Source organism: Podarcis raffonei, chromosome 14 (assembly GCF_027172205.1).
Source record: "Podarcis raffonei isolate rPodRaf1 chromosome 14, rPodRaf1.pri, whole genome shotgun sequence".
NCBI classification, from domain to species: domain Eukaryota; kingdom Metazoa; phylum Chordata; class Lepidosauria; order Squamata; family Lacertidae; genus Podarcis; species Podarcis raffonei.
The window spans coordinates 40023580-40144288 of record NC_070615.1 but is presented as its reverse complement, the minus strand read 5'-3'; the positions used below and the strand labels follow the sequence as shown (position 1 = coordinate 40144288).

The following is a 120709-nucleotide window of genomic DNA, read 5'->3' as shown; positions in this document are numbered from 1 at the left end:
AATACAAACTTTCACAATACATAAAATACAAACATTTAACCTAACAAGGGAAGAAAAAAACAATCAACACACAAAAAATAGAATAGGAAAAACACATATCTCTCTTTTCTAATTATTCATCTTCGATTAACTTATTTTCCTGACTTCCTCACACCTCCCTTTTTTATATCCCTTTTTAACAGTTAGTTCAGCAAATTCGTATCGTACTACTTTGTCCTTATATATTTTACCTCCCAAATTTATAATTTCAAATTTTTATCTCTTGTTACTAGAACCCCTTCATTTTATTTCAATGTCATCAGCATTCATACATTTTACAGTACTTCTGTAAATAAATTTTAAATTTCCTCCAATCTTCTTTCACCAACTCTTCTCCCTGATCTCGGATTCTGCCAGTCATCTCAGCCATTTCCATATAGTCAATTACATGCATCTGCCGGGAATTGTAGCTCTTAGATGAGAATAGGGGCCTACTAACTACTCTCCCCTTAAAAAGCTAAAGCTCCCAGAATTCTGTGGGGGAAAGCCATGGGTTATTAAAGTGCTACCATAGCACTTTAAATGTATGGTATGAATGGAAACTTGGTGGTCTTATGGGCCCCACCCCTCTTTAGACAGTTCTGTGTATTACTTCAAATGCTGTACAGGAACCTATTCCCACCCCATTGAGAAGATTCCATCTATTACCATTTTTGCTACCTCAAAATCTGGTAAAGACAGCTCTTCTGCATTTGGCAACCCTTCTGCACAGATGGCACCACTCAGAGGGCTGTTAACTTCAAGTTAGTGAGCTTCATAGGGACAGCAGAAGCTACCTTTAACTGAGCCCGACCATTGCTCCACCCAGCTCAGTACTACCTACACTGATAGGCAGTGTTGCTGTTGTTTAGTTCTTTAGTCGTGTCTCACTCTTCGTGACCCCATGGACCAGAGCACGCCAGGCACTCCTGTCTTCCACTGCCTCCCGCAGTTTGGTCAAACTCATACTGGTAGCTTCGAGAACACTGTCCAACAATCTCGTCCTCTGTCGTCCCCTTCTCCTTGTGCCCTCCATCTTTCCCAACATCAGGGTCATTTCCAGGGAGTCTTCTCTTCTCATGAGGTGGCCAAAGTATTGGAGCTTCAGCTTCAGGATCTGTCCTTCCAGTGAGCACTCAGGGCTGATTTCCTTAAGAATGGATAGGTTTGATCTTCTTGCAGTTCATGGGACTCTCAAGAGTCTCCTCCAGCACCATAATTCAAAAGCATCAATTCTTTGGCGATCAGCCTTCTTGATGGTCCAGCTCTCACTTCCACACATCATTACAGGGAAAACCATAGCTTTAACTATACGGACCTTTGTTGGCAAGGTGGTGTCTTTGATTTTTAGGATGGCAGTAGCTCTCCAGAAATCCAAGCAGAGAGTCTCTCCCAGCCCTACCTGGAGATGCTAGGGCTTGGACCTAGGAGCTTCTGCAATTGCTGCTGTTATTTGTTAGCAGCTGGAGACTGGAGCCTGCCAGCAATAAAACCCCCGGTGCCAGTGAAGTTAACTCTTTCTTCAAAGAATCCAAAACAGCACAGGCCTAGTGGTCACAGCAATTCTTCCTAGTAGGTCTTGGTCTAATGAGGCCCCAGTTGTGAGGACTGAAGGTCCCTGCCTTCCCGCTGCTCTCTAAGACTCCTTCCCCAGCAGCCTAAGGCTCCTTCATCTTATCTCTCTTTGCTTTGCCCTCTTCAGTCCTCTTTGTGTTCTGGGAGCAGGAAGGGGAGACTCCCTGGCTTCTTCAGCAGCCTGCCTCATCTCTGTCTCTTGGCCCCTCCTTCTCACCAGCCTCCCCTTCTGTCACTGATTCTGGACCGCTCTCTGCCACAGCCTCTTCCTGCTCACTAAACCCTGTTACCTCTCCAGCTTCTGAAGCCTCTTCCTCCTGGTTGGCTCCCTCTTCTCCCTCTGGTCACTCATCACCATCCTATCACCAGTCTCCTGGTACTGAGCTTTCTTCCCCCGGGGGTTTTCTTGGGGTTCCTCAGCTGGTGCCTCCCACCCCTCCTCTGCATCCAGCCACCCCATGACATGACTTTATTCACCTTTCACTCTTGACTGAAGGCCACCTTCTCTTCATAAGGCAAACCTTATGAAGGGCATGCCAATAGTGGGCAGGGCCATAGGCAAAAGTGACTGGAACAATGAGTATAGATTTTACCTTTGTACAGTAGGCTACTTTCTGTACACAGCCACAGACGGCTCTCCACCCAAACAACAGAGTCATTCTCAGAGTTCAAGGTCACCTTTATTTGCACAAAGTTTGTTAGGCAATGCTGGCTATTTATTGAGCTTTCCTTCTGATTTGTGTGTGGCAAGCAATCATTGATTGATTGATTATTCAATTTATATACCACCTTTTAACCAAAGATCCCAGTACAACATTAAAAACATAATTTACATAACATAAAAAACAATAAAACAATGGGGGGGGTCATTATATCCAACCACCCACTTTTAAAAGGCCATAGATTGTTTAATTGCTGAAGTCCTGGGTAAAATGGGAATGTTTTCACCTGACACCTAAAGACATGTGATGATGTCATCCTCGGCACACCACCAGGGATGAGGGCACCCAGAGAAGGGCCTTGCATGACAACCACATGGCCTGGGTCTGTTTGTATGAGGAGAGGAGGTCCTTAAGGTAATGAGGTCCTGAGACGTGCAAGGCTTTATAGGTCAGCACCAGTGCTTTGAATTGGGCCCAGAAACGAATTGGTAGCCAGTGCAGTTGGGCCAGTCATCTTGCACCCATGAGCAACCTGGCCATTAAATTTTGCACCAGCTAAAGTTTCCAAACCATCTTCAGAGGCAGCCCCATGTATAACACATTGCAGTAGTCTTACCAGAGGCCACACCAGTTAGGTAATCCCTGCACAGATAAGGGTGTAGCTGGGCCACCAGCCAAAGCTGACAGAAGGTACTCCCCACCACTGAGGCCACTTGGGCCTGAAGCTACAGCAATGGATCCAGGAGCACCCCCAAGTTACGTACCTGCTCCTTTAGAGGGTGTGTAAACCCCCAGGAGCAAGCAGTCTCCATCTGGTCTAAGGAACCACCTACTAACAGTGCCTCTGTCTTATCTGGATTGAGCTTCAGTTTATTGGCTCTCATCCAGTCCATTACAAAGGCCAGACCCCAGTTCAGCACATCCACCGCCTCACCTGCAGATGTGAAGGAGAAATAGAGCTTTGTGTTATTATCATCACTTGTCGTAAGAAGTCTGGTTGTGGGAGAGAAGTGAGTTTGTTACACAAGAGTGCCGAATCAACTTTAACTGCTGCTGATTAGTGATTGTAGACATATGTACTATTCCTATGTTTTGTAATGCCCATTGCACGCACAAATAAAATCTTTGCACAATCTGAATTTGCTGGAATGTGGCTGAATCCCAACCAAAAATAGTGGCAGGCTGGAAGAGCCTAGAGTCAAAGAGAACGGGAAAGAGATATGCCCCCCACCAAATATAAAGTTGGAGCTGACTTAAATGGAAGCATTCTTGGGATGTAGCTGCTATTCAGGATTCTGGTGCAGGATTAGGAGTTGTGCTACTTGCAGTAGATGTCCATTTGCTTCCACAGTGCTCTTCTTGAAAATTTGTAAATAAAGCGAATATTTCAAAACCTCCTGAGGTCTCTTTCATCCACTTAAATCTCATGTTGCTGTCTCAGACTTGTCACTGCGTGGAAGAGTGGGTGGCACATAACAAGGGATATTTAAAGTCCATGGATATCTCTGCATAGTAATGGTACAGCACACTTTCCCTTCTTTCATTGTTTATCATCCCCACAGCCTCTAATCTGGATGCTCAAAGTCCAGCCCAGAGTTTGGTCATCTCAATATCAACAAGCCTTGAATAACGTCCACAGCGTTCAAGAAAACTTGGTAGTTGCGCAACCTCCCCCATTGTGTCAAACTCGCCCCCATTCTTTGTTTCTTAACTCGTTCCGTCTGATTTTCCCCGTGACTGTCTTCGGCAGCTCCTTGACAAACTCCATCTAGCAATACAAGAACAACAACAAGAAAGGAAGCATGGCAAATCAACCCATAGAGTGACTTCCTATACAACAGCTACGGCTGTTTAGCATAGTGTGAAATGCAGGTGGGGTGTCTGTTCAGAATAATGACAGTCTATGTGGGCTGGCCTTTACAGGCAGTAGGGTGAAGGGAGTTGTAGTTCAGCAACAACTGGAGGGCCAAAGCATCCCTGCACCTGGTCTAGGTAAAATGCGCCGCTTCGGATTGCAGGTGGGGGCTGTTATTTCTGAGCAATCTGTCTGCAGAGGCATGGGGTCTGAGATCAGTGCATCTATCAGTCAATGAGTGTTGCAAACAGGCCTGAATTCAGTTAGCCTCCGACATTTATGGACTTGTTCATGAATGCTGAATATGGGTCATTTCTCTGAGTTTTTCAAGGAGGGTGTGGAATTCAGCATCCAGATTAGGGGAATGGGTATCTGTTATTAGTGGCAGTGAATGTCCCAACTAGAGATGTTCTTATTACGATGTATTTAATAACACAGCATTCTTTATCAAGTCATGTACATTTAAGGCACATTTATACCACTTTAATATTAAGGGCTCCCCTCCCTAAAGATTATTGGGAGCTGTAGTTTGTTAAGGGTTCTGGGAGATGTTAGGACATCCCTATTTCTCTCACAGAGATAAATTCCCAGAGTTCCTGGGAAAAGGGATTGACTGTTAAACCACTCTGGGCATTGCAGCTCAGAATCCTTAACAAACTACACTTCCATATATATTTGGAAGTGTATATATATATATTGGAAGGGGGAAGCCAAGATTGTTAGTGGCATAAAAGTGTTTTAAATGTTTGGTGATGCGATGACCTCAGACACAGACATTTTGCTGTTGGGAAAGTAAGTTTGAAAGTATGAAAGGAGGAGCCTTTCAAATCCCAGTAATTAAGAACTGGTTAACAAGATTGGGGAACATAGTAATCATGAGGAAAATTAGAAGTCAAATCAAAGACTAATGATAATTACTAGTTGATTAGATTCCAAAGTAACTGGTGTGCCTTCATTTCTTGAAAGATCAGAGGCATCATTATGGTATAGAAAATATGACTAGTGACCTTTCATATCTCTTTTTGTGTGTGTAGGGGGAGTATGTTATTCCTGAGCTTACAACACCATTCTCTCCAGCACCACTGTCTCTAAACATCTCTATATTCCCTGGTAATACTTGCCTTCCTTGGATATTTGTATGGAGCAGTAACTTTCTTGACGTGCTCCTGCAACTGGAGTGTTAATTTTGCCTTGTCTTGGAGTGTGTAGGCTGGGGACAGGACCACAAATGCTTTCACCACCTAAAAGACAGAGTTGGCATATAAGCAAAGACAATCTCTCTCTCTCTCTCTCTCTCTCTCTCTCTCTCTCTCTCTCTCTCACTCACACACACACACACACACGGGGCTGTGCCCCTGATCACTCTAGTCACCAACACCCCTGCCACACACCCTGCACGAACCCCTCTAAAGCCTCCCCTCCACACATATTCTGTTTTTTTTTATTATTAAATATTTATTAGCATTTTCAAGAATTAAACAAGAACAACAAAAAAAAATAAACAAAGCAAAAAAAAGATACAACAATACATAACAAAATTAAACAACAAAAAAGAAAAAAATAGAAAAGAAACACATAAAATTACCAATACTTATTGTTCTTAACCTTATTTCTCAGACCTCCTCACACCTCCCCTTCTTGTATTCCAATTTAAATTATCAGTTCAGCAAGTCCTTAACTTATTTCTTTACCTTAATTTATACATTTATTCTAACATACCATTATTTTACTTTGCTTCTTTTTTCCATTTCCTCCATTTATTTTTTACAATCTTATTTTCAATTAATTTAAAAAAGAAGAAACCAATTTTACCTTATTAAAAACACACATCAATACTTATATCTCATTAATTATTCTTAAACCTTTTTCCTAAAGTCGACCAAAATTTCCCTTCCACGATTTTCCCAATTTCCTTACCACTACCCTCCACACATATTCTGTATGTCCTGCATGTGGGTATCCCACAGATGGCACTGGGAAAACAGGATGTGGAATTAGGTGGACTATTGGCCTGTTCCAGACAGGGCTCTTACACATAATAATAATAATAATAATAATAATAATAATAATAATAATAATAATAATAATGTGAAGGACCCCTGAAAGTTAAGTCCAGTCGCGAACTACTCTGGGGTTGCGGTGCTCATCTCGCTTTACTGGCTGAGGGAGATGACGTTTGTCCACAGACAGTTTTACCGGGTCATGTGGCCAGCATGGCTAAGCTGCTTCTGGCGAAACCAGAGCAGCACACAGAAACTCTGCTTACCTTCGGGCTGGAGCAGTACCTATTTATCTACTTGCACTTTGTTGTGCTTTCAAACTGCTAGGTTGGCAGGAGCTGGAACCAAGCAACGGGAGCTCACCCCGTTGTGGGGATTTGAAACGCCAACCTTCCGATCGGTAAGCCCTAGGCTCAGTGGTTTAGACCACAGTGCCACCCGTGTCCCTAATAATAATAATACAGTCACAACAACAACAACAACAACAACAACAACAACAACAACAACAACAACATTATGTCACCCATCTGACTGGGTTGCCCCAGCCACTCTGGGCAGCTCCCAACAAAATATAAAAAAACACAACAAGACATCAACCACTAAAAACTTCGCTGTCCAGGGCTGCCTTCAGATGTCTTCTAAAAGTCATATAGTTACTTATCTCCTTAGCATCGGGTGGGAGGGCATTCAACAGGGTGAGTGCCACTACTGAGAAGACCCTGTGCCTGGTTCCCTGTAGCTTCACTACCTGCAGTGAGGGAAGCACCAGAAGGCCCTCAGAGCTGGACCTCAGTGTCCGGGCTGAACAATGGGGGTGGAGATGCTCCTTCAAGTCTACAGGGTCAAGGCAGATTGGGGCTTTAAAGGTCAGCACCAGCGCTTTGGATTGTGCTTGGAAACATACTTGTTTTATAAACAAAACATTTATTGATCAACCCTGTGAGGTACGTTAGACTGAGCAGCAGTGACAGGCCCAAGGGCACCCAGTGAGCTTCATGGCTGTGTGGCAGGTTTGAACCCTGGTCTCCCACGATTTAGTCTGAGCACTACACAACTCTAACCATTGCAGCAGACTAGCTCTCTTAGCCCCAGGCAGCAGGACCAAGAGCCTGGGATTATGGGAGTTGCAGTCCAGTGAAACCTGGAGAGCCACAGGTTCCCCAGCCCTGCTGGACAGATGCTGTTTCTGCAATAGTTACCTCTCCTCTGAGTGGGTCTGGACTGCTGACAGCTGCGGCTTCTGCTACCGCTGGATGTTCCAAAAGGGCACTTTCTATTTCAAATGGTCCAATGCGATACCTAAGAAATTGACACAACAACAACAAAGCAACAATGAACACTGGGGAAATTGTAGGGGGAAATGTCTCTTAACCTGAATAATGTCTATTTTGCAGATGAGAAGGATGAGTATATTAGTTGCATTTGTTGGAACTTGGGGTGAAAACACAGACATATTACGTATAAAGAAGCTTACAGCTAACAGTTGAAGAAGAAGAAGAGTTTGGATTTGATACCCCGCTTTATCACTACCCGAAGGAGTCTCAAAGCGGCTAACATTCTCCTTTCCCTTCCTCCCCCACAACAAACACTCTGTGAGGTGAGTGGGGCTGAGAGACTTCAGAGAAGTGTGACTGGCCCAAGGTCACCCAGCAGCTGCAGGTGGAGGAGCGGAGACGCGAACCCGATTCACCAGATTATGAGTCTACCACTCTTAACCACTACGCCACACTGGCTCTCATACGTTGCAGAAAACAATAAATCACAGACAGGGAACCTCTGCTCTGGGAGCTGAATCACAACTGCTACTACTCTAGATAATCATAACATCTCCTTTAACTCTCCTCTGAGGGGCTCAAGGCATCATTCACCCCTCCGCATGTTAGCTTCACAACAACCCTGTGAAGTAGATCAGCCTGCAAGTCTGTGATTGGTTGAAGGTCTCCCGGATCTTCGTCCAACATCCGGCTGCTACAGAGCACTGGCTGATTAGAATCATGTTCGTGCCAATGCAAGATGGTTTGGGGATCCTGAAGCATCTGGGTTCAAAGAGCTACAGAATTAGGAAAGGAAGAGAACAAACCAACCCTGAAGAATTGATGACATCGTCAGCTCTCCCGATAAACCAAAAGTATCCATCTTTATCCATCAGTCCTCTGTCCCCAGTAAGGTAAAAATCCCCTCGTACTGTTGCAGCTGTTTTCTCTGGGTTATCCTAATGGAAACAGTTCAGAAAGGGGCAATTAACCACAGGGACATTTTGCCCCAGGACTCCAGAGTTATAGGAGCATCAGAAGTTGCTTCACTCGGAGTCAGAACATTGGTCCATTTCGTTCAGCATTGTCTCTACACTGACTGAGAACTCTGGTTTGTTAAGGGTGCTGACAGAAGGTTAGGAGGTCCCTATTCCCCTCACAGAACTACAGTTCCCAGAGTTCAATGAGAAGATGAATGGTGGTTAAGCCAAACACAATGCCTTTTTATGTGTTTCATCAATATGTTCGTTTTCATGCACAGTGTCCCCTAATATATGCATTTATGTAATATTGGTTGGTTGGCAAACTGCATAGCATATCTCCAGCCAGGCCTGTGGGCAACTAACATTTAGGGCTATTTTTCCAGCTGGAACTCACTGGAACTCAGTTCCGGCACCTCTCAGGTGGGCATCATTGCCATTCTAAGAAAACAAGGTTCATGGTGAGTTCCGGTACCTCTTTGTCTAGAAAAAATAGCATTACTAGTATCCTATATCCTTTTTAATGTGCTTGTAGGAGGGGCTTCGAGGGAGAGGTGTTATTGTTTTGCTTTGTTCTTGTTTTGCTTTGTTCTTTGTTCTTCAGAGGGGTGCAAATTTTGAAGGACAGATCTGTTCACACACAGAGATAGACGTATATATATTGGAAAGGGCAGATTTGACAAATTCAGCTTCAAATGAAAACTGAATCTAATTTCTCTCCTACTGCTAATTGCTGTTGAGGATCTTTTGATGCCAATAGGCCTATGCATTTGTTAAAATTTCCTCAAGGTGAGCCAGTCACTTTAATGTTTCTTTTGTATTGCCTTTATTCTGTATTAGACGGACATATACAAAGCATGCCGTCCACTGTTTGATATTTTATTTGGATGGATGGTATATGAATATTATTTTATATGTAAATAAAGACACAAATCTGCAACTCCTTCCAAATTTCGCTTGGGAACTTCCCCCCCGAATCTGGGGCGGTGGTGATGAAAATGCAGAATAAACCTGAGTTGAACCAGGGGGAACAAAGCTCTGTGGATTCACCCAGCCTTTCTAATTATGGTGTCCCTTCATATGCCATACGAAAATCAATGGAGTTCTCCAGAAGGCTTCTTACTACATAGCGAGAGAAGAAACCAAGGGGTCTTTGGGGCTTCACTCTGATGCCTATTTCTCCTTCTTTCCCAGGTGGCAGAACATTTGCTTCTTCATCTATGATCTAGAAAAAGAGAAAAGTAAAGCTAAAGGACCCCCGGATGGTTTAGATCAATCAAAGGCAACTATGGGGTTGCAGCACTCATCTAGCTTTCAAGCCAAAGGATCTGGTCTTTGTCCACTGACAGCTTTCCGGGTCATGTGGCCAGCAGGACTAAACCACTTCTGGTGCAACGGAACAACGTGACGGAAGCCAGAATGCATGGAAATGCCATATACCTTTCCGCCACAGTGGTACCTATTTATCTGCTTGCACTGGTGTGCTTTTGAACTGTTAGGTTGTCAGAAGCTGGGACAGAGCAATGGGAGCTTACTCTGTCGTGGGAATTCGAACCGCCGACCTTCTGATCGGCAAGCCCAAGAGGCTCAGTGATTTAGACCACAGCACCAAGTATCCTCCATTTTGGTGTGTCACAGCAGCTGTACTCTGTGGTTTCAGCTGGTGCCCACTGGGATTGTTGTTGTTTAGTCGTTTAGTCATGTCCGACTCTTCGTGACCCCATGGACCAGAGCACGCCAGGCACTTCTGTCCTCCACTGCCTCCCGCAGTTTGGTCAAATTCATGCTGGTAGCTTCGTGAACACTATCCAACCATCTCATCCTCTGTCGTCCCCTTCTCCTTGTGCCCTCCATCTTTCCCAACATCAGGTTCTTTTCCAGGGAGTCTTCTCTTCTCATGAGGTGGCCAAAGTATTGGAGTCTCAGCTTCAGGATCTGCCCATTGGGATTAGTGTGGCAGAAAGCAAGGAGGCCAGCAGTAGGTAGAACCAAATGACTGGCAAAGTGAACTAATTCTAGTTTTGTCTCCACATTCTTCCCTGTTGAGTTTTACAAGGGCAACACTGAGACTAATGAGGAAGGGGGAAGCTGGCAGCTGGGGCTACTCTGAGACTGGTTGTAAGTAGGCAGATAGGCAGCTGCGGGGGGACGGTGTTGGCTGAAGGCAGACCGGCGTTGGTAGTGCAGTGCCCCATTTTCCCTAATGGACCAGCCTTCGCTGGCTGTCATTTAAAAATGGATAGGAGCTGGAAAAATAGGAACCACTCACCTCGACTTGATATGGTGCACATGCCTTTCCCATTGAACCGGGTTTAATTTTCATCCCTTTTTTAACCGCACAAATCACACCCTGTTTAAAAGAAGATTGTTATATTGTTTCGAAAGGGACTATATGGCATTTCCCCAAGAGCATTTGATATCTTTGCATCTTGATCTTCTGCATGTTTACACTGAAGTGATTTGCAAGGATTTCAAATGGCATATTCCCAAGTTTCTGTAGCTTTATAACGTTTGACTAGGGCCAGGTCTACACTAACCTATTAGATATATTGTTCTAAAACGTCACAGGGCATACTGCTAAAATAAAAATGTTCCTTACCTTGTTTCCTTCATAAAAAGCAGTTTCCCTATTGCCCGGTTCCTGGTTGCTCTGCAGAGCCCTATGGTGTCTCATTTTAATAACGCATTATTAACGTCACAAGCAAAACGTAGTATGTCCAAATACGTTATGATAACTGTTCCTTAACCCTTCCTTAACGTTATAAATCATGAGTGTAGATCTGCCCTAGGTTTCAATAAATAGCAGGGGATGTCACTGCCTTTGTTTGAGCTACCCTGTTTTCCCAAAAATAAGACAGTGTCTTATATTAATTTTTGCTCTCAAAGATGTGCTAGGTCTTATTTTCAGGGGATGTCTTATTTTTCCATGAAGAAGAATACGGTACACATTTATTGTCTAATTGTGAGTCAGCCAGACTCCGTCAGGGCAGAGCGAGCAGCAGGCGGCAGATTGTCCTGGTGGCGGTGCAGGCTCTCTGATTTAAAGAGACCTCACACTGCCTGAACAGCTCTGGCTGTGCTGTGGCCAATCAGTGAGCTGTGTGGCGGCGCCCGCTACTACGGTCCAGAGGAGTGAGACGCCTTACGGTAGCTTTGGGGGCCTTATATTCCAGGGAGGCCTTATGTTCAGGGGGGGTCTTATTATCGGGGAGGTTTTATTTTTTGGGGGGGGGTGAAGCCTGATATTACAGCGAGAGGCAAAACTGGGAGTAGGTCTTATTTTCGGGGGATGTCTTACTTTCGGGGAAACGGGGTAGGTGCAGAAGTTGGGCCTGAACCCAAAAGACCTCACTACTCTTTTTAGCCCATTTCTCGGGAAGCAAACTGATGATGCTTAAAGACAATCAGCTTGGCCCAGAACATGAGCTGAAGGTGCAGGAGTGGGGGAAGCTGACAGATACTCATAATACCCACAATCCTCCTTTTAGGCAAGGAAGAAGCATTTTATGTGAGTTCAATGACAACTGTTTATTTACCTAATGAAAACACTAAATTTGGGTGCAAAGCAGGGGGCCAGTGAAGGTCATGACCTGGGGAGAGGGGGGTGGCTGGGGAGGGATGTGGCATGAGGAGAATCCTGAGGGCCAGGTAGCGAGGCTTGGCGTCCACCTTGGCCCATGTGTTTGAGGTCCCCTATCTCCATCTTAAAAGATCATTGAAAGCATAAGAATAAACAGGAGCACCTACTGTTTCCGTCTGTCCATAGAGATCATAGATGTGCAGTCCTGTCATGCTCTTCCACTGCTCCATCACTTCAGGATTCAGAGGTTCCCCTCCACTTAAGCAGTACTGCAGACTCATGAACTTATAACTGAATGTGGGTGAACAAAATAAGAGACCCCCAAGGACATTTTATGCAGCATCTTAGAAACGCACAGTTCAAGGAGGGGGTCATCAACAAGGCCTGGCAGGTGGTTGAGAGTTACACTCCATGGGGAAAGAACACGATCTCTGTTCAGTCATTTGGTGGCTGTGGGTACGGAATAGGTGAAGGGGGTATCTCTAGAGCACACCTGGCTCACCCCACCCCAATAGACCTCAACATATGTATTGTCCAGGAGTGTGGCTGGTGCAAGCATTGGCATCTAGCGGGCAGGCATAGATAGGCACATTCTAGAGAGCCCCTTCTGAGTACCCAGAACATGTTGTACAGAAGTTATTGGGCACCTAGGAAAAGCACATTTCCCAAGCTTCCCAGTGTGCCAGATACTGCTTTGATGGTATTTAAGACTATGGTGAAATGTGGTCTCAACACACCTTCAGGCCACTGGAAAAAAGGATCACCGCATCAGTATCTAAATATAGTTGTGAGTCTCCATCCTGAGCCATGAGTAGGTGTACAGATGTACTCTTCATTTGGAATGCTGTTTTGCTCCTCATGACATCAGTAGGAACACAACTGAGACCTTATCCAATTCGTGTAAGCCTTCCAAACCGCATCACTCAACCTTTGCACTTCCCGTTTGTCATTCACTTGACTTAGGAAAGGCAGTTGTGACCATGGTAGTGCCAGGCTGTGAGATTTTCCTCCCTCTTCCTCCCTCTCTCTGGCACTCTGAATGCTGTTATGGCAGGGGCACAAGTGTCTGGGAGGTCTAAACTGAAGCTATTGGGTGCCTTGGGAAAAACATATTTCCCAGGCTCCCTAGTGCCCAAGGCACCACCAAGGGGAAAGAGCAAGAACCACACCCCTTCCTGCTGCTACCACTCCAGATACCAGAAGTAGAAGTTCTTCTCTTCCTCTCAAATTGCAATTGTAATTCTTGGAATGTAGCATTTGTCTGGTATTGGAAACAAGTAGGGCAAGATGCTAAGGTTTGTATTTCAAACTAGAGCTTCAATAACATCACTGACATCACTGAGTCTGGACGCATGCAGCAAATCCATTCTGAAACAATCGTATTCACGGTACCTGGTGAGATCGCTCTGTGCCAACATGCGGAACAAGGTTGGAGGACCCAGGATGGTGGTGATGGGAAACCGGGACAGAGTCTAGCACATAAAAAAGGCAAAGGTTGTGCAAGAACAACACAATCTGATCCAACCCAATGTCTTGATCAACTGAGTTTTATATTAACTGTCTTGGTTCATCTCACAAATTGGCTGATGCACAGTAGTGCTAAACTAGGGGGGGGTGCGGAACTTTTTTCAGGCTGAGGGTCACTCTCTCTTCTTGGTGACCTTTTGAGGGCCACATGCCCATGGTGGCTGGGGCCTGAGGGGAAAGTGGGCGCAGCAACCAATGTTAATTTTACCCTTGAACAGAGGGCTTAGTTCTACACACTCTCTATTCTCCAAATGAAAAGCATTATCAGAGTTCAAGGACACAGTCTATCCGGACCAAAACACCGCAGGAGAGTACAATGCAAGTCTAGCGAGGGTTGTAGTTTGGGGAGAACCCCAAAGGCCAGACTGAGAGGGCTGCATGTGGCAGAAAACAAGCTTGCGCCATCTTCCATTGACAGTCCTTCAGATATTTGAAGAAGGCTCTCATGTCTCGGTTCTCGTATTGTTTCAGAAAGTGTGAATTAGGTAGCTTTATCGTGAAATGCAAACTGAATTTATTTTGAATTTATCTCTAATCCCTCAGGACAAACATTCTCCTCCATCCCTAAGTAAAACAAGAGCAATTGTGGTCTGATTAACCTTAAGTGGGCATAAATCCCAACCTATTCCACAGGCTCAGAGGCAATAGCAATTAGTCAAAAATAATGTTAAAAAACAATCAGTCTCATTACTGTTCCTCCACTTCTAATGTAATCCCAGCCACGGACAAGCTGCCATTATAGAGAAAAATCAGGTAGAATGTTTGAAGAGACAGGAGCAAGAATCTTACATTCAGGATAATTGTGGATTCTATTTGCTGCAGGCTGTGTATGAAGACGCAGGAACCCAAAGCCCATGGTTCAAAAACAGACCCCAGAGAAGCCACCACCCATCCTGTATCTGCAGTGGACCACATAATGTCAGCAGGGGTCAAATCCAGCCAGTATCTGATATAAAAGAGGAAAGAAAATGGCAACAGGCAATTCAAGCATGCAACAAGGGCCTTGAAGATTATGCTCAGCGGTTGGCATTTTACTCTTTGGTATTATTATTATTATTTTAAATTTATTTATTAAATACATTTGTACCCTTCAGACTTTGCAACCCTGATCTACTAGGGTCTCTGCCCCAATTTTGGAAACCCTAAGGAGCCCCCCCCTTAGATTAATGCTGATCAGGGACCGCCCAGTAATTGTGCCTGGTGTTTCGCTGCATTCACATTTAGGTGTGCAGTCTGAAACATCAATTGCATGAATGCGTCTCTGCCTTCAGTGCTCCACAAGGCTTTTCTACATTCCCAAATGCCTATCTTACTTTGCTGCACTTTAACTTACCAAGTTGCCATGCTTCACCATAAGCTGGACTTCACTTTGCCTTGCTTGACCCTCCTCTGTCTTCCTGAAAACTGGACTTTGCCCTCCCTTGCCTTGCCTGTCTCTGTGATGCTGGACCCTGAACTTGTGCCAAGAGAAATTGAGGGAAGATTGACTGGGGGTGAGCGGGAGAGAAATTCTTCATGAGTTTCTCAGGGGTGGGTCTCAGTGTTAGTGTTGGCAGCAGCAACAACTGTGTTGGCAGCCTGGCCGCCATTTTGTATCCCTCATAATGCATTTCTGGGGAATTGTGGAGTGGGGGCTGATGGGAAATGGAAACTGCCTCACAAAATGGTGGAGAATATATGGAGAAAATGTTGCAAAGTAGCCTTCTTTGGTGAGGAGAAATAGAAAACTTCAAGACCTTTTCTCAGTACATTTTTGCTTCAGCTCTATTTGATACCTTTTGTGGGTGATGGGCCGAAAGCCAAGACTCCCTTGGGAATGCTCAGCCATCTTTGGAGCTCCCGTCGTTCCACTGGTGAAGTAAATAACCATTGGATCATGGATCTTTGTTCTCACGCAAGCATGGCTGTCAGGAGCCTCTCTGTGTAGCACAGAAAGCCACAATAGTTAAAGTAACTCCAATCTCAAATGCAAGAGGCCACTTTCTACCCACAATCACATACCCAAATTTAGCCTCTATCTACGCAAGAAGCCTTTACATTGCTCAGGGACGCATTCCAACCAGGCACAAGCACCCAAGGAGGCTGCAAAGCAGGGCCTGGGAGGGGGGTGGTCTGAGGAGAGAAAGCCATGTTGTTGTTTTCAGGGGGTACTCAAGGGTATTGGGATGCGGGTGGCGCTCTGGGTTAAACCACAGAGCCTAGGACCTGCCGATCAGAAGGTCGGCGGTTCGAATCCCCACGACGGGGTGAGCTCCCGTTGCTCGGTCCCAGCTCCTGCCAACCTAGCAGTTCGAAAGCATGACAAAGTGCAAGTAGATAAATAGGTACCGCTCTGGCGGGAAGGTAAACGGCGTTTCCATGCGCTGCTCTGGTTCACCAGAAGCTGTTTAGTCATGCTGGCCACATGACCTGGAACCTGTATGCCGGCTCCCTCGGCCAATAAAGCGAGATGAGCACCACAACCCCAGAGTCGGCCACAACTGGACCTAATGATCAGGGGTCCCTTTACCTTTACTCAAGGGTATGCAGTACTGGCACCTCTTTTTTGTTGTTAAAAAGTGTGGCACTTACTGTAACAACTTCATGGTGAATACCAGCACCTTTTTTTTTCTACGGGAAAAAAGCACTGAGAGAATGTATGCCTGGAAAATGGCTATGGCCTGAGGAAAGTCTCAAGGGCTAACCAGAGAGGCTTGGAGGGCTGCATTTGGTCCCCTGGCCCCGAAGGTTCTCCACCCCTGTGTTGTTGGATGAAGCACAATGAGGGATACTCACTTGCAGAGTTCTTTGAAATTCAGCCACCCATCCCTCGGGCCTTCAGATACCACCAGCTTGGTTTGCAGGAAGTTGCAGCTGCCTGCAATGGAATCCACTGCAGGGGCCACAGCGTCTGTGGTGATGATACACTTGGCCTTCGATGCCTGAAGTCTGTGCTGAATGTCTTTTGCTGTTAACTGGGATATTCCAGGCATAAGGATGATTCCTACAAGAAGAGCAATGTTCTTTTTAAGGACATGTGGATCTGTGTTGTAGGAGTTTTGGAGACTCAAACGATTCTGGGCCAAATGGAGAGGCCTGGTGGCAGGGGCGTAGGAAGGGGGGCCGCCCCATGTGCCATCATGGAGGGGGTGACAAATTATCAAGGAACAGCTACTGCCCTACTAGGGCGGTCCATAAAAAACTTTTCTTAAAAAATGCCTTCTCCAAAAGTCCTACCTTACTACACTAGGGATTATATAGCTACAGATGAAATTTCATGCATGCCAGTTAATATCTTGACCCTCCTCCACAAAAATAGCTGTCTACTTGGCTGTTTTCCTATGTTGTGAAGGCTGAAATTTCAACAAAGTACATGCCTTTGCTAGACTTTTTCCAGGCACCTGCTAAAAGCATTCTTCTTTAGGCAAGCATACCTAGATGCTTAGGAAGTTGAAGCAATTTTAATCTTAATATTTTAGCTTTTGTATGTTTTAAAGTAGGATTGTTGATTTTTCTTGATTTTACTGCTGTGGTGTTCATTTGTTTTTTAAAAAAGATATTTATTAAGATTTTACAAAAACATAAGTTTACAAAATAATAAAAGGTCATATAGAAAAAGAAAAAAGAAAAAAAGTACAAAAAGAGTACATACAAAAATACATTAAAAAAGAAAAAAGAAGAATAAAAATACGAAATACAAAAAAACAAACAAATAAATAAAAAAATAAGAACAAATCCTTTTTTGATAGCTTTAAAACTCATTAGCTTGTTTCCTTGACCTCCTCACACCTCCCCTTTTGTATTCCCATTTAAATAATCAAAACAGCAAATCCTTACCCTCTTTCATTTATCTTAACCCTATATCTTAACATATTATAACTCTATATTTTCATCAATTTATCAATTCATTTTTGCATATTCTTATTAACTTTGTTGCTAATGCCACTTATTTTCAATCCAACATCATTTTAACATTCATTAATTTTACAGTGTTTCTGCAGATAGTCTTTAAATTTCTTCCAGTCTTCTTCCACCAACTCTTCTCCCAGGTCTCGGATTCTGCCAGTCATTTCCGCCAATTCCATATGGTCCATCACCTTCATCTGCCACTCTTCCAGGGTGGGTAAATCTTGTGTCTTCCAATACTTTGCAATCAGTATTCTTGCTGCTGTTGTTGCGTACATAAAGAAAGTTCTGTCCTTCCTTGGCACCATTTGGCCGACTATGCCCAGGAGAAAGGCCTCTGGTTTCTTCAGGAAGGTATATTTAAATACCTTTTTCATTTCATTATAGATCATCTCCCAGAAAGCCTTAATCTTTGGGCACGTCCACCAAAGGTGAAAGAATGTACCTTCATTTTCTTTACATTTCCAACATTTATTATCAGGCAAATGATATATTTTTGCAAGCTTGACTGGTGTCATGTACCACCTATATATCATTTTCATAATATTCTCTCTTAAGGCATTACATGCCGTAAATTTCATACCTGTGGTCCACAACTGTTCCCAGTCAGCAAACATAATGTTATGACCAATATCTTGTGCCCATTTAATCATTGCAGATTTAACCGTTTCATCCTGCGTATTCCATTTTAACAGCAAGTTATACATTCTTGAAAGTATCTTAGTTTTGGGATCTAACAGTTCTGTTTCCAATTTTGATTTTTCCACCTGGAAGCCAATTTTTTTGTCCGAATTATAGGCCTCTCTTATTTGATAATAATGAAGCCAGTCTCGCACTTTATCTTTTAATTTCTCAAAGCTCTGCGATTTCAATTTCTCTCCTTCTTGTTCCAATATTTCCCAATATTTCGGCCATTTGGCCTCCATATTGAGCTTTTTCTGAGCCTTCGCTTCCATTGGTGACAACCACCTTGGGGTTTTATTTTCCAGTAAATCTTTGTATCTTATCCAGACATTAAACAATGCTTTCCTGACAATATGGTTTTTAAATGCTTTTTATGTGCTTTAACCTTGTCGTACCACAAATTTGCATGCCATCCAAAAACGTTGTTAAAACCTTCTAAGTCCAAAATGTCTGTGTTCTCAAGAAGCAGCCAGTCTTTCAACCAGCAGAATGCTGCTGATTCATAGTAAAGTTTAAGGTCTGGCAGGGCAAATCCGCCTCTTTCCTTTGCGTCAGTTAATATTTTAAATTTTATTCTAGGCTTCTTGCCCTGCCAGACAAATCTAGAAATGTCTCTCTGCCACTTCTTGAAACAGCCCATCTTGTCCAGAATTTGCAATGATTGAAACAGAAATAACATTTTTGGCAATACATTCATCTTTATAGCTGCAATTCGACCCAACAAGGAAAGCTTCAAATTTGACCATATTTCCAAATCTTTTTTCACTTCTATCCAACATTTCTCATAGTTATCTTTAAATAGATTTAAATTCTTAGCAGTCATATTAACCCCCAAATATTTTACTTTCTTAACTAATGTTAAACCAGTCTCCTTCTGAAACCTCTCTTTCTCAATTGGTGTAAGATTTTTCTCAAGCACTTTAGTTTTTGACTTGTTCAGCTTAAATCCTGCCACATGACCAAATTCTTGAATCAATTCTAATACTCTTTTCGTACTAGATTCTGGCTCCTGTAGCGTCAACACTAGGTCATCTGCAAAAGCTTTCAATTTATATTGTTTGGCTCCGACCTGAATACGTTTAATTAGACGGTCCCTTCTAATCATATTCAGCAAAACCTCCAGAACCGAAATAAAAAGCAATGGGGAAATTGGGCAGCCTTGTCGTGTCCCTTTCTCTATCTTAAATTCCTCTGTCATCACATTATTAACTATTAACTTAGCCTTTTGTTCTGAATAAATTGCACTTATACCATTTTCAAACCCTTGGCCCACCCCCATTCCCTGAAGATTTTTCTTCATAAAATTCCAAGAAATATTATCAAAAGCTTTTTCCGCATCTATAAAGATTAAAACTGCTTTGGTATTGATGTTCACTTGCAGCTTCTCCAAAATGTTAATTATATTCCTCGTATTGTCAGACAGATGTCTACCTGGGAGAAAGCCGACTTGATCTTTATGTATCTCTTCAACTAATACCTTTTTTAATCTATTAGCCAAAATATCAGCAAAAATTTTGTAATCCACATTAAGCAGGGATATGGGGCGGTAGTTCTTAAGTTGTGTCTTTTCAGACTCAGTTTTCGGTATAAGTGTAATGTAAGCTTCCTTCCACAACTCTGGCGCCTTTTTCCCCTCCAAAATTTCATTACAGACCTCCTTTAATGGCTGAATTAACCAGTCTTTTAAAGATCTATAGTATTTGGAGGTTAGACCATCTGGCCCTGGAGATTTACCCAACTGCATGTTCTGAATGGCACCTTCAACCTCCTGTTCTGTAATTTTATGATTCAACATTATCTTATTTTCTTGAGAGATTTTTTGTAATCCATTTGTTCTTAAAAATTGGTCTAAATCAGTCTCTTTCTGTGGCCCTTGTGTATATAGTTGTTTAAAATATCTCTGGAAGCACTTTCTAATCTCCAATGCTGTGGTGTTTGTTTTGTTTTGTTTTTTGGTAAACCACTTTGCAGGTTTTTAAAAATAAATTTTATTAAATGAATAAACAATAAATATAAATAAAATAACGCAGAAACCACATTCCTTTGTAAGAAAATATGAAATAACATAAAACCATTTTTGCAGGCAAAAAAAAAAAAATCAGTGGGGGGGTGTGTGACAAGAAATGTTCCACACCGGATACCACCTGACCTTCCTACGCCTCTGCCTGGTGGGTCTAATCTGGCCCATGGCATGGAGTCTCCTGACCACCATTTTATGGCAGGTGTGGGGGAACCACTGGCCCACCAGATGTTACTAAACTACAACTCCAATCATGCCTGGCCATTGACCCTTCTTGCTAGGGCGGATGGAAGTTGTAGTTTAGTAACATCTGGAGGGCCAGAAATTGCCTGCACTTGCTTTATTGTTCCAATTTGTAGGTCGCCACCAAGAGCCACCAAGAGCCCTCCCCCAACATGATGCCTTCCTGATGTCTTGCACTACAACTCTCATCATCCTTGACCATTGGAAGTTTTGCCTGGGAATAATGGAAGTTGTAGTTCAATACAGTTCCAAGAAAGGCTGTATTTCAAGGTTGGGGAACTTGTGGCCTCCTGGTTCTGTGGCTGCAAGACTCCAGGTCCCATCTTGTTCCCTGAACATTGGCCATGCTGGCTGAGGCTGATGGGATTTGGAGTCTAACCACACCAGAAGAGTCACAGGTTCACCATCCCTGCTGTATTACGTTCGGCTATTTTTATTGACCTGTCCTTATGCAAGCCACGGTCACCAACCACCATTCCGGGATTCGGGGCAGGATAACCAACACTCTGTCTCCTTTGCATAGCCCACATTGGTTGGAGAGTATATTGGCCACTTTCCTGGACAGGACTCCCAACTCCTCAAAGCTCCACCTTACTTCACCCCCTCTTCCATTTATCCACCATAGTGCTGGGTTAGAAGGTCTTTTTCCTTCCTGCAAAATAAATGCAGATGTGTTAGAAGAAAAGGAAAAGTTTGTTTTGTTTATAGACCTGATTTAGCAGGGGCGGGGGTCCTTTTTTCAGCCTGAGGGCTGACCGTGTTTATTTGAAATGTGTGTTTCTGGGCACTGCGATCTCTTGTGTTTTTAGGTACCGTGCTCTCGTGTGTTTTAGGGGGCTGTGTCCTCATGCACGAGCAAAGCCCCCCAAAATGGGATGTCCTGATTTAAGCGGGACAGTTGAGGGGTATGTGATGACTACGTCAATTCCAGATCAGGCTTGGAGGGTGTGTGGATGAAACTTATTACTGGGCTCCTCATGGCAGCCTGTTATAATAATAATAATAATAATAATAATAATAATAATAATAATATAATTTATTATTTATACCCCACCCATCTGACTGGGTCTCCCCAGCCACTCTGGGCGGCTTCCAACCAAATATCAAAAACATTACAGCGTCAGACATTAAAAACTTCCCTAAACAGGGCTGCCTTCAGGTGTCTTTTAAAAGTAAAATAGTAGTTTATTGCCTTGACATCTGCTGGTAGGGCATTCCACAGGGCAGGCGCCACTACCAAGAAGGCCCTCTGCCTAGTTCCCTGTAACCTCACTTCTTGCAGCGAGGGAACCTCCAGAAGGCCCTTGGACCTCAGTGTCCGGGCTGGATGATGGGGTTGGAGATGCTCCTTCAGGTATACAAGACTGAGGCTGTTTAGGGCTTTAAAGGTCAGCACCAACACTTTGAATTGTGCTCAGAAATGTACTGGGAGCCACTAAAGATCTTTCAGGACTGGTGTTATATGGTCTCGGTGGCCACTCCCAGTCACCAGTCTAGCTGCCGCCTTCATCCTTATTTGCTTACATAAAGCTTATGTGGAGGTTAGATTGTATCTGGTCTTTACTCAACGTCTACTGCAATCTGGTGGCGGTGGGTTTGTACACCAAAGAGCATTATACCTGATTTGTCTGTGGGGTGTTTATACATCTGCCTATTAATCATTTGCTCACTCCACACTTTTTAATGCATTCCTCCGTAATTTTCTTAACCGTAAAAGGTTCAATTCTTTTTTAAAGTGGATTTGTTGTGCTGGGATGATAGAGCATTTTAATCCACTTTAGTTGTGCAAACCTAAATTTTGTTGTATGTGCTTGAAACGCTACCACAGATTTCTCATGGTTTGGAGGTGCTCATTATTTAGAAGTACGTTGGCATCAAAGCATCATATGTGTGTGTATATATTTTTCTAGAAACACACACACACACACGTTAACTGCTTTTCAGAAAAGGACACAATCCGATATTAATTTAGAAGGAGCTACTTCATCTGTAGAAGGAAAGTAAATTCTACCTTCTCGATCTGTGACCATTTATCCAATACGTCACTTGCAAAGTTAAAATACTCAGGTAGCTGCTGCTCTCCTTGGCTTTGAGCTTCATACTGAGCAAAAATGGGAGAGCCAAGGAACCTGTTGTGCCTGTGGATCCATCGGTGATGCAGTCGAAGTATCCAGAATGATCTGAGAATCTGTGATTTCAGTAAAGTTTTCATGGCGGAAGAATTAAACCTTGCAATGACGTTAGCGCTAAAAAAATTAAAATACTCCTTTGGGTCACCAATCTACAAGAAAAAAAAGCATGGCGCAGAAGAATAAATACAATTCCAAATAATGGCAGCCATTGTCATCTTTACAACAGCCTTTTAAGGAAGATTAGCACAATTGTTCTCCTGTTGCAGACCATGCATTGATGGAAGGAAAGATACAGTACTTGCCTAAGGCAGGGGTGTGAGTCAGGGAGATCTGGATTTACTGAGCTGCTCCAGATGACCTGTTTATGAAGTAGTCATCCTGATTTGTTTGGACAAAGCTCACAGAGAGGTGATACTATGCCCAGCCATTAGCATTTGTTCTGATGTGTTGGAGAGGTTATATGACAATGAGCACACATCCTGATTTGTTTAGACATCTTCCCATTAAACAATTTGTTCATCCCACAATTGTTGTTGTTATTTCCTCCCACTCTTTTTTATTGAATTGACAATGTAAGTGAGTTGATAACAGAACTATTCACACATACACATATATTTACAGAAGTTTGTGTGTGTATTTGTATATTAAAGGGTAAAGGTAAAGGGACCCCTGACCATTAGGTCCAGTCGCGGACGACTCTGGGGTTGCGGCGCTCATCTCACTTTATTGTCCGAGGGAGCCGGCATACAGCTTCCCAGGTCATGTGGCCAGCATGACTAAGCCCCTTCTGGCGAACCAGAGCAGAGCACAGAAACACTGTTTACTTTCCCGCCGGAGCGGTACCTATTTATCTACTTGCACTTTGTCGTGCTTTTGAACTGCTAGGTTGGCAGAAGCAGGGACCGAGCAATGGGAGCTCACATCGTCATGGGGATTCGAACCACGACCTTCTGATTGGCAAGCCCTAGGCTCAGTGGTTTAGACTACAGCGCCACCTGCGTCCCGTGTATATCATATTACAACAATGCAAATACTACACACACACACACACACACACACACACACACACTTGCTTATGTTTTTATGACATTGAATAAGCTTCATGGCTGAGTAGGGATTTAGCCCTGGCCTCCCAGATCCTAGTCTGGCAGTTGAACCACTACACCACACTGCCAGTTCACACTGTTGTTCAGCCCGATGTTGCTGAACAACAACTCCCATTATCCCCAACCATTGCCCAAGTTAGCTAGGGTTATAGGGGGTTGTAGTCTAAGAACGTTTGGAGGACTTTACCACCCATGCCATAAATGAAGAGAAAGAAAGAGAAATGCTCATCCAACATCTACTGGATAAAATGCAGTTTTTCAGTGCCATTTTTGCTGTTCAAATGTAGTTGGGGATTTAGGCCCATCTGGACAGAACACTAACCTGAGAGTTCTGGTAGGTCAGGAACTGGAGCAAAAGGTTTTAAGGAGAAAGGGCTTCTTCACGGGGCTCTGTCGCTTTTCAGGGCACCTCTGTCTTCAAAGCAGTTGTGGCAGCTATTGCTTGGAGAACATCATACGCACTGAGGGTCCTGAATTGCCTTGGCATGCACTTCCACAGCAAAGAGGTGTGTGGCCAAGTATTGGATGCCAGTGTCCTCTAATAATTGACATAATCCGTAAAATATGATGGTACTTTGACCCTTCTCAGGCAACAGCTTGAGGAGGGAATGAAAGCAACAGGGTAAACATTTACATCTGCATACAGATTTCTTAACATTCTCTCCCCCACCCGCTTCATTCCTAGAGTGACCCAAAAGATCGTCCTATCTCTCTGTGTTCAAGGACTACATTTCTGTGGGTTTTGAAGAAATCTCTGAGTTCTGTGTTCAGAACAACAACATAGTGAGTCAGACCACTGGTCCATCAGCTTGGATAGCTCAGTTGGTTAGAGTGTGGTGCTGACAATGCCAAGGTTGCAGGTTTGATCCCTGTATGGAACAGCTGCATATTCTTGCATTGCAGGGGGTGGGATCAGATGATCTTCAGGGTCCCTTCTAAGGCTACAATTCTAATTGGGTATCATCTGCACTAACTGGCTGTGAAGTACATTGAGCACTCAGCTGCAAACTATTATTATACGGTGGTACCTTGGTTTGCATACGTCTTGGTTTGCATATGTTTTGGATTACAAACACGTCAAACCCAGAAGTGTGTGTCCCGGTTTGCAACCTTTTTTTGGATTACAACCCCCTTTTGGGGGGCGGGGATTACAAACAAAAAGAATTTGGGGGCCTTGGGTTACAACCTGTTTTGGTTTACAAACGGACCTCCGGAACGGATTACAGTGGTACCTCGGGTTATAGACGCTTTAGGTTACAGGCGCTTCAGGTTACAGACTCCACTAACCCAGAAACAGTACGTTAGATTAAGAACTTTGCTGCAGGATGAGAACAGAAATCCTGCTCTGGCGGCGCGGCGGCAGCGGGAGGCCCCATTAGCTAAAGTGGTACCTTGGGTTAAGAACAGTTTCAGGTTAAGAACGGACCTCCAGAACGAATTAAGTTCTTAACCCGAGGTACCATTGTATAGTTGTAAACCAAGGTACCACTGTACTACGTACAAACTATCATTTTCATTTCTGGATGGCTAGATGTTTTCACTGCAAACCTAAATGCCTGCTCTGAATTTTCAGCCATTTGAAATTTAGGAACATCCAAAGCATGAGTATTTGTGGTCTGATCAGCTTAACATTTGAAGTGAGTCTGAAAATCCTCCTGAAACCACAGCAGAGAATGATTAGTTATTCTGCCTTCCATTAACAAGGATACAATGAGTACAGAGATATTGGGAAAAGGTAAAATGGATGATGATGATGATGATGATGATTTGCCTGCTCTTTGTTACTAGAAAATAGGGAAATTAAGTGGGGGGGAGGGCTTTTACATTAAGGGATTCAGAGGCCCCCAAGGTTGTTATCGGTCAGAGAAGAATGAGCTAAGGCAGGATCCAGTGAAAGCAGGGCAGATCTTTATTATTCTACTGCAACAGAATCCACCCCCCCCAGAAGGTGAGGACCCAGAACAAAAGTGTGCAAAACCTTTTAAAGACTTTAGAAACTGCCCAGCTCCTTAGCCAAGGATACCCCAAAAGCATCATACATGGTCACAGAAAGAGGTGGTCCACAACATAAATTTGAGAGTGTAGTTTGTCTCACGTCTGTGAAGATATCTGATAATGTTTGCTGATTGCCCTATCTTGACCAGTCTGGGTCATCCTTTTGAAAAGGTAAATTAGGGCTGCCATAGATCTGGACATTACTGGAACTTCAAAGGTGGAATTGACGTCCGGGAGGAATTTCCGAGAGGTGGCGGCATAGGCAAGTCAATAGAGAAATCTTTTGGGGGGGCGTTTGGGGTTTGTCTTAAAAAGCACAACAAATTTCGGAGTGTCCTACTTTTTACCTTTTGAAATATGGCAACCCTAGGTAAATACCTTAGTTCCTGATTCCAGTTCACAAATTTGTACCTACTGATACACAGAAGGTGCTCTGTTGACAGTCTTCTCTGCTTTTTTAAATTAGTATTTTATTAGAAGAATTTCGCTTATAAAAAAGAGTGATGAAAAAAGAAAAAGAAAAAAGAAAAACATGAATGAAAATAGAAATAAAAGAAAAACACTCAATTACATTTCCGTATGTTGTATACAGATGTGTATAGTCTTATTAGCCTAGTATAAATATCTTTATCAATAACTTAATATATTTTGTGTAAAGGCATTCCATATATCATTATATCCATCCAAAGGAAGTCTGTGTCTATATGCAGTCTGTTCATATGTTGCTAATGCTGTCATATTGTCAAGCCATTGATTAAGGGGAAGCATATCTCTATTCCTCCAGTTCATCAATATCAATTTCTTAGCCACCATTATGGCACATAGGATCCATTTTCACTGTTCCGTTTTCACTTTCCATACAATAGGTATATAGTTCAAAAGAATATTCACATTTGAAAATCTTAAATTCCTCCGTAACGTGTTATTTATACAATGCAACACTTTCTCCCAAAACTTAGTGTGGGACATTGTTAAAAATATGTGTTTCAAAGAAGCATTGTCCATATTACATCTCCATTTTACATCTCCTGCTTAACAGATACTTGCCAAACCGGATTTGCAGAGCTTCCATTCCAAGCAGTTTATTTATTTACAGGATTTACAAGTAAAAAATAACTATTTGGAAAGTTATTCTTCCCCAGATACGTCCTTCTACAGCAGAGAAATATTTGGGGTCATTTAAGAGAGTCAAAATGGCTTTGGGATTGCTCTCCTGCACCATTTCAGAAAATGGTTTACGCATCTGTGTGTGTGTGCCCACTCTGGGTATTTATTAAATTTATTTTATTGTTTTTTGACACCTTAGAATTTGCATAATGCTTTCAAAAGAAGGTTCCAGGCAGATTACTGCATATAAAAACACAAGCAAAACAGTAGAAACTAGCTACTGTTAACCATAATCCCCTCCCCCTAAAAATACAACTCCAAAATCAATAACCCATAGAACATGGGTCCTCAGGGAGGACACTGAAATAATCTCTTCAGTTTTTGAAGGCCAGGTTAAAGAGCTCTGTCTTCAGCTGGTGCCACATGTATCTGTGTGAGGAGGTAGTTTCATATTCTTGGTGCTATCACTGAGAAGGCCCTCTAACTAAAGACCAACTTTGAACCTCTGAGAGTGGTGGCACCACCAGGAAGATCCCCTTTGATGATCTTAATTCCTGGGCTGGTCAATAGGGGAGGAAGAGTTCTTTCAGATATTTCACATGTGTGAAAGGAACGAGGAAAATCCCTTTCTTTGTTGGGGATGAAATTTAAGATACAGTGTTGAGGCAGGATCTTATAGGTTCTTTTTCTGTTCCTTCCTTTGTTTGTTCTTTCGTTTCTTTCTTTTCTTTATTAGTTTGTTTCTTTTATTGTATTGTGAAAACTTTAATAAATATTTCTCCCCCCTCCCCGCAAAAAGAGTTAAAAAACCTTTATTTCCAGCGATTATTTATTTGGTACAATCAGAAAACTCTTTCCTTTGAAGAAATGCAAAGGTCAGCTCTGCAAATATGTTGCACAGTGGGCAGCACAACATAAAAGTTTCGTGTACATTAATGTCTTATAAAATTATGGTTGGTTAGAATGCAAGGGAAATATACACAGGCTATGCGGCATTTCTGACCCAAGTGTTTCTGCAAAACAGTGCAAAGAACTAATGTTCTTCAATATAAGTTTATACAATGAGGAGGATCACAGCCTATGGCATTTTGCAAGGGTATTTTGCAAAAGCGACAGATTTGCTCTGATGTCACCATGGACTTAGGCATGCGGTGGTGTCTTGTCTCCTCTGGCTGCCCTTGGTTAAATTTCTGAGATGTCACAAAGGGGTGGGCCAGTTGTATGTTGATTAGATGAGTGTTAAGGGAGCAGGTGGCGCTGTGGTCTAAACCACTGAGCCTCTTGGGCTTGCTGATTGTAAGGTAGGCAGTTCGAATCCCCATGACGGGGTGAGCTCCCGTTGCTCTGTCCCAGCTCCTGCCAACCTAGCAGTTCGAAAGCACACCAGTGTGCGTAGATAAATAGGTACCACTGTGGCGGAAAGGTAAACGGCATTTCCGTGCTCTCTGGTTTCCATCACGGTGTCCCATTGCACCAGAAGCCGTTTAGTCATGCTGGCCACATGACCCAGAAAGCTGTCTGTGGACAAACGCCTGCTCCCTCGGCCTGAAAGCGAGATGAGTGCCGCAACCCCATAGTTGCCTTTGACTGGACTTAACCATCCAGGGGTCCTTTACCAAAGGACCACTGACAGTTAAGTCCAGTCACAGACGACTCTGGGGTTGCGGAGCTCATTTTGCTTTACAACCATGTGCAACTATGTTCATCAGCAACACAAAGGAAGGGAAATATATGAATGGCTTGGGGATGGAATAGAGATTAGTTCAGTTCATATTTTAATACAAACTTACCAGATTTGCACTTCCCAAACCAATACATGGGGGGGGGGGTGCAGCTCTCCTTTAAAACCCACATTTTACTGAATTTTGCAATGAAGTTTCCCAACCAAAGAATGTGTACATAGATGCACCTAGAAGTGCGCACATGAAGATAATACCAAAATTTTTGTTATGTTATGGGAAATTGTTCACAAAAATCTATAAATTAGGTAGCGTTGCATACAAAAATGCATCTATTAGAAGAAATGCCAGCAGGAATGCCTATGAATTTTTGCGCAGACTAAGACAAGCTAATCTAGAAACCGATTTAAGATTGGAAAAACTAGAAACCAGAATCAACAAATTTGCCCATCCTTAGAATGAGCTGAAGAACTGCCAGCTGTAGCAAACTACACATCCATTGCATTCTACATAGCTGGGTCTCTCCAGATGTTGCTGGACTACAACTCCCATCATTTCTAACCATTAGCCATGCTGTCTTGTGATGGATGGGAGATGGAACCCACCAACTTCATCTGAAGGGCCACAGGAAATAATAATAAACATGTAACGGTGAAGAATTCCCGATGTATTGCAGTTTCACTTTGGCAACAAAGGCTGCATTCTCACTGCAATTAATTCCATTCTCCCGATGTTCCCCTAGCTGTTATTTTGCCCATTATATTTGAGCTTTCACATGATGTAGAAAGGCAGTTATGGAGAACTAAAGGAATGGAATGTAGTGTAAGTTTCATGCTCATTTCCGTGTTATTTGGGTCTAGAAAAAAATCAATTTGCAGCCCATCAACCTGGAAAATCACGGGAGCTTCACATGGCAATTTGCCCATTTTTTTTCCATAGGTCCATGCTGTGAAGAGTTGTGAAGTGACACTCTCTGCTCATTTTAAGGCTTGTGCCTTTTCAAAACAGTTGGCCTGCTCAGAAAGCATGCTAGTATTTTGGCATAGAAAGTCATGCCGAAAAGGTAAAGCCAAGAAGAATGGTGGAATGTTGAGATATTCATATGAAGAGAAGCAAACTTAGGAGAAAGTATAGTTATTGTTGCTGGAGAATGTGAATCCCTTTGCTTGAGATATCATAACTTAGCAATAGATTAGGATATGAAGGCAAGATGGGGAAACTCTCCATCGTCAAAGCGAACAGCTGATTGCAGGACGATTCTGCATATGCAAATGTCCTTCCGAAGCTAGACAGTCCCCCACTCTCTTTTCCGCAAAACGTTCCTTCGCATTTTCCCTGCAGCTGTCTTGGGCAGCTCTTGGACAAACTCGACCTAGCAAAGTAAAAGACATTGACGTCATTTATCGCAGTCACATTACCATGGCTCACAAGAGTTTAGTGCTTTTCATATGAGTGGAAGTGTCAAGTTAATGGCTTCTTCCAGCCAACAACAACAACAACAACATCTCCCCCCTGAAAACGTCTCCAGTCTATGATCATTGTTATTATTCATTAGACTTGTTTGTTACTTGAAGGCCTCCAAGCAACTTAACAGGCATACAAAAATTAATATAAATATATTATACCTTACAAAGCTACCAAACAACTCTTGTAACAGGTGGAGGAAGCTTTGGTAGCACACTGGGAAGAAAAGGATAGCATCACGGTTATCCTAAGACCTGGCTGGAAAAAGGAAAGGCTTGACCTGACGCTGAAAATATGTCAGTGAAGGCACCAGATGGACATTGCTGGAGACAGCATTCCACAGATGATGAAGAAGAAGAGTTTGGATTTGATATCCTGCTAATCATTACCCTAAGGAGTCTCAAAGCTGCTAACATTCTCCTTTCCCTTCCCTCCCCACAACAAACACTCTGTGAGGTGAGTGGGACTGAGAGACTTCAGAGAAGTGTGACTGGCCCAAGGTCACCCAGCAGCTGCATGTGGAGGAGCGGAGACGTGAACCCGGTTCTCCAGATTACGAGTCTACCGCTCTTAACCACTACACCACAGTGGCTCCTTTGTTGAATAGCCAGTTGAATAGCCACATCTGACAAGGGCCTTTCCCTTGTCACTACCCTCCAAGCCTTCCTCAGATGAGGGACCTGGAGAAGGGCCTGTGAAGATCTAAGGGCCCTAGTGGATCAGACTGAAAGCCAATGCAGTCCAGACTCTTCTTTCTCACGGTAGCAGCCAGGTACCTCTGGGAAGCCTACAAGCAGCACAGGAGTGTAATCACTTTGTTCCCTTGCAGCTAGTAATTCAGATGCTTGCTGCTACTGAAGCACAAGGAAGGAGGATCCCGCCACCTTGACTAGTACCCATGGACAGGGCTGGGCAATATCTGGTTTTCAACATCGCGATATATCATCAGCTAAACATTGCGATATGCTGATATATCATAATGTCTGAACTAAGGAGAGAGCTATGTAGAGGCATTGGCTGGTTTCACAGTTTTCCCGGCATTGTGATTTTTGCTGGAACCTGCTTTTGTGATTTGCAGCACTCAGGGGAGAGCTGTGCCAGCAGAGTTAACAGGGGCTGCAGGAACCGGGAGAAGATAGATAGATGGACTGTTGGTCTGACTTGGGATAAGGCCGCTTCCTCTCTTCCTACACAAAATAATTAATAATAATAATAATAATAATAATAATAATAATAATAATAACAACAACAATAATAATAATAATATATTTATACCCCACCCATCTGGCTGGGTTTCTGCAGCCACTCTGGGCGGCTCCCAACAGAATATTAAAAACACCATAAAACATCAAACATTAAAAACTTCCCTAAACAGGGTTGCCTTCAGATGTCTTCTAAAAGTCAGATAGTTGCTTATTTCTTTGACATCTGATAGGAGGGCGCTGAACAGGATGAGCGCCACTGCCGATAAGGCCCTCTGCCTGGTTCCCTGCAACCTCACTTCTCACAGTAGGGGAACTGCCAGAAGCTGGACCTCAGTGTCTGGGCTGAACGATGGGGGTGGAGACGCTCCTTCAGGTATATTGGGCTGAGGCCATTTAGGGCTTTAAAGGTCAGCACCAACACTTGTGCTTGGAAACATACTGGGAGCCAATGTAGGTCTCTCAGGACCGGTGTTATATGGTCTCGGCGGCCACTCCCAGTCACCAGTCTAGCTGCCGCATTCTGGATTAGTTGTAGTTTCCAGGTCACCTTCGAAGGTAGCCCCAAGTTAGAGCGCATTGCAGTAGTCCAAGCGGGAGATAACTAGAGCATGAACTTACATAGTGCATCACTTACATAGAACCAGTGAAATCACTGGTGTCTTCCTGTACCTAGAGCCATGAGTAGGGAAAAGTCTCCCAGGTCAGCACCAAGCCACTAAGGCACATATCACATCAGTCCAACAGGAAAGTGAGACACAACTTCTTGGTTTGACTTCTCAACACACACTGTCATTTCCTGGTGAGGTCCTGGGAAGATACTTGCCTTTCTAGGATACTTGTAAGGAGCAGTCACCTTTTTCACATGATCCTGGAGCTCCTTGATTAATTCTTCTGGGTCATGTGATAAAAAGGCAGGTGACAAGACGACAAAGGCTTTCACCACCTATAGGATGCCAATTGTATGTGCTTTAATGACTCAGAGAGAAAAAGTAGGTTTCAGTGTGATTAAGTGCCTGGTGTAGCAAACAACACTCCATTCTATTCCCCCTTCCCCTCGTCCCCCTGCAGTCAGCCAGCATTTCACATCCACCAAGCATGCTCTATTCTCATGTAGTTTCACCCCACTTAGGAAATTCCCCTCTAAATATTGCAAATTTGGGGGGTTCCCCTGAGCCTGCTGTTGCCCCAGCTCTTGAGCATGGATTGCGCCATTTTATTTACAGAAGGATTCTCACTTGGAGAACTACAGGCCAAGATAGATTCATAAATTAATTTTGTGATGGCCATAGCCAGAGCATAGCAAATATAACTGTTTGGAGGGAAGGGAAGACGAGGATTTAGGGATTCATGGAGGTTGGCAGCATCTCTAGGGAAAGGAAGATATTTAGACCCCATTGTGGTCCTGGTAAGATCATGCATTGGGCTGTTTCCCCCCCCGACTTTTCATTTGTACCCAGCTGAGCTAAGGTGAGTTTGCTCACTGAGAACATTTTCATAGTTCCTCAACTCAGAAACATCCCTGAAATGCAGTACTGCCAGTGCCACTGTCAAGTTTCAAGATTTATTACGCTTTCCCCAAGCAAGCAAACTGCATGTGGCATTTGCCCCCTGAGTATCGTGTGTTGCAGAATGTGTTGGCTGCCTGTTACCTCTCCTCTCACAGGATCTGGGCTGCTGACCACAGCCGATTCCACCACAGCTGGGTGCTCTATCAAGGCACTCTCCACTTCAAACGGGCCGATACGGTACCTAAGAGACAGAAGGAGGTGAGTCCCATGCCTTTTGTCGCAGAGCAAATGAAAAAGCCAACTGAACCAAACCTACCCAGCAGAATTAATCAAATCGTCTGATCTTCCGACAAAAAAGAAATAACCTTCTTCATCTTTAATCGCTCTGTCTCCAGTGATATAGAAATCGCCACGTTCACTAGCTGCTGTTTTCTCAGGGTTATCCTGGCAACAACAACCAGACAACATTTCAACCAATGACTGCTGATCTGTCCCTTTTGGTAATGGTGCCTCAAGATAAAATAGCAAGGCGACTGGCTCTTGGGTTGATTACAGTGTCAGCTCCAGATCTTGGAGGGTCCTTGGACCAGATGCTGTCACTTCCTCTGCCCTATCTGAGTCCTATCCTGAGTGTGTCCTATCTCTGCCTCTCTGTTGCCTCTATTTTCTCATACTCTCCACCAGACCCTAAACCAAACCACCATGTAATGGGAGAGTGGATGATTTGAAAAGAGGATTAGACAAATTGATGGATGATGAAGTTATGAACGGATTTTAGCCATGATGGCTATTTTCCATCTCCACCATCAGAGGAGTGAATACCATCGGACTGTGAATACCAGTTGTTGGGATTCACAAATGGGGAAAGGGCTGTTGCACCAAGGTTCTGCAAAGCCATTTCCCTTAATATAGCAGAGCTAGATAAGTTATTTCCACCAATGTATGCATTTTATGCAGTTTACCCTGGTATATGCCCTTTTTTTGGGTACACATACCACGACATTGCAAAATTCAGAAAAGTGCAAGTTCCAAAGGATGGCTGTGTTTCAGTTTGGGTATTGTTTTGGGAAGTGCAAATGAAGAAGGTTCATCTTTACATGTGAATGGGATCAAATCCGTTCCCCCATCCCTTACCACAACCAAACCCTGTTACAAATGCAAAACCAGATCAAGTGAAGCTGTTGGTGAACATTTTCACCAGACCTGCTGAGGAACACCAAATCGAGTTATTATTATTATTTATTAGAAAAAACTACACAAAAATGAACATAAAAACCCAAAATACATTCCTCCCACAAGAACAGGGAAGTACAACTCATTCATTAGAGCAGGGGCAGGCAACTTGATACCTTTTAGATGTTGCTGAGTTATAGCTCACATCTGGCCAGGCTGGCTGAGGCTGATGGGTGTCGAAGACCTACAATATCTGGAGGGTACAGCTTTGCCTCCCCCTGGCTTAAAAAGTTACACAGGAAAGTGTAGCAAGAGTCTTATGTGTTGGTTTTCTTCTCCTTCCTTAGTTTGCCCACTTCGTCACCTCAGATAATACTTACTAAGTACCCTGAGAAAAGACAAAATGGTCGCTTGGGTTTGATCCTGATCGCAATGTACCCTTCTTGTCCTGGAGGTTGAACATTGCCTTCATCATCTACAGTCTATAGAAACAAACAAACAAACAAACAAACAAACAACAGAAGGAAGCTTCCCAAAATGCACATATCATTTCAATTGACAGGCCTTGATTTAAAATTTATATGCATATCCTTGGTTCTCTGTGGCACCCATTAAGTTCTATGGAATAAATAAAAAGAGATAAAGCTTGTTCTCAGGGTTCTGTTACACTCCAAGAAATGGGAAAGAGTAGGAACATGGAGAACTGAACTATGCAAGTGAGGATTGACTTAGTAAGCAATGGCCCCCATTAAGTTCTATGGTATATATATAATGCATGCAGTGTGTGTGTGTGTGTGTGTGTGTTTTCACAGAGTTCTAGTACATGATATTCTATTGAGAAATGGAAAACATTTGAGAATATTTAGATAAAGAAAGAGGGGGCTAATCAGTTTTCATTGATTCCCATTCAATTCTTTGGAACAAGGAAAATGGACTGCTCAGCTGGGACACAGCTGAGAAAAGAGCAAATTACTTGCATACACAGGACTTCCCTGCAATTCATAATAACGGGGATTTACTTGGTGACAGATAATTATAGGGAATTAAAGTACAAGGATAAAGAATATTTATTCCTTTCGATGGACACCATTCTGGTAAATTTAAGTTTGTACCTGGACATCATATGGTGGAGAAGCCATTCCTAGTGAGCCCGGTTTGATTTTCATTCCCTTTATATTGGAACATATTGTTACCTGTAAGAAAGAGAGAGCGAGAGAGCACAATACAACTAAATGAAATTTGGGGCGATTTTGGAGAGGGAGGAGATTGTTTTCACTGTGGCATGAGAAGACAGCATACCAGTCTAAGACAAGCAAGGTTTGGTCTAGGAGCAAAGGGGATTGAGAGGTGCATGTAGAAACTAGTGCCCAGGAAAAAGGAAAGATTTACATTCCTTGCTCCGCCCACTTTTGTCCCAAGCCACGCCCACCACTAGAATTTACCCCCCAGAAGATTGGACAGAATGGAATGCTGTCGAAAAACCCACCACCATACACTAACAAAGACAGACATACTGTTTCTGTTTGTCCGTAGCCTTCATAGATATCCAGCCCTGTATGAGCCTTCCACCGCTCCATCACTTCTGGGATGAGTGGTTCCCCTCCTGTCACACAGTGCTTCAGGCTCATGAATTTGCAGCTTGAGAAGAAATGGCAACCATCAGTAGGAATCCTATAGATCAGGGGTGAGGGAGCTTTGGTCCGCCAGATGTTGCTACAACTCCCATCACCCCTGATCATCGGCTCTGCTTGCTGGGTCCCATGCCCTCACCAGATGACTCCTCTACCAAGGAGGATCCGGAGCCCCAGAAACTCAGGAATAGCCCAGAACAATATCCACGGAAGAGTTGGGACCCTCCCTTGGGGGAGGCTGGCGGGGCCCCCTCCCTGCAGAAAGGGAGCTCAGTCTGGGATGCAGAGTAAGAACAACCCCTGCGAAGACCTCAGTTGCAGAAGACTCCTCGTGAGTAAAGGGCTATTTATTCATGGACCCTCCTCCTGAGTAGGTCTCTCTGCAGAATCTCGAAGAGGCTGCAGCAGGGCCCAGGCTGGGGTTACGGCATCTCTGACTTAACGCCTCAATGTCTTGCTACCACCACGTTGTGTTGTACACAGAGCTAGCTGTTTTCTTCATATATTTATGGTTTTCATTTATATACATTTCAATAGTAGTTTAACAGTAAATCAAACATTTCAAAACTCGACTTCCTCCTCTTTCTGCGGTTCATTAATTTTTTTTATCATCATTCCCTGCATATTCTAAATTATATCAAATCATTCTTTTATTCATCAATTTTCATATATCTATATTTTAAAAACTGCAGGTTATTACAATAGTCCTGCCAATGTTTTTACAGCTAGCTGTTTTCTTACCTGGACTTTGACCCACCCTTTGACCTGTTCTTTATCTGAGCTGCTGGTGAGCTGGACCTTGGGCTTCCCTCTTGTCTGAGTTCTTGTTTGAATCTCTGCTGCCCTAGACTGGAGCTCAGATGGACCCTTGCCTGAGCCCCTCTAGGAACCACTGCTTGTCTGGAATTGGACCTTGGATGTTCCTGCTGCCCATACCCACAACAGTCTTGGTTATCTGGAAAGTTTCCTGCAACCTGGGACTCACCTAGAGCAGGACACTGGGGCTGATGCCAGTTGTGTTCCCGAAACATCTAGAGGGCTGTCGGTTCCCCACACCTGCTACAGAAGCACCAGCTATAGCCAGCTGGATTTGTGCTGGTGTTTTCACCTAATCCCTTGAATTCGATTAGACTGTGTTTCATAAACCACTTTGCAGTGGTATTATGCTTAACTTGATTAAGCAAATGGATTATGCAGGGAACAGTATGCAATTTCTCTAGTCATGCAATTATTCAAATGATAGACTAGGTTAAGCATCTGTTTTCGTAACATTTGCCATGGTGTACAAGCCAGGCTCCATTCCCAAGAACCCCCAAGCCTCAAACTACGGGCAATGACTCAAGAGTGTCTCTTTCTCCCATAATGCGCTAGGGTAGAAATGAATTACAATCTTTCCTTACCTGCCCACACAGGTATTCTACAGTGTGAATAAGGTAAAAACGCATACCCTTCAAGTGTTTTCCTGGGACATTGTGGAATTACAGAAGCCATCCCGGCTTCTGATTAGATTCCAGAATGCCCACTCCCTTCAGCACAGCTGCTGCTGAGCTCAGCAGTGGTGCTGTGCTCTTGCACGAGTCATTTGGCTCTTGCAAGAGCATGGAACCAAAATATGCTCATGGGCTAGCAAAATTTTAACAACCCACCTCCATAAAACAAGGACAGTGATCTACTAGGAACTACAGCTGTCCGTGGTAAAGATGAGCAGCTGGAGCAAATGACAAGAACCTCTTGCCACCCATCCAATTCTCATCACACTTCTCTTGTGTTCATCTTTCCAGTTACACATTAGAAAGTACCTGGTGAGATCGTGCTGAACCAACATCCGGTATGCAGTAGGAGCTGTGCAGAAAGTCGTGATTGGGTATCGGTTGAGAGTCTGAAAGGAGGCAATGGAAGTACAACCATTATTGCAACCTCAAATTCTGGTTTTGGAGCATAGGGTGAGATCCAACGTTAGGAGGGTAGCTTTCGGTGGGACGTCAGAAGGCACTTTCAAAAGAAGCTCTCTTTATAAACATCAGAAAAATGGGTATGCAGTGTAACAATGTACACAGACGGATTGCCCATCTCCTTAGCTTCTCCCTTCTGCCAGGTAGACCTCTCTTTTGACAGCCCCAGATCACTCTGGGTGGACTTGAGCTGATCTGGGGTGATCCCATGCTGCCTCAACCTGATCCAGCTGAAAGAGGTCTACCAGAATCAGAAAGATCCAGTTTGGGACCCAGTGCACAGCTCTAGATTCTACACACTCACATATCCCTCTCTATCTTCCGCCCAGGGAATCAAGAGGCATTATCAGAGTTGAAGGACTCATTCTAGCTGGGCAAAAGTGGTCAAGGAGGCTGCAAAGCCGGACCAGTGAGGGTTGTGGCTTGGAAAGGGGTGTGACCTAGGGGGAGTCCGGTAGGCCTTCTTTAGAAGCATAGAGGGCTTTATTTGGGTCCAGACCTTGAGGTTCCTCATTTCTGGTCCACAGACCCTACATAGCCTGGCAGAGGCTCTTGAGATCCTCAGACCTGAAGTCTTTTCCATATTTGCCAATGCTTGAATCTGAAACTTTTTGCATGAAATGCTCATCCCTTACAACTGAACCCTTTCCTTAAAAGTGAACCTATGACCTGCATGCAGGATGTTATGTATGCAGGCATTGTAGACTGAAGCCAGGCTGCATGAATGCAATGCAGGCCTAGGCCTTCAAGCCTCCTGGAGCTCAGGAGCTTCATCTGCATAACAAAAGACAGAAAGGATTCTAAAACCCTCCAAAGACATTCTTAATAGGTGGCAGGCTGCCAATCGCTGCTGAGATAGGGCCAGTGTTGTGATTCGCTAATTGCAGCATTAAGGCAGCCTATCACAGGTGGTGGGTGTGTTTTGCCTCAGCCGGCTTAAGGTATATATACTAGGCCCAGTGTCCCTGTTTGTCATTCTTGTTCTTCTTGTTCCTGATGATCCAATAAATCCTTTTTGAGCTGAATCTCAGTCTTTGGTCATGACCGAACCCACCTACACTCCACAGACCTTTATTCTTACATTTATTATGACAGTGGGTTCGAACTTCAACAGGTGATGTACAAAGACACATGACCCATTGATCCACGGAGCAAACACGCTGCTCCAAGCTGACTTCACCCATCCTGTGTCAGATGTATTCCAGAATATATCTGAAGGACTCAGATTCATCCAGTGCCTGTTCAGTGAGAAAGAACACATTTGTATTGGCTGTTGATAGTCAGGATCTTGGGAAGCAGTTTACAGGCTGTCTCGGCAGAGATGTTGCACATCTGATTTAGAGGGTACGGGGAGAGCTGGTGGAGAAGTGCAAAGTCCATATGGGCAGTGGAGTAGATCAAAGAAAGAAAACTCCTCACCTCCAGCAATGCTTTGTCCCTGCTGACAGGTAAGACTTTGGGGAGGAAGTCTAGGGCCCCATTTAGCAGAATAGAAGTCCCTAGGGGGCTACAGGGAGCACATCATAATCTAAGTCAAGTCTAAAACTCTCTAATTGCACCATTGGTTGAGCCTGCTGCTCTCTTCTCCCCCACCTTGCAAGCTATGCCAAAGTTACATACATTATGTAAGTTACATAACTTGCATTAAGTAGCAGACAGTGAGACAAATAACATAGTATTGGAGGGAAACCAAACTGCAGTGCAAGAGAAACAGTGCTGACAGTGATGAATACAGTCCAGAACAGAAATCGTTGCCTTCTTACAACCTTAGTAATGGGCAATGCTGCTTTACCTGGCCCAAGGGTGCCATCTAGGGGGGAGCTGGGGGGCGCCAAGTCACACACCCCATTTTCAACCAGGGGGGTGGGCCCCGTCAATATTCCATGGCCCGTTAGGCCTAGCCAGAGCCGCGTTGGGCCCCATCAGGCCTTCCTGTGGATGTGACAGTCCCCATCAGGCCTCTTCCTGCCACATGACATCATACTTCTGCTGCCCCCCAAGAGCTGGACAGAACCCAGCACCTGTGCCCCAGCCTGAGCTTCCCATCCTTCTGATCCACCTGCCTTCCTCTTAACCTGAAGCTTTCCAATCCTGTCAGGGCCCTTTGCACCCTAATCTAAAATGGCGTTGCACTGTTTTGCCACTGCAAGAGTTTGAAAGAAGTCAACGGGCGTTACCTGCCGCTTGCTGTAAATCCAATCCCGTAACTGCAGTGGGAATGTTCCACCATTTTGGGAGACCCTGTGCTCCCACTTGTAAAGTAGATGATCATGGGCTCGTCGCTTGTTGTCTTAACGCAGTCGTGGTTGGCAGGTGCTGCTCTTAAAAACAGTGACATCGTACGGGATCAATGTGAAACATGCATTTCATGAATGAAACCCCCTGGCAAGCTTCCCAAACTACACCAGCTTGGCACAAATCCAATGGATTGCTGTACAGCATCCAAGTTTCTCGGCCACCAAGAAGTTTTCTGGGCATGCTCCAAAGACCCCCCAAATTTGTCCATTTATATAAATTTAAAATGGATTATATATTTTTAGTGTGTGGTCTCGTAAGTATCCCACTGTAATGCCAAAAGGATTTCTGTGCCTGTCAAGCTCTTCCAAATTTGTCTATTAAAAAAAATATTTAAAAAATGTTTTAACTAATCACTCCTGAAGAGCCCCTGCTGTGGTGTCAAAAGGTTTTTGTGATCTTACTGATCCCCCCAAATGAGTTTTTTTTTTAAAAAAGAAATAAAATTGGCTATCCCCACTTTTTCACTTCAGCTCCAGCCCCCTTAACACATGACCCTTGAAGGGTTTGTTGTGGGTCAGTCTGGCCCTAGGCCTGAAGATAGTTATCCACCCTTGGTTCTATCTATGCTTCCACCTACACCCAGCTGGTAAATAAATATCAATGTTACAAAACATCAGTGAGTCCTCAGTGATATCCTTCCAAAGAAAGCTATAACTGAGTAAGTGTTGTACACCTGGAACCTCTTAGCAGATTGAGCATAGCAATTGGTTGCTCTCATTTCATGCTCTGTCCATTGCAGTACTTACTGGAAGAGATCCTTGAAGTTCAGCCAGCCATCTCTGCTGCTGTCGGACACAAGAAGCTTGGTTTTCAGAAAACTGCATTCGGACAGGACTGAGTCCACTGCAGGGGCCAACGTGTCGCTGACCACGATGCATTTGGCTTTGGAAGCCTGGAGCCTGTAGGAGATGTCTTTGGCGGTTAACTGGGGCGTCCCTGGGATGAAAACAATGCCTAGAAAGGAAGCAGGCAATGAAGTGAGCAGAGAACCCAGAAAGTCTCCAGTGGTGTATCATTTGAGGATAATGCGGTGGTTAAAGCAGGTGTGCTGAACCTCAGATAAATGAATCAGTAGCATAAGAACATAAAGAAGAGCTCTACTGGGTCAGAACAAAGGTCCATCTAGATTAGCATACTGTTTTCACAGTGGCTGACCAGATGTCTCTAGGATGCCCATTGTGATGGCCTGGGACTCGGGCTCGGACTTGGAGCCAGAGGAGTCTCAGTCCACACCAGATCCTTTGCCTAAGGCGGCATCTGAACCTAGTCTGGGGCCTGATTCTGAAGAGCCCCAGTCTGCACAGGTTCCCCTGCAACAAGCACCAGCTGGGCCGAGTCAGGGGCCTGAGCCTGCCCTGGCTCCAGATGCGGGGATTACCTTGTTGCCCTCTGCTGTGCAATCACTTACAGCTGCTCTACTACCAGTTGGGTCAGGAGAGGCTGAGGCGGCCTCTGGGTCTAGTAACCCATTGACATCTCCCGAGCTGCAGAGACTGAGGTCTAGAGAAGGAGAGACCTGAGTACTCGCAGGAGGAGTGTTCGCCTTCGGACGAGACAGGGAGGTGAGTCACTGGGGGATCAGGACTGGCTGTTACCCCGACAGAGATAAAAGGCTGTCGGACCCCATCCCAGGTTGCGGGAGCAACATTGCTGTTTGCCAGAACCTACCTGTGATCCTGTGCCTGACCTTGCCTGGTTTCCTGCCTTGTGTCCTGCCTTGGCCCTTTTGGACTGACTCCTCGTGGAACCCTTGGATTTGGGACCGGACCTGGACTGCGTTACTCGGGTTATCCCCGGGCCCAGCACACCCATAAAAATAGTGTAATAATTCTCTTCCACTCATGATCCCAAGCCACTGTTATTCAAAGGCATACTGCCTCTGATACCTGAAGGTAGCACAAAACCACCAGGACTAATAGCCATTGATAGCCTTATCCTCCATGTGTTTGACTAAGTCCCTTTTAAAGCCTTCCAAGCCTTCTTCTAAAGGTTTATCTAGAACTGGTTCTGCTCTGCCTCCGCAGTCGGAGGCAGGAATTCTTCTGAATACCACTTGCTGGAAATCGCAGGAGGGGAGAGTGCTCTTGTGCTCAGGTCTTGCTGAAGGATTTCCCACAAGGATCTGGGTGGCCTCTGTGAGAACAGCATGCTGATCTGGATGAGCCATTGGTCTGATCTAGCAGACTCATCTTATGTTCTTATTCTGGGAAATAATGTCGCAGCCGAAATAAAATTTCATATGTTGCTAGATAAGCAAAGGGTTAAGACACATGGAGTTTCTCCTGTAAATTCCTAGAGATGGGGCTTTGTGAGGTCACATCCTTTGCTTGCCCTGGCAGGAAAAGTAAACATAGGAAAATAATCGTTACTACTTCCTTAAATGTATTTTTAACCTTCTGTTGGAAGCTGCCCCGAGTGGCTGGGGAAACCCAGCCAGATGGGTGGGGTAGAAATAAATTATTATTATTATTATTATTATTATTATTATTATTATTATTCCTTCCTGCTCAGAGCTCAGTTTTCTTTCTTCGCCATGTAGCCAACAGAGAAAGGATGCTACTAGATTCCAATTTTTTTATTTAAACCATGTATTTTGTAATCTAGAAGTTTATTCTGCCTTGTTTGTTTTTCACTGCTGCTTACTGCTGAACCAAGTCTGAAGCTTTATGTAAGTGAACAGTAATTTTATTCTTACATTACATTACAATTAAACCAAATGAAAGGGATAAAATGGGAAGATCTAGTCTGCTAAAGCATCCTAGATAATTATTAATAAGGTTAAGCAACCTTTGCCCCAGAAGTTTCTACGTTTGATGCTGCAAAGGGATGCTAAATTTTAAGCTCTGCTAGCTAAACATTGGACTCACACAAGTAAGAGGAAGGATAAATAATGAAATAATATCCTATCCTGCCCTCCAAATCCACCCAACACTAATGACTATTTTCTTGCCCATAATATTGACTAACCTGTCCGCATACAAGCCACACTTAGTAGCCACCATTCTGGAATCCGGGGTAGAACTGTCATGATCCGGTCACCTCTTTGCAAGCTGCATGGACCAAGGAGCATGTTGGCAGCTTTCTGGGATAAGACTCCCAGTTCCTCAAAGCTCCACTTCACCTCTTTGCTCTGGTCATTCACCCACCAGAAGGCTGGGTTTGGAGATCTCTTTCCTTCCTAACAGATAACCCAAAAAGCTATAATAAGATGAAAGACAACTAAAAATGGTGCATAATCCACAGGGCCAAGCACATGCACCAATCAGATAGGATTTTATGACCAACAGGGAATGGTAAGGGAAAGATAGAGCGGGCAGGAGTACCCTAGGAATAGACTTGCCTTGGAAGCGGTCATCATACGGAGCTGTCTTATACTGAGTCAACTCATGGGCCCATCTAGCTTGGTATTGTCTACAATGAATTGATGTGGCTCATCCCTGAGGGGGCACTTCCGGGTGAGCACTGTTTGTTTTTAGCTCTGCAGTTTGCTCAAGTTTTTATCGTTTTAAATACCTTTTGAAGTCCTAATTGTTCCAAAACCGTTTCTTTCTTTTATTTGGTTGTATTACTGTAAGCAACTGCGTGTTGTTGTTTTTTAGGTAAAGGTAAAGGGACCCCGACTCTTAGGTCCTGTTGTGACCGACTCTGGGGTTGTGGTGCTCATCTCACTTTATTGGCCAAGGCGTACAGCTTCTGGGTCATGTGGCCAGCATGACTAAGCCACTTCTGGCGAACCAGAGCAGCACACGGAAACGTCGTTTATCTTCCCGCCGGAGCGGTACCTATTTATCTACTTGCACTTTGAGGTGCTTTCGAACTGCTAGGTTGGCAGAAGCAGGGACCAAGCAACGGGAGCTCATCCCGTCACGGGGATTCGAACCGCCGACCTTCTGATCGCCAAGTCCTAGGCTCTGTGGTTTAACCCACAGCACCACCCGTGTCCCGTTGTTGTTTTTTATCAAGAACTTTTTTTATCTTATTGTGTGTTTTGGCTGCGGTGAGCCTGCATGTGTGTTGGGAGTTGCCCTTTGCTTGGCGTTCTTTTTTGGTATCTTTTAAATTTTATTGCTGGATGGCATACTCTCCAGTTAGTTGCTGAACTGCCTAGAGTTTCTGCTTCTGTCTCTGCTTCTTCTGGTTGAGAGGAAAAGATAACCTCTTGCCCAGGCATAGGCAAACGCCGGCCCTCCAGCTGTTTGGGACTACAACTCCCATCATCCCTAGCTAACAGGACCAGTAGTCAGGGGTGATGGGAATTGTAGTCCCAAACATCTGGAGGGCCAGAGTTTGCCTATGCCTGGTCTTGCCAGTGACGGCGTTTGCAACAAGAGAGGAAAGGTTCCTGTCTTTGTTTACCCCCATTTACCGCTGGCAGCTTTCCTTTTGTCGGTGAAGTTGCTACAAGGAGTTGCTAAAACTATTCCTGACATCGAAGGGAAAGTTATAAATTACAGGGGGCTGCATATGCAATATAATATGAAACAAATCTCTGCAATGAATGGCAACAGTTCTCCTGGGTTTCAGACAGCGATCATTCCCAGGTCAGAGGTCATTCCCAACCTGGGATCTCAGACATGCAAATTATGTGGTCTGCCACAATGAATGGGAGGGGAAATTCACTTCTGTTTGCATTTTAATGAGAAAATACCTAATTTGGACTTTTTGAACCAAAATGTGAACTGAAACATGGTTATCCTTTGAAATTTTCATCTCTCTGAAGTTTGTGATGCAGTTCTCCAACCAAATGGTAAATACAAAAACACATATATTAAGGGAAATTATGCACAAAGAATTGCATTTGTTCATGAATATGACATACCAACATGTATTACATTAGGTAAAAGAGCTTTCCAATATGCAGGTTGGTTAAAAAACCCCCCACAAAAAACACTGCTAGGAGAAATTCGCAGGCAAATGCTGATGAATTTTCGTGAGGATTAAAACAAATAATCACAAATTGTTGCAAGAATGTGGAGATTTAAAATTGGAAAATTAAGGAAACCAGAGACGTCAAAACTGGTTGATTCATCGATACCTGTCTACAACTGAATTAGATCCATAGTCAGCCCAGGTAACTCAAGGCAAATAAAGGGAGCTTACAGAAATCATGGATCAGAATCCTACCAATGACTAGAGTTAGATAACCCGTGTGACCAAATCCAAGACTTCCTTCAGTCTCTTAGTTTGGGGAACATGTAACTGAACAAAACCACATGTCCCCTGTACTCCAAGGAGAACATAAAAGCACACCTATAGTACCATCAATATCCTGTTTTCCTGCCAGCCATGAATGTCTTCTTAAAGCAGACAAATTCATACCTTTTCCACTTGGGCCCACCTGTCCAGAACATCACTAGCAAAATTGAAGTACTTGGGCACTTCCTGCTCACATCGGTTTATAGCTTCGTAGTGTGAGGTGATTGGAGAGGCAAGGTGTCTTTTGACTTGATGGAGCAATGTGTGAGGTGGCCGCAGATTCCAGAAGCATTTAAACAAGGTCTTCATGGCACCAGAGCAAAAGGCAGCTTGAGAACATCAACTGAGTTGGATTTTTCTGCAATGACGTGTTGTAAAAGCAGAAATGTTTTTCTGGAAAAAAACTTTTGCAGTTAACAGAAACATCTGATACATTAGGAACATTGCAAAATACGTTATACCAAGTCAGTATTGTGTTAGATGTGCCAATAGACTGACTTGCAGAATAATTCTGACTACACACTAGAGGTTGACTGATTCCACAGAATTACTCGAAAGCATACAGGGGGGATGTTTGATGTTGGCTTCTCCAGTTTTGCTTGTTTGTTCTTGTTTGAGGTAAAGATCTTGAATCCAGGAGATCAGGGAGGTTGTGAGCAACTTGGGGGAGAGCATGTGGGGCTACCTTTGAAGGTGATCTGGATACTGCAACTAATCCAGAATGCGACAGCTAGATTGGTGACTGGGAGTGGCCACCGAGACCACATAACACCAGTCTTGAATGACCTACATTGCCTCCTAGTACATTTCCAAACACAATTCAAAGTGTTGGTGCTGACCTTTAAAGTCCTAAACAGCCTTGGCCCAGTATACCTGAAGGAACATTACCACCCGATCGTTCAGCCCACACACTGAGGTCCAGCTCCGAGGGCCTTCTGGCGGTTCCCTCACTGCGAGAAGTCAAGTTACAAGGAACCAGGCAGAGGGCCTTCTCAGTAGTGGCGCCCACTACCCAGGGAGACCAGGGTTCAAATCCCCACTTGGCCATGAAATTCACTGGGTGACTTTGGGTCACTCACTGCCTCTGGGCGTAGCCTACCTCACAGGGTTGTTGTTGGATTAAATGAGAAGGGGGGAAGTTGTGTATGCTACCTTAAGTTCCTTGGAGATATAACACCGGTCTTGAAAGACCTACGTTGGCTCCCAGTATGTTTCCGAGCACAATTCAAAGTGTTGGTGTTGACCTTTAAAGCCCTAAACGGCCTCGGCCCAGTATACCTGAAGGAGCGTCTCTACCCCCATCGTTCTGCCCAGACGCTGAGTTCCAGCGCCTAGGGCCTTCTGGCGGTTCCCTCATTGCAAGAAGCAAAGCTACAGGGAACCAGGCAGAGGGCCTTCTTGGTAGTGGCGCCTGCCCTGTGGAATGCCCTCCCATCAGATGTCAAAGAGATAAACAATTACCTGACATTTAGAAGACATCTGAAGGCTGTTCAGGGAAGTTTTTAATGTGTGACATTTTAATGTATTTTTAATCTTTGTTGGAAGCCACCCAGAGTGGCTGGGGAAATCCAGCCAGATGGGCAGGGTACAAATAATAAATTATTATTATTATTATTGGAGACAAACGTGGGACATGAATCCAATAAAGAAATAGTAAAGGATTATGCTCACTTGTGACGGGTACAAGGGTTTTTTGGTTTTTTTGTTTTGCAAAAGCTTCTTCTAGGCCTATAACAATCTTTTAAAATAGAATTGGGCAGGGTTTGTCAAACCAGCTCATTTCACCACCCCCCTTTTGGGCAGTGGGGTATTGCTGTTCTCATTAAGCTTCTGGTTTTTGTTCTGCAAGACTGTTTGTGCATGAACCTATCTTTCCCTGAAGCCGCTGCACACAGGCTCATTATATTAAGTATTCTGTGTGCTTAATGATAACGGGGGAAAAGGTGCATTGTGGGTCATTTTCAAAGACGGCTTGTCATTGAGAGCACAAAAACGGCACTTTAGGTGGGGAATGTTTTCCAGCTTGCAGGGTGGATCAAGAACTGGGTCGCAGACCATTTTTGACAAATGGATGGGACCACCCACCTGTAAATCATCTGATGTCATTACTGTGTCAGGTGACAACTTCAAAGCCCAGGTAGGGCTGGGAATGCCCCCTGCCTAAAACCCTGGAAAGCTGCTACCTGTCTGTGTACACAGTACTGAGCTGGGTAGGCTAGTGGCATGAGACAGTTTCTATGTTAACTATGATAACTATTGTACAGTGGTACCTCTGGTTGCAAACGGGATCCGTTCCGGAGGCCCATTCGCAACATGAAAAGAGTGCAACCCGCAGCGGCGCATCTGCGCATGCACGGGTTGCGATTCGCAGCTTCTGCGCATGCACGTGATGTCATTTTGTGCATGTGCGAGCGGCAAAACCAGGAAGTAACCCTTTCCAGTACTTCTGGGTCACCGCAGGACGTAACATGAAAGAACGTAACATGAAGCAGACGTAACATGAGGTATGACTGCAATGAAATTTGTGATGTCCTATATTTAATAAATAACCCCTGAATAGAGGTGAAATCAGAATGATCACCATCTCGTGTCAATTTCTTTGACACAGCAATGAACATAACTTCCTTGAACCAGTTACCTAGGGCCAGTGCTTTTTTTCCTGGGGGGACGCAGGGGTACGCATACTCCTAAACATTTTGTGAATTTTGTACTTTTGTGCATTTACTTTTCCCGATTTGAACTATAAAATGGTGGTTTTCTTGAGTCAAAATGAGAGTAACCCTAAACATGTTTTTTTAGGGGGAAAAGCACTGCCTAGGGCATCGCATGAAGTGTCTCTCCAGTCTTGAGTGGATACTAACTGAACAGCTACCAGAAGGTAAACGAAGAAGATATGCTTTACCTTTGTCAAAAACAGGCAAAATATGTCATCTAGGACCCAGGATTTCATTTTGACCTGTGAGCACGCCAATTTCTGTAATCACGTGTGGCAGCCATTTATGGAAGATCAGTTTTCAATTTGACAAAATGCTTCTACACTTTATTTTTCTTTCACCCCGTGCACCACATGGTTGGTTTTATGCTATTGAAGCAGAATTTAAACTCGTTGAGCTAATAAATAAGATGGACCAGTGCTATGACTTGGTATAAGGGGAGCATCCCAGGCAGCGGCGGAGCAAGCCAATCAGGCGCCTGTGGCGGTGTGCATGCCCTGTGCCCAGGGGCGGGGCCAGCAGCCCGTGGGGCGGGGCCAGCCTGGGCAGGATGCTCCACAGGGCGCCTGAGGAGTCTGCCTGCCTCCTCCCACTCATCTACCTGACAGCTGAGGGGGAGGTGGCAGGCGGACCATTTGGGGCAACGAGGAGTCTGCCTGGCACCCAAGCCACTGTGTCACTCCCAGGAAAGACGCGTGGCTCAGACGCACTGCAATCCCCGTGGTGAGTGCCACCCGGCATTTTGTCACCCCCCTCAGTGGTGACACCAGGGGCGTACCACCCCCACTGCACCCCCTTCCTCCACCCCTGACCCTAGGTTCCTAAAGTGTTAGTAGCTTTAACAATTCAAAGAGGGAGCAGTCTCGATTCTCTTTGCAGCGAGCCCTGTCCCCTATCTCTAATTGTGTGGGAATTAAGCCACGTGGCCTGCTGATAAGGCCATGGACATTTTTAACCAGAGCAGACCCAGGCTAGGTCCCCTTTCTCCTCTTCTGTGGTGTCTGCAACATCCTGGAAGGCCAGAATGAGAGCTCTGTGGCTGCTTGTCCTGACTGGTTTAGTGTGCCTTCCTCTTTCTACTGCAGAAGGTAGCATTGGCCCATTGGAGAGGAAACCAAAGAAAGCTAAACTGTCCCAAATCAAGGAGGAGGACAATGTTCTGGTGCTGAAAAAGAGCAACTTTGACAGGGCTCTGAATGGAACACAGTACCTGCTGGTGGAGTTCTGTAAGTACTTCTTCTTCCAAAAGAGATATTTCTATCTATCTATCTATATCTATCTATCTATCTATCTATCTATCTATCTATCTATCTATCATCTATCTATCTATCTATCATCTATCTATCTATCATCTATCTATCTATCTATCTATCTATCATCTATCTATCTATCTATCTATCTATCATCTATCTATCTATCTATCTATCTATCTATCTATCTATCTATCACTACATTTCTATTTCCTCTTTCCTCCAAGGAGCTCAAGGTGCCATACGTGGTTCTGTTCCTCTTCATTTTGGCCTCTCAACAAGCCTGTGAGGTAGGTTAGGCTGAGAGACTGTGACTGGCCCAAGGTCATTCCATGAGTTTCATGGATGAGCAGGGGTTTGAACCTCAGTCTAACCACTAGGCCACACTGGCTGATGAGCTAATCTTCACAAAATGGGCACTTTAAACCTGAATGTCTAACAGTGCTGGGGATGTAGGGTAAATTTTATTCAGCTCTCATTTAAAGGTTAATCTGCCTAATTTGTACTTTCGGGAGAGGGGGGAGTACAAGAACAGAAACACAGCCATCCTGCGAAATTTGCACTTCTCTGAATTTTGTGGCGCAGTTTGTCAGGCAACTCATATATACAAAAGCATATATTAGCGTAAAGTGTACCTGAAGATACTTACATTCATGCTAACAACATGCAAAAATGTGTGATATTAGGGGAAGTCACTCTACAAAAATGTAGATATTAGGCAAAATTGTGTGTAAGGAGAAATTATCACTAAAATGCTGGTGAATTTTCATGAATATCACACACACACTGATGTGGAAATATGAAGCAAACTTAAGAATGGAAAAATGAGAAAATGAGGGAAACAGAAATCAACATATTTGCCTCGTGGCACCTTAAACTAACTGTGCAATCCTTACAATGTCTGCTCAGAAGCAAAATAAGTCCAATTGAATCAATGGGAATTACTTCCAATGTTGCCCAGAAAAGAATACTTCCCTTGGGGTGAAAAGGTCTCCCCATCTCTTATTTATTCTACCCTTTCCATGGGCTCGTTGAGCTGGGGTATCTAAAGGCCAACTAGTCCACTCGCCAAGCCAAATTTAGGACTTCTAAATCTCCCCCACTCCTAACTAATATAGAAACTGCAGCCAATGATCTGCTTCAAGCAAAGAAGAAGCATATTATAAGAGAATCTAGATGCTGTGAAAGCAAGTCAAGGCGCCGTGCCCTTATTTTCTCGCTGCATTATGTATACCAGCTCATGGTGTGTTCCTGCTGTTGACTTTTCAGTTTAGTCCATTGGTATAAAAATATGCCAAGGTTGATTTTGGCTTTGATCTAGCAATAGTTGTAGTCACTTATTAACTTTTTAGCAAACTGAAAAATCAATGCAAATAATGAGCATCCATTATTAGTGCAGAACGATTTTGTGGATATATGTTTTGCTAAAACATATACAGAAGAATTCTGTATATGTATATGTATATGCATATGTATATGTATATGTATATATATATTCTTCTGTGTATGTATTCTGTATATGTATTCTTCTGTATATACAGAAGAATTCTGTTTGAAGTTTTGACAATGGGACTTTGGGGCAGCAAGTGAACTTGTCGATTCTGTTTTTGTTTTTTTCTGTTTCCCTTTATTCCAGTTCTCCATATTTCTAGGTTTGTGATTATTATTATTTTAAGTCTCCATGGATGCCCATTAGCATTTCAGAACATTCCCCCCCTAATATACAGAGTTCTGAATGCAGTTTTTCCTGAAGTAAAAAAAAATGCAAGTAATTTCCACTGATATAATGCATTTTAATACGTTGTTTTCATGAATATATGTATTTCTATGCATATTGGTTGGCTCGGAAAACAGCATCGAAAAACACAAAGTGCAAATTTTAAAGGATAATTGTGTTTTGGTTTGCATATTGCTTTGGAAAGTGGTAGGTTCATGTTACAATTTGAACAGAACTGAATTTCTCCCCTCTCCCTGGAGACTAGTCATACATGCCTTTCTTACAAAAAATAAACAAAGATAAAGGAGGTGAATATTGTATTGTGTGTTTTCTATGCGGTGGGGGAACACACACACATTTTAAATGTAAAATGTGTTATTGTCTGTGAGTCACTGATTTTCCTGGAAGAGGCTTATTCATGCAGCTTACTCTTTGACCTTCTTATGTAACAGTGGGGGGAAAATGCATATTTTTTCTTCCGACAAAGAAAAGTATGTTCATTAGAATTATGAAACTCTGGAGGATCAAAAATTTGTTATCTAGAATGGGGTGGGGAAGGACTCTCCCCATTCCCTCCACTTCCATGGGTGCATCTAGGGACTTTCTGCAAGCTCCCTACCTACCCCTGTGCTGTGACCCTTTCCCTATAACGGAAGCACTGATGGACACTGAGCAAAACCCCAAAATAGCATATTGCACAGTGCCCACAGCTGTCTGCATTTTTATTTTTTATTTTTTTTGTAATTTGAGAGTGAGGGGTGGTTGCCAGGGCGCACACACACAACTTTGGCTTGTATCTAGCAAAGTTCTACTCAGAGTAAACCCATTAGAATCAACGTCCCTAAGTTCCAGTGCTTTTTTTCTGGGTACACAGTACTGGCAACTTTCCCTCCCACCAAATGTTTAAAGTGTGTAACGTACATCACAACATCATGGTGAATGCCAGCACCTTTTCTTCGAAAGAAGAAGCACTGATCATGTTCATTAATTTCTACCCTGAGTAGGACTAGAGTTGGATACGGACATTTGTTCACAGGGCAGGCAAAAACAGAGTGCCCCAACTCCTCCTCTAAAATATTTAAGCCTTTTTAGTACTCACCAGTCCTCAGGAGTTGGGGAGTGGGTGGACGTCTTGACTGAGCCTCTCACTATGACTGCTGTGTCCCTGGTTCCCCTCTGCAGTTCCTTTTCTGTGTCCCGTGCCTGGGTTGTTGTTTTCAGGCAAAAGTGAAAGCTTGCTCGCAGCTGTAGCCTGAATTGCCTGGCCTGACTGTCATACAATCTGTGCAGCAGGGGTGGGACAAAGTCCAGCCTTGGCTTGGAGCGGTGCCCTCGATGCTCACATCTGCTGTGTGTAGTGAGGGGTACCCCATTCCTTCCTTTCTTTACTTATCTTTAGTGGTAGCTGCTGCCTAGCGAGACTGGTAAGGCAGGAGACCAGCAGTGGGTGGAGGCAGAGGCAATAACAAGCAAGAAGTCAGTAAGAAGAATGGCATGTGGGGGTTGGCCGGAGGCAGTCTGAGATTGATGGGGCCATGCAAAATTTGCCTGAATAGGTCAGCCTCCACTGCTTAGAAACTGCTTCCCCTCTGCAGTGGAGACCCCCAAAGCAGCAGCAGCAGCTGCTATTATTAGTTTATTATTATCATTAGTTTATTTATTCCTCAAGGAGCTCAGGGTGCAGCAAGATAAGCTTTCATCATGGGATGGGGCAGGGAACCTCAGGCCGAGGGTCTGAATGCAGCCCTCTCTCTACCAGGCCCTTAAGACTCTGCCCAGACCACGCCCCAGAGGCCACGCCCTTCACTGGCTTGGCTATGTGCCCTGATCTAGCGATTTCGCTAGGCTGGGGTGTGTCCTCAAATGGTGATAAAACCTCTTGCTTGCCTGGATAGAGGTTAGAAAGTGCATGTCTGACTAAACTGATTTTTCCCATGGCCACCACAAGTATGTGGCCCCCGGAATGAGGGAATGTGGCCCTCAGGCTGAAAAAGTTCCCCATCCATGTTGTTTTCTAATGATGCACCACTTTGTTGTTGTTGTTTAGTCGTTTAGTCGTGTCCGACTCTTCGTGACCCCATGGACCACAGCACGCCAGGCACTCCTGTCTTCCACTGCCTCCCACAGTTTGGTCAAACTCATGCTGGTAGCTTCGAGAACACTGTTCAACCATCTTGTCCTCTGTCGTCCCCTTCTCCTTGTGCCCTCCATCTTTCCCAACATCAGGGTCTTTCCCAGGGAGTCTTCTCTTCTCATGAGGTGGCCAAAGTATTGGAGCCTCAGCTTCACGATCTGTCCTTCCAGTGAGCACTCGGGGCTTAAGAATGGAGAGGTCTGATCTTCTTGCAGTCCATGGGACTCTCAAGAGTCTCCTCCAGCACCATCATTCAAAAGCATCAATTCTTCGGCGATCAGCCTTCTTTATGGTCCAGCTCTCACTTCCATACATCACTACTGGGAAAACCATAGCTTTTACTATACGGACCTTTGTTGGCAAGGTGAGGTCTCTACTTTTTAAGATGCTGTCTAGGCACCACTTTACCCCACTGAATTATATGCTTAGGAACTATTATTATTATCATATTTTGCTCCAACCCTACCTGCAGGGCTCTCAGAGCAGCATACATGGTTCTCCCCCTGGTGTTATCCTCACAACGACCCTGTGAGGTAGGTTAGGTTGAGAGATTAGTGACTGGCCCAAGGCCACCCAGTGAGTCTCATGGCTGAGTGGGTGATCTGAACCTGGGTCTCTCTGACCATAGGTTCAACACACTATACTTACAGCCGCATTCCTTTATGCAGTCGGCGATGTTGAAAGATTTCCAACGCTCAGCCGCATTGAGACTGGGATCAGCATCCATAGCGTTGCAGACCCGCGAGAACATAAGACTCGTGTACTTGGCCTTGAAGCAGCGAACTACGCCTTGGTGGAGAGGCTGGATGACAGAGGTGGTACTATGGGGCAGAAAGACAACTTCCACGTCACTATGAGCAAACCAGACTCCCTCGGGGTGGCCAGGAGCATCGTCGACAATCAGCAACACCTTAAAATCAATTCCTTTCTCTTCGAGGTACTCCTCAACCTCTGGAATGAAGCATTGGTGGAACCAATCCAGGAATACTACTGCCATCACCCAAGCCTTTTTTCTCCATTACCAGAACGAGGTGTTTGTCTTTGCCTTTTGGGGCATGAGGATTTGCAGATCCACAGAGCAAGCCAGGCTTTATTAAATGCCTAGCCGCATTGCAACAAAACAACAACATCACACAGTCTTGGGCTGTGTCTTTCTGCTTTTTAAATGTACGTGAGGCTGGGCATTTTCTTCCAGAAGAGCCCCATCTCGCCAGTGTTCAAAACTTGTTCGGGGAGATATCCCTTTTCTTCTATCAGTTTCTTTAACTGTTTGGAGTAGGGTTTCGCCGATTGTTTATCGGTGGGCGCAGCCTCGCCAGGGCTGTGCCCGTTTTTCAGGTTGAAGCTGTTGGCTGGCTTTGAACTCCTTCTCGTCACAAGGCCTCCCCTCTTCGGTAAGAGGTTTGAACAGTGCGTACAGGTCAAGAGCTTTTTCTCGCATCATGTTGCCATCGACGGGAACACCTTGGCCGTTCATGTCTTCCAGCCACAAGTACAAATGCTTTTCCGCCTTCACCAAAGTCTCATCTTGGCTCATCACTTTAGCCATTATGGGAGCACCCAAGGATTTCCCAAACTTGGGTCTCCAGCTGTTTTTGGAGTACAGTTTCCATCATCCCTGACCACTGGTCCTGCTAACTAGGAATGATGGGAGTTGTAGTCCAAAAACAACTGGAGACCCTAATTTGGGCAACTCTGTTCTAAATGCTACATCACACTGACTCTCTGTCAAAATGGGAACCAACTGCTATTCATGCCAGCTTCTGCATGTTACCATTCACCCTAAGTAGCAAAATAGATTGGGCCAAATAGATTGGGCTGCCCTGGTTGGGACTCCAGTCACAAATTGCCCTAAGACCCATGATTCTTGAATATCCCCACCCCCAAATGTGGTTACATAAAAGCCTAACAGGCAAGGATCAAAAGTCTTCTGTTTAAGTTCTCTTCTCCATCGAATACCATAGAAGACATTAGATGAAATAATTAACGTGCCAAGGAGGCTGCTGGGTATTATTTCAAGGCGGCTGATGGCTGTGGCAGGCTAGAGGATGATTAATGGAGGTCTCCTGGTAATTATGATGAAAATAAATGTTTCGGGGATTTGCAACTGATCGGCATGTTAAGATGAACAGATTAAAACCTTCTAGCCATTTATCAAAAGTCTAATGAAAGTGACTGTCCCATGCTGGTTTCGGATGGGACAGTTACATAATACGGTGTCTTGAGGAATAAATACAGGAAAGTTATTTATTTCTGCATTCAGATGGCTGTAATGAGCCATAACTTTCTATGCTACCTCAGCCTTCTCTCCCACTGTTGCAGAGGATGCTGTGACCATTGGTCATGCTGGCTGGGCTAATGGGAGCTGGAGGCCAGCAAAATCTAAAGGGGCTTGGTTGGAAGGGATCTTTTATTTTAATGGCTGTCTGCTCTCAAGGTCGCTTTAAAGAGAAAGGAGAGGAGAGGCTCTGTGGTTAAAAGAACTCTTCTGCATCTGAGTCCAGCATTCGCTCTCTCCTGCTCATCAACCTGAGAACTGGAATACAGAGTTGATGCCTGGGTGTCCTCACCTGGGACCCAGGTGGCTGTTGTGGGTTACCTTGGGTTACAGTCGCTTCAGGTTGCGTTTTTTTGGGTTACAGACCGCCGAAACCTGGAAGTACCAGAACGTGTTACTTCTGGGTTTTGGCGGTCACGCATGCGCAGAAGCACTAAATCACGCTTTGCACACACGCAGAAGTGCCAAATTGCAACCCGTGCATGCACAGAAGAGCAGACACAGGTTGCGAACGCTGTAGGTTGCGAACATGCATCCCGCACGGATCATGTTCGCAACCCGAGCGTCCACTGTATGTCAGAATCCACAGTGCGCAAACCCCTATGCAATTACATCCTCTGTCACAGAACATGTTTCTGATACACAACTGACCACGGCCTGCTATGTGCATGAACACATTCTCACCGTCACAACCACAACATATCTTTGCCACTGCCCTGTACTGGAAATGCGTTGGAAATAAAGCCATCTCTCCCCTGCCTGCTTATTTTGCAAGGAATTCAGTGCTGCCTTGGCCTTGTTTAACAAAAAGCAGCTACCTAGCTAAACAGAGATTTTTAATGCGTTTGTTTTACACACTTGATGTAACGTTCATTAAATCCCAAAGTCAGAGATCTCCAGTATCGGAGCATCTCTGTCAATAGAGTCAATTAAGGATTGAGATCCCTTTTTGTTTTCACATTGTTGAGTCAGAATCACAGAGTTGGAAGTTTAAGCATTTTCTCCTTGTAACCCCTCCCCCCCGCCACCTACGAATAGAAGATGCATTTTTATGTTTTTTATAACAATCAGGGCCTCTCTTATCAGCTCTGCATAGCAGAATGAAACTGGCCTTCAACATCAAAGCCAGGACAACAATAAATTTTCCTGATCCAGACAAGTCTTCATGTAAGAGATAGCAGAAAAGCAACATTTTGTATGGGACAGAAGAATACTGAATTTATAAGCTTTGATTAGTAAAACTTTGACAGTAAGAGTTGTTAGACAGAGGAACAGTCTCCCTTGGGAGGTTGTGGACTCTCCTTCTGTGGAGGTTTTTAAGCAGATGGCCATCTGTTGTGGATGCTTTAGTTGAGATTCCTGCATTGCACGGGGTTGGACTATATGCCCCCTTGGGTCTTTTCCAACTCTAAGCTGATTAAAGATACCTATTGCCATAGTAATTAGGAGCAAGCTGCTCTGACCAATGAAATTAGTTTTAGGGGTCTGTTATCCAATCATATTGCTGAAAGGGATCGCTCATGGGCTAATCATGTAAAGAGAATGTTATAAAAGTGCCTTGAATTTTGTATCCGGTGTCCAGAATTTGGAGAATTCCTCTGGATCATTTATTGTTACTGCAGTCTGCAATAAATCTGAACTCTTTCCATGACACTGCTGTCTTTATTTGGCTAAAGAGGACCGGTGTCATTTCCAGACCCTCTTTGTAGGGTAACAGAATCACTCTGGCTCTTGAACTGGAGGTAATCTTGTCATTGTGACTACTACTAGCCAAACCTTTCCTCGCCAAAAGGGCATGCTGTGATCTGCTGGGGTAAATTTGGCATTTTAAAACTTGTTTTACGTTGTACTTTATTTGGGCCTGAGCTAAACCTCTGTTGATGTTGCTTTGTGTTACTTTCATTCATTTTGTAACGGTCTGATAACCTGATGTTGTTGTTTAGTCATTTAGTCGTGTCTGACTTTTCGTGACCCCATGGACCAGAGCACGCCAGGCACTTCTGTCTTCCACGGTCTCCCGCAGTTTAGTCAAACTCATGCTGGTAGCTTCGAGAACACTGTCCAACCATCTCGTCCTCTGCCGTCCGCTTCTCCTTGTGCCCTCAATCTTTCCCAGCATCAGGGTCTTTTCCAGGGAGTCTTCTCTTCTCACGAGGTGGCCAAAGTATTGGAGCCTCAGCATCAGGATCTGTCCTTCCAGTGAGCACTCAGGGCTGATTTCCTTAAGAATGGAGAGGTTTGATCTTCTTGCAGTCCATGGGACTCTCAAGAGTCTCCTCCAGCACCATAATTCAAAAGCATCAATTCTTCGGCGATCAGCAATTTCTTATAGCTTTGTTGCCCAGGAATTTGCCTAATCCTCTTCAAAGCCATCCAGATTAGTGGGCATCCCTACTCATTGTGGGAGGGATTTCCATAGGTTAACTGCCTATGAAAAAGCGTTTCCTTTTGTCTGTCCTGAATCTCTCAACAATCAATTTCATTGGAACATCCCTGATACCCTACACAGTAATTGAAGTCTTGTTGCATCACAGAAGTTTCCCATCCATAGTTAATGGCACTAATACACATGCCATGTGATGTTTGTGTGGTATTTGTGGGAGATCAGTCTTTTAGTTCTGCAGCTCCTTTCCTCTGGAACTCCCTGCCTGTTGATATTAGGCAGAGCCTTCATTGCACTGTTTTCGATAGCCACTAAAAACTTTTTAAAGGCAAACCTACCCAGACACCTGATTTTATTGTGTACATTTTTTTAATGTTGATGTTATCTATGATACATTTAATACATCTACTGCTTTTAAAGCCTGCTTTATTACTATATTCAACAAATATTTTGCATTGTTTTATTAATGTATTTATTAATGCATTTATTATCGTTGAAATTTGTACACCGCTGTACAGAGCTCAAGGCAGTTCACAATATAATATATAAACTGCTTAGAGATTATTATGATTTGATTAAGCGGTATATAAATCTTGCTAAGTAAATGAAATAAAGAAATAGCAAACACACACTTCACCTGGTCACAGTCCTTCCCACTACGAAGATGTACTGTAATTCTGTTTACATTAGCATAGTTCTTTCTAAATTTGCATCTATAAATATACATTAGCATATGCAACTTGTACACAAACCCATGCCAAATCTCATTCTCTTCTGTGGTGATCAGTGCTGGATTTACGTATAAGCGAAACAAGCTATAGCTTAGGGCCCCACTCTCTTGGGCCCCCCCCAAAAAAAGTTAAAGGGGAAAAAACCCCTGGATGTACATTTCCAAAATATAAGATAAAAAACAAACAAAATCAAACCTATATACAGCAACAGTGTTTTGTGTTGTGTAGGCTCCTATAAAGTAAGTAATGAGCCCCGCCAACTAGCCTGCTCCCTAAAATATCACTGGTTTGCTCATTTTTAATATAGTAAAGGTAAATGGACCCCTGACCATTAGGTCCAGTCGTGGCCGACTCTGGGGTTGCGGCGCTCATCTCGCTTTATTGGCTGAGGGAGCTGGCATACAGCTTCCGGGTCATGTGGCCAGCATGACTAAGCCGCTTCTGGTGAACCAGAACAGCGCACGGAAACGCCGTTTCCCTTCCCACCAGAGTGGTACCTATTTATCTACTTGCACTTTGATGTGTTTTCGAACTGCTAGGTTGGCAGGAGCAGGGACTGAGCAACGGGAGCTCACCCCATCACGGGGATTCGAACCGCCGACCTTCTGATCGGCAAGTCCTAGGCTTTGTGGTTTAACCCACGGTGCCCTTTTTAATATACTTCTTCTTAATTGTATTTCAGTTCAACAATTACTTTGATAAAATACATATTCTGTTACGTGCAAGTGACTTTAGATACCTATTAGGTCCATAAATTACCAAGTAGCATATATTCAACACAAAAAAACAGCAACAACTTGTTGTTGACAAAGGACAGCTGGACATATAAAGGGCCCCATTACCTTCAGTAGCTTAGGGCCTCCTCAAACCTAAATCCGGCCCTGGTGGTGATGCTGATTATGGGCTTCCTATGGACAAGTGATTGGCTGTTGTGAGAACAGGCCGTTGTTCTTATGTTCTTCTGTGTAAGGGGCATCCTAGCCAATGTGGATAAGCAACTGCTTTTCTTTGTCTTGTTTTTCCCCAGACATCCCGTTATCTGGACCTTCTCAGAGCTTGGCTGCAGAGTTTGCCAAAGCTGCAGAACAGTTGAAGAAGGAATCTGTGGATATCCGATTTGGCAAAGTGGATGTGACCGATCAGAAAGACTTAAAAAAGGAATTCGGCATCCTGGAATATCCGACCCTGAAGTTTTTTGTAGACGGTGACAGGAAAAACCCCGTTGATTGCAAAGGTAAACCCATACGCAGCTGCAAATATGCCTGTTTGCTCACAAGGGGGAGCTTGTGCCCAGCTCTCAAGCATACAACGGAATCATTTCAAAACTTAATAAATTTGAGCACATGCAAGGGTGTTGAATAAGGACAGGGGCATTTAGGGCTGGGTGGAAAGGGGTGGGAGGGAGACAGTTTCACAAAACACTTCACCCCCCACAAAATATGCCCACTGCATTGGGAACAGTTGGGTTGTGTGTGTCTATGAAATGGAATGAAAATGCTCACTTTTCATAGCAGGGACATAAATCTTTGCTCACAAAAAGCACACTCTGAACATGTCGTCTGCCAGCATCACCAGATGCCAGCATACTCCAGAGATGGGGAACTCCTGGCCCTTCGGAGGTTGTTAGTGTTGGAATGAGGAGAGGGGGGAATGAAACACAGTGGCTGCAATCTCCATACTGCAACATTTTGTTGCAGGGTCTCATTTGGTCAAATCTTTAAAAACCGCTGTGGCGATCGCACAGGGCCCCTGGACGTTTGATGGTCTATTGACCCTGTGCCACCACTGCGATTGCTTTTTCCGCTGCCACCACCCCGTATCTCACAGGGACACACGGAGTCCAGACAGTTGTTAACATAAACAAATAATCAAGTTTATTGTTAAGTGCAGGAACAAGCTTGTGGTTTCAGTTAGTTTTTCTTGACAGTTTCTTAATCTTAGTTCCTAACAACTTCAAACTGATTATCCCCAACTATCTATCTGACTCCACCTAACAATTCCTCTCTCTCTCTCACAATACAACTCTACCAACCCACACCTAATCCTCCCCTCTTCCCTCTTCAACTCCCAAACCGCAACTGACTTTCAAAACCTCCCACTCTAACTTTTACTCCCCCCTTGCATTCCCACTGGCCAATCACATTCTCACTCATTTAACCCTTTCCTAATGACCCACCTAGGAGGCAAACGCCACAGCCGCTTTCAACTTAAGCAGATGGATTTTCAGGAGTTAAAACTTTGGATCCCTTGCCACTGGGGAAAGCTCAGCTTCAGCACTGAACAGCTCATGCACTGCTTCTCAGCACCTTTTTATTTCCCCTTTTGTTTAGCAGAAAAACATATGGGTTTTGCTTCTGACACCTAATTCAATTAGGCAGCCTGCTCAATAAGCTGTGGAATGATCCTGAAATCATTCTGGATTAAATTGCTAGTCGATATTTTGTGCAGGGTTGGGGCGTGGGCTGAACGGTGTTTTCCAGATTTGCCATGTAAATCACATCAGGACGTGCTCTTTTCGGGGTTTTCTTTAAATAATAATAATAAAAAAGAGAGTGTCTTGACCTGAACAAACCTGAACAGACGCGAAAGCTGGTGATTAGGCAGCTAATTGGCAGCACATCCAATTACACAGGAAAGGCACAATCGTGCATTAGTTAAGCCAGGAATGGGGAACCTATTTCAGCCCACGGATCACGTTTCCTTCTGGGCAATCTTCTGTGGGACACATGCCATGCCAGTGGTGGGAGGAGTCAGAGTTAAAAGTGGGCGGAGCAATGAATGTGAGTATTTACATTTAGACTCATTTCTACACCCCCCCCTCTCCCTATCTTCTGCCTCTGAAGCAACCAACCAACAGGCACTGTTAGAGTTCAGTGACATATTCCAGCCAGGCAAAAACACTCAAGGGTGCAAAACAGGACCTGTGAGAGGTGGGACAGTCCTGAGGGCCAGATAGAGAGATCTGGAGGCCGCATTCAGACTCCTGGTCTGAGGTTCCCCACTTCTCAGTTAAACTCTCTTAAGGTGTTCTGTTTGGATGTGTGAAAGGGCAAGTCGGGACATGTGGGACATTGGGCCCCATCTGTATCACACATTTAAAGCACTCACATGCCACTTTAAACAGCCATGGCTGCCCCAAAGAATCCTGGGAATTGTAGTTTGTGAAGGGTGCTGAGGATTATAAGGAGATCCACTATTCGCCTCACAGAACTACATTTACTAGTGTCCTGTGGGAAAGAGGGATTGATTGTTTAATGATTCTGGTGATTGTGTCATTCTTGCTAATAAACCTGTTGATTCTTCTTCTTCTTCTCTTTTTTTTACAGGAGTTAGAGAAGCTTCTGCCTTCATTACATGGGTCAGGAGGCAAATAGGACTCAGTACCGTACTTCTTAATAGCACAGACCAGGCCAAAACGTTCATAGACTCTGATGATTTGGTGGTGATTGGCTTTTTTAAGGTAAACTATTGTGGATGGGAATTAATGTGATGTAGCAGCAAAAAGAGCTAATGCAATTCTAGGCTGCATTGACAATGGTGTAGTGTTCAGATCAAGGGAAATAATAGTACAGTGGTACCTCGGGTTAAGTACTTAATTCGTTCCGGAGGTCCATTCTTAGTGTAGTTTAATATGTTTAGGTTGTGTTTTGTATTGTTTATATATTGTATTGTATTGGTTTTTTCCTTTTTTGGTTTTTTCTCTTTTCTCTTTTTTCTTTTTCTTTTCCTTTTGTGTAATCTTTAAAAGTAATAAATATTATTTTGGAGTACCATGAAATTTAGCAAAAAACAACAACATAATAACATCTGAGGTCCTAAACTGCAGCTGATTTAACCTGTGTGCAAATTCAGCCCTGAGTTTCACGTTGCGTCCTGTTGTTCATGTGTAACTCTTAGATGACTTTAAAGGAGGCTTAGACAAATTCATGAAAGATGGGGCTATCAGTGGCTATGAAGCGTGATGGCGATACTCTGCCTCCATGGTCAGAGGCAGAAATGCTTCCGAAGACCAGTTGCTGGAAGCTGTAGGAGGACAGAGGGCTCTTGTGGGTTTCCTACACACATCTGGTTGGCCAATGTGAGAACAGGATGCTGTACTAGATAGGCTACTGGACTGGCCCAGCAGGGCTTCTCTTATGTTTTTCTCCCCTCCCCCCTCCCATATACAGAGCCTTCAAGGTGAAGCTGTGGAGGTTTTCTATGATTCTGCAAGAGATGTCCCTGAACTTCCGTTTGGAGTAACAGCCAGTGAAGAGGTTTTTGCTGACTTTGGCATCAGAGAAGACATGGTGGTTGTGTTCCAAAAGGTATTATTAACACGTGTATCATATATGCTAACGTTAAACTCATTCTCCAGTGGGATCCCTATGTAGTGGAAACAGTGCAGAAATACATTATATGTACAGTGGTGCCTCGCAAGACGAAATTAATTCGTTCTGCGAGTTTTCTCGTCTAGCGAATTTTTCGTCTTGCGAAGCACGGAACTGCACCTCTTCAAGCAATGCACCCTGGGTATTAACAGTTTTAAGAAAAAGGAAACAAACTTGCAAGACGTTTTCGTCTTGCGAAGCAAGCCCATAGGGAAATTCATCTTGCGAAGCAACTCAAAAAATGAAAAACTCTTTCGTCTTGTGAGTTTTTCGTCTTACGAGGCATTCGTCTTGCGAGGTACCACTGTATAAGAAGCTGTAAGGGAATAGGGACAGGCCAGCAGCTTTTGGTTCTCCTCTTCTTGAACAATGTGGTGTAGTGATTAAGAGCAGTGGACTCGTAATCTGGTGAACTGGGTTTGATTCACTGCTTCTCTACATGCACATGCAGCTGCTGAGTGACCTTGGGCCAGTCACACTTCTCTGAAGTCTCTCAGCCTCACTCACCTCACAGAGTGTTTTTAGTGGGGGAGGAAGGGAAAAGAGATTGTTAGCCGCTTTGAGACTCCTTCAGGTAGTGATAAAGCGGGATATCAAATCCAAACTCTTATTATTATTCTTTCCAGCTTCTTGTTACAAGAACTCCATTATGGTCTTGGTGTCTGGACTTGTTGTTTTCCTTCAAACTCCCAATTTCCTTTCCTTTTGTGCTATGTCTTTTATATTTGAAGCCTGAGGTGATATTTTGTGATCTCCTCACAGAGCCTTTTCCTTTGCTGGAGTGAAATGCTTCAACTAAATAGCTGGATAAAATGAGAGAAGTGCAATGTTTTCACATTAGTGGAAACGGCCTCTGCTACCTGTCAAGTGATTAAACACAGCCATTATGCTTTGACCGATGGAAAAATGTTGTGGCTCTTTAAAAAAATGAGATGACTGTGTTGGATGGAAGTTGTGGTCCAGGACACCCTAGGGCTTCAGACATGGGACATTCCAAGCCCCAGCTGGAGAGGCCGAGGATTAAAACTGGGACCTTCTGCACACAAAGCAGATGGTTATCAAAGAATTGTAGAGTTGGAAGGGATCCCAAGGGTCATCTAGTCCAACCCCCTGCAATGAAGGAATCCTAGCCCCAGCCGTCCCTGGGTGGGCTTGAACCACCAACCTTCTGGTTAGCAGCCAAACACACTGACTCATTGCGCCACAGGAGGGCAGCCATTTTTCAAACATCATTTCTCAAAAGGCACAAGGCAGCAACTGAATCCAACGATTCGCCCTCCCCGTGTGAATGTTAACAGGGAATGTGGCCCGCTTTATTGTTAAATCGAATATTTCTTGTGCTCCAGGGAAAGCCCGTTCATAATGAAGCATCCGAAGAAGGCAAACTGAACAAAGTGGACCTTACTGGATTAATAAAAACATTCACCATGGATTTAGTCATAGAGTATAATCTTGAGGTGAGTTTGGAGCTGCCTGAGTGGTTGGAGTCTCAGATTAGGATTGGGGAGACCTGAGTTTGGGTCTCTACTCGATCATTAGGCTCCCTGGATGATCCGGGGCCATTCTCTATGACTGAGGGTACACTGGGATGAGTGGGTCTGTGCCCCATTTTCCCTAATAGCCCAGACTTCTCTGCTCAGCTCAATACAGTGGTACCTCGGGTTGAGAACTTAATTCGTTCCGAAGGTCCGTTCTTAACCTGAAACTGTTCTTAACCTGAAGCACCACTTACGTAATGGGGCCTCCTGCTGCAGCTGCGATTTCTGTTCTCATCCTGAAGCAAAGTTCTTAACCCAAGGTACTATTTCTGGGTTAGCAGAGTCTGTAACCTGAAGCGTATGTAACCTGAGGTACCACTGTATTCTCTACAGCAGGGATGTGAGCTGCTTCTATCTCCCTCTCCTAGTAAATGCTCCAGCTCCCAATTACAGTGGTACCTCTGGTTAAGTACTTAATTTGTTCCAGAGGTCCGTTCTTAACCTGAAGCTGTTCTTAACCTGAAGCACCACTTTAGCTAACGGGGCCTCCTGCTGCCACCACGCCGCCAGAGCACGATTTCTGTTCTCATCCTGAAGCAAAGTTCTTAACCTGAGGTACTATTTCTGGGTTAGCGGAGTCTGTACCCTGAAGCATATGTAACCTGAAGCATATGTAACCTGAGGTACCACTGTACTAGAATATCTCCAACAAGAAACTTTGAAATGGTCCCACAGACTTGCTGCCTCTGAATGGGGCAGTAAAGAATTCAGGTTCATTCATTTCATCAGGTCTACTCTAAGTAGGGCTTAGCTGACTACAACCCTCAGTCTCTTTCTGGATTGTGACCTTCATTGCCAGGTTTCTGTGAGCTCTGATGTTTTGTTTTCCAGACATCTGTGAAGATTTTTGACGTGCCCGTTGAAAATCACATTGTTCTCTTCATGGCCAAGAGCGCTGACACGTTTGGCTCAGCTTATGACAATTATACATCTGCTGCCTCGGAATTCAGAGGGAAGGTTGGTATCATGTCATTTTCTGGAGTTCTCCTGGATTGCAAATATTGGATGTCAGAGTGCTGAGGACATTGTAGATGTTTGCTTTCCTGGGATCGTCTCGCAAGCCTAGATTCAAATGCAGTTCCAAAGGCAGTCTGTAAGTGACGGACTGGGGGCAAGCAGCCGTGCAATATGAGAAATAGCCCCAGTCATATAGTTGTTTATAGGTTTGACATCTGACAGGAGGGTGTTCCACAGGGCGGGTGCCACTACTGAGAAGGCCCTCTGCTTGGTTCCCTGTGGTAGATATTTTATTCATTTATTTACACATTTATAACTTGCACTTTCATACAAATATATCAATGAAATATACAACAAAAAGCATCCATAAAGATATCATTTTAAACATGCGTGTTGAAGTTTTTTCTACAATCAAATAGTATATTTTTTAAATGAAATAAATAAATAAATAAATTGTTGTTATTGTTATTTGAATTTCTATACCGCTTTTCACTTGAGGATCACAGAGCAGTTCACAATAAAGTAAAGTAAAGAAAAGTAAAGTAAAGAAAAGAAAAGATCAGTCTTCAGGCACCGTCTAGGACAGCCATTTTGAGGCCCTAAATGCTGCTGGATTACAATCTGCACTGTCCCCAGCCAGAATTGCCAATGGTCAGGGATGATGGGAGTTATAATCAGAACAATGTCTGGGGGCCCAAGGTGGGAAACTGTTCTGGGATGTAAGGGGGTAGAAATATTTCTTGCTTCTTTTATTCTTCAGATCATGTTCATCTTTGTGGATACTGATGAAACCAGAAATGGCCGTGTGATTGAGTACTTCCGGGTAACAGAGGTAGAAGTCCCTTCCGTTCAAATCCTGAACTTGACAAGTAATGTCAAGTACAAGATGCCTGCAGATGAAGTGACCCCGGAGAATCTACGACGCTTCTGCCGGAACTACTTAGAAGGAAAAGCAAAGGTGAGCTTTTGGGATGGAAGCAAACAGGGTCACGCTTTTCATTTGGTATACCATGGCAAAGAATTTGTCGGTTTCATTGTCTGGCTCCTATTGAGCCTCACAAGTGAATCAATTGCTTTTTTTTGCGGTGTTTTATTAATGTGCATGTATAGTTAAAGTTAAACCACTCTAGAAATTGTAATGTTGATGGCAGTTGATGATTGGTGGGTTCTTTGGCTAGCAGCCAAAGGGAGCCTGTAAAATGCAGGCTTTTCTCTCTCTCACCCATCTGGGGAGAAAATGCTTTGCCAACTCTATGATCAACGCTCCCCACAGCACTGAGCGTAGGGCTAGCAATGCCCCTTGTGCTGTGGTTCCCAGGCATTCACCCACCAGCAATAATAGTGCTGTGTCAAATTTGGCCCACGAGGCTGATCCTGATAAGGGTTTGGTTTGTGGAGCCAAAACAGTTCCCCACCATTGCACTAAACCCTGCTGTCTTTTAGCTATAGTCTCATAATTTTTCTTTGCTGTTTCCTTCAGAGTTGCCTTACTTCTTTTTTAAAAATGCTGTTGTTGCTTGCTTGGTTGGTTGGTTGGTTGGTTTCAAAGCCACTTCTGCCTTAAGGAGGAGGTGGGGTTGCGGGCACTCATGATCCCTTCACATGCGCAGGGGTGTGGTCAGCCCTGCACGATTGGGGAGATTCCCAGCTGCGTCACTGCCCAGACAACCAATCCAAGTGGTCTGGGGGTGTGGCCTGCTTGATTTAAGCAGGACGCAATAGGAAGCTCTCCCCTTTTCATGCTTCCAGCTGCTCCAGTTTTCCCACCCTCCTGCCCTTTAGGATTTTTCATCTCTTTTGACCTTGCTGTGGACTCTGGTTGGTTGCTGTTGAAGGGCCTGGTAGGACTTTTTCCCCTTCGCAAATTGGCACCAGCCACTTGGTTTTCGCCTACCTCATAGCAAATCATCACAACTTTGTAAGGTTTGGTGGTTAGGCATTGGAATATTGCTGAAGAAGAGGGGAGGGGAGGTAGCGCCATCACCTCCCCCACACATTGAAGGGTATTCCATTAAAGGATTCCGGGGAGGGGGGGTCACCCTGTCCAAAGCCTGGAGAGGCTAGGGCCTAAGGCATGACCCCTATCGGTGACCCCGGGGGAGCTCCTAGTTGATGTGCATCAGCAGGACTCCCCCTTACTGGTGGTTAACCCTTTCCGGACTCCCTGCAGATGGGCAGGAGTCAGATACAGTCAGTTAGGTCCAGTGCCTAAGCCAATACTGCTCACAATATGTAACCAATAAAGTTGTGGCCTTTTTTAGCCCATTAACCTAAAATACTGCCGTCAAGTGTCTTTATTCAACGGGGGGGGGGGGAGTCGGGACCTTGCCACGCAACAAGCCTTTCCCAGACATGTACTTTTAATATGTACATTTGTCTTTAATATCTGCTGAGTTTATCTCTGTCTTGATCATTTTATTATGTCTGCTGTTTTTAAAGTCTGTCTTGCTTTTGCTCTTTTTAATCAATATTGCCGCGTTATGTGAACTGCCTATATATTTTGATGAAGTGGTATATAAATCTTGATAAGGAACTATATAAATCCTCAGCCAGAGTTTGAGATGAGTGGAATGCCAGGTGGAGCTACCTCTTGAGATATGGTTCAATAATATTTGGGATATTGCTGGTTCGGAATGACTAACTGGGCTCAGAAGAATTGCAGATGGGGTTATAAAAGAAAACACCTTTGATGAAACCTGGTTTCCCTTTTTTTCATATGTAAGGGGAAAAGAAAGTAAAGTTCTTCCACCATCTTCACAAACCTTTCTATGGAGAACCTGTATGGCCTGCCAATGTTTTGTTGTTGTTGTTGTTGTTGTTTAGTCGCTTAGTCATGTCCAACTGTTCGTGACCCCATGGACCAGAGCATGCCAGGCACTTCTGTCTTCCACTGCCTCCCGCAGTTTGGTCAAACTCATGCTGGTAGCTTTGAGAACACTATCCAACCATCTCATCCTCTGTCATCCCCTTCTCCTTGTGCCCTCCATCTTTCCCAACATCAGGGTCTTTTCCAGGGAGTCTTCTCTTCTCATGAGGTGGCCAAAGTATTGGAGCCTCAGCTTCACAATCTGTCCTTCCAGTGAGCACTCACGGCTGGTTTCCTTAAGAATGGATAGATTTGATCTTGCAGTCCATGGGACTCTCAAGAGTCTCCTCCAGCACCATAATTCAAAAGCATCAATTCTTCGGCGATCAGCCTTCTTTATGGTTCAGCTCTCACTACTGGGAAAATCATACATCACTACTGGGAAAATCATAGCTTTTACTATATGGACCTTTGTTGGCAAGGTGATGTCTCTTCTTTGTTTTAAAACCAATGTTTTAAAACCATGTAAATTGATGCCATGGTTTTGATGCTTTGTTCTTTGCTGTGACTGCATTGTATAGTGCATTTTGGTTTAAGATGAGTGGAATGCCAGACATATTGAATCAGAAGATGCTGAGGGAACAGAGTAGAAGGAAATCCGAAGAATCGGTAGAAGAAGGTTGGAAGAAATTTAAAGACTATCTACAGAAACACTGTAAAATTAAGGCATGTTAGAAGGATGCTGGAATGAAGTTATGTGGTTTTAGCAGTAATGTTATAAAGGAGTATGTAAAAATGGGTTGTTAACAGGTGAGAATGTAAAGTTATGACATATTAAGATAAATGATTAAGATAAAAACAAAGATGGAAAGGATTTGCTGAATTAAGTAATTGAACTAGAATACAAAAAGGGAGGTGTGAGGAGGTCAAGGAAACAAGTAAATGAAAGATAAGATATGGAAAAATTGATTTGTTTTTAATTGTTTTTATTTTTCAGTATTTTGTATTTTTTGTTTTATTATTTTTTCTTATTTTTGTAATTTTTTGAAACTTCAATAAATATTACTTTTTTAAAAAAAACAGAGTAGAAGGAAATCCACTCCCTATTCCGTACATGGTTGGGGAAGGTGCCTTACAACAGGGAAGGGACATAGCTCAGTAGCTGAGCATTAGTCTTGTATGCAGAGGTTCAATCCCCAGATTCAATCCCTACCATCTCCAGGTAGAGCTTGGACTCTGCCTGAAACCCTGGTGAGCTGCTGCTAGTCAGGGTAGACAATACTGAACTAGATGGAGCGAAGGTCGACTCAGAATTTCATCAAGGGCCATGGAGTGATAGAGCATCTATTCTGTATACAGTGGTACCTCTAGTTAAGTACTTAATTCGTTCCGGAGGTCCATTCTTAACCTGAAACTGTTCTTAACCTGAAGCACCACTTTAGCAAATGGGGCCTCCCGCTGCCGCTGCGCCGCTACCGTGCGATATCTGTTCTCATCCTGAAGCAAAGTTCTTAACCTGAAGCACTATTTCTGGGTTAGCGGAGTCTGTAACCTGAAGCGTATGTAACTTGAGGTACCACTGTACAGATGGTCTCAGGGCGAGTCCTCAGCATCTCCCAGTAAGTCTGAGAATGTCCTCTGCCTGAAATACTATAGATCAGGGGTCAGCAAACTTTTTCAGCAGGGGGCCAGTCCACTGTCCCTCAGACCTTGTGGGGGGCCAGACTATATTCAGAAGGGAAAAAATGAACGAATTCCTATGCCCCACAAATAACCCAGAGATGCATTTTAAATAAAAGCACAGATTCCACTCATGTAAAAACACGCTGATTCCCAGACCATCCGCAGGCCGGATTTAGAAGGCTATTGGGCCAGATCCGGCCCCCGGGCCTTAGTTTGCCTACCTATGCTATAGATGGACCCATGGCTTGACTCAGTATAAAGTATCATCCTATGTCCCTGGGATTTTGACAAATTGCTCTACTGTAGTGAGTAGTTCTGCTCTCCTGCTATGGGACAAAGCAGACAGCTGGTAATTAAAGTGAAAGGGAACATGTGGCCAGCCAGATAAGCCTCACCAAGGACTTTTAGCAAAGAGAGCCACTTAACCACCCAGCACAGCTTCAAAGATGAGCCCCTGTTGACATCCGTCCTTATCTCTTTCCCCCTTATTAGCCACATAAATCCAGCGAGGAAATCCAAGAAGGCTGGGATAAGAAGCCGGTGAAAGTGCTGGTTGGGAGCAACTTTGACCGGGTTGTCTTTAATAAGAAGAACCACGTGTTTGTCCTGTTCTGTGAGTATCACTTGCGCTTCTGAAGAGGAGACTCTGGTGGATGAGCTCTCACAGGGAAAGAATTACTTGATTTGATTGAAGACAGCAGCAGAGTGGCACACTGAGCTGATATGGAGTCAGCTTGTGTATGTTCAAGCAAATGCTGCTAGTTTAAATTTGCCTGCAGCGGAAACAGTTTTCACTCCCATGGCGCACATTTCATGCACACTTGGACCACTTTAACAGTCATGGAGGATCCTGGGAACTGTAGTTTGTTTAGGCTGCTGACCTCACAGAGCTACAATCCCAGCACCTTTAGCAAACTACAGTTCACAGGATTCCCCTTTGAAAGTTTTTTTTTAAATTAAAAAAAAACTTGCCAGTGCATCCCAATACCTCTCTTTTGTTTCTCAGTAGTCTAACTTCGCAGGTGGTGCTGTGAGTTAAACCCCAGAGCCTAGGACTTGCTGATCAGAAGGTCAGCGGTTCGAATTCCCACGACGGGGTGAGCTCCCATTGTTCGGTCCCTGCTTCTGCCAACCTAGCAGTTTGAAAGCACGTCAAAGTGCAAGTAGATAAATAGGTACCGCTCTGGCAGGAAGGTAAACGCCGTTTCCATGAGCTGCTCTGGTTTCACCAGAATCAGCTTAGTCATGCTGGCCACATGAGCTGAAAGCTGTACACCAGCTCCCTCGGCCAATAAAGTGAGATGAGTGCCGCAACCCCAGAGTCGGCCACGACTGGACCTAATGGTCAGGGGTCCCTTTACCTTTACCTTTAGTCTAACTTTGGCTATAGTTCTGTCAGCACTCACTAGCTGACTGCATCATTAGAAGGTGTTATAAGTTCCAGGACCACCACTATTTATTTATTTATTTATTTATTTATTTTAAAATGGCATATTCTTGGTTTTTGATCCCAGATGCACCCTGGTCTCGCGCCTGCCAAAAACTGCTACCTGTATGGGACGAATTTGGCAAGTTGTATGAAAGCCGGAAAAATGTTGTCATTGCCAAAATAGACTTCACGGCAAATGACATTCTGTTAATCAACCTGGAACGGTACCCCTTCTTCAGGTACTTTCCTGCAGGATCTGAAACGGAGGTGAGATGTTTTCCACCCCCATTGGGTACTTATGGGTAATGGATGTCTTGTGATGAAATGGGGGGGGGGTGCAATTCTAGCAGCAAGCAAGGGTGTTCTGTGGACTCAAAAGCAAAGGAAAACTACATTTCTTGCTGTTACCATGCATGAATCATGGAGAAACCGACACACACATCTGCAGAAAGATAGGGGAGTAGCAACACTTTCCAATTATATTTGTGGGTGAGTCAGAGCTAGGGTTGCCATACGTCTGGAATTTCCTGGAAATATCTGGAATACTGTTGTCCAGGAAAATCCATGTCAACCCATGTCAAAGCTCAACAACTCCTCTGTCTGGATTTTCACTGTTTGGTAGCCCTAGTCAGAGCACACCCACTGGTGTGAATGAAATTTAGCTGGCAGATGGGTCAAAAAGCTACGGTTCCATAATGCAGCAGGTATTGCAATGTGAAAAACATTAGAAAATAGGACAGAAGCACTAGCATTATATTCAGGAAATGAATTCAGCATTCCCTCACATCTGAATGGGCACTTAATATCTCAAGCAATGCTTGAAACGTTTCTGGGTGCAACAGAAACTTCTGGCACCTTCTTCCTGATTACGTTTCAGACCCACCATTCTCTTGTGCTTTTCAAAAAAACAACAACCATGGAATTAGTCTTACAACAAAGGAGGTCACAAATAATAAAAAATACATCAAACAAATGGGTGTGCGCCACCATTTGGATGGATAATCTAACTGAAGTGAGAACATCACCTCTGGAGCCAAGTAATTCAATTCAATGGCACTCTTTTATAATTAAGACATTACTCAGGTTTTCATTTCCCCCCCTGCTCTCTCCCCCTATTCCCCACACATAAATTACATTCAAAGACATTTGTCCTCATTTAATCTCTTAGGAAGGTAATGCTGTGTGTGCATGCCCAGATCCTAATGAACCCAAGAGGGAGCCCTGAGCATTTAGGTGGCATAAAAATGTGTCTGTTTACAGAAGCCTGGGGCATTTGGTTCTTTTTGGAATATAAATGCATTTCCTTTTCTTGTTTTGCCTTGCTCCTGGCCTGATGTGTTTTCACCCTCTAGGAATACTAATTGAGAAGGTTGGCAGCTGGGATGTGTTGCCATTAGTTCTCTCAATTGGCCATGCACTGGAATAAAATAATCAAATCACAGATTTGGAGGGTGGGGGCAGGACTTGTATGCCACTGGGTCCAATTTCCGGCTTGATGCTGGCAGTCCAGAGTAGAGATGTAAAATTTCCGGAAATTTTGAAGCCATGAGGAAAAAACGTTTCCCACCGGGAAAAAAGGAAATTTTGGAAATTTTGGGAAAAAAAATTAAGTGTGGAGTAGTTTTACAAATTGCGTGAAACACAGTGTAGATAAAAATATTATGCTTGCAATAAAACAGGTAACCACCCCCTTTCCCTCAAAAGCAAGGAAAAAAGCAAGAAACCATCAACATAAAAAATAATCAGATTTGCCCCTTAGCACGAACAGCAAATAAAGTTAAGGTCCACCTCAGTATTTAAGCTCCATAAAAGGTCTACAGGTTTTTCCAGTTTTTTCCCCAAGGCCATTTTTTCCAGGAAAAATTGGGGGGGGGGGGGAATAGTGTGTGGAATATTCAAACTATATCAAACTTTTTTTTTACATTTTTTCCAGAAAAAGGGGCTTGGGGGGGGAATGGGGGGAAAACCTGGTCCCCAATTTTCCCAGGCCTTCCCATCTCTAGTCCAGAGTGAGAGCATCCCCATCAAATTGATGTCCAGTCTGTTTGAATATTACTAGTGTAGAAGAGCCCCTCTCCTCCTCAATCAGTAATTGGTTTCATTATTGAACTGCTCCTGCCATCAAAAAAATAATCATAATGTTTAACCAAAATTTAGCCTGTAACTTAAATCTGAATAACAACAACCACCACCATGATCTACCCTATATTTTGGAAAGTTGTTTGTCTCTTTGTCCTGTAGGCATTTGGATACCTCTTAAGATATTGTAAGCAGTTTTCTTCATGGTAGTTCTTCAGATCAAAGAGCAGGTTTTTGTCTAAGTTCAGATTCACTTGGATGACATTTTGAATCAAGATATGAAATAAAAAACAATCCCATTAATTAAAACAGAAGATTCAGGTTGAGAGTTCAAGGGAAATGTCTTCAAAAGCCAGCAGAATGCCAATATGGATTGGGACCTTCATAAGCAATGGGACAATGGGATGTATCCAGCTAAGTCTACTTTGAGCAAAATTCATAAACCAAGTTAGTAATGTGCATTAACTTCAATGAGTCCACTCCAAGTACACAACCCAATATGTGTCTTAAAGGATGTCTGTAGGGCAAGCATGTAGCAAGTTGCCCTATGAATCTACAAAATAACAGACAATTCACTGTTCCATTCACCTCTCCCCTCTGTTTTTTCCTCCTCAAAGGTTGTCCCATACAAAGGCGAGCACAATCTCGATGGTTTTGCTAAATTCTTAGAAGAACAAATTAAGGCAAGAAAGAAGGTAAGGTATACATTTATGTTTAAAGGTGGTTTTAGCATTGTCTTGCACACAATTGATTCATGTACCCATGCCTCAAGAATCCTGTATTTGTGGATTCACAACGCAAAATTACCTGATCCACACTTCTTGGGCTAATGTGTGGCTCAGAACTTATAGCACAGTCCTAAGCATGTTGGCGCTGTGGGTTAAACCACAGAGCCTAGGACTTGCCGATCAGAAGGTCAGCGGTTCGAATCCCTGTGACAGGGTGAGCTCCCATTGCTCGGTCCCAGCTCCTGCCAACCTAGCAGTTCGAAAGCATGTCAAAGTGCAAGTAGATAAATAGGTACCGCTCCGGTGGGAAGGTAAACAGCGTTTCCGTTCACAGCTCTGGTTCGCCAGAAGCGGCTTAGTCATGCTGGCCACATGACCTGGAAGCTGTACGCTGGCTCCCTCCGCCAATAAAGCGAGATGAGCGCCACAACCCCAGAGTCGGCCACAACTGGACCTAATGGTCAGGGGTCCCTTTACCTTTACCTTAAGCATGTCTACTCAGAAGTAAGACTTCTTGAATCCAGTGGGGCCCATGTCCTTCACAGAAGGCCACTGGCCCACCCCCAAGTTGTAAGTCCAGCTTGGCCAGTTTGCTGCTTCTTCTAACGCTAACTTTGTCTTTGTTTCATAACTTACTTTTTTATATGATTGTTTATCAGGACTCATCCAAAGCCAAGAAAGAAGACCCTGAAAAGCAGAAGGAAAGAACTGTGCAAAAGGAAGAGCTGTAGGTTTTCCTTAAAGCACAGATAACATTGATTTTTGAAGGATGGTAGAGTTGTTTACAAGAATCTTGACCTGATCATGGGGATTTGGGAAGGTATTCAAAAAAATAAAGACAAGAGAAAGAAATGCACTGGTTTGATTGTGTGTGTTTTGGCTCAGTGATGATCATTCTCAGCAGGAGTGGAGATGGGCCCATGATGGAGAAATGGAGAACTGGCTTATCCACCTCAGTCTTTTCTGAGCCAGCCCCCACCTGCCTCTCTTCTTAATGCCAACCAATCAGGACATGACTCTGCCTGTCACTGCAATTAATCCAGAATGTGGCAGCTAGACTGGTGACTGGGAGCTGCCGCCAAGACCTACATTGCTCCCAGTACAGTTCCAAACACAATTCAAAGTGTTGGTGCTGACATTTAAAGCCCTAAACTACCTCAGCCCAGTATACCTGAAGGAGCATCTCCACCCTCATTGTTCAGACTGGACACTGAGGTCCAGCGCCAAGGGCCTTCTGGCAGTTCCCTCACTGTGAGAAGTGAGGTTACAGGGAACCAGGCAGAGGGCCTTCTTGGTAGTAGCGCCTGCCCTGTGGAACGCCCTCCCATCAGATGTCAAGGAAATAAGCAACTATCTGACTTTTAAAGACATCCGTAGGTGGCACTGTTAAGGGAAGTTTTTAATGTTTAATGCTGTATTGTGTTTTTAATATTCGGTTGGGAGCCGCCCAGAGTGTCTGGGGAAACCAAGCCAGATGGGCGGGGTATAAATAATAAATGATTAATATTATTATTATTGGCTCTGGTTCCACACACTGCTGATCTCCCCGCCTTCTGCCCCACTGGTCCCAATGAACCTCAGCTGCCTCTGGAATAGCTCTTGAGTCTTTCTAACTCAGCTTCCTTGTTGCTAACCAAAGCAGACCCAGGAAAGTGTCCCGTCCCATAGAAAGAGGTCTGCAGGCTGCTCTGATGAAGCTTTTCTGTTGGCACAGCTCAAATGCCCAGTTTGTACTTCATATTAACTCAAGCATTTGCAATTTTAATTCTTGCATTTTGGGAATTGCAGCTGTGTGAGGGGAATAGGGGTTTCCTAACAGCTCTCAGCACCCTTAACAAACGACCATTTTTTTCGCTCTATAAGACGCACCAGACCACAAGACGCACCTAGTTTTTGGGGGAGGAAAACAAGAAAAAAACCATTCTGAATCTCAGAAGCCAGAACAGCAAGAGGGATCGCTACACAGTGAAAGCAGCAATCCCTCTTGCTGTTCTGGCTTCTGTGATAGCTGCACAGCCTGCATTCGCTCCATAAGACGCACACACATTTCCCCTTACTTTTTAGGAGAGAAAAAGTGAGTCTTATAGAGCAAAAAATACGGTATAAGCTTTCCAAGATTCTTTGGGGGAAGCTGGGAGTGTTTAAAGCTGCATCACAGTGGTGTGGATGTGACTTTTGCCATTTGAACCTGGCTCCAGCTGACCCTGGAATTTTTGGGAAAAGGTTAGATCCCATAAGCCCAAAGCCTGCCCTCTCCTACTCAAAGGTGCACTGAATTTTAGCCATCTCATTTCTTCAGCTCCTGCATAGATAACCAGCAAGTTGGGCTGCCAGTGAGTTGAATAGATTGAACTGAAGATGAAATGGCAAGATGCAGAAGCTGAATTAAAGATGCAGGTTTTTCTAGGAACTTTGAATATGTATGATTCCTTACATCCTCCCTTGTATAACCACAGATGGCAAGAAATTTGATCCAGTTTTTATTTAAAGGCAAACCTACCAAATCCACATATTTTTAAAAAGGGACAAACCAAAACACCACCCTCTTCTCAAATTTGCTTTTTTCTTAATTTTAAAACGCAGTTCTCCAGCCAAATAGTGTGCACAAAGAATGCATACACCAGAGTGAAGTGCACACAAAAGCACATATAATAGTAAAAATAGCATACCAAAATGCACTTTATTAGAGGAAGTTGCTTTGCTAAAATTGGGGAAACAGGCACATGCAAATTTTGTGTGTTGGGAGAAATGGCCACTGAAAATATTTTCCTTTTCCTTCCCCACAAAGTGAGGGGGGTGCAGGAATGCTCAAACTAGCTGTGTACCTTGCCACCCCATGCTTGGCAGCTATGACATCTTCTATCCACATATCAATGTTTGGTCCAGGATTTCCCTTTGCATGGAGCCCCATCTCAAGGACACCGAATGCATACTCAGCCTGGATGTGACTGCCAAGAGCATTGGTAGTGACAACTGGAACAGCCAGACAATGTAGCATAGTGGTTAGACTGCAGGGGTCAGCAAACTTCTTCAGTAGGGGGCCGGTCCACTGTCCCTCAGACCTTGTGGGGGGGCCGGACTATATTTTGAAAAAATAAAAAAATAAAAAATGAACGAATTCCTATGCCCCACAAATAACCCAGAGATGCATTTTAAATAAAAGCACACATTCTACTCATGTAAAAATGTGCTGATTCCTGGACCGTCTGCGGGCCGGATTTAGAAGGCGATTGGGCCAGATCCGGCCCCCGGGGCTTAGTCTGCCTACCCATGGGTTAGTCCTGCAGTGGTTCTCAACCTTGGGTCCCCAGATGTTTTTGGCCTACAACTCCCATGATCCCTAGCTCACAGGACCAGTGGTAAGGGATGATGGGAGTTGTAGGCCAAAAACATCTGGGGACCCAAGGTTGAGAAAAGCTGGTAGAGGGTCGGACTAGGACCTGTGAGATCAGGGTTCAAATCCCCAACTGGCCATGAAGGCTCATTGGATGACCTTGGTTCAGTCGCTGCCTCTCAGCCCAGCCTACCTAACAGGGTTATTGTTGAGATTAAATGAGGGGGGTGAACCATGTATACCACCTTGATCTCCTTGGAGAAAAAGGTGGGAAATCAAGGCCATAAATAAATAAAAACTCCTTTCCCTTCCTTAACACACAGGGACTATTTTTGTGAAAATTCCTATACATAGTAGCAAATGGCTGTTTGTTTCAGTATGACTTAATAATGATCAGGATGATAATGTTCTTAAACAGCCTTCTGAAACAGGGTGAACCAGCAATAAGAAAAGCTAATGCTATTCTAGGCTGCATCAACAGAAGTCTAGAGTCCAGATCAAGGGAACTCATGGTTCCACTGTATTTTGCCTTGGTCAGAGCCCACCTGGAGTCCTGTGTCCCGTTTTGGGCACCACCATTTTAAGAAGGATATTGACAAGCTGGAATGTGTGCAGAGGAGGGTGACCAAGATGATCAAGGGTCTGGAAACTAAGCCTTATGAGGGAGTTGGGCATGTTTAGTCTGGTAAAGAGGAGACAGAAGAAATACGACGACCATCTTCAAATAGCTAAAGGGTTGTCACATGGAAGATTGAGCAAGCTTGTTGTCTCCTGCTTTGGAGGGTAGGACCCAAACCAATGAAGATTCCTGCTAAACATCATGAATAGCTTTCTGGTAGCAAGAGCTGTTTGATAGTGGAACAGACTCCTTCGGAAAGTGGTGGATTCTCCTTCCTTGGAGGTTTTTAAGCAGAGGTTAGATGGCCATCTGTGATGGATGCTTTAGTTGAGATCCCTGCATTAGCTGAGATGACCCTCAGGCTCCCTTCTATGGTGTTATGAAAGTTGAGCAGGTTGGGTGGGTGGAGTTTGGGGCAATGTATGTGCATGAGTTTTTAATGGGGGGGTCAGGGATCAGGAGCAGTGGTGGCTGGTACACATTGGGACTGGTGGGGTGGAAAGCAGGGAGACCAAGAGTGGATGGAGCCAGAGCCAAGGACAGAGAGAGCCACCTCCTGATTGGTTGTAAGAAAGAAGACAGGCAAGCAAGGGCTGGTTGAGGGCAACAGAGGTTGGCAGTGCTTCACTCACCTTAATAGAGCCGCATTTGCTGATGAGAAGTAGTCCTTGAAAGAAGCAAACAGTCTCCAGGTGAAGTGATGTAAGATCTTGAGTGGCTAAACTCCAATTACTTGACACTTCTTAATGTACAGTCAAGCCTTTCTTTGTTTAATTGCGGCTATTGAATCAATCAATTCTTTGAAAGCTCTTCAGTATCCCAAGGCAGCTTTGAGATTGCTTTGTTCCAAAGACCAATATTTACTTCAATGAGTTAGCCAAGGTCCAGGCATGGTCCATGCAAAAGAGAAGCAAGCTAACTATTCAACTCCCTATACTTTTTTAAAATATTGCATCATTGTTTGCAAACTGGCATTGCTGAATCCCACTGGCTTCTGTTCTGAAGGTAACCACAAGGTTGTTTGGGCAACAGATTGAGTTGCGCTCTTGGGTGGCAGAGAAAGGGAGATCATATGATATGTGAAATGCCAAACATATATTTTATATTTTTTATATATTTTTTAAAATGAGCTTGGTGCTTCTTTTTGCTCTCCTCTTCAAACGGTGTCTGTGACCCTTATTATTTATTGTAAAATAATCATAGGGAAATGTCAAATAACAGGGCAAAACTGCAAGGCGGATCACTCGTTCCAATTGAGATCAGAAAATGTGAAAAGCCTGTGTCCTGCCAAGGTTAAAGACGGGCAAATCAAGCTAATTCCAGTCTGTGCTTCTTTTTATTTCTATTTCTATATATACAGGCAACTCCCCACTTACAAAGAGGTTATGCCTCATATGCATAAGTGAAAATTGCATAAGTGAGGAATACCTTCTAAACACCCTCTAAATGTCCTCCCAGCCACTCTCTCTCCAAAACACTACTCTCCAAAAATTAAAAAAAATACTGTACCCCAAATATCCAGAACTGGAATTGTAGCTCTGGGGCTGGCAGGAGGCCAGAGAATATGCAGGAACATGGCTGTTGCTGCTGCTTCAGTTGTTAGGCGGTGTCAGGGGACTGCCATCGAAACAGGGGAGGGAGGCAGGGGGACTGTTGGGCTACAGAGAGCCTGCGAAGCTCCTGAGGAGCAGTTCCTCTTCCAGCAGTGAGAAAAGCCACCCCTCCAGTGGAGAAGAAAGGGAAGGGACCAGCCAAGTGAGGAAAGGCCTCAAGGATGCTGCTGAGAGCCCCAGCGCATCACCTAGCCAGGTGGGAAGCACACCACTTCCGTCGCCCAGCTTGCGCAGAGGGGAGAAACGCACGGAGGGGAGGAGGAGGCTTGGGGTGCCAAAGTTCTTATGCTGGGGGAGAAGCCGGAAGGGGCCACTCCCAGATTCTGCAAGTGACTGAGACGGACATGAACTTTGGTAGATCTGCACTGTAAATAGTTTGCACAATAAAACCTGTAAAAGACAGGTCGGAGTCATGCCTGTTTACTCACAAGCAACCACCACCAGCATCTAACAGGCGGGGAGGCTGAGCAGCCTAAACAAAGCCCTGTTGTGCCTCTGGTCTTTTTGGGGCTTCCTCTTCGGTCTCAGACACCATACACACACATCTCCCAGTGCCACACAGGCCAGTGCAGCCTTCTGTGATGTCATGCCAGGCCCTCTCAACATTGAGGAGACTGGGCTGCCTTCAAACAAATATTGAGGGGGCCGAAGACACCTCTGTCCCCTAGAGTTGGCGCATCTGCCACAAAGTGGTGTCCAGCCATTGCGGCTTCTGGCAAGATTTTGTGTTCTTTGTGAGATCTCATGAGATGACAATGAGATCGCGTGAGATTTTGTGAGATCTCACTGGAAGCTGGCACTGCTGCTGGTGGTGGCAGGGTGAGAGGCGTGCCTGTGGGGCACTGCCCCTTGAGCATCTGCCACCTGAGGTAACTGCCTCACACCACTTTATGGGCAGGCCAGCCCCTGTGGAATGGGGACTGACCAGGAGGTGACTGGAATGGAGCTTCTGAGCAGAATTGGCTGGCTGGCTGGCTGCAACCCTGAATGGGAATATTCTGCACAGCCACATTTTGCTGTAAAAAAAAACCCCTCCCCTCTTTTCACACACCACTTGATATTTATGGTTTTGGCAACATGGAGAAATTTGAGAACCAGGAAAAAGGAAATGTGTCCACTTACCCCAAAGGTTAGTTTTTGTTATATAGTTATACAAATAAAGCTGATTAAACAGCCTTAGAAACATTTCCTTTTCCAAAGGCTATATAAGGGGGAAATAAAATCTAGCCCCCCAGGTTTTCTTTTCTTTGGCATCAGTTGGTAAGTATAAGTTGATTTGATATTCCTAGGTAGTAACACAAAGAATTTGACAACAGTGGAGTTTCTACAGGGCAGCAACTGGACTTAATTTATGTGATTGGCAGATATTATTGGTAGTCACATTTTAGGGGAGAAGCAGACACATAACAACTTTTTTTTGAATAGGGATGGATTAATGAGAGCCAGAACGAAAGAACACCTAGCCGAATGTGCTTAAGGTGACTACCTGAGTGATCTTGTGGAGGTCTGGGGGAAGCGATAGTCAGTGGCAGAGGAACATCCACTTCTTAAGCCTTCATTGGCCAGGGCAGAAGGGTTGTAGTTCAGTGGCGGAGCATCCACAGGTTCAATCCCTGGAGTTTCAGGTAGGCCCGGGAGATGCCCCTGTTTGGAACCCTGGAAACCAGACACCTCAGTATTGTAAACAATACTGAGGTAACTGGATCAATGATCTCATGGGGTGGAGATCCTGGCAGGGCAGCTTTTTTCCCCCTTTCCCCCATCCTGTTATTGGAACTTTGTCTTTCCCCATCCCTTTTATTTCAATAGAAGAATAATATACTTCCAGGGATGGAGCAATTTTTTCTCCCTTGTCAGGCTTTGTGTGTAAGTGTTTTTCCAGGGAAATCAGAGGACTATGATCCTGAAGGTCCAACACCTTCTGTGATCTGTGCTGATGCACCCTGGCACATCCCAGACCCTCCAAGTGTCCCTATTTTCCAGGGACAACCCTCATGTAGAGAAGCCATCCTGGTTTCTGATATGATCCCGCAATGTCCCACTTTTCCTTAGGATATCCCTATTTTCATTGGAGAAATGTTGGAGGGTATGGAGTTATCTGACCCCTGAGCCGTCTGAAGGCAATCCTGTATAGGGAAGGTTTTTTTTTAATGTTTAATGTTTTTATTGTGTTTTTATGTATGTTGGAAGCTGCCCAGAGTGGCTGGGGCAACCCAGTAAGATGTGTGGGGTATAATTAGTAAAATTATCATTATGGAATGGGACGTCCCTATTTTCATTGGAGAAACGTTGGAGGGTATGACATCCACTTTTGAGCCCTGCCACCATTAGGGCATCAATGGCAAAGTGAGGGCAGCAGAGCTGTCACAATGAGGAGGCTTCCGATGGCAGAACTTTTCTGCTCACAAATCTCCAATGGCAGAAGCAGAACTCTGCAATACCTAATGATGCTTCGGTCACCCTCTCTGCTAGGATTATCTCTGTAATTGTACGCTTGGGATTCCCACTTTTGGGATTTCCAACTGCTGGTTTTCAGAGGCAGACTAGAGCAAGAACATAGCTATCACGACTATCATCACCCGCCCTTCACCATCAGTTCCCTGTGCCGGATGCGGAAATTTAAAATCCAGAAATTAAAAGCAATTAAAACAAATTACAGTCCTAGGTATAGGGTGGGTCCTGAAAACACAAATGTCAAGTGTCAAAGGCCAGGGTAGAATAGATATGCCTTTAGCATTGGAAAGCTGGTTAGAGCATGATGCTAATGCCAAGGTTGCAAGTTCGGTCCCCGTATGGGACAGCTGCAGAGTCCTGCATTGCAGAGGGTTGAGTTAGATGATCCTCGGGGTCCCTTCCAATTCTATGATTTTGTGAAGGTGTGCCTCTGTGGAGAAGGAGTTCCACAACTTAGCAGTGCCACAGATAATGCTTTCTCTTGGGTCACCATTCCCAAACTTCCAAGAGCGAAAGATCCACCTCTGGTTATCTTAATACCTGATAGGGTCTGTATGGAGGGAGGTGGTCTATCAGATATCTGGGGCCTAAGTCATTGAGGGCTTTAAATGCTAACACGGGCATCTTGAGTTGGGTCTGGAAACAAACTGGAAGCCTTATCCTCTCTTTTTTTAAAAAAAAAGTAATCCAAGATGGTAGCCATCACTACATTTGGGAGGGGGGGATTCCATAGTTTAACTGTGCACTGTGAAGAAGTATACTTTCTTTTCTTGTTCTAAATCTTCCAACGTTCAGCATCATTGGATGTCCCCAAGTTCTAGTGCTATGAGAGAGGGAGAAACAAAAAGTCCACTGCAGAAGCTATGGGAACACAAGGATTGTGTCATCCTGTTCAGGGTTTAAAAGCTACTGCATTGGAAAGCCAGTGCAGTACTGGGCTAGCATATTACGAGCTAGGATCATGGCAGCATGCAGTGATCCTTCCTTGGTTCTTCTTGTTCCCACAAAAGCATGACATTTAATTAAAAAGAATTGCCTTTCAAAAAAGCTTAACGTCCTCTTGTGCAAATGTTGATATCAAATATTTGTCGGCTATTCTGAGTTTGCAGCTGAAGCATGTTTGGTGGAAATTACTCTAGAGGTTGGAGCAATAAAATGCTGCACACTGACACTGGAGAGTATTTGATAGATTGACATACAATGGCATTAAGATCTGACAATGTTTGATAATGGCCTTGCGACGATATTGTGCATTTCATATTATTTGATAGCTGACATGCAATGGTAACTAGTTTGACAATATTTGACAATTGACTTGCAATGATACTGAACATTTATTGGAACTGATAGATGGCATGCAATAGTAGTTGAATTAAGACATGATTTGATACTTGGCAAGGGGTTGTATTTTAAACTTGACCAATCAAAGAACTTCCTAACATGCCTAATGAATTACTGGCATGCTTTATCACTTATCTTGAATGCTGCAAAAAGCTTTTATTCTATCTAGAAAATGAAAATGTACCTCAGAAATGTGATCCTAGCATGCTTTATTATTTTATACAAATGTTGAAAGAAATGAACAATTATAATTACAAAACAAGCTTCTACTGATATTAACGGTGTAGTCTTATACTGTGCTGTCTTCATAGAAATAAGTCCCATTGAGTCTGAAGGGGCTGGCTCCCCAGTAAGCAGGTATAAGGCTGTCCAGCAGGACAACCCAGTTTCACCAAATTTCAAAGTTTGAGTTCAAAGCCAAGGTCAAAATCTTAATTTCATTATGTGGAATTTCAATACAAAATTGACAAAAGATAACAAAAGGAAACTCAACATGTTCCAAAAATGTGCAGAGACACAACACTGTCCGGACATCATAGGCACATCAACAAAGGTGGTTACTGTATTGACCATGTGCTGCAATGCTGCAAACTATAAGAGTTTGGGGAGTGGTTGGTTAAAATTTCGTTCTTTAAAACTAAAGCTTTAGTTTTCAATTGGAGCTCAACTGAAATACGGTGACTCCTGAGTGCTTTAAAGCTGAGTCCATGAGTTTTTTATTTATATATTTTTCCCCTTATTAAAGTAAGTTGTTCATAGGCCTAGAGGTTCAGAACAAGGGTCTCTTTTGTATTGATTTTGGGGGATTACATGAACCAGCAGGGAGCAGGCCTTGATATTTGACTCTGGCCCAGATGAGCCCTTATTACCGTAGTAATGCCAGATTTTCTTTTATTAATAGGTTCTGAAGATGAGAAAGCGCAATTTATAGGGAATAATATATATCTTTTTGTCTTCCTTTCAGCCTGGCTATCTGTCACCACTGTGTTCTTGGGTATCGTCGCTTTTCCTTTTACAGCTAAGTATGAAGCATCCATTTAATCTGCTCTTGTTCTTAGTCAGTCTCAGATGTTCCACCTTTGCACAGACAACGAGGCTGGTGAACGGTAAGGAGACAAATGTCCTGTTTTAACGAGATACTTTTTGCTGTTGTGATTGAACCTGGCAATTGAACCTTGGACCTTCTGCACAGAAAGCATGTGCTCTACTGCTAAGCTAAAGCCATTTCCCCATTTTTATTCTATTTCACTAGCTACAGTATGGTGTTCAGACTGCCACCCAAATGCCACCTGTGAGGAGAATGGAGATCTCCGCCAATGCATCTGTCAAGATGGGTTCACTGGAGACGGGGCCACTTGCTCTGACGTGGACGAGTGTTCCAGCCGTGGTCTAAATCATTGCCATTCCTTAGCAACCTGTATTAACGCCCACGGCAACTATTCCTGCTCCTGCCCCGAGGGTTACAGTGGAGATGGCTTCCATTGCAAACCTGCTGGCTTTGCTGAAGAATGTGTGGGACTCAACGGATCCCGTTCCTGCTCCGATCCGTGTTCGAGTCACACGGTTCTAGATCAACCCTGGCGAAGCACCTCCTACGGGGATGGAAGTAACTGTGACAGAGATAAAAAAGGGTGGTATCGATTTGTAGGCAGTGGAGGAGAGCGCATGCCAGAATCTTGCGTGCCGATCAATAGGTGTAACACTGATGCACCCATGTGGCTAAATGGATTGCACCCGACCCGTAATGATGAAATAGTAACCCGTACCGCCTGCGCCCACTGGAGTGGTAACTGTTGTCACTGGTCTATCCCTGTACAGATTAAAGCTTGCGTAGGTGGTTATTACGTCTACCAGTTTCAAGGGACACCAGCTTGTTCCTTGACTTATTGCACAGGTATGTTGCTTGGAATTGTTTTGGAGAAAAGTTTTGCATTGGGAAAAGAGCGATCTATTTTTTAATTTATTGCATTTGCATTACCTGTGAATCACGATCCACTTTGTGTTTCATCAATGCAATCTTCCAGATCCTGCGTACGTAGGGAGCCCATGCCATGGATGCAATGCAGAAGAAGAGTGCAAGCTGATCAATGGGAAATGGGGCTGCGCCTGCAGTTCTGGTAGGTGCATTGAGGGTGTCACGGCTGGGAAGGACCAAGACGAAAGAGCATTGGAGCGAGAAAGGAGGAATGATTGATACCACCCTAGGACAGTTGTGACATCGCCCACTGGCATGCAAAGGCTCATTTACAGTGAGGGGGGAAAGTATTTGATCCCCTGCTAAATTTGCCCATCTGACGAAGAAATGACCAGTCCATAATTTTAATGGTAGGTATATTGTAGCTGTGAGAGACAGAATAACAACAGGAAAACCCCCCAGAAACCCAGAAGACCTAAGTCACAGATTGATGTGCATTATAATGAGTGAAATAAGTATTTGACCCCTTTCCAAAAGATGACTTAGTACTTGGTGGCAAAACCCTTGTTGGCAATTGCAGAGGTCAGACGTTTCTTGTAGGTGGCCACCAGGTTTGCACACATCTCAGGAGGTATTTTGTCCCACTCCTCTTTGCAGATCCTCTCCAAGTCAGTAAGATTTTGAGGCTGATGTGAAGCTACTCGAACCTTCAGCTCCCTCCACAGATTTTCGATGGGATTAAGGTCTGGAGACTGGCTAGGCCACTCCAGGACCTTAATGTGCTTCTTCTTGAGCCACTCGTTTGTTGCCTTGGCCGTGTGTTTTGGGTCATTGATTGCTTCTGTCGACAGGTGTCTTTTGTACAGGTACTGTAACGAGCTGGGATTACAGGTAAGACCGCTCCCTTACAGCAGGTGCTTCTAATCTCAGCTCATTACATACAGTGAAGATACCAGGTAGCCTGACATCTGGCTGGTTGATAGGGGATCAAATACTTATTTCACTCATTATAAATTATGGATCGGTCATTTCTTCGTCAGAGGGCAAATGGGCAAATTTAGCAGGGGATCAAATACTTTCCCCCCTCACTATATACAGATCAGGGGTACCAAACGTTATCTATTATTCTTAGAATTTATTAAATCTGTATACCGCTCTTCACCCGAAGATCACAGGGTGGTTCACAACATAAAGATACAAAATGAGAACACAAAATACATAATAAAACAAAAACAAATCAATAACTCCCTCCCCCCCACACACATTTAAAAGGCTATAGCATGTGTTGTAAATAAAAATATGCCCTTTTCCCTTATGGGTTATCCAAGAGCCCATATAGAGTCCTTACATAGTGTAATGGTTATGGGGTTGCTCGTGCGTAAGTTGCCACCACTCCTGGCTAGGTGGCCTGGTTAAACCTTTCCTGGCTGGACAGCCCCTCACTTCGTGGCTGTTCAGTCGCTGGCAGAATCCGACAGTGGGCGTTTCTTCAACCTTTTCCAACATAAAAGTTGTTTGACGCCCAGTCTCCTCCTACTCTCCCTGCGCGGAAGTCTCCTGCGCAGGGTGGGCGTGGGTAGCGGAGGACCTGTGCTCTCTCCGCTGGTGTCCAGTGAAGAGTCTCTGAGCCTGCTCTCCGCTTCCCCCATTGGCCCCCCTCCATCCCTGGTGTCGTGCTGATTTTCTTCCCCAACAGGAGACCTGCCTCTCTCCCTACTTGGCCCCTCTCTAGCATCGTCGTGGAGCCCCTCCTCCTCCTCTCGTTCCGATGGCAGTTCCCTGACACATAGGTTCCCTATTGGTAGGAGAAAATAGCAGAGGCCAACCAGAGAATATTGAGAAGCAAAACAGCTAGTAAGCTCGATCTTTATTGATCTGTTGCAACAGGGTGCTCCCCTCACTCGCAGAAAAGGAGGAGGACCCACAAAAATGCTGTGCAAGGGCTTATAAAGACTTTTGAAATTCCCATCCTGTAGATCAAGACCACCCCCAGAAACATTATACATACATCACAGAAGGGGTGTAACCTAAGACCACCCCTCAGATACATCACAGAAAAGGCGGTCTAAAACAGAACATTTGCATGTTGTTTTTTCTCCTGTCGCTTGTTTATTTCCTGTCTGGCAGGTTACTTGATTGGATTGCCTGAGGAGCCTGGCCAGTCTTTTGTAATGATAAGGCTCACATCCTTATTCAAACACAGACATACCTTTAAGACAGGATTTGTGAAGGAAAAGACAATGGGGAGGCTTTTCCATTTTGACCTTGCAGAGAAAACATTTGGTCAGTTTAGGAATCAAAATGGTTCCAGGTTGGCCTTCCTGTGCTGATCTATGTATGTGCGGTTATGAACATTACCATATATCTAAGACCATAAAATTCCTATCACGTTATCCCCCCACATGTTCAATCAGCCAAAGGCCTGGTTATAAAGAAATGTTTTTGCCTGGCAACTAAAGGTATGCAAAGAAGGCGTCAGGCAAGCATCTCGGATGCCATCTAGATGTTGTGGACTACAATGTCCATTATCCCTAGCCGGCATGGCCAATAGCCAGGGATGATAGGGGAGGTAATCCAAACATTTGAAGAACATCGCAGTGGCTGCCCCAAATCCAGGTTTTCCATCTTTTAAACCAAGGGTGGGAAACATATTACTATCCAAATGTTGTTAGACTACAGTTCCCATCTTCCCTGACTATTGGCCATGCTGCCTGGAGATGATGGGAGTTGAAGTCCAATCTAACAGCATCTGGGAGGCTGCAGGTTTCCCATCCCTGTTTTAATTGAAAATTCAAATGGCACATGCAAACGAGCCATCGCAGATTAATCCCCAGAGGCAGAAATTTCATAATATTGTTGGGAGTAAAGCAACTTGCAATTGTAAAGCATCAAAGCTACCTGAACAAGTGGGGAGTGATAGGCAACCTTTTCTTCCCTCACAGAGTCCTTCTTAAATAACTACCTGTAGATTATTTATTTTCTTAGGCTTTTCTTCCTTCCTCCTCAATCTCCAGTTAGTATTAGACCTCCCTTCATTTAGTTAACCTCATGACACCCAGGATGGCTTGTGCTCAGAACGGCTTTATTTGCCAGGAGTAATAAACTGTCCGTTGCTTGAGTCTTTTGACAGTCAGTCTTATCAGACTATTTCTTTATGCAACTCTGCTTCAGCAAACTCCCACAATTTCTTGATGTCAATCAAAGCACCACTGTTTTCAAAGGAGACACTGCAAGTGGTTTATCAGCTAGCCAGAATGAACTCTGAGCCCCGCAGAATTATAACACTTACAGTTTACTGTAAAAACAAAAAAACCCTCTGTATTTGCTGTGCTACTTGTTCCACACACAGCACTCCTGCAGCTAGGAATGTAAAATAATAATTACAACAGATTGTTGGTTCAATATATGAACTGCTTGGAGGTTTTGAAATGGGGGAAATAATCTAGCAGTAAAAGAATGTACTGAGTAAATATTAACAGCTGCTGCCACTACAACTACTATTTGTTCTTGTTCTTAAGATGCTTCGAACTTGGAGCCACAACTGGAGTGTGGTGCAAATGAAATCAAGGTCTCCATGGCAAAGTGCATCCTCAATAGCTTCCAGAATTTAACAATGCATCTGAGAGATAACCGATGTGCTGGTTTTGTAGAGCAGGGGAACAGAACAGTGGTCTCTGTGGTGACACCCACCCAAGCTGGCCAGTGCGGAACACTATTGACGGTAGGTTCTCTATTCAGTGGAAAAGCCTCACCAGGAAGGATTTTCTGGATCCTTTCCTGGAGATGGTTCTCATATCTGCAAATACTTAAGGCAGGAGATGATTGGCTACATTGTATCATCATGAAGTCAATTTAGAGCAGGCTTCCTCAACCTCAGGCCTCCAGATGCTTTGAGACTACAATTCCCATCATCCCTGACCACTGGTCCTGCTAGCTGGGGATCATGGGAGTTCTAGGCCAAAAACATTTGGAGGGCCGAGGTTGAGGAAGCCTGATTCAGAGTGAAGGCAAGTTGGAGCTCACTCTGCAGTGGCTTTGTCACATAATCATGTAGTGAATTCACATTGTAACAATAGCACGGCATCACCATTCTGGTTACAGGACCCCTGATTGGCTATAGGTTGTGAGCCCCACAGTGCTCTTGGGATCAGTTGTAGATTGGCAGGCTCTGTTGCAGAAGGAAGAAGAAATGGGCCAGACTGAAACTAGGTCAGATGAAGTGGGCTTTCCCCTTTACACCTTGACTTCAGCCACTTCCTAAGCAGCAGCAGGGACACTGGTCTCCCCCTCCCTTGACCTGCTTGTGGAGCCTCAGTGGAAGTTGGGGAGGGCTCTGGGCACAAGGGGAGGTGGAAGAGGAGTCAGCAGTGACTGAACAGGAGCTTAAGCAGGAGGGTGCAGTCTTGTCTCCCAGAACCAGGCACCTTAGCAGATGGGAGCAGAAAAACCTACCCATATCCAACCCTGACATTCCCACAAGGCAAGCAAGTCTGGTGAGGGAGCATGGCGTGTCTTGTCTTTAGAAGCTTGGCGTGCATAGCAACTTGTTGGGACATCTTGGTTGCTTCCATCCAGCTCTGAACTCCTTGCCCTGCTCTTCTTAGCCCCTGTACTTTCCTGAGTCTTGTGTCTGCTGCTGAGCCTGTACTTGCTCAAATAAAGAACTCCTTCTTACTTCAAATGAAGTAAGTGTGTTTTGGGGAGGGAGCCAAGACACAAGACTCTTGTGGTCAGGAGGGAGATACTTTTAAAAGCAATGGTGCCAAAGCAGCCACAGGAGACAAAGAGGGAGCATCTATAAAACTGGGGAGTAAGGGGGCTAAGAGAGCCATTTCTGTTTCCTCGAAAGCAGATTCCCTCTCACTTTCACATTAGAAATGTGCACTTGGAAATAATAGCCAGGGACACATGTAACTGTGCTGAAGTCAGTAGACGAGCCGCTTTAATTCTTTTTATTTCCCCTTTCAGAAAAATGAAACCCATGCCACATATAGCAACACACTCTATCTGGCTGATGGGACTGTCATTAGAGAGAACGAAATCAAAATTAATTTCCAGTGCTCCTACCCGTTGGATATGGAAACCAGCCTTAGAACGGCCATCCAGCCCATTGTCAGGTATGGCATTACTTATTAAGAGGAAAGCTGTTCATCTTGCCTAATGATACTTTCATTTCTATTTAGGGTTCCAACCACTGGGAAATAATGTGAGGGAGCAGATCCTGTAAAGCAGAGGGTGTGAAACCTTCTTCAGCTCAAGGTCCACATTCACTTCTGGGCAACCTTCCAGGGGCCACATGCCAGTGGCAGGCAAGGGCCAGTGGCAAACTTGGACAGAGCAATGAATGTAAATTTTACCTTTGAAATGTAAGCTAGTTCAGTGGTGGCTGATTCCCGTCAAGACTGGCAGAGCAGAATGCAGAGAGCCCAGAGAACAGGCAGAGCCTGAGGCAATTGCAGACAGAGTGAACTAATTGTAGTTTTGTTTCCATCCTCCTCCCTGCTATGTTCTGCAAGGGCATCACTGTCAAGGCGGGAGCTGGGTAAAAAAAGGTAAAAGGTAAAAGCCCCCTGGGTGGTTAAGTCCAGTCAAAGGTGACTATGGGGTTGCGGTGCTCATCTCGCTTTCAGGCTGAGGGAGCCGGTGTTTGTCCACAGTTTTCTGGGTCATGTGGCCAACATGACTAAACCGCTTCTCGTGCAACGGAACACCATAATGGAAACCAGAGTGCATGGAAAGGCCGTTCACCTTCCCACCGCAGCGGTACCTATTTATCTACTTGCAGTGGCATGCTTTCGAACTGCTAGGTTGGCAGGAGCTGGGTCAGATCAATGGGAGCTCACCCTGTTGTGTGGATTTGAACCACCAACCTTCTGAACGGCAAGCCCAAGAGGCTCAGTGGTTTAGACCATTGAATACTCACAAGGCATCCATGAAGCTAACTTTTATTCAAAGAAACAGAGCAGTTCAGACCTAGTGAGCACAGCATCACTTCCCAGTAGGTCTTGCCCCAATGAGGCAGTTGCGAGGACTGAAGGTTGCTGCTTTCCCACAGCTCTTCAAGTTTCCTCCTCCCCTGAGTCCTTCCCCAGCAACCCGAGACTTATTTGCCTTGTCTGTCTCTGCTCCATCCTCTTCATACGTCTTCTGGTTCTCCACAGTGGGAGGTAGCAATGCTTCTGAGTACTAGCTACTGGAAGCATAGTGCTGCAACCCTGTGTGGGTTTCCCTCAGACATCTGGCTGGCCACTGTGAGAACAGGATACTGGACTAGATGGGCCAACAGCATCTTCTTATGCTCATAATCCCCACATCTGAATACACTCTTACTTCCTTTTTTTCACCTTCCAGTTCAACCAACATCAGCATTGAAGGAGCAGGTCAGTTTATAATTAAGATGGCTCTCTACAGAGACCAAAACTACACCTCACCCTATGAGGGAGCAATGGCCGTGTTGCCAACTCAGACCTGGCTCTACGTTGGTGTCATGGTCACCAGTGGGGATGTGAGCAACTTTGTCTTGCTGATGGACAATTGCTTTGCAACACCCACAGAAGACACCGCTGACCCTCTGAAATATTTCATCATTCAAAACAGGTACAGTAAGGGGTGTGTGTGGATTTGATCAAGGGACTGTCCTTTTCCATTCATGGTTTCAGGATCGGGTTCCGGGGTGTGTGAAATCAAGTCTAGAGTGGAAGCAGCATCCGGATTGGGATCAGGGATACAAGGGCAGTCTGCAACCTAGCTGAAAATATGTGGCTGGTTAGTGCCTGTCTAGGAAGCTCCAGAATGCTCTTGCAAATTCAATGGAAGAAAAGTGATGCACGAAAATTAATTTTAAGAAGCAAGACTAGGAAGATACTGGGGAAAGAGGCAATGGGATATGCCCACTGTGTCTAATTTCCCCCTCTGCATCAAACAGAATTCCTGCTGTCTCTGTGTTATGGGGTTATTGGAAACATCTGGCGAGCCATTTTGGAGACAGATGCTGGACACATTCCCTTCTGGGCAGCCTTCTGGGGCCCCCTGGGTGGGACAAAAGTGGGTGGAGCAACAGATGCAAATTTTATCTTTGTGCATTGAGCTAGTGTTTACACACATGCACCTCATCCCTCTCTATGCTCCACCTGGGCATTATCAAGAGTTATGATTGGCGTTCAGGGACACAGTCCAGCCAGGCAAAACACTCAAGGAGGGTGTGAAGCAGGGCTGGTAAGGAGGTGTGGCCAGTGAAGAGGGGGTGTGGCTAGGGAGAGTTCTGAGGGGCAGAAGGAGAGGCCTGATGGGCTACATGCCGTCTCCCGGCCTAAGGTTCCCCACCCCTGTTCTAGATGGACTGGTGGGGCTCATCTTACGTAACGTTCTTGCTGGTTTTGCAGCTGCCCAAACAGACGGGATGCCAGTATAACAGTCCCAGAAAATGGAGTCTCGTCTCAAGGACGGTTTTCCCTCCAAGTGTTCAAGTTCGTTGGGAATCATAACCTCGTTTATCTCCACTGCGAAGTTCGCCTCTGCGACCCTAGTGCTGGACTATGCAGACCGGTGAGCCTGATGCACTTCAGTATAAATTGTAGCTTAGTGGGTTCAAATGTACTCTGATACTAATGGATGGTCCATTTCATCCCTTCCTGAGAAACCAAATCACATTTTTCTCCTGTAGCACTGCGCAGGAATTGAAAGTCGCCAGGCGGCTGCTGCTATCGCAAAGGGCTATTTGTTGGATGTGGGTCCCATTGCCCGCCAAGGTAAAGACATGCTTGTGTGTGTGTGTGTGTATTTCAAATACAATAACAAGGGCAAAAGTGCTGAACCTGTATCTAGGCTGGAGATTTCAGCTTGTAGGTGAATCACTGGATGTTTCTCCTTACAAGGAAAGTCCCTGCACGGAAGAAAGGAACATATCGGGGAGAATGCTAGGTTCATGCATAGGAATGTGCAGCACATTTCATTAGGGGGTGCACCCAAGGATTTTTTAAAATGCATTTGTTTGTTTCAATGAAGGAAGAAGGGGGCGGGATGACAAAAAGCTAACCAAAACAACCAAACAGAAGATTTTTCCTTCAGAGAAATAGACCCATGCCAAGCTGACCAGAGACAGGGCAGATCTGGATGACCAAGGGCAGGATAGTTCCTCCTCCTCCTCCTTGCTTGTGTGCCACAGAAGCAGCCCCTCACCTTCACAGATCTTGCTGCACAAAAGGTGGCAAGCAGAACTCAGATGGAGGCAGAGACATGAGACAGAGACAGCTGCAGGTGCAGGTGCAGGCAGAAGAAAAAGTCTGGAGTGGATTGGCAGCTTCTTCCTGGGCTATACTTCTGCCAATCCATTCCAGCCTTTTTCTTCTGCCTGCATTTCTTTCTGTCTGCTTCCATTGATCCCCAGTTTTTTAAACACTGGGTTTGCTTGAGTATACCAGGGACTCTCATTACACATGGCTATGGGCTGGTGTCTGTTGTTGTTGTTTAGTCGTTTAGTCGTGTCCAACTCTTCTTGACCCCATGGACCAGAGCGCGCCAGGCACTCCTGTCTTCCACTGCCTCCCGCAGTTTGGTCAAACTCATGCTGGTAGCTTCGAGAACACTGTCCAACCATCTCGTCCTCTGTCGTCCCCTTCTCCTTGTGCCCTCAATCTTTCCCAACATCAGGGTATTTTCCAGGGAGTCTTCTCATGAGGTGGTCAATGTATTGGAGCCTCAGCTTCAGGATCTGTCCTTCCAGTGAGCACTCAGGGCTGATTTCCTTCAGAATGGAGAGGTTTTATCTTCTTGCAGTCCATGGGACTCTCAAGAGTCTCCTCCAGCACCATAATTCAAAAGCATCAATTCTTTGGCGATCAGCCTTCTTGATGGTCCAGCTCTCATTTCCATACATCACTACTGGGAACACCATAGCTTTAACTAGTCTACCCCTCCCTAAAAGAGAAGGAAAGCAATCTTAAATGGAGGGAGTAACCCACAAACAGCCCAGTGGAACTAAGGATGCTCAATAGATGTGGAATGCTGAGTGAATGATGGAAGAAATTAGAGTGAGGGAATAGAATAGATTAGCTGGAATGCTGAATAGCAGCACTTCACTGGTCCTGTTATAGTTTCATTTTTCATGACACCTGTCCTCCAATAAGTTCAGGGCAGCATTCAAGATCCTCTCTCTTTATTCTCACAACAACCCTGTGAGGTTGGTTAGGTTAAGAGAACGAAAGAGAGACAACGGCCAGTATCACACTGGAAATTTTGCAGCTGCTCCAGTCCAGCTCCCACTGAAACCGACCTACATTACTCAACTTGCCATCTGCTGTGACTGCAACAAACATAATTATGTCATTAACACTGACACATTTCAGTGGAACAATGCAGAAAACAATGTAATCATTTCCCCCATAAATGTATTAAAATTTTGTAAAATATACAAACAAAATATAAAACAAACATAGTACGCTAACCAAAACAGAACTTAAACTGGGTGTCTGTCCATAAACTCCAGCATTATAATGGGAACAAAATTGATGATAATTTCACACATTCAAAATAAAAATTAACAGCGCTTTGTAAGCCTCATGCATGGGAATAATATCCAACCATATAGATTTTTTAGAGGGGAGGCGGAAGAATCTGACCTTGTTGTTGGATCACACAATTTACAAGAAGGTACTATGTACCATCAAATGAACTTTTCCAAATGTTGGTGTTTCTCCTCCATTAACTTTTCTGCTACAGCTAACCCCCAAATTCTGGTCTGCCAGCCTTTGAAAGAAAAGTCTGTATGGTTTATCAAATGATGTGCAATTTCTAAAGGCAATTACTTATGTAATGTTCACAGCCAAACAAAAGAAAGAAAGGCACTGATACCACTCATTTTTGCTGGCATGATTTCTGTCCCTGACCTCGGCAAACACTTGAATTGTGGCAATTTCCATTCCAATTTCCATTTTGCAAGGAATTCTCCAACATCCCCATTCACAGCTAAGCAGAAAAAGAATCTCTATCTGCCAGTTTACAGTCCAACACTCCACCCGATGCCACCACACTGGTGAGCCCAGGAGCCTCGCTTACCCTGCTGTCAAATAGGTCCCTCCTGCGGCTTCAGTAAGCAGAATTTTTTAGTATGCAGCATGCATTGCTGCACTGCTTTCTTTCTATTACTTTTAGTGGTAAAAACCAGAAAGGTCTAGTTAATAACCCAGTGTGGCAGGAACAATGGAAAGGATGATAGCAGAGAGGGATAATTTCACCAGGCAAACAAAAGGAAGGGAACTGCATTCGGGTCTGTCTTATGGACAGAAACAAATGGCTCCATAAAATGGGTGTTTGTACAAAATGTACAGTGATCCTTACTAACTGTTTTGTTTTACTTATTTACTTGTTTTTATCCTGTGAACTGCCCTTACAACTTACGATGAAGGGCGGTATAGAAATCTAATAAAAAATAAAATAAAATACCCTTTTCTGCCACCTGGTACAGGTTTTGAACATCTTGCTGGGGCTGCTGCACCTCAAGGTAAGCTCATTTTTTGTTACCTGAAGGGTGGGTGGGTTCCCACTAAATAAATAAAAAAAGCAAACTTGAAATTATTATTTGGATGCATTGTCCTGGCTTTAAAAAATCCCATGTAAGGGTAGGCATGCATAATGATAACTTGGACATTTCTCAAATGCAATAGATATGTTTTGCCGTCTGTGTCTTACAAATGAAACACGAGCAGATTTGGTACCAGACCCAAATTGTGTTTTATATAAGACTCATTGGTCCATAAGGTCATGTATCTTACGAGGGAAAGGGGAATTTAAACTAGATGATCTTTTGGATCCCTTCCAACTCTACAGTTCTACGATTCTATGAAACAAATCTCTGAAATCATTTTCACCTGCAAACTTTGAATATGAGAGTATTCTTCCTCATCAGGTTTACAAGGAGCGTGGGTGACCGTGCTGATGTCTGCTGTTCTGGTCTTCTCCATCCATCCATTTGCTTAACAGCCAACGAGAGAAAACCTTGCTGAAGCAGCTGTAAGCTGATGAAGAATTCAGTCGAACAGAGAGAGGAAAACGTAATGGGCTACCTGCGTGCTGATTTTCTTTTACTGTGGTGGAGGGGATGGAAATCTAGATCAATTTAATGTGCTCTTCTTAAATGAATTTATTACAAGAGTGGTCCAGTCTTTCTCCTGCTCTCCTTCCTAGTCAATCCAAGGCCACAGATGATGCTCTCCATGAATGTGCTTCTGAGACGCAACCCCATTATTTAAACTTTGGAACATCTTATTTGTGCTTACTGCTGCATGTAGCTCACTCCACTAATTGAATGCACCGTTGGGGTCCAAGATGTGTGTACGTAGAAACTAGCCTACTGTACAACACTAGCCCAATGTCACATCAGCCATGACCATCGCTGGCAAGTGGCTCCCAGAAGTTTGCAGGGTGGCCCATGAAGTTAAAAAAAAAAAGGTTCCGTGCTCCTGCCCTGGAACAATGTTGTCATTGTGGGAATTAAAACAGTGCCTTATTAGATCCCAGACTTAACTGCCTAATACAGTGGTACCTCAGGTTACATACGCTTCAGGTTACATATGCTTCAGGTTACAGACTCCGCTAACCCAGAAATAGTACCTCGGGTTAAGAACTATGCTTCAGGATGAGAACAGAAATAGTGCTCCAGCGGTGCAGCGGCAGCTGGAGGCCCCATTATCTAAAGTGGTGCTTCAGGTTAAGAACAGTTTCAGGTTAAAAACGGACCTCCGGAACAACTTAAGTACTTAACCTGAGGTACCATTGTACAGGAGACTCAGTATAAGTGTTTGTGTAACTTTGGGCCCCACCAAGGCACTGGGACCCCAGCAACTGCCTGTGGATGCCTCACTCTGGTGCCAGACCTCCTTCCTTCTCACATTGTCTGTTCATGGGAGAAGACTACTTTCAGCGTATATCTCCAGTGCTCAACCACTTGCACTAGTTTCCCTTACACTAACAGGCTGGGGTCAAGGCAGTGGCGCAGCAAGGGGAGGGCACAGGGGTAGTTGCCCTGGGTGCAAAATTGTTAGGGGCGCAAAATTCCAACACCCAGTGCTGCCTCAATACAGCTGTGCATTTCCATCACTGGGCTCCATTGAAAACAACTACATGCAAAACAGGAAGTGACCTCTCCAGACAACAGAACGACCCTTCTTTTCTTATCTCTGTGGCTGCGATCTCCTGGGTGATGCAGATGCTATTAGGCAGTTGAATGTGCATGCATACTCCCTCACACCCACCCCCTCGCATAGCCCCGGGCACGAACAACCCACGCTATGCCACTGGTTCCAAGGTCCAGGATGCCTGAAGACTGAGGTCTTTGTGGGGAGTCACTGTTAGTGATTCCCCACGGCTCTGATGAATGGCTCGTAACTATCAGATCTGTGCATTCAGTATTGAGGGCCCTGTTTTATAGAACTCCCTTCTAGCAGAGGGCAAGACAAGTCCTTCCTACCTGTTGAACTTCCACCACCTACTGAATACTTTAAAAAATCTTTTGCATGTATTTAAACTGAATTCTGATGTTATCGTTTTAACCCATTTTAATTTTCATTGTGTTCTTCATACATCAGTTAGAGACAACTGCCGTTAAATGGTATACAGACTGTCTAAATAAATATTTACAGAAATAAAAATTACTTTCCCCACAACATGCATATCGAGTCCGATTTTGGTGGTTACAGGGGGCTGAATTCATTGTGCAGAGGCAGAAATATTGCCAGGAATTATATGTAAATAGCTTTAGGTGACTCAGGTCCATAGTTAAAGATATTAACTGCTGATTAAGCATCATCAAGACTGCTGGTTCATCTTTCTCAGGCAAAGAACTCTCCAGGCATCTCAGCTGAGCTCCCCCTGGTTAACTGTTATACTGGCATTCTGTAAGCATTAGATGAATATTAATGAAGCTTCTTTTTTTAAAAAAAAAAAGACTTCATTGAGATGCAGGTGGTCCTTGAATATCTTCTGGAATAAATGTTGTTTGCTTGTCAAGACTAACACAGGTAGAATCCCAATTAGTCAGGAAAGGCAATGGAATGTTGTGTGTTCAAACACTCCTGACAAAGCAATATGCCTTTATTAAGTGGCAGCTGTGAAATCTGCCAGAAGCTGAGCCTAGCATTTCATTTTTATTTCATTTCATTGCCCATTCCATATTCCAAACAGGTGCCAGCACTAATTTCATGAAGTGCAATAAACAATTGCACTTGCAAACTTGGCTCACAGATGCTCCTTGCTAATAAATGGAGCCTACAAAGAACTACAGAAGCTCTCCCTGCTCCCACTGGGGCCTAGTGATGGGGGAGAAACTCAGTTTGATTAGGATTTTGATGCAAATCTACCTAATTTTCAGTTTCTGAAACAATATGCGAATGGAAACACAGCTCTCTTTTGAAATTTGCACTTTTGAAATTTTGTGGTGCAGTTCTTCAATCAAACAAGATGTATAAAAATGTGGCCATCCAGAGAAAGTGTGCATAAGATACATATATTAATGGAAATGATATATGAAATGCATTATATTGGGGCAAAATGTGCATATTAGAGGAAATTAGCACTAAGATGCTATGAATTTTCACGAGGACTTTAAAAACAACAACACCTGATGCAGAAAGTAAGGAAATTAACTTATTGGGGGGGGTGGAATGAGAAACCGAGAAGAACCGAAATGGACAGAATTTTCTATCCTGGCTAGAACCATACCAAATGATCTACAGTCTTGTTTAACGAGGCCATCGCTGGCCTTTTACCTGAATCTTAAAGAGGGAGCCCTTTCCCCAGCAAAAAATTGCCCAAATGTACCACTGTTTCTGTAGGATAAGACAATGAATAACAACAAGTCACAGGCCACGGTCACAGCATGCATTCAAATGCTGCCATTCTAAACAGTTGTGATTTCCCCCCAAGGAATTCTGGGAGCTGTAGTTCGTTAAGAGTGGCGAGAGTTGCCAAGAGACCCCTTTTCCCTCTCACAGAGCTACAATCCCCAGATTCCTGGGAAGAGGAATCGGGTGGTAAACCACCCTGAGAACTGGAGCTCTCCACATTTTCACATCAGTTCATGCTTGTATTATTTTTTTTAAAAAAATCCTCCTGAAAATTCATCAGCATTTTAGTGTGATTTTCTCCTTACACACCTAATTTTGATGAATAGATGTATTTCTGCAAAGCAATCCCTCCCCCAATACAATGTATTTTTCTATGTTATTTTCACCAGCTTATGTTGTCTATATGAACACGTTACCCAGCGCTGGCCCATCCATGAGGCAAGATGAGGTCACTGCCTCAGGAGGCAGGATTCACAGGGGCAGCAGATCCAGCTTCCATGGAATGCCTCACCCTCTGCTGTTGCCATGATGGCTGTGGCAAGCTCCTTGGAGCCTCGTCCTAAGTAGCCCATGCTGCAATACTGCCTCCACAGTAAGGTAGAGGTAAAGGTAAAGGGACCCCTGACCATTAGGTCTAGTCATGACCAACTCTGGGGTTGCGGCACTCATCTCATTTTATTGGCCGAGGGAGCCGGCGTACAGCTTCCAGGTCATGAGGCCAGCATGACTAAGCCACTTCTGGTGAACCAGAGCAGCACACGGAAACGCTGTTTACCTTCCCGCCGGAGTGGTACCTATTTATCTACTTGCACTTTGACGTGCTTTCGAACTGCTAGGTTGGCAGGAGCAGGGACCGAACAACGGGAGCTCACCCTGTCGTGGGGATTTGAACCGCCGACCTTCTGATCAGCAAGTCCTAGGCTCTGTGGTTTAACCCACAGCGCCACCCTTTCTCCTTCTACCCCTAGGGAGGATATGTTGGGTCTCCTGGGGTCTGTATATGCCAGGCATGATTCAAAGGAGGCCCCTTTCACCCAATGATGGCACTTGATTCCCAGTTCAACCATCGGGTAAGGTTGATTTGATCCCCTCTCTCGCCACCACTGCTTGTTCCCAGTGTAAATCTTCACTCCTTCTTCTTTTCTGGCAGGAGTGTGCCATTTTGTGGTCTGCCTCAGGTGTCAAAATGTATTGGGATGGCCCTGACTTTATTCATGGATATGCATTTCTGTACCCATCATTTGGCTGGAGCACTGCAGAATTCAGAGTGCGAATTTTGAAAGATGGCAGTTTTCCGGTTCAGGTATTGTTTTAGAAACCGCAAATTAAGTAAGGCCGTCTTTAAATGTGAGCCTGGATGAAGTTTCTCCCCTATTCCTACCAGCAGTTTTAGAACATGCCACGCATCTACTCTGGTCTGTCAGAAGGACATCCTAAAAATTGTCTTGATGGAGGAGATGTCAACTGCTCTGTTACTGAGCTGTGGCCCTTCCCCAAATCCTTCGAAGAAATCCTTTGCAGATTTTCTGGAATTAAGAATTCATGTTTTCGATTGTGAATTCGTTCTTTTGTAAACAAACACTGCTAATTATCTTTCTTGTCTTTCTGACAATCCCAGCATCAATTAGCTATATTTAGCTAACTGCATGCAATTCTGCAAGACACACATGAAAGATGACTTAGTCATCATATTTTCTTTTTCAAGAGAACCCACCCAGAATCCCCCAAATCACATTTAAGCAGCTTAACTGGGCAAGTTTTGCTATCCACTGTAGATGGCAATTCCCTGAAACACTAGTATCTGTTTGTTTACTGTGGGGACCAATGTAATCTCCATCATATGGATGGGATCTTTCAAATCCTCTGTTTTAGAAGATACTGTGAGCCTGGATCATAATCTACATCAGGAATGGATGGATGGATCAATCAATCTATAGGTGGATCTACACACAGGAAAAGAACGCTATGAATAAGTCAGAAATTAAATCGTTCTAACGAAAGAAAAAAACGCTATGTAAAAATCATAGAATAGAATTTTTTTTGCTCTCCGGTGCCATCTGGTGTTGCATGTTTATAAATCATTCAAAGCGTTGTTTTTTGACTAATGTAGCTGAGTCCTATTTGGGAAGGCACACAAAATACCAACAAATGGATTTGGTTAGAGCAGAACGTTATCAGAAAATTGTTGGAATGCAAGTATTATATGGTTTCTAGCAAGCAAAGGGGAAGGGGGGAGAATGTTGGGGCATAGTCAGATGGGTGGCATATAAAATTATTGTTGTTATTGTTATTGATATTGCTATTAATTTCTTAAAATTGACACATGTTGGCAGCCATAAGGAGGGAAGGAGGGAAGAGTAGGTTTATATACCGTGCTGTTTTCTTTTAAAGGAACTCACCATGAAGTTGTTACAGTAAGAGCCACGCTTTTAACATCTGGTAAAAAAAAGATGTCCGTATCCTTGAGTACCGCCAGAAAAAAAGGCTGCTGGCCACTCTGCAGATAGGAAGTTGTGTTGTTGCCAGTCCTCTTTCTGTAATTTATCTTCATGGGCCCCAAACCATGACAAGCTTCTAGTGAAATGACAGCCTCATTGCTGTGACTGAATCACTTCAGGCCGTGGCAAGAATTAATATGATTCAGAGACATCTGTTCTGGGTTGGTATCCAAGAGTGGGAGTCGATTCCTCATCCCATGTTCTCTAAGGCACCCAGTGAACAAATTCAGGTAAATCATCAAATGGGAAACTTGGGGAGACAGTTGGCTACAATCTCCCCTCTATGCTTTTAACCCTAGCATCTTCACTGTTTGAGATATTTTTAGGTTCCAGATTTGTCCAATCATGTGGCACCTCTTCACCTTTTCGCCATTGCACTATTGCACAATTTTATAATTTCATCATTTCACAAACAAAACTTAAAGATAGAAGAAGGGGACAGAACAAATATTTCTAGCTTTTTTTTTAGCAGTTTACTTCCCCGTTGGAAAAAGTCTGAAAATACTCCTGATGGAATCCAGCCCGATTCCATGCTGCCCATTTTAACATGGTGTGTTCTGGCACATTTTGGCACTCATCTTTTATTGGAGTGGGGCAGGATTTGTCCCTCTTACTGCTGATAATGGGTGAACACATTTTAATTATTCTCATGCTTTATTTTGTGTTTTCCATTTTACATGCTTGATAAGTTGATCTGTACTTTAACATTTTGTAAGTGCCATGGAGACATTTTGTGGAAGAAGAAAAGAAGCTATGAAGAGCTCTATTAATATTAAATAAATAATTCAAAGCTTCCCCTTTTCATCTTCTAGGGCTGGAGGAGAAATTAAACTCAGTCCCTATTGAAAGGCTAACCTACCTAACACGGACTTTCTGCAACAATATGAGAACCCAAACACAGTCAGCCTTTGAAATTTGCACTTGTTCGAATTTTGCAGTGCAGCTCTCCAGCCTAGTAAACTGTGCAAACACACATGGACCAAAGGAAATTGTACATATAAATGCGTATGTTCATGAAAATAGCATACAGTGGTACCTCGGGTTAAGTACTTAATTCGTTCCGGAGGTCCGCTCTTAACCTGAAACTGTTCTTAACCTGAAGCACCACTTTAGCTAATGGGGCCTCCTGCTGCTGCCGCGCCACCAGAGCACGATTTCTGTTCTCATCCTGAAGCAAAGTTCTTAATCTGAAGCACTATTTCTGGGTTAGCGGAGTCTGTAACCTGAAGCGTATGTAACCTGAAGCGTATGTAACCTGAAGCGTGTGTAACCCGAGGTAGCACTGTACAGTGATGCATTCTATTTGAGGAACATTATATCTGAGGGACCATTCTCACAAAAATGGTGGAGTGATGTGGAAATGTGATGAACTGAATTTAAGGTTAGGAAAACAAGAAAAGGAGAGAAACCAAAATTGACAGTTTCACCCTTTCCCTCTAATGCCCTCTGTTACAATCGACATGAGTCTTACAAGGCTTTGAGTCAGTCAGTTGATCTATTGGGGAAACATGACCGCTCTGGCACTTTCCAGGAGAATGCTGCTCTCTCCTACTACCTCAGGCGAATAAAAATGTGGTTTGACAATCCTGTTTTGTCGCCATCATCTGATAAGGAAGTCCGCTCTGCCAACCTGAGGGGACGGCAGCAAAATTACCTCGGGAAAACAGATAGCATCGCTAATAGCTTTGTTCTCGTCTCATTTATAACCCAGATAACTCTTTCCCTCTGAGGCTACAGCTTCCCACAGCACCGATTAAATGGGTAACAAGCCATCTCTCTCCCCCTCCCTCTCTCTCTCTCTCTCCCTAAACAAATCTCCCCCCCAAAAAAACAATACATTTCCTAGACATCACTAAGGGCGTCACCTCCAGGGCTAAACAAGTCTACAATACAGTGCATAATTACTGTCCAGGTAACAAAAAAGTTGTTTTATTGCAGGGGTAGGGAGCCTTAGGCCTGGGGGCTAGATATGGCCCTATGAGCCTCACTATATGGCCACTGGTCCCATCACCTCCTGGCAAATAGAAGGGGAAGAAATGGAGGCAGTGAGAGATTTTACTTTCTTGGGTTCCATGATCACTGCAGATGGTGACAGCAGTCACGAAATTAAAAGACGTCTGCTTCTTGGGAGAAAAGCGATGACAAACCTAGACAGCATCTTAAAAAGCAGATACATCACCTTGCCGACAAAGGTCCGTATAGTTAACGCTATGGTTTTCCCAGTAGTGATGTATGGAAGTGAGAGCTGAACCATAAAGAAGGCTGATCGCCAAAGAATTGATGCTTTTGAATTATGGTGCTGGAGGAGACTCTTGAGAGTCCCATGGACTGCAAGAAGACCAAACCTATCCATTCTTAAGGAAATCAGCCCTGAGTGCTTACTGGAAGGACAGATCCTGAAGCTGAGGCTCCAATACTTTGGCCACCTCATGAGAAGAGAAGACTCCCTGGAAAAGACCCTGATGCTGGGAAAAATTGAGGGCACAAGGAGAAGGGGACGACAGAGGATGAGATGGTTGGACAGTGTTCTCGAAGCTACCAACATGAGTTTGACCAAACCGCGGGAGGCAGCGGAAGACAGGAGTGCCTGGCGTGCTCTGGTCCATGGGGTCTCGAAGAGTCAGACACGACTATACGACTAAACAACATATAGCCCTTGAGTCTCTCCCAAGGCCATACTCCTCATCAACCCTGCTCTGTGGTCTCCTCCAGTGCATTTGCTTAACTGGAATATAGCCTTGAACTGTGGCCATGCCTCTACGTTGCCTGCTTGGAGGATAAAGAAGTGTGTGTCATATCCCTCCCTCAATATTTTTAAGATAAAAATAGGGATATCCTATTCCATAATCATCATCATCATCAACCTTCCCTCTGCAGGGTTTCCTTCAGATGTCTTCTAAACGTTTGTATAGTTACTTACCTCCTTGGCTTGGGGGTCACCCTCCAACATTTCTCTGCTGAAAATAGGGACGTCCTAAGGAAAAATGGGACATTCCGGGATCAAATCGGAAACCAGGATGGCTGGTAAATAGGGACACTTGAAGGGTCTGGGGTGTGGGTGTGGGTCTCTCTCTCTCTCTCTCTCTCTCTCTCTCTCTCTCTCTCTCTGTGTGTGTGTGTGTGTGAGTGTGTGAGTGTGTGAGTGTGTGAGTGTGTGTGTGAAGCAACCTCTGAACCTTATTCCCCTCACAGAACTACAATTCTCAGAGTGGTTTAAGAATCAATCCCTCCACTGCGAACTCTGAGAATTGTAGCTCGGGAGCCGGGAGAAATTGCAGGCTCGTGATCCCAAGAGTTTTCCCTCCCCTGTCACAAACGAATCAGAACGAATGCTCTATAAAAAACAGTCATAGTCTAACTTCCACATAAACTTTGTGCGAGCGAATCAGGATGAATGCTGAATAACTAGATCATCTGGAAGGGCCCTAGAAGATAGAAGAGAAGGTGCCAAGCAGATCCATCTTTGGAGAGCATTACACAAACATCCCTCCCCATGCCTTGTGGTGGAAGGGTGACCTGTTGCAGACTGCTTACCGAGCCCTGCCTCAAAATTATTATTATTATTATTATTATTATTTATTTATTTATTTATTTATTTATACCCCAGCCACTCTGGGCGGCTTCAAAAAAAAATATTAAAATACTGTACTACATCAAACATTAAAAGCTTCCCTAAACAGGGCCGCCTTCAGGTGTCTTCTAAAAGTCTGGTAGTTGTTGTTCTCTTTGACATCTGGTGGGAGGGCGTTCCACAGGGAGGGCGCCACTACCAAGAAGGCCCTCTGCCTGGTTCCCTGTAACTTGGCTTCTCGCAGTGAGGGAACTGCCAGAAGGCCCTTGAAGCTGGACCTCAGTGTCCGGGTAGAACGATGGGGGTGGAGATGCTCCTTCAGATATACTGGACAGAGGCAAAGAACTTGCCATCTGTAGCCAGATGGCCTATCAGAAAAATTACTATTATCACACCAGGCAGCATCTGCAGAGAGAGGATTTCAATCCTGTGCCCAAGGTAGGGAGGAAGGTACAACAGCAGGGGTGGGTCATAGCGCTCATCTGAGCACATGTCAACAGGCACAGCGCTGATTCAACAGCAACAAGGTCACGGAAGGAACTACAGTGCTTCTCAGGCTTCCAGAGTGCCACTGGCAAAAATCCAGATGCTGCTCATGTTTCTTTTTATCTCTGAGCCAGTCAGCACTCAGCCATGGGGCTCAAACACATGTGCGCACACAACCCTTTGCTTTATCTGTGGGAGACAGCCAGTGATGGCTTGGAGCACCTGCCCTCCCTGGTTAGAAGCACAAATTTCATGCTCCGCTTCAAGTCTGCCAATCTATACATATATAGAAATTGGATTATTTAGCCTAAATTGTTGACTTAGAATCAGTACAGCTCCAGGTTGTTAATTTTGCATGCCACCCCGATCCCCAAGATTCCAGGGGTTCCAGGCACTTATCCAGGGTTCGCGTTTCTTTTAGAATGAGGGACAGTGGAAACTGTGGCGTCTCTGTGATATATGGCTTATGTACACATGTATACAAACTGAGCCTACAATGGAGGGGTTCCCAGCATCAGCACCCCAAGAGGGCTTGCTCCCCCATAGTCCCACATCCTCCTATGCAATTTTGCCTGCTATGCCCCTTTCTCACAAATAAATTCTCCCTTACAGAATGCATTCCTGCACGTTGTTTTCACCAATGTGTGCATTTTATGCACAGTTTAACTGAGCGATCTTCAACTGGTCCAGATCCGAGACCCACCTCTGACTCCCAAGCTCCAAAGGTGTGGTACCACGGCACTGAAAGACTTAGTCCACTTAGAAACTAAATGAACACCTGGTAACTTAGGGGAAGTTGGGAGCACTGCTCCAGATGATCACAGCAATGTGGATTGTGAATAAGGGACAATAGTCCCTCTGCTACCTTTGGTTTTCTCCTGGGGTGTTTTGGCATTGATTTCTCCAAGCACTTCCCAATTGCCATCTTGTCTTCCATTTTCAACTTTAATAAGTATGTAAGAAGCTTCCTGCTTGATCGTACCTGAGGTCCACCTTTTCCAGGCACCCAGTGTCCACCAGGAGTCAGTGTTTGTGATGCTGCATACAGCGAATGTCTTTACCTAAATTCTTCTGCTTCCCTGCAACCAGCAGGGGCAAAGGCCAGCCGTGAGTAAGCCTCCTATAGGGATTGTCTTAACAGTTGATGGAAAATGTCGATGAGTCATAGATTTAGGGCACGATTGACTGAGAACCACATCCGAGCAAACATCACTCAAAGGAATGAGTATATCATCAGATATGTGCTTTGTATAGAGAATCCTCAGAGAGCTTTGTCTGTTTCGTACCCCCTCGGCTGGCCCTCTTCCCTCTACATCCAATTATGTCAAGAGGCGAGAAATGTAATTGACACAATCCTACAGATCCATGCTGTGCAGGGATGCTCATGCAGTCGCCTCGCTAAACGTTTCCTCTCTGGTTGCCAACATGTCAGAGCCCAGCAAAGGACTCCATGTGGTGATGATGTCTACATTTTGGACCGCAGTCATCCATCATGACGAACACACAGTCAAAAGGCAGCTTCACGTCAGCCAACCCTTATGCAAGCCGAGCGTCACAGCCCCAACAGACGTGGATGGAGGCCTGAGCAAACAGGTGTTCTATTCTCTGATGACATCAAGTTTTGGATATGGATATGGAGCCAGGCTGCTGGTGGTGGAACAGTTTCAAGGACAGTTTGATCTTGGGAAAAGCACCTAAAACAGTGATCTTCAACCAGTCTGGGAATTTCTCATTGGACTTACATTTATTCCCTTTATACATCACTTCCCACTAAAAGAGATCAACCATAATATATCGTATCACTAGCACTGCCTATACGTCTGTGAAAATACAAAGCCATCTTTTCCTGCATTGAAATAATGACAAGGTTGGTGCTTGGAAGGACTTCATGGGGAGAGCATTCCATAAACCAGACCAAATTCAAGGTGCTGGAATTCCTGCTTGTTAAATATTAGACCAGTGACATCTTGGTTGTCTCTTCAGAAAGAGACTGAAGACTTTCTCTTTTCAACAATGCTTTGAAGTGGAGATATTTATCCTAATTTGTTTCTTTTTCTGTATCTGAGCTGGTTTTGGATGTTCTGTTCCTTGTGTGTTGGATGCCCCGGGTTACTTTTGGAGGAAGGGTAGGATACAAAATTAATATATGCATAATGAACAGGGGCTACTACAGAAAAGGCCAGCTCCCTCAATGCCATCCCCATGACTTTCTTGGGAAGTGGTGCACAGAGAAGGGCCCCAGCTGGCAATCTCAGGGTCCAGGCAGGTTCATACAGGGAAAGGTGGTCCAAGATGCATAAGACTTTAAGGCCAAACCCAGCATTTTGAAATCGGGCCTGGAAACAAATCTACAGTTGAGCCAGAACCAGTTTCATGTTCATGCCTTCATGTTCAGCAAGCAATGTAGCCAGTGTGTTCTGTACTAGCTTTAGTCTCTGAACAGTCTTCAAAAGCAGTCCCATGTATGACACATTGCAGTAGTCTAACCTGTCATTTATACAGCCAGGCTTCACCACCGATCCTGTTTTAGTTGAATTACAGTTCTGTCACAAAGACAAGTATACAAAGTATAAATGCTGAGAAGCCATGAGACTGTATAGGGCAGGCTTCCTCAAACTCAGCCCTCCAGATGTTTTGAGACTTCAATTCCCAACATCCCTGACCACTGGTTCTGCTAGCTAGGGATCATGGGAGTTGTAGGCCAAAACCATCTAGAGGACCGAGGTTGAGGAAGCCTGGTATAGGGGTTTAGGATCTAGCAGAACAGGGACATCCGGTCTCAAACAGGTGGCTAGATTAGTTAATGGTGGAAGAGAGCGGGGCAGTTCCTGTAACTCTAACTAAAACCACTGGAAAGCAGGATGCTAATGAAAGAGCAAGTCGCCCATTCTTTAATAAGGCAGGATCAAAGAGTAAAGCTACAGACTTAGCAGAGCTCAGAACAAAGTTCAGCTGAGGCAGGAAGCCTTCTTATATGACTTCCTGTGCAGGAGCGGCCCATGGCCAGCCTGGATGGGCACAGTCAGTCCAGGCACTGAAGGTAATTCTCTAAAAAGCTCTTCATGAGGAAGTTGCAGTGACACAGCTCACCGCCAGGGACAATGGTCAGTAGGTCCTGTCTGGACTGGTGTTCAGTGACGTCTGGAGGACCACAGGTTCTCTGCCTCTGTCCTATATAAAGGTAGGGGTTGTATTCCCAAATGTAAAGAATGTGTTAACAATCCCAGAAGATGAAGGACTGCAATCAGGAGAGATAGAACTATCTCAAACCGTTTGCCTTTGAATGTGGCTTGTGATTAAAAAAAAAAAGTCACCGCAATCAGGCATGATGCACGGAATTGTCATTTGTCATTTTTGTCCTTGCCCGCATTTTTCTCTCTTCCCTCTCAAGTGCCAAATGGGCTGCAGAATCTCTCGCAAGTGATTTTTATTGCTAACATCAATGACCAGCCTTCCTCCTGAAAAGGAAAGGAAAAAAGTGAATTGGTTTTGAGCTGGTGGGGAGTGCTACATTACAGGCCAAGTAGAAAAGGGAGTCATAGAGGCACAAATAATTAAGCCGAGAGAGAGAGAGAGAGAGAGAGAGAGAGAGAGAGAGAGAGAGAGAATGAGAGAGAGAGAGAGAGAGAGAGAGAGAGAGAGAGAGAGAGAGAGAGATTGTTCAGGTTCATTCACCCATTATTTATCTTGGCTCTATTATTAATGGCATTTTAACTCATTGAAAGGTCATGAGCACCACCATTAGCGATGCCCTCTGTTTTATTTAAATGTACCCAACTGAATTGTTGTGTTCTTGAGCTCAACCAAAAGTCCATGACGGCGTCCCTCTCTTGACAAACTGAGGCTGTGATCCAATGAACAATTACCAGGGAGAAAGCCCCATTGAAATGAGTAGACATTTATAGGATTGTGCTGAGATGACTTTTAAAAAAAATGCTTCTCAAATGAAGTCTTCAACTGCCCCTTCTCTCCTTGTGTGTGGAATAGCTGCATGAAATTATGATGTAAAATATACCTAATTCAAATTCATACGACATGAAGAAGGGGATCCTCCAGTTGACCAGTTTATTGAGCGTTCATCCTCATCTGCTTGCACAAAGTTTACTCAGAGTGGAAAAGTGGGCTTTCAGACCTGCTGGGCCATTACAGCAGAGTTGGAGGGTGAGGACGAGGGAATTGGAGATGGAGGCATCACAGGCAGCGCAACACCTAAGACTGTAGCAACTGAATCATCTCATGGGCATTGTGGTTGGGCCGGTTGCAAATCCCTTGCCATTAGGTGTCCTGGCTCTGTGATATGCTGTCAATACTGGGTTGGCTGAAGTTTGAGGCACCGTATTTTTCGCTCTATAAGACGCACCAGACCACAAGACGCACCGAGTTTTTGGAGGAGGAAAACAAGAAAAAAAATATTCTGAATCTCAGAAGCCAGAACAGCAAGCGGGATCACTGCACAGAGAAAGCAGTTATCCCTCTTGCTGTTCTGGCTTCTGGGAAAGCTGCGCAGCCTGCATTCGCTCCATAAGACACACACACATTTCCCCTTACTTTTTAGGAGGGAAAAAGTGAGTCTTATAGAGCAAAAAATATGGTAAATCACAAGCAAGGAGACAAAGCAAAACTGAGGACCAAAGAACTAGCCAGAAACACCCAACACCATTGCTGCTCAAACAAGGCTCAGTTGGAACAGGAAACCCTTCCGGCCAATGAGGATCTAATAGCAAGTCTGGGTGGGTGGAATCTGTTGGGATACTGCCAGGGAGATAAAGTTCATCTGAGCCCCAAGCTCGGTGCCGGACGATCCATCGACCTCCCGTAGTCAGGCAATATCAGCAATCAGCGGCACGAAGCCTCAAGAAAAGATAGCCACATTCTTGGACTTGTGCACACTCTTTCAGCAGAATTCACACAGCAAAAGATGCACAGCAGGAGAGCATATTTACAGTTTATTCAGCGTTGGTCAGAACTAAGAAACCATGACCGTCTGCTTCGGTCTGCTCAGACAAAACGAAAGAAACGAAAGCAACAGACAACAGAAACATCCTGTGAGACAGGAAATACGCAGGCTGTGACACAAAGATCCTGCTCCCTTTTAAGGTGGAACGGAAATATCCTAACAGAATCTGCCTAGGCCTAGAAGGTTATTTGCCCAAAAGCTCAGAACCTACCCAGAACCTTATTTTCTAGAAGCTGTTTCAGCTTCTGATTTGATCCCAGAATGTCCTGCTTTTCCTCAGGACGTCCCTATTTTCATCAGAGAAAGGTATGCAAAAGTATTTTCATTTGAGAAATATTGGAGGGTATGGAGTTATGTGACCCTTAAACCAAGGAGATAAGTAACTATACAACCTTTAGAAGACACCTGAAGGCAGCCCTGTAGAGGGAAGTTTTTTTATTGTTTTATTATGTTTTTATATATGCTTGAAGCTGCTCAGAGTGACTGGGGCAACCAAGTCAAATGGGTGGAGTACAAATAATAAAAGTGTTGTTGTTGTTAAATAGGATGTCCCTATTTTCATCAGAGAAATGTTGGAGGGCATGGAAGCTGCTGCCTACAGCTCTGTGGTTTAGGTAAAAGGTAAAGGTAAAGGACCCCTGGATATTTAAGTCCAGTCAAAGGCAACTATGGGATTGCGGAGCTCATCTCACTTTCAGGCCAAGGGAGCCGGCGTTTGTCCACAGACAGTTTTCCGGGTCATGTGGCCAGCATGACTAAACCACTAATGGCGCACAGAGGACCGTGACAAGTGCCAGAGCACATGTAAATGCTGTTTACCTTCCCACTACTGCGGTACCTATTTATCTACTTGTACTGGCATGCTTTCAAACTTATTAGGTTGGCAGGAGCTGGGACAGAGCAATGGGAGCTCGCCCCCTTAGAGGGATTCGAACCGTTGACCTCCCGATCAGCAAGCCCAAGAGGCTCAGTGGTTTAGACCACAGCGACACACATGGGGATGCTATATATGGGTCCAGCAGCCCCTGACAAATGTCCCTGAGGAAGAATGACATGAATGGCTTTCTAAGTGGTTTACAAGATGATAAAGAGCTTGGAGGAAAAAGGGCATTTGTACACAGTCTGGGACAACAGGGTTGTTCTCAAACCATGGCAGTCCCTAATGCACTGAAGCAATAAGGAGCAAAGTCACACTTGGAGGTAAATCCAGAGTTCTCAGGGAAGAGGAGACGACATCAGGAAGTTGTTTTACTTACACGTAAGGTCATATTTAGTAAAGGGAAGCTGGTTAAATCATGCTGATATTTACTGACATTTTGCTGGTTTTATTTTGCTAATTTCCCGGCGGTTGGGGGTGGGGTGGGGGAATGCACGTTCTATGATTTCGGAGTCAGGCAGCAAGTCACTTTCCCTAATGAATGTTTTGCAGAGATGTGACATTTACTAGGAGATGATTCTTCCATGTCTTGTTGACTGCTGGGCATGGGCACATCCAGGGGCACACAGGGAGTGGGAATTTGGGAAGAAGGAAAGAGAGCAAAGGAGAATATACATACATACATACATACATATATATAGCAACTGCATCTGAATTTGTCCTAATGTAATCTTCAAGAGCACCAGGCATAACTCCGTGTTTCTGGAAATCTACATAAAAGAGATTGGGGCTCCACTCTTTGCTGTTACATTCATGGTTTTTGGAGACCCTTCACTTTGCACTCCAGTGACCCAGATTTCGAACAGAGAATCTGATATTTATCTAAATTACTTTTTAAACAATTTCTGGGTGTGATCCCTTCCACAAGGGGCAGAGCATTAGACTCTTAATCTCAGGGTTTTGAGTTCAAGCCCCACCTTGGGCAAAAGTTCATGCATTGCCTGGGCTTGGACTAGATGACCCTTGTGTTCCCTCCCACAATTCTTCGATTCTAATGTAGGGATTGGGAGTAATAAAAATGTCCATCTATATGTAGAATTACAGCCTAAATTATTAAAATCATAATTCCTAAAACAAAACCATCATAAACAGCAGCGAATGTTCTCCTTGGAGCTCTGAAGAGGAGGGTTCCAGATAGATTTGTCAGGAGAGCAAGTTGCATGGAAGGGGAGCCATCACCAAGAAGACCCTGTTCCTGGTTCCTGCCAGGCTTCCATGAGCCAGGACCATGGCCTCTGAGGCCGATCTTAAGAGCCCAGATGCGTTCACAAGCCCATCTTTCAGCTCAGGTGAAAAATGAATGCAAGACACAGGAGTGTAGGAAGCTGCCTTATACAGAGCCAGAACATCTGTCCATCTAGCTCAGCGCTCTCTGCTCAGACCGGCAGCAGCTCTCCAGGCTTCCAAACAGGAGGTTTCGCCAACCCTACTAAGAGACGTCAGAGTTTGAACCCAGGACCTTCTGTGTGCAAAGCACATGCTCTGCCATCAAGATACAGCCCTTCTCATATTATTAAGCTGCCTTCAACCACTGCAATATGTGGAGGGGCAGATCAGCCAATGATTTCTTTGTTTCGTTTTTTTATGAATGTTCAAGAGTGTCCTTACTTCTTTCCATGAGATGCTGCAGCTGAGTACAAAGTGATTATCCCTCTTGACACACTTCTTCTCCCCATTCTCCAGCAACTGCTCTAACCTCTTCAAACCTTTTTCAGATGGTATGGCTCCCCCCCCCTTTACCCCTCCCTGCATAAGTCTTCGCCTTCAGACTTATAATTAGCCTTCACCGACCCAAATCTTTGATTAAACGCCTTTCAAGCTTTTATCTAGCAAGCCTGTTAGCTGGTCCTGGGTTATTGCATTGTACAGCATGTTGATGGATTGAACCAAATCTCTCTCTTTCTTTCTTTTTTCCCCCCAGCCCCTTTCTCCCCTTTCACTCTGCAGCCATTTCCTCAAGTATTTTGATCCTCCTGGCAAATAGGATGACATTATTGATTTGCTCAGCACTGCAAGTCTGGAGACTCATCTGCAAAAGCATTACTCTTTATTGCTTCAATAATTTCACTTTAGGAGTACAGAGGACTCTTTCTTTATTTATTTTTCCTTTCTCTCTCTCTCTCTCTCCCCCCCCCTTTAGTATTTAGCGATGCTTTAAATTTTTTATGTGCTCTCAAGTGAAATGTCAGCTGTTTGCAGAAATGCAATAGGATTTATCAGAAATCCAAGTCCCCCTTTAGGTTTTCCGACTGCTTCCAGTCCAAATTATCCGCTCCCTGAAAAGTTCCAGAAATTGATAGAGGGACAAAGCTAGTCCAGACCGGAAATTGGGGGTGAGTGCGTACAGTGGTTTCTAATCTCAGATTAATGGAACTCCGCTCACCCCTTTTGGTCTGGCGGCATTGCAGGACGGCAGAGGCTTCACTGGAGCCCCAATGAGGGAACTGGAACAGCGGTGCCCTTCCTGATAGGCGGTGAGGGCTTAAGCCCTCTCCACCTATCAGGAACTGGATCCTAGCCTGCACCCGGCTTTGGCTAATGGGGATGCAGCCTGGGGACTAGGGGGTGGAGCTGACGGAGCAGGTGGGCTTCCCTCAGAACCGCCCCTTGCCCATTTGAGCAGCCCGCACCTGGGGCACTACCTGTTTGTTCCTTCACCGGGTTTTTCCCCTGCCCACCCACCCTCGGTTGAAGCTGATATCAGTGACTTTGCTGTGCCTACGGTGGTCTGAAGGAAAGATCGCTGGGTGTGGAGCACACTTCCACCCGCAGACAAAGCCACAGCTGTCTGAACATCATTGCCTCTATCTAACCTTTGCTCTCTTAGTGGTCTGCCATGCCCTGTCTGTGACCTTTGTCTCCTTCGTCATACATTGTTCAAGGGGGAAATGACGTGGTGGAAACAGGTGCCAAAATAACTTTGTACCACCCCATGATCTCGGGATTGGAAGATGTGTAAAGGTCACAGTCCAAAATGTATCTGACTGGTTTTGCATATTGTGCTAATAAAAGGAGCCTCTACAGAGCTAGCCGGCAGCTTGTCTTGGAGCATACTTGCCAGCGTGCTTCTGCACAGCTCACCTGCATCCAACCTCCTGTCGCCCTGCGTTATTCCTACAGTGGTCACAGTTCTAAAGGGGCTGGGTAGGAATTTGCCCACCGGGCTAATTGGCACTGACCCGGTGGTTTTACCTGCCTCATAGCAATCGTCAGAACTGGTTAGGCATTGTGGAAATGCTTTGTTTTGGGTGGAGGGGAAGTTGTAGTCTCTGCCTGCCCCTCCAAACAGCAGGGTATCCCGTTAAAGGGATCTGGGAGGGGAGGTGGCCATGTCCGCATGCCCTCCCCCAAACGGCGGTCTCTGTGGGGGGCCACCCTATTGCAGGCATCCCCAAACTCGGCCCTCCTGATGTTTTGGGACTACAACTCCCATCATCCCTAGCTAACAGGACCAGTGGCCAGGGATGGTGGGAACTGTAGTCCCAAAACATCTGGAGGGCCAAGTTTGGGTATGCCTGCCTTATTGGATGTAAGTCTTAGGAACCCCGATCTGGATTGACCACGCGTCACTTCCAGCTGGCGGGCCGGAAGTATTTTGATTGCCCCATGTCTAAACCAAACCTCTTTCATCTGTATTCAATAAGGCTGTGGCCTGTTTGACCCAACAAACCAGTCTCATTGGTCTCTTATTTGCGTGGTTTGGGGTATGGGAACCCTATGCCTGGTCCTGCAAGTAACAGTTATTGAACACTGGTGTTCCATTTTGGAAATTTTTGTTTGTTTGTTTGTTTGTTTATTGCATGTATACCCCATCTTTTCCTCCAAGGAGCTCCTGGTGGTGTCCCTGTTTCTCCCCCTCCTTATTGCTTCAAAAAGTTCAGAGTAGGTAAGTTGACCTTTAAATGTGAACAGATGCCTCCCCAGGACAGTCTTTAGCATATGTGCCGCCGGAGTGCAAAGATCCACCCAGCGCCCCCAAATTTAGTTTAGCCTCCCCCAAATTAACTTTTTTTGGGAGCGGGGAAGCCAAAATTGTTGACCTTGGGGGGGGCAAACTCAAAGTTTGGGGGGGGGATCGCTCACCTGTAACAATGACGCAGCAGAAATAACTGCTTTTGTTTCCTGACTAGTTGGGAATATTTAACACTAAGGAGTAACAGAGGGATGGGGGGGGGCGAGAATTTTGCTCTATTGCTTTTCACTGCCGTCGACCGCGAGGGACCAGTATACTGTAGGTATACATTTGGAGGCCCCCAGAATTTGGCGCCCAGGTGCCCCGCCCCACTTGCACCCTGGGTAAAGACGGCCCTGTGCCTCCCCCATGCCAAATGCATGAACTGACAGTGAAATTCAATGCACATTTACTCAGAAATAAGTACTCCTGGGGAAAGGTGTATAGCAGGGAATGAGGACCCATCCTCTATAAAGGACCATTGACCCATGGGGGGAAATCGATCATGGAGGGTGGAACCAGTGCAAAGAGGAATGGAGGCAGCAGTTTCTATCTGTGTGTGTCTGTTTCTGTATATTGCATGGAATTAGGACCACATTAAATTTTGCCGAAGGTCACATGTACCAGACGGGGTGCAAGCTCCTCAGCCTAGTTACAGCCTTATATCAAATGTGTCCTTCTGTTCATGAAGGCGGAGGGGCCCTCAGGCCTCTCCACTTGGACACTGGCACTCTCACAAGGTCACACACTCCCTCCCCAGTCACATCCCCTCTCTCTGGGCCACAATTTTCATTGGCCCTACCTTTCACCTTCCTTGGGTGTTGTTTCCTTACTGAAGACAGATATTGGCAAGCTGGGACGTGTACAGAGGAGGGCAACCAAGATGATCATGGGTCCAGAAACCAAGCCTTATGAGGAACGGTTGAAGGAGCTGGGTATGCTTAGCCTGGGAAAGAGGAAACTGAGAGGAGATATGAAAGCCACCTTCAAATATCTCAAGGGCTGTCGCATGCAGCATGGAGCGAGCTTGTTTCCTCTAGTAGGACTAGAACCGATAGCTTCAAGTTACAAGAAAGGAGATTCCATCTCAAAATCATGAAGAACTTTCTGACAGTAAGAGCTGTTTGACAGTGGAATGGACTCCCTCAGGAGGTTGTGGACTCTCCTTCATCAGATGTTTTCAAGCAGAGGTTGGATGGCCATTTGTCATGGATGAGTTAGTTGAGATTCCTGTATTGCAGGGGGTTAGACTAGATGACCCTTGGTGTCCCTTCCAACTCTACAATTCTATGATTTCAAATGTGTCATTTAACTCTGATAATGCCTCTTGCTAATCAGGATGGATGACAGAGGGGTGTGTGTGTGTAGAAACTAGCCGACGGTACAAAGGTAAAAATTATATACCTTCCTACTTCCACTTTTGACTCTGGCAATGCCTACCAATGGTATGTGGCCCCTGGAAAGTTGCCCAGAACGAAATGTGGCCCTTGGGTGACTTCTGTTAAAGGCAGGACTGATTACACTACAGAACGGGGGGGGGGGGTCAAAATCTGAAGATGTTGTGATGCTTGTACAACATATGTCCTTGAGTCTCCCTGAAAGCAAAATCAATGATTTTGTTAAGCCACAAGCATGCTGGTAGCTTAAGTAAAGGTTTATCTGCATTCTTTATACTTTATACATTTGCTCGTTCCCAGTCCACGCTCAGAAACAACTTCCCTGGCTTGGGTTCAAGGCACTTTTGAGTCAACTGGTACAACAGCACTGCACTGGTTTGGGGCATTTGGCCGAAAGAGCACTGGAGAGAGAGATCAAACTGCAGCAGAAACTGACAACAATTAGGTAAGACGATGGAGGACATTGTGAAATACCTTTGACCACCAAAAAGTGTGTGTAATTATTAAACATGGGAAAATCTGGTAGCCCGGGATTCAGTTCAGAAGAGGGAAATGCTTTGCTTTCAACTAACAAATGTCTCCGATACATATTTTGAAGTTCTTAAGCCGAGCAAGCTTCTGTGAAAAGCAATCATCCAACCTTCATGGAGAAAATCACAGAGCATGGAAGAAACGTAATTAAGTTCCTCAGAAACTGCTATTTTTGAGCCCTTCCTAGCGCGTTCTAAGAAATCGGCTGGTGTTGCTAGAAGATACAGTATCTGGACAAGGCACCACATCGGGCGCATAAAGTGACACAAAACTTTGCAGGGGTGCAGGGTAACAGCTTGGGTCACCAAAACCCTCCTCCCTCAACCCAACTGAATCCCACTTCTTGAACCCACTCACAACTGTTTGGTAAGCATCTCTCACAGAACTACAGGTCTCTCTAGATGCCCTTCAGAACTTTCCCTAAGCCACACCTACTATCAAACCACACCTCCTTTTCCCAAACCACACCCCTTTCTGGCCCTAGCTTTGCATCCTGGGTGATTTTGCCTGAGTGGAATGTCTTCTTGAATTCTCATAATGCCTCTCAATTGTCTTGATGGAGGATAGAGAGGGGTGTGTGCAGAAACTAATCTAGAATTTGATAAGAGACTGACTCTGGTGGGGTTTTTTAAGAGTATATCAGCCAGTGCAGAGGTTTTAGCAAAAGTGTCATCAGCAGTCTAGCCACTGCTTTCTGTGCTAGCTGGAGTTTCAAGCTACCTGCCTTTCAATACCGCGAAAATGATAACATTTGTCGCTTTCATTGGGCTTCTTTGAACTCACTGATGAGCTAGAGAGCAGCCTTGCCAGTCTGACCACTATTTTTGGTGATATGCTCCAATGCCAGTTGGATATGTGGTGAACTCGTAAAGTCTTCCTTCCATGAACCTGAAGGATTAAACTACTATTCTCCGTAACGTCTGGTTTTCTATGGCTACATTCACACCCTACATTTAGAGCACTACAACACCACTTTAAAGAGTTATAGCTTCCCCTAAAGAATTCTGGGAACTGTAGTTTGTTAAGGGTGCTGAGGGCTGTTAGAATACCCTTATTTCCTTCCTAGAGCTACAGTGTGCAGAGTGGTTTAACAATCAATCCCTCTCCAGGTAACTCTGGGAGGAGGAATAGACAACTCTCAGCATCCTTAAACTACAAATCCCATGATTCTTTGGGGGAAGCCATGACTGTTTCAAGTGGTGTCACAGTTCTTTAAATGTATGATGTGTGTGTGATTTAGATGCAATGGTTACACTCTTACTTTCTTTGCATGGAAAAGCAACGCACATCTGAGCCCTTGCTAGCAGTTTGCAATGGTAGACACAAGTTTGTACTATTTTATTGTTGTTAGCCGCCCTGAGCCCGGCTTCGGCTGGGAAGGGCGGGATATAAATAAATATTATTATTATTATTATTATTATTATTATTATTATTATTATTAATGTCCCCCTCTGAGAGACAGTTCTCAGACAAGGCCCTGACTCCAAGGATGCCCTCCATTTCTTTTTGACCCGGTAGGTCTATTTTTTTTAAAACAAAGAGCCCAGGGTCCCATCACTCAACAGGTGCATATGTGATACCTAAAATTAGATTGAGTCAATCAAGGACCAAGAAGGTTATTCTGCCTCTAAATTAGATCCTTGGGGTAACTTACCAGGAACTTGGATGAGAGCTCATTAACAATCTGTCCGTTGCATGCTGCATGCACAACATCAGAAAGTCCTCTGCTAAACACAACTTGATTAAATCTCCTGTATTCTCTCCAACCTTCATTGACTTTGGAACTCAGATTCCGGTCCCAAACTACATGGAGAGATTATAGCAAGTTATCCTGGAGAAGGCTAGATGGATACAGATCCGTACTGAGGGTCACTTGCGCCCTTGGTAAGGAGTAGTACTGGCACATACAGCCTGCAATAGCCACATGTGTGCATCCCAGGTAAATGTGGGTCTTGTTTCCCCGTGAGACTGCCGGAGGGGGCAGAGAAATGAGGGGTGCATGCACAGGTACTCTGAGGGCTGCAGGGTAACAAATGGCCCACCACTCCAGAGAGGCAGTGTGGTGTAGTGGTTAAAAGCTGTGGACTCATAATCTGGTGAACCGGGTTCGTGTCTCCACTCCTCCACATGCAGCTGCTGGGTGACCTTGGGCCAGTCACACTTCTCTGAAGTCTCTCAGCCCCACTCACCTCACAGTGTGTTTGCTGTGGGGGAGGAAGGGAAAGGAGATTGTTAGCCGCTTTGAGACTCCTTAGAGTAGTGATAAAGTGGGATATCAAATCCAAACTCTTCTTCTTCTTCTTCTGCCTAAAAGTTGTCTCCCTGCCTTCTGCCCCTACCATTCCCAGTGGTCATGAGCCACCACTGCAGGGCTGTGTGTGACACACAAGCTGTGCATCTATGAAAGGGAGATTCAGGCGCCCGTCTGATCATCTTGTCCTTGACCTCAAAAGCAAAACGTCTTGCGCCAGCCTGCAACCCTGAATGCGTTCTCTTTTCTCAGCCTGCTAATCTAATCCATTAACATCGCCGCATCTTAAAGAAAGCCATTTCACCTGTCAAATTATGCACCCTCCGCGCAGCTCACCAAATAAACTGTTTGACTTTCATTGCCGGAGGGTTCATGAATATAAACAAAAGTATCAGGAGGGCCAAGGGAAAACACCCCACCCCACCCCACCACCGCCAAACCGCCCCCACCCCCAATAATTTCTGTGGATGCATTAGTGAGCTGGCGCTTCTGCTAAATCAAAGCACGCCACAGTTTTGATTGGCGTTTAATAGAGATATTGTGGCCTGCAGCAGTAAAAAGAGAAAAGAGAGAGAGAGAAAAGAAACTAATCATGTTTAATAATTCAAGAGAACTTGATGCGTTTCATTATTACTCAAAAGCTAATTACCGCTTTTCCACCACAACCCTCCTTGCATTATAAATAAAGTGTGTTCAGCAAACATCACTCAGTGGAAAATGCAGTAAGGAATGTCCGGCCAGGGTCCCTTTAGAAAATAAGGGGTAGATGTCCTTTTCAAGGACAGTACCTCTGCATTATATAATGAGGGGCTGGCTTGCAACTGGGATTGGCAAAATTCAACTCTTTTCCACACACACCAAATCATAAAACAGTTCAGAGGTAATTAAGCCCTCTGATCTACATCTAGACATGGGTGAACTGGTCAATTTTAATTGTTGACTTCTCATTCCCCGCTTCGCTTAAGCTTAGTTCTTCATATCAGTTTTTTATTGATTGGGGTTTTTAAATGTCCTCATGAAACTTCATCATTGCTTTAATGCATATTTCTCTTAATAGATAAGAAGCCCCCCCCACCCCACCAGATCAAGCCAATAGTCCATCTAGTCCAGCAACTTGTTCTCACAGTGGCCACCTAGATGCCTTTGGGGAACCCACAAGCAGGACTGAAGCACAAGAGCATGCTCCCTTTCTCCATGAATTCGTCAAATCCTCCTTTAAAGCCAACCAAGCTGGCAGTCCTCACTGCCTCCTGTGGCAGTGAGTTCCATAGTTTAACTATGTGAAGTATGAATATGTTCTTCCTTTCTTCTGTCCCAAATCCTTCTTCGTTCAGCTTCACGTGATGTTGACAAGTTCTATTGTTATAAGAGAGTGAGGGGAAGAAATCTAGACACCTTCTCCACTCCTCCCATATTTTATCACCACAACAACCCTATGGGGGTCCCTGAGGGATGCACCCAGTGAGCTTTATGGCTGAGTGGGGAGTCAA

The 120709-nt window shown here is 44.5% G+C and overlaps 4 protein-coding genes across 6 annotated transcripts; 2 read left to right on the top strand and 2 right to left on the bottom strand.

Annotated features, from left to right (window-relative positions):
* Positions 1 to 2257: 2257 nt before the first annotated feature.
* Positions 2258 to 24127, bottom strand: LOC128402164 (acyl-coenzyme A synthetase ACSM4, mitochondrial-like). Of its 2 annotated transcripts, XM_053366122.1 has the most exons (14): positions 23843 to 24127; positions 22294 to 22563; positions 20724 to 20934; positions 16226 to 16433; positions 15226 to 15369; positions 14240 to 14396; positions 13316 to 13395; positions 12091 to 12214; positions 10613 to 10693; positions 9467 to 9568; positions 8195 to 8322; positions 7310 to 7409; positions 5232 to 5351; positions 2258 to 4023 (listed from the first exon to the last, which is right to left on the bottom strand). In XM_053366122.1, the coding sequence occupies exons 2-14, from the start codon at positions 22492 to 22494 to the stop codon at positions 3937 to 3939; spliced, it is 1743 nt and encodes a 580-aa protein (XP_053222097.1). In that variant the 5' UTR covers positions 22495 to 22563; positions 23843 to 24127; the 3' UTR covers positions 2258 to 3936. The 2 variants fall into 2 exon arrangements, with proteins under 2 accessions (XP_053222097.1, XP_053222098.1); XM_053366123.1 differs by lacking the exons at positions 20724 to 20934; positions 23843 to 24127 and having other exon boundaries at positions 22294 to 22402.
* Positions 24128 to 27433: 3306 nt separating this feature from the next.
* ACSM5 (acyl-CoA synthetase medium chain family member 5) lies at positions 27434 to 51994 on the bottom strand. Of its 2 annotated transcripts, none has more exons than XM_053366128.1 (14): positions 51509 to 51994; positions 44852 to 45086; positions 42500 to 42710; positions 40279 to 40486; positions 39412 to 39555; positions 38316 to 38472; positions 37082 to 37161; positions 35166 to 35289; positions 34764 to 34844; positions 34032 to 34133; positions 32795 to 32922; positions 32620 to 32719; positions 31794 to 31913; positions 27434 to 29673 (listed from the first exon to the last, which is right to left on the bottom strand). In XM_053366128.1, exons 2-14 carry the CDS (start codon positions 45035 to 45037, stop codon positions 29587 to 29589), a joined length of 1728 nt encoding a protein of 575 aa, XP_053222103.1. In that variant the 5' UTR covers positions 45038 to 45086; positions 51509 to 51994; the 3' UTR covers positions 27434 to 29586. The 2 variants fall into 2 exon arrangements, with proteins under 2 accessions (XP_053222103.1, XP_053222104.1); XM_053366129.1 differs by lacking the exon at positions 51509 to 51994 and adding an exon at positions 51331 to 51472.
* On the top strand, positions 48394 to 74396 carry PDILT (protein disulfide isomerase like, testis expressed). Its single transcript, XM_053366133.1, has 11 exons — positions 48394 to 48668; positions 58963 to 59169; positions 61262 to 61395; positions 62105 to 62242; positions 63652 to 63762; positions 64675 to 64800; positions 65561 to 65758; positions 69782 to 69902; positions 70804 to 70985; positions 73415 to 73492; positions 74185 to 74396. Exons 1-11 carry the CDS (start codon positions 48467 to 48469, stop codon positions 74254 to 74256), a joined length of 1569 nt encoding a protein of 522 aa, XP_053222108.1. The 5' UTR covers positions 48394 to 48466; the 3' UTR covers positions 74257 to 74396.
* Positions 74397 to 83855: 9459 nt separating this feature from the next.
* Positions 83856 to 96452, top strand: UMOD (uromodulin). Its single transcript, XM_053366119.1, has 10 exons — positions 83856 to 83992; positions 84139 to 84780; positions 84911 to 85003; positions 88320 to 88522; positions 89770 to 89918; positions 91153 to 91398; positions 92184 to 92346; positions 92465 to 92549; positions 95264 to 95299; positions 95705 to 96452. Exons 1-10 carry the CDS (start codon positions 83911 to 83913, stop codon positions 95773 to 95775), a joined length of 1770 nt encoding a protein of 589 aa, XP_053222094.1. The 5' UTR covers positions 83856 to 83910; the 3' UTR covers positions 95776 to 96452.
* Positions 96453 to 120709: the final 24257 nt, after the last annotated feature.

Bases quoted from the DNA above. Each gene is read 5' to 3' on its own strand.
- LOC128402164 (XM_053366122.1), bottom strand. From the start codon at position 22,494: ATGAAAACTTTACTGAAATCACAGATTCTCAGATCATTCTGGATACTT. The intron at 13,396-14,239 runs GTAAGATTCTTG...TTTATGTGCTAG, and splicing joins AATCCACAATTATCCTGAAT to ACTCTGTCCCGGTTTCCCAT. The intron at 9,569-10,612 runs GTGAGTGGTTCC...CTCTTTTTCTAG, and splicing joins GTGCACCATATCAAGTCGAG to ATCATAGATGAAGAAGCAAA.
- PDILT (XM_053366133.1), top strand. From the start codon at position 48,467: ATGAGAGCTCTGTGGCTGCTTGTCCTGACTGGTTTAGTGTGCCTTCCT. The intron at 63,763-64,674 runs GTGAGTTTGGAG...TTTGTTTTCCAG, and splicing joins TCATAGAGTATAATCTTGAG to ACATCTGTGAAGATTTTTGA. The intron at 69,903-70,803 runs GTGAGTATCACT...TTTTGATCCCAG, and splicing joins CCACGTGTTTGTCCTGTTCT to ATGCACCCTGGTCTCGCGCC.
- ACSM5 (XM_053366128.1), bottom strand. From the start codon at position 45,037: ATGAAGACCTTGTTTAAATGCTTCTGGAATCTGCGGCCACCTCACACA. The intron at 37,162-38,315 runs GTAAGAATAAAG...GCCTCCTTTCAG, and splicing joins AACCCACTGTCATAATAAAT to ACTCTCAACCGATACCCAAT. The intron at 31,914-32,619 runs GTAACAGGCAGC...GGCATCCTATAG, and splicing joins CAGATCCTGTGAGAGGAGAG to GTGGTGAAAGCCTTTGTCGT.
- UMOD (XM_053366119.1), top strand. From the start codon at position 83,911: ATGAAGCATCCATTTAATCTGCTCTTGTTCTTAGTCAGTCTCAGATGT. The intron at 83,993-84,138 runs GTAAGGAGACAA...CTATTTCACTAG, and splicing joins GACAACGAGGCTGGTGAACG to CTACAGTATGGTGTTCAGAC. The intron at 88,523-89,769 runs GTAGGTTCTCTA...TTCCCCTTTCAG, and splicing joins AGTGCGGAACACTATTGACG to AAAAATGAAACCCATGCCAC.